Below are 144,179 nucleotides of genomic sequence, written 5' to 3'. Positions count from 1 at the left end.
ACACTTGATACTGTCTAAACTTTGCCAGTGCATGCATGATGGCAAGCATCTCCTTATCATAGGTGGAATATAACCGCTCATTATCTCTCAACTTCCTGCTCTCATAGGCAATGGGATGTCTATTCTGCCTGAGAACCGCACTAATCCCCTCACCTGATGCATCGCACTCTAGTACAAACAGCTGAGAGAAATCAAGAAGAGCCAGTACAGGACAAGTGCTCATAACCTCCTTAAGTCTATTAAATGTTACTTGTGCATATTTGACCTTTTGAATGCACCCTTCCATGTGACGTTTGTAAGTGGAGCTGCAAGCTGTGAGAATCCCTTGACGAACCTCTTGTAGCAGCAACAAAGTCCAAGGAATCCCCTCAAGTCCGAAACATTCCTAGGTGGCGGCCAATCAATAATAGCATGTATCTTCTCCTGATGCACTTTAACTTCATTGGCTTCTATCCCATGCCGCAAATATAGAATCTTTGTCAACCCAAACTCACATTTGGATCCTAGGGAACAACGACTGTACCTCCATGATGCTGAAGTTGCTCCTCCCATGTCCTGCTATATATCAAAATATCATCGAAGAACACCTATACAAATTTCAGCAACTGCTTATTGAAAATATGATTCATACATGACTGAAATGTAGCAGGTGCATTAGTGAGACCAAAAGGCATCACTAAAAACTCATAGTGTCCATAGTGACATTTGAATGTAGTCTTGTGTATATCCTCCTCACGGATGTGGATCTGATGGTATCCTGATCGAAGATCAATCTTTGAAAAGTAGATTGCCTCATGTAACTCATCAATGCGGGGAATAGGATACTTGTTTTTGATGGCCCTTTTGTTCAAGGCACAATAATCAATGCACATCTGTAATGTACTTTACCAAGACCTCTGAAGAAGCAAGCGGGCTAGAACTCGACCTAATATGACCCATGACGAGTAACTCCTCAATTGTCTTTTCAATCTCTTCCTTGAAATGCCTCGGATAATGATGAGTGTAGTAATGACCGGCTTGGTGCCCTCCTCCAATTCTATAACATGCTCAAATCCACGGTCTGGTGGTTTACTTGGGGGAATGTCTCCAAAGACTCCATTGTGATTGTCTAGCATTGTCTGAAGATCCACATGATACGGCTAGTCTCCCTCTGATGTAGACTTGGAAGAAACAAACTATTGGGCAGCCCATGCTACATCTCCATGTCTAAAAATAGCCTCCATCCTGTGTGCCGACACAACTCTAGGCCCGTCATCTGATAAGGCCTTCAACACTATCTTCTTCCCATCAGCTACAAATCCCAATTGCATCTTGCGGTGATCTATTATGTATCTACCAATAGCCTTTAACCATTGCATGCCTAGAATCACATCGAGCTCCTCGAGCTTGATCACATAGAAGTCATCAATCAAAGTATAATCACCCATCTAAATACTACGCTGTGGCACTCTCCTAGTGCAACTCAAATTTAGTACTGTCTGCAACTCTCACACCAAAACTCGAGAACTCCTCAACTTGTAATCATCGCCTTGCAACCATTTGCTCATCAATGAAGTTGTGTGTAGCACTAGTAACCTAGGTACTCTTGACAACGTAGCAATGATAACATTAGGTTGTTCAGCTGGCTGCTCATGCTGCTCATTATCATCGTTGCCCTTAGATTTGCTTTCATAATTCTACTCCTCTTCCACATCAGAAGTAACCTCTATGTAGTGTACTTTGCCCTTTCCAAGGCATCTATGTTCAGGGGTCCAAGGTTCCTTGCATGAGAAACACAATTTCTTCTTTCTTAGCTTGTTCCTTGGCTTATAATCCATCATAGGAGAGGTGTTCTTAGGCTGATTAAAATATTTAAGATTTGGTTTAGTGCCTCTAAAATTTCTTTTTGGTGGCTGATATGAAGAAGATGGTGTATCAAGATCTAAAGCTAATTTGGTACTTGGCTTGAGTACTTTGACGAGTCCCTTAAGTTTATCACTCAAACCATCAATGAATAGGATAACCACTCTTTTCAGTCATATCCAGAACCATAAGAGCGATCTTTTGGAATTCATTAATGTAGGAATCCAAGTGCCCACTTTGCTTCAATTGTGCCAACTCTCTATAGTACACCTCCACATCCTTGCAATCAAACTGACCAATCAATTTGCTGCTAAACTCCTCATAGGAGTGAATCAAACAATGGTTTTGGGTGACCAAACCATGATGCCACCAGTCATGCGCAATACCTTCTAGGTGCATGGTTGCAAACTTGATTGCTTCATCCTCTTTCATTGGCTTAAGAGTCAAGAAGGTGTCTAACTTATGAATCCAAGCTCTAGCACTTGTCTTTCCACTACCATCAGATGTAGGAAGAGTAAGTTTGTTTGTAGCATATTTAAGATCCTTGTTTTGATACCATGGTCTTCGTTCCTGCCCTGTTCTTCTATACTCTCTTCGCTGTCCCATATACAAGTGAAAGGGTAATACTTCCTTGACATGCTGAGGTAGAGCAGTCCACTCATCATGCTTAGTCATAACCTTATCTGTAAATGTTACCTCATTATCAACATTGACCTCCTCTTTTTCATTTCCCGCTGAGAAGTTTGGCATCATAGGTCTATCTATAGTGCGTGTAGGAGCTCTCCCTCCATGTTGGGAACCAACCATATTGTCATCATCCGCTTGATTACGTTGTCTCCTAGGTCCTGTGCTGAACTGTTGAATGGCAACTGTGAGTTGTTGTAAAACATTAGCTACCTATTGCTGTCCTGCTTGAAGACCCCTCATAATGTCCCTTGCTTCATTCTCATCATTTCGTGGTGGACTGTTATCCCTTCCTTCACTCATCCTGCTAGCTGATCATGTCTCTATATGTGGCTGTCTTGCAGCTATAGCCTCTGATAACGTGTCCTGTTCTGGATGAGGGTTAGGCCACTGAAAATGCTTTCTCACTTCCCTTGCTATGTACCTTTTATACCTGTCACTTGGTTGCATGAAAGACACATAAAATTGAACCCAAAGGATGGCAGGATCCAAGCTCTGATACCATTGTAAAAGCCCCTGCTTATTCTGCCCTTAATTTTCAGTTTTAATGGTTTGGCATTTGTCAAACACTTGGCATGGAAACCTCTGAATTCCGATTTTCCTGGGTCTGATATGAATTTTTGAGTTTTGTTGTTTGATTTTGGATTGATTGTGTTGCAATTACATGTACCAAATAAGAGAGAACATAACAACTTAACAATACCAAAGAACCCTTTATTGGTGACATATGATTACTAATAAATTAGGTATTTATTAGACTGTACCAGCAAGTACAAACCCTAAGTATTTGAGTGTTCAACAATTACAACATACCCGAATGATTTATAACTCCAATGGCAATGAGATGAGCAATGTAGAATACCATTTGATAATGAAACAAACTCAAATCTGGACTCCATCAAGTCTGAAATTTCTGTTGCAAACACTGTTCACGTCACTGTAGTAGCACTGTTCACATTACTGTTCACGAATTGCTTGTAATGCCCCCACTTTGAAATACAATTTAATGATAAATGATAATAATAAAATTAAAACTAAAATATAAAAGAATACAATTAAATATAATTAACTTTTAATTAAGTTAAGGAATGGTAAAAGACATGAAATGAAAAGCTGTGACTCCCTCAAACATGAGATATAAATGGGAGAAGAGAACCTCATTTGAGGGGATAATTTGGGGACAGAAGTGCAGATCTGAATGTGAAAGGTTGTGTTCCTTTGAAACGGCAGAAATAATGAAGAGTTGCACTCTTTCAAAGGGTGCTAATGGTGGAAAGGTTGTGTCTCTTGCCAAAGGGGCATAGATGATGAAGAGGTGTAACCTCTCCTTCACATTGGAGGATATAAAAAGGAGAAAGTCTTATTTGAGGAGGACATCCAAGGGAGATCAATTTGAAGAATAATTTATTATTCTCAAAGGGCAGTGTTGTGACCATTTCACACATCGCCCCATTGAAATGGGGACCCCCTCTTTTTTGCTCGGTTTTGCCTGTTTCTCTCTCTGCTTTTAGGGTTTTGAGTAAGTGAGTGAGTCGTCTGGATTAGGGCTAAGCCTTAGGGTTTCCTTTTTGATATTTTCAAGCCGAAGTCCAGTCAAATTTTGGAAGATTATTGAGCATCCTCGTGTGAATTGCAATTTTGAAATAGGATGAGTCTGTCTAGGTCCAGTCAGGATTTTGAAAGCAAGTTCAAATTTTGCCTAAGTGTTAGTGATGGAATTGTGCAATCTTGTCCGGGTGAATTTTTGACCAAATTTTGGAAAGTTTGATAATTGACCCCTGGCCTTGGAGATGATCTAATTATGCCTTGTGAAGTGACTGAAAGCCTAAATTCTTGATATTTTGGCTTATAGAGGTAAAATCGCTCCTGTCCTTCAGTCAAGGACCAGGGCGAAATTGGTATTTTATGCATCTTGGTTATTGACTTGTTTCATTTGTCTTGTGCAGGGTCGCCAAGGGATGCAGTAGAACGCAAATTGAAGATCTTGAAGATTTTTGAGACTCAAAATGGCAAATTTTTAAGGTTTAAGGCCAAATCGCTCCTGTCCCTCTCCCAGGGACCAGGGCGAAATGGCTTACTTAGGGCATTTTTGGCCTTACTTGATCAAATTGAAGCATCAAGAACGCAATAAGGGATGAAATCAACATGATGGAGCACCCAGACTTAGTCGTTTGCAATGAAAAGTTGAACATTTGGCCTTAAGGACAAAAATCGCTCCTGTCCCTCACTGAAGGACCGGAGCTTGTTTCTCAAAGTTGCATTGTCCTTGCAGGGCCAAGACAATTTTTGGATTGGAAGAGGTCAAGGAGGGCACGTTTTGTCTATTGAATATAATTTGAAGTAATTTGCAAGCAAGGAAATATGCTAAAATGACAAAATCGCTCCTGTCCCTCACTGAAGGACCGGAGCTTGAACACCAAGTTTGCCTTATTCTTGCAGGATTAAATGATTTCGCGATTTGGAAGAGATCAAGGAAGGTACGTTTTGCCTATTGAATATAACTTGAATGGACCCCGAAAGAGAAAATCTACCCAAGAAGTCAAGTTCGCTCCTGTCCCTCTGTCAGGGACCAAGGCGAATTTTAAAGATAGCTCCTGTCCCTCTCCAAGGGACCAGAGCGATTTTCTCAAAGGACAAGTTTTGGACCAAGGAAAAGTGAATTTCAAGTTTGAGATGAAAGAAAGGCGACCCAACCAATCCGTTGAAGATAATCTTGAAGGTTGGCAATACACAAATGAGCTTACAAATGAAAGTTCGGTTCAAAGAGGAAAGAGAGACCTGAAAAAAGAGAATCCTCCAAGAAGAAGCAAGAGGCCAATAGAGATCGTTCATCCGGCACATCTTCTCGACAAGAGAAGAGGACACTTGAAATGGAGGAATCTATGGAATCAATGGTACAGAACGATAAACAGGAAGAAGGACAGGCACCTCAACGTTCATCAAGCCAAATCAATGAGCTACATGAAGACAAGAACGATGACGAAGTGACATCTCCTCTCAGAGAAGAAGAAACATTGCCTAAGGAGATACAGGTTAGAGAAACAAGATCTGCCATTCCAGATTGGTTAAAGGAGAGACTAACAAGGGTGATTGTAATCAAGGACGAAGATAATGTGATTGATTTAGAGAGCCTTGTTGGAAATTCTCAGGAAGCGACAGAAAAGAGGAAAGCCACTAAGATGTCCAAGATGATCAGAGATGAGACAGGATCCAGGAAATTGCAGATAGCTACACCAGCAGTGGACAAGTATGAAGGTGAGATCCTCGCAGAGGAATATGATGTAGAGACATTTGAGCTTGGTCCACTCACAGCCGAGCAGACGTTGGATGATGCCACTGATTCATTTGAGGCACTTAAGGACAAGCTTAGAGAAGAAATGGAAAAGAATAGAAAGCTTGAGCGAGAGGTCAGTGCTTGGAGAGGCTACTTTAGCCATCTCAATCAGCCTTTGAGGCGTCAGGATCCAGCAGTATCTCCTGCGCAGGCACTTCCTTTTGAATCAATTGGTGAGGTAGAGAGAGTCAGGAGTTTGGTCCAGCTTATGAGCTCTTGGATTGACAAATCCCATACAGTTGCTATTGAATTTGCAACAAGAATGATGCAGACTATTCATCGGGCTATTCAAGTTCTTGAGATCATCCACAACCTAGTGATAACTGTAGCTGCTTTTGCTCATACTAAGGATGTTATCATTCCTGTCCTGCAAGTAATCAGACAAACATCAAGGAAGGTCCTAACGCAAGAAAAGATAATGGATGGAGGACCTCATAGTTTACTTCAATGGTCAACTTTACTCCAGATGAAGGAAGTTCTTTTTGAGGACATCAGTAACAAATGCAATCAAGTTGAAGAGATTATCCATCCAATCCAGGACAAAGTGTTTGAAGTATTATGTACTATTCTTGGCAGGAGGATTGCAGTTGAGACAGATGTGGATTTGCAAGAATTAGAAGAAAGAGTCAAGGTCATCTTTTGCAAAGATGAGAATGTTATTACAGATGAGCAACGGGATCAGATGTTTGCTACCATGCTCCTGATTGAGAAAATCAAAGAACTTGAACCTGGATGGGACACTGCTCTGCTCAAGGCTTTCGATCAGGTCATCCACTTGGAGGAACGAATGAGGAATCTTACCGAGATTCCAATTGCTGAGATCGAAGGAATTGTGTCTAGATTCATTGCATATGCTAAGAAAGAGCATTGGAAAGGGAATAAGATTCTAGAAGAAAGGTTGTTATAGATGATGTGGCACCTTAATTTTCATTGGTCTATGTCTCTTAGGTTTTTGTGCCAAATTTAATATTTTGGCTATGCATTTAATATTGTTCAATAAAAAGGGGGCTATTTGTAATAAACCCTAATTAGGGTTTAGGTGTCATAATCTTGGCCATTGATCTTCTTTTGATCTGGACCGTTCATTGTAATTGAGGATGCTATTTATACCCTCATTCATTTTCATTTTGATATATATATAGATAGATATAGAGATAGAGTTAAGAGAGAGCAATAAGAAATAGTTAGAGTTTTTAGAGAAGCAAGTTATTTTGTAGCAAGATTGAGCTTTGAAGAAGGAATTTCAAACAATTGTTGTTTATGATGGCTTTGAGATCAATAAAATATTGAAGTTATGGTGTTTTATTGCAATTCTTGTGGTTATCTTCATGGTTGTTTACTTTCTTGAATCATTCTCAGTCAAAGTAGTAATTAAGTTTGAAGGACTAAGTGTTGGGCTTGGCCTTTGGTGAGATTCACATTCCAAACCACTAGCTTCTTACTGACTGTAGGAACGCCTTGTGTGGTCAACTGGAGAGACTTGAATTGCTTAAACCTTCAATCATCATTGAACTATTGATATGTACCTTCATGGTAGTGTCTATGATTCTTGATGATTTGAAAGATCATTTGTTACCTTAGAAGATCGCATCAGTTTCAGTTGAGTTGTTATTTCATGGCAATATTGAAGTTGGTAGAATCTTACCAAGTCCTGCCCGCATTGAGTCATTCTTAGGATTAGATTAGAGTTTACCTCTTGCAAACCCTACCCTTTTGATCTTATTTGGAATTCATTAGTATTAGGAAATCTTGTTCCTGCAATTCGGATACGTAAGTCCCCTTGATGACACAACAATCACAACGACCACTGGTGCTTATCCACACGTAGAAACCCTACATAAAAGAACATTGGAGTCACCCTGATTGATCCTTTTTTTGCGACATCTTCAGCAATCAGAGACTTTATTCAAGAGAGGATAAGGTACCCTTGGGTATTTTATTCTGTGTATGATTGTGTACAAAATACACGTCAACAGGCAGCAATGATGAGTTATGACTCATTTCTTATGAAGAGGTGTGACTTCCCACAAATGAAGATATAAAGAAGAGATTAATTCAATTGAGAAGGGGGAATTGGAGAAACCATCCATGAGGTCAAAGAAGACAAGAAAGTCAATGGATCAATATCTAATATCAGAATTAATAAGGGTGAAAATTAGCAGACTTTGATATTTACAAGGGCATGATTCAGGGCAATTCCAAAATGGGACATTACAAGTGGTATCAGAGCATGATCTTGCCAACCTCTAGGGTAAGGATAAATCGTTTATGCATTCTAATCAATGAGAAGGGATATATTAACTCCGTCCAAAAATATGGCAACAACTAAATTACAATGGCAAGACAATATGAGAGATTGTTAAACATATGCGTATTGTGCAAAGAAGACAATCAAGTATATAATATATACACTAGATTAAGACAGAATATTATGGAGATCTAAGGTGAAGTATATGAAGAGTTGGTAACAAACTTTTGAGAAGAGATTGTGGATACTTTATGACAATCTTATGATTAGATTATGGAAGACTTTATATCAGATTTGAGGAAGAGATTTATTGTGAATTATGGAATAATGATTACCCCAAGAGATGGTTCTAGTTCTGGTTCCAGTTGGACGTAGTGAATTGGCCCAAGAGATGGTTCTGGTCTTGGTTGGACGCTCCCTCCTCTTGTGGATAAAGTGAATTGGCCCAAGAGATTGTTCTGGTCTTGGTTGGATGCTCTTGCCTCTTGTGGATAAAGTGAATTTGCCCAAGAGATGGTTCTGGTCCTGGTTGGATGCTCCTACCGCTTGTGGATAAAGTGAATTGGCCCAAGAGATTGTTTTGGTCCTGGTTGGATGCTCTTGCCTCTTGTGGATAAAGTGAATTGGCCCAAGAGATGGTTTTGGTCCTGGTTGGACTCTCCTACCTCTTGTGGATAAAGTGAATTGGCCCAAGAGATGGTTCTAGTCCTTGTTGGGTGCTCCTGCCTCTTGTGGATAAAGTGAATTGGCCCAAGAGATGGTGCTGGTCCTGGTTGGGCTCTCTTGCCTCTTGTGGTTTGGTTACTCCAAGAGATGGTTTTGGTCCTGGTTGGATGCTCTTGCCTCTCGTGGGTAAAATGATAGATTTGTGAAAATCAGATTCACTGGTAAAAATACTTCATTCACATTAACTGAAGAAAAAATACAATATATATAAGTTACAAAAATATTGTAGGTACTTAATGTCACCTACTACCTACAATTGTAGACATTAATGAAGTCTAACAACCTAAGTTGACCATTAACAGTTTAAGGAATCATTATTCTAACACCCTCCCTTAATGGTCAATCTATCAAAAACACCAAGTTGCCCCCTGAATTTTACAAACTTTTGCGGGCTCAGAGACTTGGTGAGAATATCCGTAGTCTGATCTGTTGTCGGAACATACTGCAATTGAACTGATCCGTCTTCTACCAGCTTGCGGATGTAGTGACAATGAAGTTCGACATGCTTGGTACGTTCATGGAAGATTGGATTTTTGGCTAGTTTGAGTACTGATTATCGGTATATAAGGGAGAAGGACCTGCTTGCGGAATTTGCATGTCAGAACGCATCCTTCGGAGCCAAACTGCCTCACATGCGACCTTGACTGTTCCTCGGTATTCAACTTCAGTCGAGGAAAGGGCCACGACCTGTTGCTTTCTTGTTGCTCCAAGTGACGGCACTAGTACCCAAACTGAATACGTACCCAGAAGTGGATTTAAAGTCATCCTCTGATCCTGCCCAATCTGAGTCAGTATAACCAATCAGCTTTGGATCGTTGCACCTGCTATACAGAATGCCATAGTCAAAAGTGCCTTTCACATATCGTAGTACTCGCTTCGTTGCAATCCAATGATCATCTTTTTGGGTTGTGTTGATGTGTTTTTTATGCACATGCGAACACAGAATAAAATACCAAGGTATCTTATCCTCTCTTGAACAAAGTTTCCCCGAATGCTAAAGATTTCGCCTAAGGATCATTCGAGAAGATTCCAAGGTTCTGGTATGTAGGGTCTCTACATGTGGATAAGCTCTGTTGGTGTGATGTGATTATGCTGGAATCACAAGGGGACTTACATTTGAATGCCCGAGCGTTTGATTTGTTGGAACTCGAATCCTAACTACTGGCTGGAAGATAAAGAAATGGCAAAAGATTCAGGGTTTGGAGAATCTAATCTAAGACCTAAAATGTCAGAAGATAGATGAACGACTAGGTGGAGTCCTATTGGGTTGGGTTTCACCATCAGGTTGAACAATCCAACACCAACTCAGTGCAATCTTCTAAGGGATGCTTCGAATATGTTCAAATCGTGACACCATCAGACATTGATCACCATTCAAGTTAATGCATGAACAATAGACGCATAACAATTCGAGATTAAGCTCATTCAATGCCAGTTGACCACACAGGGCGCACTTACAATCAATAAGAGGCTAGTGGTTTGGACTAGGCGAATTCCACGCGCGTGCATTTAGTAACTTCTTCATTCAATCTAATCATTTACCATCTAAAATGAAGATTCAACAAGAAAGCATGCATTTTGCAAAGAACCAACACACTTCACTATAACTTCAATGAAAATGGAGTTCATTTACAATCAAGGCAACAATCTCTTGCGTTCTCTTCCTACTTTACTCTAATTTCTATTCTATTCACTATTGATCATTAGCTATTCTAACCTCTATGAACTAACTATTAACCTTTACAAATGAAGAGCCAGAGCTTTATATAGAGAGCTCTTTACATTTCAATGGCTTAGATTGATTTAGAATGAATGGCTAGGATTACAAGATGAAAACCCTAATTAGGGTTTGTTACAACAAAACCTTTTTAGCCAATGAGAAAATTACATTCAATGCATGAGAACCGATAGGAAATGGGGGTAGGTACGTCGGAGTTTGTGCCTTCGTGCATGAGCCTAGTTCACTGAATCTGGACGTGTCGATGTGGACCTTCCCGATTGGAGGAATAGTGACTAGGATGCCACCTTGTCTAGTACTTGCCTTGGTCGATCCTCCATCGTCCTTGATGTGCTTGAGGAACGATGTACCTTTCCTTGGCTTCCTTGTGTTTGCCTATGAGATCCTCTTGAAGAGGTCTTCCTTTGACCTTGATGTTGAAATATTCTTCTTGAGATCCTCGTTTTGATCTTCCTCTAACCTGGTCTTTCTGATTTCTTTCTTTTCCCGCTGCAAAACAAACAAATGAACATCAAACACATGATATATAGCTTATACAATCTCTTAATTTGATATAATCTCTGATTTTATGTGATTTGCAGGTCTGATAGGTGCAGGTTTAGGGGAGATTGTCCTTTGCTTGAGCAAATTTGCTCTTGCTATGATGAATTCAGTCCTTTATTGAATTTTGCTGTTGTTAGGATGTACTCTGCGCCTTAAAGTGACTGATCTCTATAAGACCTGGAATTTGCCTCCTCAAATTCGCTCTTGTTGAATTCGGCTTGTGAAGATTGTTGACAAATCTGGAATTTTCTTCTTAACTGCTGAAGGATTTCGCTCTTTGAAGAAGAATGTTTGAAATGAATGATGAATAATTTAAGAATCAACCTCCCTTATATAGGCGCCTTTATGGGAGAATGCACTTCTTTGATGAAAGTCGACTTTGTTTGGATGAATAAATCAATTGTATTTCCCTTTAGCTGGCCGACTTCTATTTAAAAATTCGAATTTGCTTTTGCCGTCAAAGTGAGATTGGTTTATTAATGCATCAAATGTTTCTAGGTTGACTTGCACTTAGTCTTCTCTTGATCTTTTTGTTTTTTTATCATAATGCAATTGCCTTTATTAGAATTTCGCCTTGGTACCTATTGTGACGTATTCACACATCGCCCCATTGCAAATGGGGACCCCTACCTTTTTTGCTTTCTGGGGTTTGTTTCTAGGTCTTTTGGGGTTTTGTCTGTTAGCCTTTGCATTTTGAGTGTTGCTAGGGGGATCACTAGGATGGCAGGCTCTGCTTGAGTCAGGGGGAGTCAGCAGGTGCTCCAGGTTAGGGTTTCTTTGAAAGTCTCCCTTAGGCCTAGTTTTGCTCTTGTTGCTAATAATGTCTTGTTTGAGTTTCAAGAGGTCAATGAAGCTTGGTGAGTGAATATCATCTTTGAAGATCTGAGTTAGGTCAAATTGGTGAATGATGAAGTCTGGAATGTCATCTTGATCTTCAAATGTCCTGAAATTTGGCTGTCTGGAATGTCATCCTGATCCTGAAATTTGACTAAGTTTGGAAAATTGAAGAATCCTCCAAAAACTAGATTTTGCATTATAACTCCTGGAGGTCCGAAACCACTCTTAAACATCCTGACAGTATATATGGAATATAACTTAAGGAAATGTTCTTATACTTAAATGTTATATTCCATACATGAATCCTGACGGAGAGACCAAAATGTCAAATTTCGCTCCTGACCCTTCCAAAGGGTCCAAAGCGAATTTCAATTTCGCTCCTGACCCTTCCAAAGGGTCTAGAGCGAAATTCTTCATAAGACATTCTACTTTGACCCAAACTTAGAACTAACTCATTCCCAGACATTATTGAGGGCAAAACACTTGTTTGGATGAAGAAATGTGAGAAATGAAGTCAAGATCTGAGCCTAAATGTGAATTTTGCTCTTGACCCTTCCAAAGGGTCTAGAGCGAAATTCTCCCTAGACACCTTGTTTGCACTAAAAGTCTTGTTCCTTGGACATGGTAGGGGTAAATTGGTATGTTCTAGCGCTGGGAAGTGATTTAAGGCATTGGAAAATGTGGATTTTGAGCTAAAACTAGAATTTTGCTCCTGACCCTTCCAAAGGGTCCAGAGCGAAATTCTTAGAAGAGACCTTTTTTCCTCTTTGTTTGCACGCAAACCTTGTTCCTTGGGTGTAGTTGGAAGCAAAATGATGTGTCTTTGCCTTTTGAGGTGATAGAATGCGAAAGAATGAAGGATTTTTGACCAAAACAAGAATTTCGCTCCTGACCCTTCCAAAGGGTCCAGAGCGAAATTCATTTTTTCTCCACTTTGCTCTTTGATATGACCAAGTTTGTTGACTTTTGGGACGTGATGGGAAGGTTTTGATGCACATATGTCTTTGAGAGGAGATTTGAGGTGATGAAATGATAGAAATTAGCCCGGAGGAGGAAATTCGCTCCTGACCCTTCCAAAAGGTTTAGAGCGAAATCCTCATTTGACCCCCCTATTTTGCCTAAGGCATTGAAAGGCGAAGTTTTCAAGCTAATTTGGTGGTAAGGGGACTTGATTGTGGTAAGAAGATATTGGTTAAATCAAGTTTGAAGTGAGTTGAGGAGTAAAGAGGTGTGAAATCAACCCAAAACTTGAATTTCGCTCCTGACCCTTCCAAAGGGTCCAAAGCGAAATTCTTAGAAGACACCCACTTCTTCCTTGACTAGACCAAGATCTTAGTTTCTAAGGCATATTGAGAAGGTTTTGACATGTTCTTGCCTTAGGAAGTGAATAGAAGCATCAAAATGTGAAGATTTTGTCCAAGATCAAGAATTTCGCTCTTGACCCTTCCAAAGGGTCCAGGGTGAAATTCTTGCAATCACCTATTTTTCCCTTAGAGGAGGTCAAGTCCTTGGTCTTTATGGCATGGATGGAAGTGAGATAACATGTCTTTGCCTTTTGAGGTGGTTTGGAGTTGGAGAAATGAAGAATCAAGCCTAGAACATGATTTTCGCTCTTGACCCTTCCAAAGGGTCTAGAGCGAAAATCTCCATGGACCTCATTTCCTTGTTTGCCCAAGTTCTTAGTGTCCTGGGCATGTTGAAAGAAAGATGGTTATGTTCTTGCCTTGGGGGATGATTGGAAGCAATAGAAGGTGGAGATTTTGTCCTAGTGGGGGAAATTTTGCTCCTGACCCTTCCAAAGGGTCCAGAGCGAAATTCCATAAAACCACTCTTTTCTCCCAGTTTTGTGCCAAGTCAAGTGTGGGTCAGGGTGAGATAGGATGGGAGATGTCTTTAGGCATGACTTTGACTTGATTGGTGATCTTCAAACTTGAAGGAATTGAGCAAAAACATGAATTTTGCTCTTGACCCTTCCAAAGGGTCCAGAGCGAAATTCCTACAATCACCTATTTTCCCTTCAAAGCAAGTCAAATCCTTGGTTTTTATGGCTTGGATGGGTGTGAAGTGGCGTGACCTTGCCTTCAAAGATGAATTGAAGTGAGAGGAATGAAGGAATAAGCTTAAAACAAGGATTTCGCTCCTGACCCTTCCAGAGGGTCCAGAGCGAAAATCCTAAAATCCATCCTATCACCCTTTTCCTTTCATTTTTATGCCGAGCTAAGCCTAGACCAAGGTGGGGGAAGTTGGGGGATGCCCCTAGGATTGTCCAGGAATGGGTTTTGGCCATCAAAGATGAAGGTTCTAAGCTTGGACAAGGATTTCGCTCCTGACCCTTCGAAAGGGTCCAGGGTGAAATCCCTTATAGGTCCTGTCCCTGGCCATGTTTTTTAGCGAGATTCTCCTTTTAGCCATTTTTGAGGCCAAGTAAATGTTGTGAAGATGTTGATAGATAGATCCAGAGGTGAGAAGCAAGTTAGAACAAAGTGAGAGGAATGAAGTTGAGTGAGGGAAAACAAGCAAAACATGAATTTCGCTCCTGACCCTTCCAAAGGGTTCAGAGCGAAATTCTTCAAATCCACTATTTTCTCCTTGGGTGAAGCCGAAACATTGATTCTTGTGGCATGGTTGAAGGTGGAGTGAGGTATTCTCGCCTTGCAAGATAGATTGGAGTGAAGGAAATGAAATATCAAGTGAAAAACTTGAATTTCGCTCTTGACCCTTCCAAAGGGTCCAGGGCGAAATTCACAAAAATGTCCTTTTTCTTCCAAATTTGTGCTAGGCCAAGACAGTGATCAAGGAGGATTGGGCTTAAAGATTGCCACAAGCATGCCTTAGAGAGGATTGTGAGTGAAAGAAGTGAGTATCTTGAGCTAGGGGAAGAAATTCGCTCCTGACCCTTCCAAAGGGTCCAGGGCGAAATTCTCAATTTCACCTAAATTGCTCATGATGAAGGTCAGGAGATGGATTCCCAGGCCTTGGTGGAGAGAGGACTAGTGTATGCTTGCCTTGGAAGGCATTTCGGAGTGGAGGAGTGACAAAACTTGAACCTAAACTAGAATTTCGCTCTCGACCCTTCCAAAGGGTTTAGAGCGAAATCCTCAAAAACTCCATTTTTCTCCAATTTTGCATCAAGCTTGATGTTGGTTGAGATTAAAGGGATCCTTAGACATGCATTTGAGCAAGTTGGGATCACAAGTTGTGAAGATTTTGTCCTAAAATGCAAATTTCGCTCCTGACCCTTTCAAAGGGTCCAAATCGAAATTCTTATAGGGCCTGTCCTTGGGGAGAATCTTGAGCAAACTTCATTTTGATATCTTCTTGTTGACGATTTAAGGTAGAAAATGCTATGTTGGAATGAATTATTTATGTGTCCTTAATCATCTTTTGGTTTTTCTTGCAGATGAAAGAAGACCAGGCTTGGACAAGGACGACCTATTCCAGTCCCATCATTATCAAGGACACTTCAAAGGCATGGAGGAGGACTCAAGGTGCTTCTAAAGCATTGGAGACTTCAAATGTTCGAGGAATTGCAAGCTAGCCTCAAGACCTCATTCTACCACATAAAGGAACCACGTGATGACAGAGAAGAATGACCTTTGCCAGCACTTCAGGGCAAGATATGCTACTGGAGAAGGAAGACGTGACAATAAGGAAGCCTGGTCAAACAAAGGAAGTACATCATTCATCATGTCAAAAGACTGAAGAGGATCAACCAAGTCACAAGCGTTAGACAAGGTGGCATCCCAGTCATCATTCTTCCAGTCGGATTGGTCCACCTCAGCATGACTAGATTCAATGTACCTAATTTACCGGAGGCGGCACAAACTTCGATGTACCTACCCCTGCTTCTTATTGGTCCTCGCCCTTGGAATGTAATTTTCTAATTGGCTAAGGAAGTTTGTTGTAACAAACCCTAATTAGGGTTTCTATCTTGTAATCCTAGCCATTGGTTCTAAGTCAATCAGAGCCGTCTGTTTGTAAAGGGTTCTCTATATAAAGCCTTGGCTCCTCATTTGTAAAGGTTAATAGTGGGTGAATAGTTAGAAATAGTGAATAGTCAGCTGATAGAATAGCAATTAGAGTAGATTAGGAAGACAAGGCAAGAAATTGTTGCCATTGATTGTAAATAAACTCCATTTTCATTGAAGTTATGGTGAAGTGTGTTGTTTCTTTGCAATATGCATGGTCTCTTGTTGAATCTTCATTTTAGATGATAGATAATTAAATTGAATGAAAGAATTTATTGAATGCACTCGCATGGAATCCCCCTAGTCCAAACCACTAGCCTCTTGCTGATTGTAAGTGCGCCTTGCGTGGTCAACTGGCATAGAATGAGCTTAATCTTAAGTCATTACACGTCTATTGCTCATGCATTAACTTGAATGACGATCAGTATCTGATGGTATCTGATTTGAATATATTTGAAGCGTCCCTCAGAAGATTGCATTGAGTTGGTGTTGGATTGTTCAAGCCTGATGGTGAGACCCAGCTGTTGTGACCATTTCACACATCGCCCCATTTAAATGGGGACCCCCTTTTTTTGCTCGTTTTTGCTCGCCTTTCGCTCTGCTTTTTTAGGGTTTTGGTAGTTTGTCAGTTGTCTGGATTTAGGGTCAAGCCTTAGGGTTCCCGTTTTGACGTTTTCAGGCCAGAGTCCAGTCAGTCTTGAGAGCTTTTTTGAAGCTTCCTCTCGCAGGATGCAATTTTGAATAAAGTGAATAAAGTGAATTCGCCAGTGGCTAAGTGAGTTGGTCTATTTTCAATTGGATTTTTGAATGAAGAGTCTAAATTTGTCTAAGTATGAATGATGAAATTGTGAATTTTGTCCAAATGAGTAATTTTGACCAAATTTTGAGTTTTTGATATTTGATCCCGGGCATTGGAAATGACTTGTTTTTACCTTGTGAAGTGATCAAAATCCCGAAATCATGATATTTTGGCCTGTAGGAGCAAAATCTCTCCTGTCCCTCAGTGAAGGACCGGAGCTCGTTTTCAAAAATCTTACTGTCTTTGCAGGATCAAGATGATTTTTCAGTTGGAAGTAATGAAGGGAGGCATGATCTTTCCATTGAATATAAATTGAAGAAGTTCATAAGCACAGAAATGCCCCAAGAGTGAAAATTGCTCCTGTCCCTCAGTGGAGGACCGGAGCTCAAAACCAAACATTGCCTTGTCCTTGCAGGATTTGAGCGACTTGACGATTTGAAGAGATCAAAGGAGATTTGTTTTATCAATTGAATATAATTTGAAGTGCCTTCGTGAAGGGAAATGGACCAAAATGCCAAAATCGCTCCTGTCCCTCGGTCAGGGACCAGAGCGAAATTCAATGTAGCTCCCATCCCTCTCCCAGGGACCAGAGCGAAATTCCTCACGAGGCATGTTTCAGGCAAAAAGCAAGCAAGTTTTGGTTTGAGGCAAGGAAGGAAGGTGAAATGAACCCGTTGAATACAAATTGAAGATTACAAGACATCAATAGGAGACTCAAATTGGCCTAGGCGCTCCTGTCCCTCAGTCAGGGACCAGAGCGATTTTTGCCTTAGGTCAATTTCCTGCCAAGTTTGAATGAATTCCAAGCCATGAATGAATGAAAGGATGCATTACAAGACCGTTGAAGATAAAATTGGAAGTTGGCAAAGTGTGATGGAGCCTACAAAGTCAAAATTCGCTCCTGTCCCTCAGCCAGGGACCAGGGCGATATGTTAGTTATGATGCCTTTCCTCCAAGTTCAAACCACTCCAAGTCAAGGTGAAGGGTGGCAAGGACATTTTGAAGCGTCTCAATGAAGAACGAAGTATCAAAGGTCGCCGATATTGAAAGAATTGCACCAAATATCCTAGTTCGCTCCTGTCCCTCAGGCAGGGACCAGAGCGAAAGTGTTCAAATGAGGCCAAGTTTGGATTGCTATCCACATGTTGAATGTTTGAAAGGGAGTAAAGGGCATCGTTTTGCACTTTGAAGACAATTACAAGTTAAGATGATGGAAAATTTTCATTATAAACCCAAGTTCGCTCCTGTCCCTCAGTCAGGGACCAGGGCGAAATACAGTTTAGCTCCCGTCCCTCTCCCAGGGACCAGAGCGAAATCTTCACAAAGGCTTAGATTTTCAAAGGTTTATCAAGTATCAAGTGGCCAAGAGGGATCAAGAGACTTCATTTTACGCGATGAAAGCAATGGCAAGTTGATGAAAGCAAGCATGAGCCCAGGACATTGAAGTTCGCTCCTGTCCCTCAGTCAGGGACCAGGGCGATATTTACTATATTTGCTAATTCATTCAAAATTCACGCCAAGTCAAGGTTGTACAAGGTTGCACAGGGTCTAAGGCGTTTTAAGAAGATGGTATGCAAAGGTTTCAAACGTCAAAGGGTCATTAATTGAGCCAAGGAACCTATATCGCTCTTGTCCTTGAGCCAAGGACCAGGGCGATTTGCACAAGATCACTTATTTTCCTTCAAAATCAAGGCAAGGCAAGGATACACAAGATCAAGGACATCATTTAGGAAGCGATGAACAAAGAACAAAGGTTGAAAGATAGCAAATTTTGGCTAGAACTTCAGGATCGCTCCTGTCCCTCACCAAGGGACCAGGGCGATAATCTATTTAAGCATTAAAGTGCCTTGTAAAAGCCAAGTGAAGTAAAAATGGAATGAAGAAACGACATCATTGCTTCCCTCATGATGAAGATTGAGGCTCGAAAATGCAAAGATCAAGGAGAAAGCATCAGGATCGCTCCTGTCCCTCACCAAAGGACCAGGGCGATATTAGCTAAATCACTCATTAGCCTTCGAAGATTATGTGAAAGCAAAGTTGCAAAAGGTTTAAAACGTCATTTGGAAGGCGACACAAAAGAAGTGAACGTCAAAATATTACCAATTTGAGCTAAAAATGGAAGTTCGCTCCTGTCCCTCACCAAGGGACCAGGGCGAAAATGGTCTAAAAGGCATTCTTTCCAAAGGTGAAATAAGTCACAATCAAAATATATAGCGAGAACCTCATTTTGGACGTAGGGGATGAAGTTTCAAACGTGAAAGATGAAAGATGGAGGACCTAAATGCATAATCGCTCCTGTCCCTCTCCCAGGGACCAGAGCGATGAAGTTAATGTTCATTTTTCTTCCCATGACTAGGCGCCAACATCATTTTTTAAATTGCATTAAATGCTAAATTTCGATAAACCTTGATATTTTTAATTAAAATTGGCATTTAATGGGTGCGCACAAGGCATTTAATAATTAATTTTGCCTTTTAAAAAACCGAAACAATTAATTACAAAGGTATTTTAATGAATTAATTAAATAAGGAGGTGAGCGCTTGGGTTTTATTTTTATATTTATACAAAAGTCGGCCTCCCTTTATTTAATTTTTGTTATTATTTGCCTTATTTCCAAGTCGGCCTAGAGGCAATTAAGGAGGTAAGCGCTTATATAAAGGGGGTGTGATATGGCATTTTAAAACATCATTCAATCATCCCTTTGCATGCGATTTGGAGAAGACAATTACAAGGTGCGAAATTCCATTCAAAGGAGAAGTGCGAATTGTGTTTAGAGAGTACGAATTTAGCATAGTGGTGCGAAGCATTATCAGAAGGAGAGTACGTGCGAACCTTAGTTTCCATATTGAGCGAACTTGCCAAGGACATTGAAGATCACGTCAAAGACATCCCCAAGGGTGGCGAATTGATAAAGAGGACGTTCATTTGAAGGAGATCACGTTGAAGCCATCTAATTTCAAATTTTGCCTAGGCGATTTTCTTCATTTTGCATTTTAAGAGTTAAACTCTCAATTGAGGTATGGCGATATTGATTTATTGTTTTAAATTTTGAACGTTGATCGTCATTGCTTCAAGTTTTGAATTTTGAAATTTTGAATTTCAATAGCTTAATCGTTATTTAGGAAATGATAACTCAAGGACTTATCATGAAGTTTCCTAAAAAATTAATCTTTAATCTAATCTAGTTATGCATTGCAAAATCTAGTTTCTCATTATGAAATGTTGTGTAGGTATGGCGACCCCGAAGGCGGGAGCATCCACCAGTCATCCAGCTCTCATGAAGGAAGATCAAAAGACCGAAGAGGTGGAGACCAAGATCGTGTCGAAATGGAGCAACATTGGAGATACCAACTTGGGCAACTTCAGCACGAAGAAGTTTCGAGATGTCCCTTACATTGGCAAGCCATCACCTGTCGCCTGGAGGATAATTGAAAGTGGCATCATTAAGGCGGCCGGTTTCCCTCTAGCAGTACAGTGTCATGAGTTGATGATCGAGTGTGCTCGTCATTATGATCCTCAATCCAGAACGATCGTGTCCAAGGAAGGAAACACTTTGGCGTATCTTTCAGAAGAGGCTATAAGTGAGGCTTTCCATCTTCCAGAGCACAGAGATATGATTTACAAGAGCATAGAAGGAGCCAGGTCCGTGTACGAAGATGATCCAGATGCTTGCCTAAGCATCATTAACAAGAACTGGTTACTCAAGAGTCGTCCTCGCCTGAGCAAGGTACCGAACACACCACATAGGATCGATTTCCAGGAGGAGCACAGAGATTTGATTACAATGCTCAACCGAGTCACAGGAGCCCCTCAAGCTTTTTACTTTGAAAAGTGGATGTTCTACTTCATCCAGGTGATAGTTCAGGGAAAAGGAACAATTCATTGGGCTAGAATGATTAGCCATTGCTTGGACGTACAGTTGAGGAGACTCAAAGCTACCAAGTCCTTCCACATGAGTTCATACGTCATCTATGCCTTGATCAGGAGCTTCGAGTACGCAGGACTACCTCATAGGGGAGTGATTGGAAGAGGGCCCGGCGAGGTCAGAGTGTGTGATTCCTACGTTCACTTGCATCATCCGCCAGGAAGCAACTACAAGTTAGTTAATGATACCTTCACTATGAACATCACAAGGACGTTGCAAGGCGGGACTCACAATAGATTATCTTAGGATGCACAGGAACTAGTAAAGAGGTACGGTGCCTGGTTTATCCAATTTCCGAAGTTTACTTATATCAGAGTTCATGGATGTCCTTCGCCTCCATACATGTTGCCAAGATATCCGACAGACAAAATTGTGTTACTTGAGGTAACAAGATAGTTGGCAGCTTATGCGAAGGCATTCAGACACAGACATGGAAATGGAGTTCCGGTACCTATCATATTGGGCAATTCAGTTGAGGTATGTCCTAATGCTTTAGCCATGGATGACGCAGAGAAGGAGTTAGCTTTGTATTCTTTTTCATTCTTTGCTTTGAGGGAAAGCTTTGATCCACATGGATATATAGAGGAGACAGTCGGTAGGAAGTTTAAGCATGAGTTTCAGATTGAAGATTTTATGATGAATCTCTTAGACGATCTTGAAGTGAAAAGAAAGATGCATTCTAGATTGCCTTTGGATTTCATCAGGAAATGCAAGATTTACAGAGTGGCCGACCAAGCACAGGACAGTGGCAGACATCTCCAGTCATCCTATGATCGAGAAAGCAAATCAGTAAGGTTAGATTGGAATGAGCCCGAGGTCATGGATCTAGATGCTTTGATGGCTCCAGTCTTGTCTTGTACTCGCAGATGGGTTGATGTGCAGCATCAGAAGTTGAGAGAGCAAGGCATAGCTATGACTTTCACTTTGGAAGAGAAGCCAACTGAAGGTGGAGCTAGTGTAAGCGAAGGTAATCCTAATCCCAAAAATGCAAATGAAGGCAACCTTCGAAGTGCAAGTGAAGGCGATCTCCATCCAAGAGGCTCGAAGAGGAAAGAGAGACCTGGAAAGAGAGAATCTTCCAAGAAGAAACAAGAGGCCAGCCGAGATCGTTCATCCGGTACATCTTCTCGACAAGAGAAAAGGACACTTGAAGTAGAGGAGTCTATGGAGTCGATGGTTCAGAATGATAAAGAAGGGCAGGTACCTCAAGGGTCGCCAGGTGGATCTCTCCAAGATTATGAGTTACATGAAGACAAGAATAATGATGAAGTAACATCTCCTCACAGAGAAGAAGAAATATTGCATAAGGAAATACAGGTCAAAGAAACAAGATCAGCCATCCTAGATTGGTTGAAGGAAAGATTAACGAAGGTGATTGTGATCGAGGACGAAGACAATGTGATTGATTTAGAGAGCCTTGTTGGACATTCCCAGGAAGTGACAGAGAAGAGAAAGGCTACCAAGATGTCCAAGATGATTAGAGATGAGATTGGATCCAGAAAATTGCAGATAGCTACACCGGCAGTGGACAAATATGAAGGCGAGATCCTAGCAGAGGAATATGATGTAGAGACATTTGAGCTAGGTCCATCCACAGCTGAGCAGACACTAGATAATGCCACAGATTCCTTTGAGGCATTGAAGGACAAGCTTAGAGAAGAAATGGAGAAGAGTAGAAAGCTTGAGAGAGAGAGAGGTGCATGGAGAACATATTTCAGCCATCTCAATCAGCCTTTAGGACGTCAGGATCCAGCAAGATCACCTATACAGGCACTTCCCCTTCAATCAATTGGTGAGGCAGAGAGATTCAGGAGTATGGTCCAGCGTATGAGTACTTGGATGGATAAATCTCATACAGTTGCCGTAGAATTTGCAACAAGGATGATGAAGACTATTCATAGGGCTATTCAGGTTCTTGAGATTATCCACAATTTGATGATAACGGTAGCCGCTTTTGCTCATACCAAGGATGTTATCATTCCTGTCTTGAAAGTAATTAGACAAACGTCGAGGAAGGTCTTAGCGCAGGAAAAGATTATGGATGGAGGACCTCACAGTTTACTTCAGTGGTCAACCTTACTCCAGATGAAAGAGGTTCTCTTTGAGGACATCAGTACTAGGTGCAGTCATGTTGAGGAGGTGATCAACCCGATCTAGGACAGAGTATTTGAGGTACTTCGTACCATTCTTGGCAGGAGGATCGAAGTTGAGACAGATGTGGATTTGCAAGAGTTGGAAGATAGAATCAAGGTCATCTTTTGCAAGGACGTCAATATCACAGATGAGCAACAGGACTAGATGTTTGCTACCATGCTCCTGATTGAAAAGACTAAGGAACTTGAACTTACATGGGACGCAGCTCTTCTAGATGCATTTGATCAGGTCATCCACTTGGAAGAAAGAATGAAGAATCTTCCCGAGATTCCAATTGCTGAGATCGAGGGAATCATATCAAGATTCATTGCATATGCTAAAAAGGAGCATTGGAAAGGGAATAAGATTCTAGATGAGAGGTTGTTGTAGATGACATGGCACCTTAATTGTCATTGGTCTATGTCTCCTAGATTTTCGTGCCAAATTTATAATTGGCTATGCATTTAATGTTGTGCAATAAAAGGGGAACTATTTGTAATAAACCCTAATTAGGGTTTAGGTGTCATGATCTTGACCATTGATCTACTTTTGATCTGGACCATTCATTGTAATTGAGGATGCTATTTATACCCTCATTTCATTTCATTTTCATAAGTTAGATGTGAGAAGAAGATTAGATTATTGATGTATTAGAGAGATTAGAGTTTAGAAGCAATTTACTTTTGTAGCAAGATTGAGTTTTGAAGAAAGAATTCAAACAATTGTTGTACATGATGACTTTGGAATCAATGAAATATTGAAGTTATGGTGTTTTATTGCAATTCTCTTAGTTATCTTCATGGTTGTTCAATTTTCTTGAATCATTTCTCGATCAAAGTAGTGTGTTAATTCGAAGGACAAAGTGTTGGACTTGATCTTTGGTAGGATTCGCTTTCCAAACCACTAGCTTCTTGCTGATTGTAGGAACGCCTTGCGTGGTCGACTGGAGAATACTCGAATCACTTAACCTTCAATCGTTATTGTATCTTGGATATGTACCTTCGTGGTAGTGTCTTTGATCTTTGATGTGTTGAAGAACCATTTGTTACCTTAGAAGATCGCATCAATTTCAATTGAGTTGTTAATTTATGGCAAAATTGAAGTTGGTTGAATCTTGCCAAGTCTTGTCCACATGAAGTCATTCTTAGGGTTAGACTAAATTAGACCTCTTGCAAAACCCTATTCTTTTGTTATTTTTGAAGCTTGTTTAGTTTAGCAAAATCTTCGGCAACGTAAGGCCCCTTGAGGACACAGCAAATCACAACGACCACTGGTGCTTATCCACACGTAGAGACCCTACCAAAAAGAACATTGGAGTCATCCTAACTGATCCTTCTTGCGAAATCTTCAGCAGTTAGCGACTTTATTCAAGAGAGGATAAGATGCCTTTGGGTATTTTATTCTGTGTATGATTGTGTACAAAATACACGTCAACACCAGCCCAGTAGGACTCCACCTAGTCGTTCATCTATCTTCTTGCATTCTAGGTCTTAGAGTAGACTCTCTAAACTCTCTACCTTTTGTCATTTCTTTATCTTCCAACCAGTAGATAGGACTTGAGTTCCAGTAAATCAGATGCTTAGGCAGTCAAATGTAAGTCCCTTTGTGATTCCAGCAAAATCACATCATACCACAGAGAGCTTATCCACACATAGAGAACCTACATATCAGAACCTTGGAGTTACTTCAATTGATCCTTCGGCGAGATCTTCAGCAGTCGGGAAACTTTGTTCAAGAGAGGATAAGGTACCTTTAGGTATTTTATTCTGTGTTTGGTCGTGTACAAAAGACACATCAACAATACCTTAGAGAGGGACATGAGTGAGCTAGGATATAAGTCAAATTTTCATCAATATTTGATGAAGGCAAGCTTAGTTCTCATGATCTGCATGAAGTTTAGGACGCTTGAACACTTGAAACCACGATGAAGAAGACTTACAACACACCATCATTAGCATATTACTCATCCTCAATGCATTTCGCTCTTGTACCTTTGGAAGGTACATGAGCAAATTTCTTCCTCTTGACTCAATTCACGCTTCATTCCTATCACTTTGCCTTAGACTTGATTTTCAAAATTCTCTTCTCATCATGCTCAAGTCAATCTGCTCCCAACTTTGCTTAAAACAAGATCTTCTTAGTGTTTTAGGTGAGATAGGAGGTCCTTCCAAGAGATTTCGCTTGTGTACCTTTCGCTCCTGTACCTTTGGAAGGGTCAGGAGCGAAATTTGCTTGATAGCTCAAATCCTTAACCTTTTGCCATTCAACTTCATTTCAATGTACTTCAAAGGCATAAAAGAATCATCTCCTTCACTCAAGGCCTAAAAGCATGAATTTGATCCAAATGAGAAGGAAGAGGGGAGGTTTAGTAAAATTCGCTCCTGTACCTTTGGAGGGTCAGGAGCGAAATTGACAATGTTGCTCAAATTATCCATATTTCATCGTTCAACTTGGTTTGAATTCTCTTTTAAAGGCACGCATAACTCAACTTTCTTTCAATCAAGCCCCGAAGGCGTGAGTTTGGATCCAAGTAAGGAGCAAGAAGGTGTTTTTAAGAAAATTCGCTCCTGTACCTTTGGAAGGGTCAGGAGCGAATTTTATGCTTGTGCTCAAATTCTTAACTACTACTTCAAATCTTCACTTCTAAACCTCATGACCTTGCTCCTCAAAGGGAAATGAATGGAATTCGTATCAAACAAATCCTTAAAGTGAAGTCTTCGATCCAAATAGTGGGGCAAAGGGAGCCTAAAGAGAGTTCGCTCCTGTACCCTTGGAAGGGACATGAGCGAAATTTGATAATCTAGGCCAGGGTCTCCAATTTTCTCCAATTTTACATGCTCAAGTCTTAGGAAAACCGATGATTTTGTCCTCATTTGCACAAGCAATTGTGCTTAATGAAATTGTCCTAGATTGTGTTGGATTCACTTCTTCCTTGTAAAATTCAGGTTTCCTTTTCCCATAAATCTGTCACTTTCAGATTGATGAAATCCAACCTGAATCTAATTTGGACTGCGTCTGTAGAAATACCCCCAATCTGCTCTTTTTTATTCACATTAAGATCCTTCTGCCTCAACCTTGAATTAAGCACAGAATTAGGCTTCAAACAAGTTTCTTTTGCTTCATCTCAAGCAGAAATTGACCTCAAATCAGGTCTGATTGTAAATATAGTGTTGGATGATAATGATGGCTTGCATCTAATTAGATCTGCTCCTTCAGGAAAGTTAAAAAAAGACAATTTCAATTAAGAAGAATCAAACAAAACTTAACAACATTATTAGCTTTATCAATCTGGAAATGAATTATCTCTCGGTACTACTGTCTTGAAATCTAATATTCTTCACCTTCCATCAAGATTGGACTCTGAAAGATGACACTTGGTGAAATTCACATCAACATGATTGAGATTACCTTCAAAATAAGTCTGATTTACCTTTCCCCCATGCTGGAAGTTAACTACCTTTATCTCTGCCTTGTTCAAATTGAGAGTTTTATGCTCTTCTGCTGTAGATCATATTCGGGCCTGCCCTACTCTTCTTATGATTTGATTTTGAATTTAAATCCCCCCCAATGTTTTGTTTATTAACACATCTTCCACTTCAGAGGCCAGGTTGTTTATATCCTAAGTGCCACACCTTACATTGTGTTTCATCATGGCATGTGTTGGGAATATTAGGAGCCAAATAAAATGATGAGGTGGCTGCTTTCCTTTTAAACAAATAAAAATAAAAAATGTCTCAAAAACTTTATCCTTCACCTTAGAGTTTAGTGGGGCCCAATCAAGGCTACGGTGGTGAAGGAAGTCAAAGGAAATACTATGCCTTAAAACAAGCTTTTAAAATCTCCATTTCAGATTTTGTGGGGCCCAAGTAATATGTGGCATGGTAATTAAAAACACTTAAAATCCCTAGGCTAAAGCTCGGTGGGTCCCAGCAACGAAGGTCCTAAAAAATCCTATTTGATTCTCCATTTTTGAGTGTGTGGGGCCCAAAAGGATGATATGATACGGTGGAGAGAAATATGAGGGGGGGAGTGGTAGGAAATGTTAAGGGTAGCTGCTACGTGGAGAAAGAGGGGGGAATGGGATGTTGGAGGAAAGGGGGACATAAGGGATATAAATGATGGAAGTAGGAGATACGTGGGGGGGAATGAGGTTTAGGATGTGGGAGGTAAAAGGGGTTGGAGTTAGGATATGTTGGGGAATAAAGTGGAGTGGGAGGTATAAGGGGGTAATGAAAGGGTAAAGGGGATGTAGGTTATAATGGGAGTTATAAGGGGCAAGGAAAAAGGGTAAGGGGGTAGGGTGGTAGGTTAGGATAGGGATAGGATATGGGTAGGCTAGGATTGGGGTAGATGATAAGGTGGAAAGGTGTGGGTAGGAAGAAGGTAATTACGACTAAAGGTAGTGGAATGGGAATAATTAATTAGGTAAGGAGGTTAGGATGTGGTAGGCTAAGGGGTATAGAGATAGGAGGGTGGAAGATGTAGGTGTGGGCAAAGGTAGGTGTAAATATAGATGAAGGGTAGTAGATGAGTATACTTGGATGGGGAGAGGGTTAGGTAGGTAAAGGTATAGGTTAGAAGATGGGATGTAAGGTAAGGGACATGGAAGTGGTAGGTTATGTAGAGATGTGAAGGAGGTTAAGGAATGGGGTAGGAAAGGTGGATGGAGGATAGAGGATAGGAAGGTAGGTGAGTTAGAAGGTATGGTAAATGGAAGTGAAGAGTGTTAGGGGAGGTGGAAATGGAAGGAAATGGAATTGGGAGTGATTGGGTTTGGGCACCCACTGACAGGATCGAGAGAAGTGGAAGGCATTATGCCTTGACTGGGCAAAGGGAATATTAAACCTCACTTAATCTCCAAAAGAGAAAGACTTGGCCAGCTCCTGAGCAATTATGAACAAAAGGTTAATAGAAAAGACTCGACAACAACTAACTAAGCTAAGACAACTAACCTAGAAAGCGAAAAAGTGGGGGTCCCCATTTGCAGTGGGGGTCCCCATTTGAAATGGAGCGATGTGTGAATACATTACAACAGGTTGTCATGAAGCGAGAGATGTAGTTGACATCAAAATTGATGTCAGATCTAGTGGCAGTAAGGTAGATGAGGCTGCAAACTAGTTGCCTGAATTTGGTTTCATCTACTGCAGGTGAATCAGACTTGGCTGATAACTTCAGCCCTTTCTCCATAGGTGTGGAAGTAGGTTAACAATCCTGCATTCAAAACTTGTCAAGAAAATTGTAGGCATACTTGGACTGTGAAATAAACATACTGTCATTAGTCTGCCACACTTCGACACCTAAGCAATGATGGAGAAGCCCCAAATTTGTCACGTCAAAAGCTTGGCACAAGTCTTGTTTGATGGCTGTAATCAAATGTGTTGAATTGCCAGTAATGATCAAGTCATCCACATAGACAACAAGGAGGATATCATCACCAGAGAGTTTGACATACAGATTAGTGTCAAAGGGATTGCGCTGAAAACCATGATCAACCAAATACTTTAGGCCATAGAGGGCTTTTACCAATCTGCAAACCTGATGTTCCTTACCAGGAACCTTGAAGCCAGGAGGTTGAGTCATATAAACTTCTTCTTGCAACTCATCGTTGAGGAATGCACTCTTAATATCCATTTGGTGAAGTTTCCATCCAAACTGAGCTGCAATGGCGAGAAGAAGACGAATAGTGCTCATCTTGGCAGTAGGAGCAAAAGTCTCCTCATAGTCAATGCCCTCCCGCTGTGTAAAGGCCCGAGCAACCAATCTGGCCTTGTACTTATCCAAAGTACCATCTGCATGATACTTGACTTTGTAAACCCATTTACAACTGATAGGTTTCTTCCCAGGAGGCAGATCAGAAAGAACCCAAGTGTTATTCTTCAGAAGACTAGGTATTCTGTCTCCATAGCCTTTTTCCACTCAGGAATGCCTTTAGCCTTGGAATATGTGTGGGGCTCATGGATGTTGTGGATGTTGGCCATAAGTGCAAAGTTGACTGTATTCTGCGGCTTTCTCTTGTGTCGAAGGGATCTATCCTCAAGAAGATCTCCTATAGTCTTGGCCCACCATTTAGGCCTGAGGGTAGAAGTACCAACATTTGGCATTGGAGGAACAACATCCGCTGGAGTTTTCGGAACAAAGTCATCTGGATGCAAATCTTGTGAAAAATCAGGTGGTGCTGGATCGGTAGATTCCTCATCTTCAGAGTCAGAATGCTCTGAAGCCCTCCCATCATGGAAACCAAGAGGAAGACGAACACCAACATCAGGTTTCACAGGACTAGGAGTAGTAGAAGGCATAAATGGACCAGTAGTCTCATCAACCATAACATCACGACTGAAAATGAGACGATTTGTCTCAACATCAATCAACCTGTAGGCCTTGTGGTTGTTGCTGTAACCAATAAACATAAGTGTTTGGCTCGTTGAATCCAGCTTAGCACGTTTGGCATCTGGAATCCATACATGAGCAGTAGAACCAAAGACTTTTAAATGACCCACTTTAGGCTTGCGTCCTGACCAGGCTTCTTCAGGAGTCATCTTCTTAACGACATGTGTAGGTGACCGATTCAGGAGGTAGACTGTAGTGTAAATGGCTTTAGCCCAGTATTTCTTAGGAACATTTCTATGCTCTATCATAGAATGAGCCATTTCAATAATGGTGCGATTCCTTTGTTCAACGACACCATTCTGCTGAGGGGTGTATGGTGTGTTGAGTTGGTGTTTAATGCCACGTGTAGCACAAAATGTAGAGAAGTCATTTGAACAAAACTCCCCCCCATTATCTGACCTTAGAGTGACAATTTGAGAACCAGATTCTTTCTCAACTAAGGCCTTAAACTGCTGAAATGTACTGAACACATCTGATTTATTTTTCAGAAAATACACCCACATTTTACGATTGAAATAGTCAACAAATAACAAGAAGTACCTGCAACCAATAATAGATGGAGTGTTCATTGGCCCACATACATCAGTGTGAACCAATTGAAGGACCTTGGAGGCTCACCAAGAATCACCATCCGAGAATGGTGTCCGATGCTGCTTCCCAGCTTGACAGGCTCCACAAACTCCCTGATTTTGAGGTTGGATCTCAGGTAGACGAGTAACCAGACCCTCCTGATATAATAGAGAGAGATAGTGCACGTTTAAGTGCGCATAACGTTGATGCCAAAGTGTTTTGATGGATATACTCGTAGCAACCAGAGCGTGTGCCTGAGAATCGCCGAAATCAACAAGTCTATACAAACCATGATCCTCAAGTCCCATAGCGATTGTAATACGAGTCTCCCTATCAACAATGATGCAGATGGACGAACTGAAGACAACATCTAATTGAGGAGAATGCCTCATGATCTGACCGACGGAGAGGAGATTATGTTCCATGCTTGGAACATAGTAGACATCAAGAAAAATTAAATTTATACCTCCTGAGTGAATTTGGACAGTGCCCTTACCAGCAACTGTGTACTCTTCTCCTCCGAAGATGACTGAATTTGAGAATGGTTCAAATTTCGTGAACCAATCCCGACGATGAGTAAAGTGCCGCGAAGCTCCTGAATCAATATACTGGGCAGAAGAGTGGACTGGATATGCTGTTCTCTTGGCCATAAAAGCATAGAAAGTAGATTCTTTCTGCTCGTTCGGTGACATTTGCTTTCTGTTGAGACCCTCCCTGCTTCTTTTGTTTAGTTGGCAATCGAATTCGACACTCAGGCTTCATGTGACCAATCTTATGACTATAATTGCACTGAACGTTCTTCTTCTTCTTGCTGTCTTGAGAAGAACTAGAGCCTTTTGGTTGAGAAGATTGAGCCTTAACTTTGTTCTTAGCAAAAGATTTGGCAGAGAACACTTGCTCGGTGGAGGTTTAACTGTTACTACTTCCAAATTGTTGGCACTGCCGATCTTGCTATAAAACCTTGTTACAAAGATCAAAAAACTTCAAATCGATGTTAGTGGAAGTGATATTGAGCGTTTCGATGAAATGCTCATAAGATTTTGGCAAACTCTTCAAAGTGATGACAACCATGTCCTCTTCCTCCATTGTGCGACCAATCGCCTCAAGCTGGTCACAGATGTCCTTGATCTTGGTCAAGTGATCCGGCAGAGGTTTCCTCTTGTCCATCATAATCGAAAAGAGCATGTTCTTCAGAAAGAATGCTCGACTCTTGTCAGAGGTTTCATGGAGACTCTTCAAACGATCTCATATCTCCTTCACAGTTTTGCCAGATGGTACCTAAGGTAGTTGCTCATCGGTGATGAAGAGTTTGATGAGGATGACGGCTTCGCGGTTGTGCTCATCCCATTTGTCTTGATCTTTGTCGGCAGTGGTTGGACATTGAGACGTGCCCAAAACAACTGCATCAAGACATCAATACCAAAAAATGGTCAACATACGCTGCTTCCAAGTGTTGTAGTTGCGGCCGTTGAACTTCTCGTTGCTTTCGAGCAATATATTCGTTAGAGATGCCATCATGTAACCCGAGGTCGAACTGGTGAAGGCATAAATTCCAGGGGATGAAATCCAACAGATGAAAACAGAGGATTCTTAAGAATTCTGCAAGTCAGATTCAAAGGACCCTAGCACGGTTTTTGAGGCAAATTTTTTTCAGAAGACCCAATTTTTTTGGAAAGTAACCCAGTTGAGGTTTCGAAAAACCCACCAAGAATTTGTGATCAAAATGTTTTTTTGCCTTGAAACAGAGGGTCAAAACCTTAGGCGAATGTGCAGAAACCCTGGTGGTGAAAAAAATACGTGCAAATTGCAAAAATTTGCAGATCAGAAAATATTAATGGTATGTGCCGAAAATAGACTAAGGGTTTTTTGAAAACCCTAGTTGCAGAAAAAAACCCAGATAGCAGTTTTCTTAGCCGCTGAAAAACAAAGGGTTAAATAGAAACCCTAGTCGGCTTAACCAATTCGCGGAAAAATGAAGACGAAAACCGCGTGTAGGAAACCCTTGAATAGAAAATGTTGGGCTGTTAGAAAAAACTCCCGTCACAGAAAAACACTGTCGCTGCTGACGAGAAAAACCCATAGGTCGTGAAAAATCGTGGACTACCGAAAACCCTATAGCCGGCTACTGCAAAAGTCGCGAAAAATGCAAAAAAAAAAAGATGCGCCGAAAAATTCCGCGTCGCGATTTTTCAGTAAAAATTGCACAAAATTTTTTTGACATCGCCAAAAAACGGAATTGTGCGATATTTGTAGAGAAAATCACGAAAATGAAGAAAATGCGCGTGCGGGTTTGGGCGCGAAGATTGTGATTTGCAGGTCATGAAAACAAAAAAAACATAGAAAAATGGCAACGCGATAGAAGAAAATCACGACCTAAAAAAGAAGACACACAGGTAGAGCAAAAATGCCCTCGAACAGACCCGCAGACCCATGAAAACAGATTGCGCCCAGAAAGAACAAAAACCCTAGACAAGTTTTAGGAAGATTTCAAAAAAATTAATGGCCATAGAATTTTTGAATTTTTTTCCTAACCTAGGGTTCTAATACCATGTGAAAATCAGATTCATTGGTAAAAATACTTCATTCACATTAATTGAAGAAAAAAAACAATATATATGTTAGAAAAATACTGTAGGTATTTAATGTTTCCTACTACGTACAATTGTAGACATTAATGAAGTCTAACAACCTAAGTTGATCATTAACAATATAAAGAATTATTATTCTAACAAGATTGATTGGCCCAAGGATGGATCTGGTCCTAGTTGGACGTTCCTGCTTCTTTTGGACCAAGTAAACTATATCTACATGTGTATGCTTGTATCTGAATATATCCATGTGTCTACTTCATGTATACTTCGTGTTTTCATGTGTATGCTCCGTGTTTTATGTGTATACTCCGTGTTGGGCATATCTACTACATGAATATATATGATTACTGAGTTCTATCATTGTGTATTCTATTTTTTTGTTGACCTAGAAAGATGAGTTTATTTAGGAAAGAATATTGCAATTAAGGTCTTACATGTGTGTCATGTTTCTAGTCCTCTTTTCAATGAATGAGGATTTTACCTTTGTTGTCTCAAGGAAACAACCAAACATAGTTCTTACGATAATAATTGATGAGAGAGAACTTGTCTTAAGATTACAAATCTTCAGGGGTTAGTTAGGAATCCTTGCATTGAGAAAATTTAGTTAAATTGATCATTGCTTGAGGACAAGCAATCTTGAGTGGGGCGGGCTGTAATGTCCCCACTTTGAAATACAATTTAATGATAAATGATAATAATAAAATTAAAATAAAAATATAAAAGAATACAATTAAATATAATTAAATTTTAATTAAGTTAATGAATGGTCAATGACATGAAATGAAAAGTTGTGACTCCCTCAAACGTGAGATATAAAAGGGAGAAGAGAACCTCATTTGAGGGGATAATTTGGGAAATCAGAAGTGCAGATCTGATATAAATAAGAAGTTCAGATCTGAATGTGAAAGGTTGTGTTCCTTTCAAAAGGCAGAAATAATGATGAGTTGCACACTTTCAAAGGGTGCTAATGGTGGAAAGGGTGTGTCTCTTGCCAAAGGGACATACATGATGAAGAGTTATTACCTCTCCTTCACATTGGAGGATATAAAAAGGAGAAAGTTTCATTTGAGGACATCCAAGGGAGACTAATTTGAAGAATAATTTATTATTCTCAAAGGGCAGCAACGAAGCTTGATGACTCATTTCTTATGAAGAGATGTGACTTCCCACAAATGAAGATATAAAGAAGAGATTAATTCATTTGATAAGAGGGAATTGGAGAAACCATCCATAAGATCAAAGAATACAAGAAAGTCAATGGATCAATATCTAATATCAGAATTAATAAGGGTGAAAATTAGTAGACTTTGATATTTACAAGGGCAAGATTCAGGGCAATCCCAAAAGGGGACATTACATTGCTCACGGCACTGTTCATGTCACTGCAAATAAGCCCAAACTAGGAAAGATCATATAGATTCATACAACGTCCAATCTGCACATTAGCTCCATCATTGAATCCAAAACTCCGTGAATAAGCTCAATAGTGAATTCCGAATGAATCCACCTCTCAAGTAGAGTTGGGTTTCCATCCAACCTACGAATTCCCAAGGGTTTTTGTCCTTAGAAATGGCAGTTACTGTCACACCAGCAACCATGGAGAAATTTCAAGAATCAAATGGTCACCTATTATGATTCTTGGAGAAGGACGAGGCTCCTTTATAAAGAATTCCCAAACCGTTTGTGAGCCTCCACTGTCAATGTGGGATTAAAAAATCACTTTCATTTTATTTACTCAAAAAAGTCACTTTATGACTTTATTATTATTTTTTAAACTAAAGTCACTTCAATTTAATAATTTTATTTTATAACATAAAGTGACTTTTTCTCATCAAATAATAATATAAAGTCCACTTTTTGACTTTATTATCATTTTTATAAATAAAGTCACTTTAATTTTATAATTAATTCTATAACATAAAGTGACTTTTTCTCACCAAATAATAATATATAGTCCCATAAAATAATATTCCACCTTTTTATTTCTCCACCAATAGAAATTAATTGATGGGACCAACATATCATCCCTTCTATCTCCAAAATTAGCCTGTTGGGATGACATGAAATAGGCTAATCAACTCTCACGTGGGCACTGAGGAGAAGGGGACATTACAACAAATGCGTCCAACAGCCAATGACCTACCCACAATGTCCTCACTTCCATCCTTGGAGTAGTATGACTTGTTCATGGAATACGGCTAGCAATAAATGGAACGTCCTATCCCAAGATGTACGACCAAGCTAGGGAGTGTGTGCATCAAAAATAACTCCCCAAAATTGGCCCTTCCTGACCAAATGTGCAATGCAAACCCTCCCAATATCAGAAATCTGAATTACAAATGAGCCCAATTGTGTTTCCTATATGAAAACACCAAGAAATTCTCCAGATTATATCTCTCAATAACATGGAGAATGTCAACTACAAGGGATTTTGTCCTCACAAACTAAAGAGGGCAATCTCCTCTAGAAGAAATGACAATAACAATATCAAACTCAACATGAGAAATAAACTCCACAAATTGGCCTTTATATCTCTTCCAGCCAAATTGACAGCTTTCACTTTTTGCCTCATATTTAATTAAAGTCACCTTTTTAATCTTCCAATGTAGCATTAAATATAAAAGGCCCCATACATTAAAAAATAATTTAACTTTCACTTTATAACTGGCCCCTTATAGTCCTTTATAAATAAATTTAAATAATGATAGAGTTAAACCTTTAATTTAACTTTATTAATTAATAACTTATTGTTATTTTATTTAAAACCCTTGGGCTATGTAAAATGCTGAGATAGTCATCAAAACTTAATCCATTGATAATACTTAAAATAGTAACTTTGATAGCTGGTCCAGTCGATGCTCGAAACTGAGTTACTAAAATGTTTTAAGTATTGAAAGACTAACTTGAAATCACTCCCAAAAAGAGCATTATGCTCGTATTAACGATGGGAGTTGAACTAACCATAAAATGCTGCAAACTGTTTGATAAACTGCCTCCAAGGTTCCCTAACCCTAATTCATTAGCCTATGGGAACCAACTAAATAGGCTAAAGGTCCACCAACTCAAATGGCTAGGAAGGGGACATTACAAAGGAGAATAAGGTGAACACTCCTCCAAGGTTGCCTAACCCTAATTCATTAGCCTATGGGAACCAACTGAATAGGCTAAAGGTCCACCAACTCAAATGGCTAGGAAGGGGACATTACAAAGGAGAATAAGGTGAACACACATTCATTCTTGAAAAATGAGATTATTTCAAAAAGCATTTTAGACTCCTTTTTAAAAACATTTCTCCTATCCATAACTTTTTGTGGAAATAAAATAATATTAATTTTTTTTTTGAAAAATATTCCTCAATGTTATAAAAATATGAATGAGTGTCCTTTTGTCACCTTTTGGCACCATGTGTCCAGCGAGATTTATTTTAATCGTTCAAAACACCTTTTTTAAATAATTAAATTTAAGTTGTTGTCATACCCCGTTCCCTTTGATCAGGTAATGGATTATTTATACTATAATAATAATATGTTTCTAAGATCTATCCTCCTTAATTAATCTTTCTGATAGAACATAACAATTGTTAATGAAATAACAGTATAAATATTTGTAATATTAATTGATTATTCACTCATCACGATTTGATTAAGTAAAACAATATAACCATTCGATTTGCAGATTGATTATTCCTCAACAAATCCAATTAACAAATAACTTGATTTAAGTATTATTAATCTGACCATAACAGAAAGGTTTGATCTGAAAATTAATTAATTAATTGATAAGGGAGTGCGATTAGATGAAGGGATGCGATTAAGAGACAGTCATTGATTGGAAATTAATTGATGCATCGATTAGAATTACTAATGAAGGGGTGCGATTACCAAAGACATAAGACATGTCTTATTCAAGCTAACTCCTCATTCAAGGAACGCAGGTATAAGAGACTAGTCCATCATTCATGGAGGGAAGGACAGAAGGGAAGAAACATAAGCAGAGAATCCGCAGGTCTGATCACAGCGATTACATAAGGAAAGAGGGAAGCAGCTAGCCAGGTATGCTGTATCATTTCAATGCATCTTTGCTGTTCATATTAGTAGCATATTAAAAATTCATTACTTTATTGCAGCACTCCATTCTATTCCTGCCATAGCAGTCTAAAGGATATGATGTGCGTAGGAAAAAGACTATACTTATCAGATTTGAATTAATCGTATCTTATTTGAAATCAATGATGATTAAGTATGGATAATATATCAAATTATGCATCAGTCATTATAAATATAAAATATGTTTCTTTAGATAATATTCAAATAATGTTTGCGTCATAAGAATACACCCTTGTGGAGGAGGGGTATGGAATGTGATGGAGGGGTAACAAGGGGCTCGTAAGTAGGCCATCCTAGGATGACCAAAGTGGCATCAAGAGCTTGGATAACCCTTACATAGAGGAGTCAAGGAACCTGGTTGCATTCTCTACTCATCCCCCCACAAAGCATGATAATATGGGAGAAGCGGACTTGATAGGCAAGCAAGTGCGAGCCACCAAATGGAGCAAGAAGGTTGTAGAAGGCAACCTTTCTTGGGCTTGGTGTGGAAATGGTTCCAAGCAAATCTTCATGTCTCTTCCTCTCCAACTCTTATGTATTATAAATTTAGTATTTTATCTAACCCTAACAATAAGATGAATATGTATTTGTATTTGTTCTTATGCTTTATATGCAATTTCTACATACAAGAGTGCATTTTGTTTAACGAATTGATTGATTGGTAAGTCCAAACTCTAACCCTAATTTGTGTAATTTATCCTTATAGGTAAAAGTTAGTGCAATTTGAGAAGGGGACGTTACAGTTTTCTTTTAATTTTTTACATTTCAACAACTTAATTTAATTATTTAATTAATTTTCCTTTTTAAATAATTAATATAATTTTTTTTAATATTAAGTTACTTTTTGTGCAACAACTTAAATTAAATATTTAATTATCTCAATATTTTAAAAAAGGGAACATGACATTTAGTGATTCATCGAAGGAAGCATCTATAATGAGCCATAATGGTTTTCATCCTAAGGAATCACATTTTCCATACCTTCATCTTGTATCTATGCAATGATGTCTTTATTAGCTTAGTAGAGGTTTTATGTGCAGTAGGTTAGTCTTTGGTCTTGTGATAGCCTTTGGTCTAGTGATAGCCTTTGTGGCCAAAGAATACATTGGATACTACTGCAGAATTTTCAATTTGTGTATGTTTAGTTGTGATTAATCTTGTTAAGGGTACCTCTAGGAACACTCTTGGGTTTAGCTGAGCTTGAAGTTAAGGAGAAATCATCTACTTTCAGCAGTTGGCTTTAAATCTCTTACATTTTGTTGATGTGTTGATAGATGCTCCTTCATAATGACTTTTACTTTGCTCTAAAGTGGATCAATTCCTCTAGGAGTGTGAGTAGCGATTTCGGAACCCAAGAGAGTTGTTGAAAACTAGTGAAACATTCACTAGAATGGAAGATGGAATGAGAGAATCCTCTAATAAGAACAAAAGGTATTTCAATTGTATGAAGAGAGTTAAATCTTTCACTTGAGAAGTGACATTGGCTGTTCAATACTGTGAGGTGTTAGTAGTAGTAATCTAGGTCAAGTTCTTGGAGGTTTTATCCACAATAAATATGTAAATATCTGTAGAGGAAGGTTGGCACCAAAATAGGCAGCATAGCCATCACTAACATATAATTGCAAATGTTGAGGGAGTCGTCAATTGGTACACCTAAAAGATGAGCACCAAAGAAATGATAAAGAGGAGTAAGTGTTGAAGATTGTAGATCATGATGGACAAATGGTTGATAGTAGCTAGCACCCATGTGTTGTGGATTGGATGATTGCATCCATGTAGCAAGATTTTGAAGATAGTGTCATTTAGGGGTTAGACCTTTATGATAGTGCAAAAATCTAGCTCGGGGGATGCTTTTAAATACCCTTGTATGGATCATTTGGATGGACACACAAGGGAAATGAGGAGACACCTAAAAGATTGGTCTTTGGAGATGTCCAAGAGACTTGTGTAGAGTAGAGAGCAATTGTTAATGATGAAATTAGTTTGTGTAAAATATTGCCAATTAGCATTGGTATTGTAAGCTTAAGGGAAGGGGGTGGGGAATTAGACTAAGGTGTGGGATAATTGTGATTTTAGATTGCGATGTGTAATATTTGTATACCATGTTCCATGGAGTCTCAAGGCAGGGGCTAAGGGCCTAGATTTGGGGGTAGAGCCCCTTTTAGGGTCGAGGGGTAGTGCCCCTCATGGGGTTTGGGGGCAACAACCTCTACACATTCCTCCAAATTAAGATTTTTGAAACCGCACAAACATTCATGGCACATGCCTTTTTCACTATTTATTACTATGCTTTTTACAACACCAAGTCCTTACTATTTCTAATCAAAATTTCATTCTTGAGAAAACTTTTAGTGACTACTTAGGGTGGGACTCATAAACCATTTGGGGTTATTGGTGCAAACATAAATTAAACTTTGATTTAAAAAGGAAGCAATTTTTGAGCTGAATGACGTGGAGGATGCCTCAGTATTTTTGGTGTGTTTGAGAGATGTTATTGAATCCCCTGAGGGTCCTATGGATCTCTCGATGTCTCCTTGCAGTCCCCAAAATAGGGGACATCCCTAAAATGTCCCCTTTTGAGGGAGATGACTTGAAAATAAATGTCTCTTGATAGGTGCTACTAGTTGTGGAACAGTGGTTGGACATTTCCCTAAAGTTCCTACATCTTGCAGACATCCCCATCCCAGAAATGGCTGGATTTTTTCTTGGGGGGCTGGAGGTGAGTGATACATCCTGGTGGAATACTACTTTCATATGATATAATACAATGCTGTTGCATCGATGTTTCTCTAGTGTTGTTTCTATGATGTAAAATGATAGATAGTTTTTAATCTTTACTCAAGTAGTCAAACCAAGACTTGGGACCTTGGTCTTAATAGCTAATGGTTAGCTGGGATTTTGGGACATCCATGACACTAGAGTACATAAGAATATAGCCAACAAGTATTTTGGTATTTTAATAAGCATTTTATGACACAAAATTCATAGTATTTGCTTCATGTGTCTAAAACAACATTATTTGTGTATAATTTAAAACCACATTACATATGCAACATGTTTCTTGGTTTTACTGTTTGTTATATATGAAGTAAATTAAAGTTTTATACTTTTCATGAAACAGAAAACATTGCCATTATAATTTCGATGCACTTTCATTGTTGTATGAACAATATTAATGGTTGTTAACATATTCTCTGGTGTATTTTACAGATTTATGCCCGTGACTTGCCCTTAACTTCAGAGACATTGTCTTTACTTCCTGCCTTCTCGTCTATAGATGTCAACACTAGTAATACAGAAAATTCACATTACTCATCTAAAGTTACATGTGCACCAGAACTTGCAAAAACTGGGCTGGGTTCATCAGCTGCTATGACAACAGCTGTGGTTGCCAGCATCCTTCATTACCTTGGACTTGTTAATGTCCCTACTAAAGCTTGTGCAAAAAATGCAGATAACATGACAGATGCTGATTTGAATTTAGTACATGCTGTGTCTCAGACAGCTCATTGTGTAGCTCAAGGAAAGATTGGCAGTGGATTTGATGTTAGTGCTGCTGTCTATGGGAGTCAGCGTTATGTTAGATTTTCTCCTTATATTCTTTCTCCAGCACAGGTTTTTCATTTATATTAATTTTCTGTCTGATGGACACATGATTGTTAGTGAATGTATGTGCTTCTTTGAAAAGACTCTTCACTGCTTTTGTTGTATGTGCATTGCAATTCTTTGAAAAGCTTCATGACAAAGAAGCTGGATAAGTTAGCGGGCAATGATATCAGGGATACACTTAGGTAGCATTTTTATTTTTAGGATTGAAATTTACTATAACATGCAATTAGGATAAACATTGTCTATGACTTGAATTTAGGATGGACAGTAGAAAAACTGATAAGATATGTGTAGTGATCAAAAGAGAAGAGACTCCAAAAAGATGCCAGAACACATCAAATGTTTCCTGAACAGTGAGCAATAGTGTAAAAGAATCATAAAAAAATTGTGGCTATTTTTATTATCTTAGGTCAGATGATATTTATAGATTTATTTACCAATAGGATAATAAAGATAGGAAGAAATGGAGCAGTATTGAAGATGAGACTGGTGTTGCAATAGTATTGAAAATTCATTTGGACGCTTTAAAGTTCTGGATTCCATACCTCTAGTGTTCTACAAGATTACTTTCACTGGGATGCTTTGGATTTGAATTGATTTATTGCCTGTGTAAGTGTGGTGTCTGCCCCCTTAGCTTTTGCAGTCTTTCTGAACAGTTGAAACCTTTCTATTTCCAATAAGTTTTCCTTTTATCTGGTTTCCTTGTTTCTGATGCTTCTAAAGAAAGAGAATTTTTTTGGGTCCTCTCTGCCTGCTTTTGAAACTAGAAGTTCTGCCTTTTGATCAAACTTGTTGCAGACTGCAGAGATTGAGTTACTTCTACATGTCTCATATTGTTGCTATTTTCTATGCATCGTATTTTCAAGTTTCCAATGTTTGAATCACAAAATTTTGTGTGTGTGGGCTTTCTCTTCCATGTTATTCCTTTTTGTCATTTTGAGATTTGGATATATATTGTTGGCATGAGGCTTTAATATTTCTTACAATTTTGAGTTTGTGGATACCAAAACTATAATTTTAAAATGATTTAAGATTTTGAATACTTGCTTGGGTTTGAAGGTCTTATCTAGCTTTGCAGTTTGCTCACCCCTTGTGTTTGTGTGTTTGGATATTTTTTGTGCTTAGATTGATCATGTGATCCTTGAGCATTTTTGTTGGAATGTTCCCATGATTTGATGTTGATAGTTGTTCAGTCCGAGTGTTCTGCCAGCTTTTAGAATCTCCTTCACTTTTATGCCAGATCACTATGTTGGTGTCATATTCTACATTAAATGAGATGCTCCTATAATCTATTGTAATGTCCCCCTTTTAGGGTTCCCTTGCACTATAGTTGACTTTGACTTTCTTGGTGGATGTTTGTTTTGTTAGATGAGTTATTTGATGTCACTAGTGAGCTTAGTTAGTCTAGAGGACAATTAGGCCACTTTCCATGGCGATTTCTGATTTCTGGTGTGTTCTCCAAGAATCTTGGAGAGGTTGTCTATTTATATTAAATCGCTTGGTTTGCTCCATTTGTCATTATTCTTCATTGGGATCACTCTGGCATGATCAGTTTTTTATTTTGATTCATTTTGACAATTTTCGCAAATTTGGTGCACTAATGGTTTATTTTAATTATTTTTACCAAGGATGCTAAAATTATATTTAAATATTTTATAAGTACCTTAATGTCATAGCTCGTCAAATTTGGGGCAAAGAGTTTAAATCATGGGCTCATTTAACAGGGGTCTTACATGTCAAATTTTCATTATTTTAATGAAAAGGTCATTTTCAGAGCTAAAATGGAGTTTAAATTAAAAAGTGTTTTTTAAAATGGATTTTTTCGGAAGTTTCTCAAAGAAGCTTATAAAAAGGGAGTTTAGAGCTCATTTGGCATTATGCAGAATATTGTTTGGTCTTTGGTGAAACCCTTGGGGTTTTGAGGATTGTTTGCCTAAATCTTTTGGAGGACAAAAACCCTCTCGAAGAAGATCAGTTACGGTGGTGAAAGTTCCACCTTGGTTGATGCAGTGAGATTTGATTAGGATCTCAACTTGGGCATTAAAGATTGTAGACACTATTAATTTGTAGGTATTGTTTGAATTGAAGTTTATGCAGTTTGTAGAAGTTTTCAAAAGTCAGAATTAATGGTTACAAGCTTTAATATTGTATGATAATATGAATTCCATATTCATAAGTATTTTGTTTTCAGTTTGAATGCCATAGTTGATTAAATATTAAATATTGGCAATGGATATTTTGGAGTAAGGTCAATTGAGTTTGTGATATTGGTATGGTGTGTGTGTTTCTCTTGGGTGATTGCGGTGCGCTTTTTATATGAGAAAAAAGACACATTGGTTTTTGAAATAGGTACAGGTTGAGGCTTTCTAGCAAGGAGGTCATTTTTGTGGAGGCATGCTAGTCAAAGTCAACTAAGATTTACTCAAAAGACAAGAAGGAGATCACCTTAAAGGAATTCACTGTCAATGAGGGAGAGGTTGCTAGAAAATGATAAAACAAAGTGCTTAAAGGAGGATCATGGGAATAAAAAAACAACTTAATTTTGTCGTGCCAAGTTTAAAGTAGACGCATTCTTTAGGAAAGACAAAATCGTGATATTTGGGTTGCGTTCATTTAAGAAAATTCTCAGGATCAGATAAGACAAGAATCCCAATATGCTGGTCACCAACTTACAAGGCAAAGGTGATAAACTTGAAGTCGTGGATTTTGGTGTGCTAGAAGACATTTATTTGTCCTATGTGTCACAATTTTAAGTCAGAATCAACAAGGAAGGGTTAAGGAAGTCTCAACGTTTTTTAAAGAAATCGTGGATAGATAATTTGTTGGTCGTTGAGTTGAATAATGAGCTAGGCATAATAATAATGGTTTGGCATTGGATTCAAAACATTTAAGGTAGGTTGATGAGCTTTAGACTGGCTGTTGGGTGCTTATAGCAGATTGGATCGAGTTCGATGTGAAAGTTTGTAGATTGAATTTGAACACTCAGAATCAGTTGGATTTATCTCTCTTTCTTGAGCGATCTCAATGGTATAATTTGCATGGAGGTTTGGCTAAGTGTCAAGACTGTTTTGTGGTGTGTGAATACCTTGAGGACCCTGTTGTTGGGAATGCAGTCAGATTTTTTAACACAAGCATCTCTATGGTGAAATTTGTGTTGAATTTTGCAACACAAGCACCTGCAAGATCAAACAACAAATAAATAACACCTTCCACAAATCAGAGCAGCAAGAATGAAATGCTATATTACTCAAAAGCAAAAGATTACAAAATAAATGATTCAATGCATAATGATTTGCTTTATAGAAAGAAAGAGAAGCCTTAAAATAAAATTAGGAAACCTAAAAATGCATTAAAAAAACTAAATAAAGCTCAACTAAGTGAAGTTAAGCTAAAAAGCATATATCCAAATATAGAATGCACAACACCCTGTTGATGTGTCTTTTGTACATGACCAAACACAGAATAAAATACCTAAAGGTACCTTATCCTCTCTTGAACAAAGTTCCCGACTGCTGAAGATCTCACCGAAGGATTAGTTAGAGTAACTCCAAGGTTCTGTTATGTAGGATCTCTACGTGTGGATAAGCTCTTTGTGGTATGATGTGATTTTGCTGGAATCACAAGGGGACTTACACTTGATGACTTGAACCTCTGATTTGCTGGAATCACAAGTCCTATTAACTAACTGGAAGACAAACAAACGGCAAAAGATGCAAGGTTCAGGAAGTCTACGCTACTACCTAGAATGCGAGAAGATGGATGAACAACTAGGTGGAGTCCTACTGGGCTGGGTCTCACCATCAGGCTTGAACAATCTGGCACCAACTCAGTGCGATCTTCTAAGGGATGCTTCCAATACGTTCAAATTGTATGCCATCAGACATTGATCACCATTCAAGATAATGCATGAACAATAGATGTGTACGACTTAAGATTAAGCTCATTTTATGCCAGTTGACCACGCAGGGCGCACTTACAATCAGTAAGAGTCTAGTGGTATGGACTAGACGGATTCCACACAGGTGCATTCAACAACTTCTTTCATTCAATTTAATTATCTATCATCTAAAATGAAGATTCAACAAGAGACCATGCATATTGCAACGAAACAACACACTTCACCATAACTTCAATGAAAATGGAGTTTGTTTACAATCACTGGCAACAATTTCTTGCCTTGTCCTCCTAATTTACTCTAATTGCTATTCTATTAGCTGACTATTCACTATTTCTAACTATTCACCCCACTACTGACTATTGACTAACTATTAGCCTTTACAAATGAGGAGGCAGGGCTTATATAGCGCTCTCAATACAATTCAATGGCTCAGATCAATTTTAGATCAATGGCCGAGATTTTACAATGAAAACCCTAATTAGGGTTTGTTACAACCAACTCAATTCTGACCAATGAAATAATTGCATTATTTGGACACATATCTTCTCTGGAATATTCGACCAATGGATAATCGGGGTAGGTACATTGAAGTTTGTGCCATCTTTGATGAGTCAGGTACATTGAATCTGGACACGCTGAGGTGGACCAATCCGACTAGAGGAGTGATGACTAGGATGCCACCTTGTCTGACACTTACAACTTGGTAGATATTCAATTTGATGATGCTGAGAAGCTAACTTTAATGAACTCTTCTGAAACTGTTTGCCTCTTCAACGAACCCTTGCTTTAACCTCCTTTGTCTTCAATGTGCAGGATGGATGGTGTACCTTTCCTTGGAACGCTGGACTGGAAGATGTCGTCCTTGATGATGCTAGACTGGAGAAGGTCGTCCCTGATGATGATGGACCGGAGAAGGTCATCCTTGTTGATGCTGGACTGGAGAAGGTCATCCTTGTCTTGGCCTGGTCTTCTTTCAACTGCAAGACAATCATACACAGAATAAAATACCTAAAGGTATCTTATCCTCTCTTGAGAAAATAGTCTCTAACTGCTGAAGATTCGCGTAAAGGATCAGTTAGGTAGACTCCAAGGTTCTTTTAGTGGGATCTCCACGTGTGGACAAGCTCCAGTGGTATGATGTGATTTGCTGGAATCACAAGGGGACTTACATTGAACTTCCGATCTGCTTTGCTGGACACAGGCTCTTACTAACTTAGATTTGGAAAAAAATGAAAAAGGAAGGGCGAAGAGAGGATCTAATCCTAATACTAAGAATGTAGGAGCAATGATTTGATTTTTTTGATGAAACTCTAACTAGGTCTTGTTTTGACATCAATGGAACATCTACACAAGACTAGTGCGATCTTCTATGGGAAGCTTTATGATGTTCAAATCATCACCGCAGGCATAGATACCATCCAAGTTGATGCATATCAATGAAGAGGCAACAAATTGAAATTGAGCTTAGGCTGAATGATTCCAGTTGACTACGCAAGGCAAGTCTGCAATCAACAAACTGCTAGTAGTATGGATGTACGAATTCCACCATTAATCAATCACATTTCCTCCATTCATCTAATCATCTACCATCTAAGATTGAAGACTCAACAAGAAACCATGCAAATTGCAAGAAAAACGACATATTTCACCATTACTTCAATGAAAATGGAGTTTGTTTACAATCAATGGCAACAATTTCTTGCCTTGTCCTCCTATTCTACTCTAATTGCTATTCTATCAACTATATTCTAACTCTTCCAACTATTTACAACTCTCTCCAATCCTATCTAAAATTCCCCTTACAAAATGAAATGCCTGGGCTTATATAGTGCCCACAATACAATTTGATGGCTTAGATCAATTCAAGATCAATGGCCAAGATTTTACAATGAAAAACCCTAATTAGGGTTTGTTACAACCATTACATAACATTTAATGTTTGACCAATGATAAAATTGTATTGCTTGGACACATGTCCCTTTTAGAAAAATTGACCAATGGATAGCCAGGGTAGGTACATCGGAGTTTGTGCCACCTTCCATGAGTTAAGTACATTGAATCTGGTCATGCTGAGGTGGAACACACTGACTGGAGAAATGATGACTAGGACGCCACCTCATTTGACACTTGTAACTTGGTAGATATTCATCTTGATGTTGTTGAGAAACTTGCTTTAATTAATTCATCTGGATCTATTTTGCTTCTTCAACGAGCCCTTGTTCTAACTCCTTGCGTCCTTGATGTGCAGGAAGATGATGTACCTCACCTTGGAACGCTGGATTGAAAGAGGTCGCCCATGTCCTGGCTAAGACCGTCCTGGCGAAGACCGTCCTGGCTCCGGCTTGATTTTCCTTGAAGAGACCTCCATTTGATGCCTACACAACATTTCAAAATTAGTAACATGATTTTGCAATACATAACATAAATTAGAGAGCAATTTTTTAGGAAACTTAATGATAAGTCCTTTATTAACCATTTCCTAAAAAAAGACTGAGCTAAGGAAAAACAAAATTTCAAAATCCAAAATTAAGGAAATGACGATCAACGTTCAAAATCAAAACAATAAATCCATATCGTCATACCTCTTTGAGAGCTTAACTCTAAAATGCAAAATAAAGGAATTCGCCTAGGCAAAATTTGAAATTCGATAGTCTTGATGTGATCTTCAAAAGAACGTTCCTCTTATCAACTTCGCCACCCTTCAAGTCTTGGACGTGATTTCCTCTTCAAGTTAGCAATTTCGCCATCTTTGATATGTCTTTGACGTCCTAGGCAACTTCGCTCAAATGGAAACTTCAAGTTCGCCTCTCCTTTGGATAGTAGTTTCGCACCACCTTTGATTGAATTCGCTCCTCTTCTTGAATGATAATTTCGCCCTTCCTTTGTATGAAATTCGCTCCTCTTTTGCCTTCTCCAAGTTGCATATGAGAGATGATAAATGATGATGTGAAAATGAAATAAACACCTTCCTTTATAGGCGCTCACCTTCATATTGACCTTAGGCCGACTTTTGCAAAATATAGCAATTAAAACGATTTTTAAATAAATAATAAAGGCCGACCTTGACAAAATAAACCCAAGCGCTCCCTTTTGATTTTTATTAAATTAATAATTAATTATTAAATGCCTTTATTTTTAATTAATAAATTTCGATTTTTTACAAAGGCAAAAAATAATTAATAAATACATACCATGCGCTATTTAAATGCTTTTAATTAAATATCGATTTTTTTCTAGCATTTAAATAAATTTAAAAAATGTTTGTTTAGCGCCCAAAAATGAAAAAGTGGGAAGATACGTACCTCATCGCCCTGGTCCCTGACTGAGGGACAGGAGCGATTTTGCTCTTGTGGGCCTCATTTCACTTCATCACCTTCGAAAATTATATTCAACGGATTCGCAATGCCTCCTTTCATTCATCCATGCCTTGAGATCGGTTGAAATTTGGCGAGAAAATCATCTACAACAAAAATCGCTCTGGTCCCTTCCTGAGGGACAGGAGCGAACTTAAGCATTTTGGTCCTTTGTTGACGTTTGATAATCTTCAATTTGTCTTCAACGGGTTCGATTGACCTCCTTTCTGGCCTTCGAACATAAAATTTGCTTGATCTTTGCCCAGATCGTACCTTATGAAGAACTTCGCTCTGGTCCTTCAGTGAGGGACAGGAGCGAATTTGACCCTCTAGGCAAAACTTCATCATTTCATTGTTTTTTGATCAAGTCTGGATGTTCTATCATGCTCATTTCGTCCTTCACCATGCCTTTGATGTCTCGATTCGTCCAAACAAGGTCAGGAATGGCTCAACTAAGCATTTTCGCTCTGGTCCCTTGGTGAGGGACACGAGCGATTCGCCTTGGTCCCTTGGAGAGGGACACGAGCGAAATTTGACTTTTCGCACTCTCGATCAGGACAATTTTAATGGAATATAACATTTAAGTATAAGTGACATTACTTATACTTTAAGTTATATTCCATATATACTTTCAGGATGTTTGAGAGTGGTTTCAGACCTCCAGGAGTTATATTGCAAAATCTAGTTTTTGGAGGTTTTTCAGTTTCCAGACTTAGTCAAATTTCAGGATCAGGACATTCCAGACTTAGCCAAATTTCAGGATCAGGACCTCACTCAAGCCGGACTTGCTACCCTGTTGATCTCCCCGACAGCACTTCAAGTTATATTCATTTGATAAAATGTACCTCTTTGGACCTTCTCACATCGTCAAGACGTTAAAATCTTGCAAGGACAAAGCAAAATTGGATTTGTAGCTCCGGTCCTTCACTGAGGGACAGGAGCGATTTAGGCAATTAGCACTGTTATGGACGTCCCAAAAATCTTCAATTTATATTCAACGCAAAGATCTCGCCTTTCTCCATCACTTCCAATTCGTAATTCATCTTGACCCTGCAAGAATAGTAAGATATTTGAAAACGAGCTCCCGTCCTTCACTGAGGGACAGGAGCGATTTTGCTCCTACAGGCCAAAATATCATGATTTTACACATTTTATCACTTCACAAGGCGAAAACAAATCATTTGAAATGCCTAGGATCAAAATTCAAAAAAGTCAAAATTTGGTCAAAAATATTCAATTGGACAAAAATTCACATTTCATCTTCAACACTTAGACAAATTTAAGCTCTGCATCAACATTCCAATTGAAAATTAGACCATTCTGGCGAATTCATTTCATTCAAAATTTGCATTCTAGAAAAGGAAATTCAAAAAGCTCCCAAAACTGACTGGATTTTGGTCCGAAAAGACGGTAATTAAAACCCTAAGGCTTGACCCTAAATCCAGACAACTAACAAACTAACAAACCCTAGAAAAGCAAAGCGAAAACGAGCAAAAAACAAAAAACATGGGTCCCCATTTGCAATGGGGCGATGTGTGAAAACGTCACAACAGGTAGGTACATCGAAGTTTGTGCCATCTTTGATGAGTCAGGTACATTGAATCTGGACACGCTGAGGTGGACCAATCCGACTAGAGGAGTGATGACTAGGATGCCACCTTGTCTGACACTTACAACTTGGTAGATATTCAATTTGATGATGCTGAGAAGCTAACTTTAATGAACTCTTCTGAAACTGTTTGCCTCTTCAACGAACCCTTGCTTTAACCTCCTTTGTCTTCAATGTGCAGGATGGATGGTGTACCTTTCCTTGGAACGCTGGACTGGAAGATGTCGTCCTTGATGATGCTAGACTGGAGAAGGTCGTCCCTGATGATGATGGACCGGAGAAGGTCATCCTTGTTGATGCTGGACTGGAGAAGGTCATCCTTGTCTTGGCCTGGTCTTCTTTCAACTGCAAGACAAACCAAAAGATGATTAAGGACACATAATAAATTCATTTCAACATAGTATTTTACACCTTAAATCATCAACAAGAAGACATCAAAATGAAGTTTGTTCAAGATTCATTCCAGGGACGGGCTCTATAAGAATTTCGCCCTGGACCCTCTGGAAGGGTCAGGAGCGAAATTAGCATTCCTAGCTCAAATTGTTCTCACTTTGCAACCATACTTGCTTAGATACATACCCAAGGACGCTCTCATTCTCAACCAACACCAATCTTGATGCAAATTTGGGGCAAAAGAGAGGTTTTTAAGAATTTCGCTCTGGACCCTTTGGAAGGGTCAGGAGCGAAATTCACCTTTTAGGACAAAATCTATCATGTTTCCACTCCAAAATACCTTCCAAGGCAAGCACACACTAGTTTTCCTTCCTCCAGAGCCCAGGGATCCACGCCTTGACCTCTATCACGAGTAATTTGAGTGAAATTGGGAATTTCGCTCTGGACCCTTTGGAAGGGTCAGGTGCGAAATTCCTGTTTTAGGCTTATTCCTCCATCTTCACTTTTAATTTATCTTGCAAGGCTTAAATAACCTCCCTCCAGTCTTTTCATGCCTTAGGAATCAAAATCCTATCTTGACACAAAGGGGAAATAGTGATTTTGATGAATTTCGCTCTAGACCCTTTTGAAGGGTCAGGAGCGAAATTCACTTTTTGCCTGCCCATTCACACCCAATTTGACTTTCTTCACTTCATTTCATTTGGATTCCCTCACATGGAATCCACTTCCCAACTTGGCAACATTGGTTTGATCTCCACAAGGCCTAAAAAGTCAAATTTGCTCAAAAAACTAGCCAGGGACAGGACCTATCCAGAATTTCGCTCTGGACCCTTTGGAAGGGTCAGGAGCGAAATTCCAATTTTAGCTCAAAATTTGCATCTTTGGTGATCAAACATCTTTCCAAGGCATTGCAAATAGCTTCTCTTACCCTAGTCTAGGCCTGACTTAGCACAAAATTTGGAGAAAAGGATGGTTTTAGTGTTTTTCGCTCTGGACCCTTTGGAACGGTCAGGAGCAAATTTCTTGTTTTGAGCTCATTTCCTCATATTTGATGACTTCAATTCACCTCCAAGACTAAGGACACATTGCCTCACTCCTATCTAGGCCATAAAAATCAAAATTTTAACTTGTCTTGCAAAGAAAGTAGGTGATCCTAGGATTTTCGCTCTAGACCCTAAGGGTCAGGAGTGAAATCCTTGGTTTGGGCTAATTTCCATCATTTTTCAACATCAATTAACTTCAAAAGACAAGAACATGTCTCCTTGCACCCATCCAAGCCATGAAAACCTAACGTTTGACTAGACTTGCAAGGAAAATAGGTGATTTTAAGATTTTCGCTCAAAACCCTCTGGAAGGGTCAGGAGTGAATTTCTTCCTCTAGCCCAAAATCATCATTTTTGGAGACAAAAATCCATTCAAGGGCAATTTCAAGGGCTTCTATCATCTTTGTCTTGGCTTGGCTTGGCACAAATGTGAGAGGAATAGGTGGATTTTAGAATTTCGCTTTGGACCCTCTAGAAGGGTCAGGAGCGAATTTCTTAATTTAGGCTTATTCTTCCATCATTTCAAGTTGAATTCACCTCAAAAGGCTAGAAAACACTTCCCCTCTTACATCCAACCCAAGTTTGACCTGATTTTGCAAGGGAAAATAGGTGGCTGAAGAATTTTTGCCCTGGACCCTTTGGAAGGGTCAGGAGTGATTTTCATCATTTGGCTCAATTCCTTCAAACTTGATAATTATTGACCATTCAAGGACATGCCTAAGGACACCTCTAATCTTGACCCACACTAGACTTGGCATAAATTTGAGGGAAAAGATAGGTTTTGCACAATTTCTCTCTGGACCCTTTGGAAGGGTCAGGAGCGATTTTCCTTTTCTAGCCCAAAATCATCATTCTTTCAATCCCAATCTTCTTTGCAAGGTAAAATTTTATCTCTTTTCGCCTAAGGAACAAGGTTTTAAGCCCCAACAAGGTTGTAAATATAGGTTTGGAAGGAATTTCGCCATGGACCCTTTGGAAGGGTTAGGAGCGAAATTTCCTTTCTTGGCCAAAACCCTCATTCTCCAATGCTTTCAAACATCCCCAAGGATTTCAATATGCCCATTCTCTCTTTCAACATGCCTTGGACATCAAAATTGGGTCAAACAAGGAAGGAAATGCATCTTAGGTAGATTTTCGCTCTGGACCCTTTGGAAGGGTCAGGAGCGAAAATCTCATTCTAGGCTTGATATTTCATCTTTTATTGCTTTCCATCATTTCTCAAGGCAAGAAAATGTCTATCCTTCCTCCATCATGCCTTGGACACTAAGAACTTGGCCTAACAAGGAAGAGAATGAGGTCCATGAAGATTTTCGCTCTGGACCCTTTGGAAGGGTCAGGAGCGAAAATCATGTTTTGAGCTTGATTTTTTCATTTCTCCAACTCCAAACCACTTCAAGAAGGTAACTAAACATCATTCTCATGCAAGGAACAAAGTCTTAAGCCTAAGCAAGGTCAAAAAGGTTGGCTTGTAAGGAATTTCGCTCTGGACCCTTTGGAAGGGTCAGGAGGGAAATTCACCTTCTTGGCTAGAAACCTTCATTTTTTCAAAGCTTTCAAACATTTCCAAAGTCCAAACATGTCCACTCTTCCCTTCAAGATGCCTTGCAAATTAAAATTTGGTCAAACTAGGGAGGAAATGAGCTTTAGGAGGATTTTCACTTTGGACCCTTTGGAAGGGTCAAGAGTGAAAATCACAATTTGGGCTTGATTGTTCATTTTTCAAACTTCAATTTTCTCCTGGAGGCAAATATAGATCATTCTTCATCAAAGGAGCAAAGTTTCAAGCTAAAACAAGGGAGCAAATGAAGTATATAATGAAATTCGCTCTGGACCCTTTGGAAGGGTTAGGAGCGAAATTCGCTTTGGACCCTTTGGAAGGGTCCGGAGCGAAATTTGACATTTTGGTCTCTTTGTCAGGATCATTTTATGGAATATAACATTTAAGTATAAGTGACATTTCCTTATATCTTTCTTCTTTCTTATACTTTAAGTTATATTCCGTATATACTATCGGGATGTTTGAGAGTGGTTTCGGACCTCCAGGAGTTATATTGCAAAATCTAGTTTTTGGAGGATTCTTCAGTTTTCCAGACTTAGTCAAATTTTAGAGTCAAATTTTAGGATCAGGACATTCCAGACTTAGCCTAATTTCAGGGCATTTGAAGATCAGGATGACATTCCAGACTTCATCACTCACCAACTCGACCTAACTCAGACCTTCAAGGATGATACTCACTCACCAAGCAAGACACAATTAGCAACAAGAGCAAAACTAGGCCCTAAGGAAGACTTCGAAAGAAACCCTAATTCTAGGGCCCCAAAGACTCAACCTAGCTCAAGTAGAGCCTGCTATCCAGGTGATCCCCCTGGCGACACTTGAAAAGCAAAGGCTAACCGACAAAACTCTAAAAGACCCAGAAAACAAACCCTAGAAAGCAAAAAGCATGGGTCCCGATCCGCAATGGGGCGATGTGTGTATATGTCACAACACACCCCCGCCTTAAATGAAACATAGAGAGAAGTAAAAATCCTCTAAATGCAAGAATGGGCCCCAACAACTAAAGGCTTGATGAGGTACCTTTTACAGAAAAGAAAGTCTCTCACATTTGGAGAAAAGGAGAAAAACCACGTGGGAAAAAAACCATTCTTAGAAAAGATATGCAATGCATGAATAAGCATGAAATGCTAAAGGAAGGCATGCCAAAGCATCGACCACAACTGAAGGTAACATGGGGATCCCCAAGGCTAGTGAAGATGATTGCTACCTACTCCTCTGAAGGTATGTAATCCAAGGTGAGAAGACCATCCTAAATCAATTGTTGAATGAAGTGCATCTGGATCTCAATATGCTTAGTCCACTAATGCTCCACCGGGTTGCGAGAAATGTGCATAACACTCTAATTGTCACACCAAAGAATAATGGGACCATCAAGAGGAAAACCAAACTTTGTCAACAACTGACGAAGCCACAAAACCTCTTGGCTAGCAAGAGTAGCTGCTTGATACTCAGCCTTAGTAGATGATAATGCAATAGCAGATTGCTTCTTGCAAGACCATGCAATAGGGTCGGAACTAGACAAAACAGAAAGCTAGAAGTAGACTTTCGATCATTAACATCACTAGCCCAATCTGAGTCAGTGAAGCTAACAATCCAAGAGTCTCTTGATGAATAATGAATGCCAAAATGAGACGTCCCTTTAATATACCTCAAGATATGTTTGGCAACCTTCCAATGACTCATGTGGATAGTGAGAGAAACAAGAGACTAGATCAACTGCAAAGGAAAGATCAAGATGAGTATGTGTTAGGTACAAAATAGTACCAACCAATTGCCTGTATAATGTAGCATCAACTGAAGGAGTTCAAAACAACACCTGATTGAATTTGTGTGGGGCCAGGCTTGCAATCAAGCATGTTAAATCTTTGAAGCATGTCAAGTGCATACTTCTGCTGAAAAAAGAAAATCCCATATAAAGATTGAATAACTTGAAGGCCAAGGAAATAATGGAGAAGACCAAGATTTGTCATGTCGAACTGCTCCATCAATGCTCTCTAAACACTCTATATCATGGAAGAAATGCTTGTAAGAATCAAATCATCCACATATAACACAAGTAGTGAAAGATCTCCCTCTTGTCACTGAGTGTAAACTGTGGGATTGAAATGGCAACATGAAAAACCATAAGATACCAGAAAAGTGCCCATCTTCTCATACCATGCTTGAGTGGCTTGCTTGAGACCATACAATGAACGATGAAGCCTGCAAGCAAGTAAAGAGTCCTACACAAAGACCTATGGCTGCTCCATATGGATCTCCCCATGAAGATCACCATGCAACAAGGCATTCTTCACAGCCATTTGATATATTGAACCTTCCTAATTAAGCTGCAAGAGAAAGTACAAGACAAATATAATCCATCTTGGTAATAGGAGCAAAGGTCTCAAAATAATCAATGTCATCAACTTGTGAAAACCCCTTAGCAACAAGATGAGCCTTATACTTATCAAGGAACCATTTGCAAAATATTTGGTACCATACACCAACTTGCACCGCACCAACTTTCTTCCCTTAGGAAGATGAACAAGATCCCAAGTATAATTCTTCATCAATGAAAAATACTCCTTTGCCATAGCCATATCCCACTCAAGAATACTTGTCGCATTTGAAAACTTCTGAGAATCAGTCGAAATGGTTTGACTCAAAAGAGAAACCCCAAAATGTTGTGATTGAATACGACAAGGATTTGAAGGATCACCTACCCAATCTCTTGTTGCATCAATAGTATTGTGGGCCCACTTGGGAAGTGGAGGTGGAGGTGGTGGGGGCTGAACTAGAACAACATCCTCATCCTCAAAAGAGAGAAAATTCTTGAGAGATGGAGAAGTAGGAAGTGATGGAGAAGTTGGTGATAAAGAGTCCATCAGAGGATAGCGTTCATCAAATTGGACATCTTGTTGAAACAACAAGACCACTCTAGAAACAGGATCAAACAACTTGTACACCTTAACATACTCACAATAGACAACAAAGATGAGTGGTCGGCTTTTCTTCTCCATGGATTTTCGTTGAGTCATTAGGAATAAATGGCCAAGCCTCACTCCCAAACTACATTAGGCTTGACATGGGACCAAGCCTCCTCAACACTCAAATGTGCAATGCCTTATGGGGCAGCTGATTTTGAATATTATTAGCACAATTCACCTCCTTAACCTCAAAAGAAGCATCCATATACTGAGATTGAATCATACAATCAGCCATCTCTCGTAGTGTTTTGTTCTTTCACTACTTGATGAAGAATGTGTCTTAGGCATCCATTTCTTCTCTTGTTTCCCCTTAGATGACTGTGATACCAAAGCTTGTGGCTTGGAACCGTATAGTGAATCAAGTTGAGTCAACTAAGCCTATTCCCATGTCAAGCATATGTTAGATAGATTTGTCATTGTTGTCAAACAAAGAAATTGGAATTCCTTAAGATTTGCAAAAATACATTAAGATTTGCAAAGTTTCAAAAGTTGGTTGTAGTTTTCTCATTCACGGGGAATTCCTTCTATACACGGTGCTTGGGCTTTTCAATATTTGCTACTTGGTTTGGATTATTAGTTTCTAAAGAGGGTTATCAATTTCTATCGGGCAATTTAGAATAATTTGTATGTCTGAAACTGGAGCCGTTGTTGGTCTTTGAATAATGTTAATACCAAATGATGATATATGTGGTCTCAGTAGTATTTGTTTCTTATGGAAATAATAGACATAGAGTACACAACGGTTGTAATGTGTTGGAGCAATGCTCCTTAGCCAGGATCACAACCTGCAGAAACCTTGACGAAGAGAACCAAGTATATCACCAAATGAGATGAAATATATTGAATTGAGATGAGTAAAATGTACAAAAGTCTTGCTTAAATAGGCAAGAGTGGTTATGAGAGCACCAATGAGGTGCAAGGGTAGGTAGGGGGTAGGTTTAACCAACTACCTGACACAAATGCTTATGCACTTAGGAAATATTATGATAACTAATAAAATATACCTATACCTAAGTTAAACATAATTACGTAAATAAAATTAACTATTAACTATTTACTCTAACACCCCCCTTAAGTGCAACTTAGGGAGAATAATTATTATGCATATGATGATGCAATATGATATGATGGTGGATCTTGACAACTAGGTCATGTTAGGGACCCAGTACAAAGCAAATGATCTCTTACAAACAGAGAAAAGGAGAAAGCCTCATGGGACAAAACTCCTCTCCAAATTGGAGATATGCAAATCATGTACAAGTGAAAGACGAAGTGATGTATGAAAGTCTCACATCAATATCCCCCAAGAATGACATCCATCACGAAGATACAAATGATGTCCCCCACATAAGAAGGAAAGTAAGAGACTATGTAGCCCCCCATAATGAATAATCACCTGCAAAATGGTAAAGTGTTTGAACATGATGTCATGCATACAAACAACTTATCTCCCATAGAAATGCAGAATTGCCTCCCAATCTAGATAGGAAATAGTAGGAAGCTGAAGATGATGTCTCTGAACTGCTCATGTCTTCATGTCCATGTTGATGATGCCACAATCTAATTAGGTACATGCCTAACCAATGAAGATGGTGACAACCTGTTGTGACGTTTTCACACATCGCCCCATTGCAAATGGGGACCCATGTTTTTTTTTTGCTTTTTAGGGTTTGTTTTCTAGGTCTTTTAGGGTTTTTGTTAGTTAGCCTTTGCATTTTGAGTGCTGTCGGGGAGATCAATAGGATAGCAAGTCCGGCTTGAGTGATGTCCTGATCTTGAAATTTGGCTAAGTCTGAAAGTCCTGATCCTAAAATTTGGCTAAGTCTGAAAGTCTTGATCCTAAAATTTGGCTAAGTCTGGAATGTCCTGATCCTGAAATTTGACTAAGTCTGGAAACTGAAAAACCTCAAAAACCTAGATTTTGCAATATAACTCCTAGAGGTCTGAAACCACTCTCAAACATCCTGAAAGTATATATGGAATATAACTTAAAGTATAAGAAACTTTCTTCTTTCTTATACTTAAATGTTATATTCCATAAAAATTATCCTGATAGAGAGTTCAAAAAGTTGAATTTCGCTCCTGTCCTTCATTGAGGATCCAGAGCGAATTTCGCTCCTGTCCCTCTCCAAGGGACCAAGGCAAAGCGCTCCTGTCCCTCACCAAGGGTCCAGGGAGAAAAGGCTTATTTGAGTCATTCCTGACCTTGTTTGGTCAAATTGAAACATCAAAGACACAATGAAGGACGAAATGAGCATGATAGAGCATCCAGACTTGACAATGAAATGATGAAGTTTTTTGCCTAGAAGGTCAAATTCGCTCCTGTCCCTCACTGAAGGACCGGAGCTTGATTTTCAAATTTGCACTGTTCTTGCAGGATCAGGACAATTTTATGATTGGAAGAGATCAAGGAGGGCATGTTTTGTCCATTGAATATAATTTAAGCAATCTACAAAGGAGTAAATCAACCCAAATGACAAAAAGTGCTCCCGTCCCTCACTGAAGGACCGTGCCACTTTTTCAAGTTTCTCCTATTTGTTTGATATTTTATGGCAAAACTTGACTTGGATGGGAAGGACGAAGGATGTTTTATGCCTTGGACGCAATTGAGAGATTTAAAGAACAAAAGGGTACGCCAAGATGTCAAAAGTGCTCCCGTCCCTCACTGAAGGACTGTCCCACTTTTCCAAAAGTGCTCCCGTCCCTCACTGAAGGACCGTCCCTCTTTTCTAAAAATACAAATTTCTTGCAAAGGCAAGGCAAGTTTTGTGATTGAAACGAATGAAAGAAGGCATTTTTAGCCCGTTGAAGATAGTTTGGAAGCCTAACAAAGGATGAATTGGCTTGTAATTGCAAAAGTGCTCCCGTCCCTCACTGAAGGACCGGAGCTTGAATTCCGAATTTGCATTATCCTCGCAAGATTTAAGTGATTTCGCGATTTGAAGAGGTCAAAAGAAGTATGTTTTGCCCGTTGAATATAACTTGAATAGGCCACAAAGGAGAGAATCAACCCAAGTTGCACTAGGCGCTCCTGTCCCCCTCCAAGGGACCAGAGCGATTTTCTCACAAGACAAACTTCGGGCAAAGGCAAAGCAAGTTTTATGTTTGAAATGAATGAAAAGGGGCGTGATTGGTACAATGAAGATAATTTCGAAGGCTAGCAAAACACAAGTAAGCTCATAGTTGCAAAATCGCTCCTGTCCCTCACCAAGGGACCAGGGCGAAAATGCCTTAAGGCAAGCTCCTTCCAAAGATCACATGAATTGAACTTAAAGTTCCAGATAAAATGCCATTTTGAACGTCAAGGATGAGGTTTTGAACGTAAAAAATGAAGGATTGAGGACAAAAGTGAGAAGGCGCTCTTGTCCCTCTCTAAGGGACCAGAGCGAAGTTATCAAAATTCATTATTTTTTGCCTTATTTTAGCAAATCGCACTAGATGCCAAGTTCGCTAAAAAGCTTCGAAATATTTTAAAATTTTTAATTAAATTGGCATTTAATGAAAAACGCATAGCATTTAACAATTAATTTTAAGCCTTGGAAAATCGTTTTTTTTTTTATTAATTGAGGCATTTAAAATTAATTTTTTATTAAATTAAAATTAAAAAAGAGAGCGCTTGAGGTATCATTTTTATTATTTTATTAAGTCGGCCTCTTCCTTTTTTAATTTTATTTATTTTTGGCCTATTTTGCCAAGTCGGCCTATGGGGAGGTGAAATGGTGAGCGCTCTATATATTTGGGGTGTGTTTTTCATTATTCAAATCATGCACTCATTGTTTCAAGTGTGATTTGGAGAAGCAAGGAAGGAGGTGCGAAATCTAGCTTGTGTGGAGCGAATTTCTACCAAGTATGGAGACTGAGGAGGGCGAAATTCATCTTGAAAGCTATTGGAAAGGCGTATTTCTTGCTAGTTTGGAGGATAATTTCCAGATTTTTGAAGACATTTGAAGGCGAATTTCCAGATTTTTGAAGAGGAAGGTGGAGTTCTTTTCCAAGCTAAAGGAGGCGCAATTTGTTCAAGAGAAGGCTTTGATCTACACTTTGCCTAGCAAAATTCATCTATTTTTACATCATTTCTTAGAGTTTAAAACTCAAGAGGAGGTATGGCAAAATCATCTTGACACCCTTATTCAAGGTTTGATTTTTTAGACATTTTTGGAAAAATCTAAGTATTGCGTAGTTAATTAGGAAATGATAATTCAAAGATTTATCATGAAGTTTCCTAATTAAAATCTTGAATCTTCCTTTTAAAGTTTAATTTTTAGATTTCAAGATATATTACTAATTTTGAAATGTTGTGTAGGTATCAAGATGGCGACTCCCAAGCTCGAAAGATCTACAAGTCGGAAGACTCTCCTCAAGGAAAATCAAGCCAGATCAAGGACGATCAAGCAAGGACAAGGATGACCTTCTTCGATCCAGCCTAGCATCGACAAGGGCGACCTCTTCCAATCCAACATCCCAAGGCGAGGTACATCGATCATCCTGCACATCAAGGACACAAGAAGTTAGAACAAGGGTTCGTTGAAGAAGCAGATAGTTCCATATGAATTAATTAAAGCTAGCTTCTCAACAACATCAAGTTGAATATTTACCAAGTTACAAGTGTCAGACGAGGTGGCATCCTAGTCATCACTTCTCCAGTCAGTGTGGTCCACCTCAGCATGTCCAGATTCAATGTACCTAACTCATGGAAGGTGGCACAAATTCCGATGTACCTACCCCGGCTATCCATTGGTCGATTTTTCCAGAGAGGACATGTGTCCAAGCAATACAATTATTTCATTGGTCGAGCATTAAATGTTATGTAATGGTTGTAACAAACCCTAATTAGGGTTTTCATTGTTGAATCTTGGCCATTGATCTCGAATTGATCTAAGCCATCGAATTGTATTGAGGGCACTATATAAACCCCGACTCTTCATTTTGTAAAGGGATTAGATAGATAAGAGATATAGATAAGTAATAAGATAGAATAGCAATTAGAGTAGAGTAGAGAGAGAAGGCAAAGATTGTTGCCAAGATGTTGTTGTAAGAGACTTGTAACTTCATTGAAGAAATGGTGAAATTTATGGGTCGATTCGACAATTTGCATGGTCTTTATACTTCTCATATTTGATTTCATGTTATTAGATGAGTGGACAAAATGTGCTTGATTGATGGTGAAATTCGTATATCCATACTACTAGCAATTTGTTGATTGCAGACTTGCCTTGCGTAGTCAACTGGAATCGTTCAGCTTAAGCTTAACTTCAATTGTCGCTTCTTCATTGATATGCACCAACCTGATGGTGTCTATGTCTGCAGTGATGATTTGAACATCATAAAGCTTTCCTTTGAAGATCGCACTAGCCTTGTGGAGATGGTCCTGCGATGTCAAAACAAGACCTAGTTAGAATTTCATCAAAGATCATTCATTGCTCTTACATTCTTAGTGTTAGGATTAGATCTTTTCCTCGCCCTCGTCTTTTTTCCTTTTTTCAAGTCAAAGCTAGTAAGATCCTGTGTTCCAGCAATATTCAAAGCAAATTAGAAGTTCAGGCATCAAGTGTAAGTCCCCTTGTGATTCCAGCAAATCACATCATACCACAGAGAGCTTATCCACACGTAGAGACCCTACATACAAGAACCTTGAAGTCATCCCGATTGATCCTTTTCGCGACATCTTCAGCATTCGGAGGCTTTACTCAAGAGAGGATAAGGTACCTTTAGGTATTTTATTCTGTGTTTGATAGTGTACAAAATACACGTCAACACAACCTAGAACTGATTGATGGCGAAATCAATTGGATTAAGGTGTGCTCCACTGTGAAGGAAAATTAGGCGGATTGACTTAATCAAACAAATTGACTTGCTCCTCAACTATGGAATAAATCACCGATATGAGGCCCGATCATTAAAAGAAGGGAGTTGGATTAATCTCTAGGGCGGATTGACCCGTGGTCACATGCATGACCACCTGGTAAGAATGGGCAAAAGTTGCTAAAAAACGATATTTTTTTTTAGCATCTAGGGGTCGACCCCCTAGATGCCCATATGATCCTCAATGCTAATGGAGGCAAAAAATTCCTATCACTAGTGTCGAGGGGTGCTGTCGAGGCGGGTGATGCTAATGGGGCTGATAGGGTGGTGGGCCATAGGCCGCACCACGGGAGGATATTAGCCCTCGATATTAAATTGGACCCCAAATCTAAGTTGTCGCTTGGTAATTTCAACTCCCACCGCCAAATATTAAGGCAAGCCATCACTCTCAAAGGAATTCCATGAACCAATATAAAAAATGATGCACAACCAAATATGTAGAGGATCCCCCATTTACTAATATGCCAATGGAAAATGCAACCATCGAAAGGTAAGATCAAACCAATCAGGAATATAATGGCCAATCTGCAATGAGGGACAAAAATGCCAAAGATGAGCACCATTATAAATATAGACCAACCATGACCATAAAAGCCCCGTACCTGAAACTTGCCATTCTTTAGATAGAGGCATCAGGAGAGGATGTGGCACAGGAAGAGGGCCAGATTGCTTGGAAACCGATGATGAAGAAAAAACAAATACCAATGCGATGTGGAAAGCACAACACCCAAAACAAGGGGATGTGGCTCGCAGAAGCTGGAAAACCATTGTAGCATACTAAAATAATTCTGCAATAAGGGCCCATACGAATTGTCCGAACTAAAACTACTGCTGACAAGGCACAATACCATCAGCCAATGAAATTGTGTGGATCCCAAACCAATATGGAGAGTGCTTCCATGCACAGGTGATTAGAAAACCAATGAAAAAGAGGGTGCAATTTGCCATTGATATCTAAGTCTCTGACTGACCTGAGGTAGAGGTGCTGATATAAAATGTTGGTGCTAACAAATTGTGGTCCAGGATATACAACACCAGTAAATATAGGCAAATCTAGTGCTGAATAAACTTTACCAATCGAGACACATGTTGAGATAGAATGCTAAAATACGTTGCAAGAAAGACCTTCGATTATTGACCAATAAAGATTCGTATACTGTCATGCCATTCGATGCCATAAAGCTGGCCAACAGAGACTATGAATATTTTTGCAAGGGTGAATGCAAGTCGGAAAGAGGAAGAATGGTAAGTGTTAGTGGGAGCGAGAGGAGGTTGGTCGAGTGGGAGGTGTGCACACTGTCAGGGGAGTTCACGGGATGGAACCCTTGATGGAACTCCAAATGATAATAAACTCCTGACAAATAATGCAGCTCCTTCGAGAAAAAAATTGAATCCACCAAATAGACTCCAGACTGCAGATCAAAATGTAATCGAGAATGAAGCTGGAACAATGTGTGCTAAATGCAATGGCATTGATATCGCCAAACTAATCTCTCAGTACCTCAATCAATGTTGGTGAGAATTCCCAGATTTGGAAGGAGTTGCATGTTGAATAGCTCTAATACCATGTTGGAGCAATGCTCCTTAGCTAGGATCACAACCTACAGAAACTTTCACGAAGAAAACCAAGTATATCACCAAATGAGATGAAATATTTTGAATTGAGATGAGTAAAATGTACAAGAGTCTTGCTCAAATAGGCAAGAGTGGTTATGAGAGCACCAATGAGGTGTGAGGGTAGGTAGGGAGTAGGTATAATTAACTACTTGACACAAATACCTATGCACTTAGGAAATATTATGACAACTAATAAAATATACCTAAGTTCAACTTATGTACATAAATAGAATTAACTATTCACTCTAACAATAAGAATGTCACCTTCGAGTTTCCGAGTCGATGAGTTGTTCCAATGTAGAATGCTTCGATTCTATCGATCTTGGCATATGTTGTGATCCTTTAGTTTTGTAATCGTATAATGTTTTGGTATGTTTATTCAAAGTTCTGATATCATCCGAAAATCAAAGTGAAGTATCGAATATTATCTTCAGATTGATCTGCATGTTATATCAAGTCATTCACATATATTTGTTTGTTGGTTGGGTAGGTTATAACCATTAGTTCAGTTACTATCTACCACCTGTGTTGTTCCTGTTTAGAAACGTTTGTGTAACATGAACAGCAATAGGAAACGACAATTATGTCTGAAGTTTGATTAAGTTAAAAGTTTGCTGGTTTGGTAACAACTTTATAGTTGGTTGAAACAAGTTGCAACCATTTTGTGGCTATCTACACACCCGATAATGAGTGTGTATTAATGATGTGTGTGGGGATTGCTGAAGGTAAGTGCAATAAAGGCACATTGTGCATAGTCTATTTAAAAAAAAATTGTAAGCCTGATGAAGGAGTGGTGAGCTGATTTTATTATGTGAAGACTGCAGTGATACTTTATTTCTGTGAGATTGTGAGAATATGTATGTGTGTGTCTGAAAAGAATTTGAGAGAGTTGCAATAAAGTCATATGAATGTAAAATTTTTATGAAGGGTGAATGAGTATGCATGAAAAGAGTATCTGAAAGTTGACATTTACTTGCAGATTTCAGATGTAAAAAGTAATATTTCTTATTTGTGAATCAGTGGTATTTTGTATTTGTAACATCCTTATGACTGGTGCCTCAAAGATGCTGGGTTGGTGCTCAGTTTGAGAAGTTGGTGCTTCTGTTGGAGTTGGTGCACCCAAAAGGTCGGAAATTTATTCCAAAAGCATCAAGAGGCTTCATACAACCATTTAAAGTTTAAAATCATTGCCAACATCTCCACAAAACACAACTTCAACACTTCAAGGACTTTGGATTTCTCCACGACTCACCAAGTAGCTTATGCGAAAGTTGGAAAGTGAGCTAAATGCTCACAAATCAATTTTTCTTAAAATGCGGATATTACATTCAGGCCAAATTGGAAAAGAATTAGGGAACACAATTTCTTTCTTATAACTATAATTTTTTTAGCTTTTTGATGCCACCTATGATTTATAAGGGAAAGGAGACTCGTGATCTCATTTGCATTCAATGCAAACATTTTTTTGGGATGTGTTGATGTGTCTAAAATCGCATTGCTGCAAACTCCATACAGCCAATGCAGAATAGAATAACCAGCTGAGTATCCTATCCTCTCTTGAGATAAGGAAGTCCCTAATGCTATTTTTTATATTTGATCAAAGGGGACAAACTCAAGGTTTCTTTTGTCAGGTCTTGACTGCGGGACTACTTAGTGGTTTGATGTGTTTTTGCTAGAAACACAAGGGGACTTACGATTTGCAACAAACTGGTCTGCTGTGATTCTCGGATTACACAATAAAGAGCAAAAGGAAAGGGTTAGGGGATCTAAAACTAACAACACGGGTATGCGGGTAGATGGATTCAACATAACCAATTCCTGCTTGGCTAGAATAGCTCACAACCTTGTAGGAACAGTGCAATCTTCAAAGGGACTTGGAAGATTTTCAGACTGGAGATGCACGGCTAAGCACCCAATTTTGGCACAGCTCAAACGGACACCTGCAATTGAACCAAGCACAATCGAAGGCTCAGGTTAACCACACAAAAGGATACACAATCAGTATATCCTCAGTGGTATGAGCCTGAATCTATCAAATACTTGCAAACCCAAAATAGAAAGATCTATCTAAAATGCTGAGAGAAACCATGCAAACAGGATGAAAACAAGACAATAAACACCAATTCAATGTCTATATATTGATTTCAGCTGCCTATTACAACAATTTTTGCAGCATCTCCATGCTACTGCTTAAAATCTAACCTATTCTAACTCTAAAATTTAACTATCTAACAAGCTCTGATTATCTCACTATCTAACTATCTAACTATCTAACCCTTTACAAAAGAAAGGCCTCTGCCTTTTATAGATATTACAATTTTGAATCGAAGGCTAGGATGGACTGCATCCAAGGGTCCTGATCTGCCTTCCAGAAGCTGGCAGCTTTAACCCATGCCGAATTAATTCTCAGTTATCCAACTAGCAACTATCTCAACTATCTGCCACTATTTGGCTTTAATTCAGGTCTATCCAATCTTCTTGCAACTATCTCAACTATCTGCCACTATTTGGCTTTAATTCAGGTCTATCCAATCTTCTTGGTGGTTGGGAATAGTTATCCACAAAAATATCCTGCGCGGGACCCATAGGCAGTTTACAATAAAGCAGTTTCAGTTTTAAAACTGAATTTCTGGACTTAAATCCAGCTGTGTGCTTTTTCTCAAGAAGGCATAAACTTTGCAGCATTCAGAGTGTTCTTTGGTCTTTGGTCCCGGTGGTGGACTTCATCTTTGTTCAGTGGCACGGTTCCCAATGTTTGGTTGCTCTCGCGCTCCTGCAGCACGTTCCCACATCTTTTTCTTTTTCCAGTCTTCAACGCCTGGCCTTGAATTGCGATCCTTCCTTGATTTGCGTTTGAGGCCTTCTCCTGGTTCTTCGATGACGTCCTGCGATCAATCAACCAATTTCACTTCATTAAATTAATTTGAAAAATTAATTAATTAATTTAACAAATATTAAATTTAGTTACGATGTCTTGGCTTGAGGAGCTCTTTGTGAGATGTATCTTGAAAATTCTTCTCCTTTCTCTTCGAATGTGAAATCTGATCCTTGGTCTTGATAGTGTTTGGGCGATTTACTTCTGCGTGATTTTACCTTTGGAGTCTTGGGCATTTTGAATGGGTTTATGGTGTTTTGAAAACTTCTTATAGCGCGATTCGGGAGGTTTGAAGAGCTCCTGCAAATTTTAAAATCCTAACACATGCTTTTCTGGTTTTCGGAGCCTGGGAAGGGTTTATCAACTTCGAATTCCCTATATTGCTTCTTCGCGTTGCAGTTTTTGAAGTTTATGGCGAATTTCGGAGCATTGGCGCTATTCTACAAATTCCAAACTGCTTTTTTTTGTTAAACCCTAGGGACGAACTTCGGACCATTGGGCGCCTTCTGCAAGTTACACAAACTTTGGAGCTGTTGCATCCCTCGCGATTTTCGCGTCTTTGGCATTTTTCGGAGCTTTAAATGTTTTTGTTTTACCAAGGCGTTTTCGGACCACTTAACACATTTTGCGAACTTAAAAAACTTAGGACCTTTTGCCTATTCTTGCAAATTCAATGAATTTCGGACCTTTGGACATGTTTCGCAACCTTTTTAAAAGACTTCGGACCATTGGCGTGTTTGGAATTTCGGAGTTTTAGCGTTTTGGTGCCCAAAGGCATTTTCGTACCTAAACCACCTTTTTGCAAATTTAAAAAAACTTCGAATTTCGGCCCTAGGGTCCGAAATTGGTGTTTTAAGTGAAATTCGGACCTTAAGGCACTTTTGGCAACTTAAGTGAATTTTCGGACCTTAAGGCACTTTTGGCAACTTAAGTGAATTTTCGGACCTTAAGGCACTTTTGGCAACTTAAGCAATTTTCGGACCTTCAGGCACTTTTGGCAACTTTTCCACATTTTCAAAATTCGGCCCCAGGGTCCGAAATTGGAGGACTTTAAGTGAAATTTGGACCTCTGGGGGCTTTTTGCAACTTTTCCACATTTTCCAGTTTTTGCCCCAGGGTCCGAAATTGGGCATTTTAAGTGAAATTCGGACCTAAACCCACTTTTTGCCCCAGGGTCCGAAATTGGGCATTTTACCGATTTTAAACGTTTTCCTCAAGAAGTGCGAGCTTGGGCACTTGGGAGAGTTTGTCAAGATCTCGCCGAAGGATTATTTTATGGAATATAACATTTAAGTATAAGTGACATTCTTATACTTTAAGTTATATTCCATATATACTTTCAAGATGTTTGAGAGTGGTTTCAAACCTCTAGGAGTTATATTGCAAATTCTAGTTTTTGGAGGATTCCTCAGTTTTCAGACTTAGTCAAATTTCGGGATCAGGACATTCCAGACTTGGCCAAATTTCAGGATCAGGACAGAAAGGCACAAACTGGGGGGTCCCTGTCTAAGACGGGGATGGGTGTGCGATTCGCACAACAGGATGGAAAATAGAGAATTGCTTATGTTCACCATTAATGTAATAGTTTTCAAAGTACCAATGCCTTACTGACATCTCATGTGATCCTTGTTCAATTAGGTTGCCTTGAATCTTGTATTACTCTTTCATCTCTAGACATTCTCTAGTCATTTTACTTAAAGAAAGGATTGAGAACATTTTTCTTTGGAATTTGTCACTATATACTCATGCAATTACGTGGTATAAGGATATGATAGATACATTCATAGCATTATAAAAGCATAAAATCTTTTTAATTTTTTTTCTTTTCATTTTTCATTTCCATTTTCTTTCATTACTTGATTTTTCTTTGTTAGCAATACATTTTCTCAGATTTCATATAGTCATTATTTTCAACTCTTCCAATTTCATTCACTACCATAATTTTTCCTTATAATCCTAAACAATTATGTATAAAGGAAGTTTACCATAGTTCTAGTTCTTTATATCTGTTTTATTCAGTTTTATTTACTATCAGATAAAATTTCAAAACTTTTTCTTTTGTACATCTTTTGATCTTTGATTCAACGGTTTTGAAATTCTAGTTTCTAGTTGAGTTCTGTTACTATTTTATAACCAATTGATAGCTAAAAAGTTCTGTATGGAGTAAGATCTTTCTACTGAATCCAATTGATATATCTGGAGTTGAGAATTAGATTGCATGTAGCCTTAACTATTCCAAACTTTGTTTGCGATCTTGGCATTTTGTCTTTTGTTACTTTTGAAAAATGCAGGTTAGTAGGCAAAGTAAATCACTTTTGGAGGCGGTGACTGAGATTCTAAACTTTTCATGGGATAATGAGAAGATTGACTATATGCTTTACCTCCATTTATGGCTCTGGTGAGTCTTTTTGAGCCTTTAACTCACATTATGGTGAGTGTTTTCAGTTTTCAGGCAAGCTGTTGCATCAAGAGACTAGGGATCCCTCCAATTATGATACATTGAAGTAGAAATCATCCAACATACCTAAAGAAAATAAGACAAAATAGGTTTTGGTTTTCAATATCTTTTAGTTTTCCATTTTATGTTTTAGATCTAACAATCAAACATGTAACTATTTATGCAGCTACTAGGGGAACCAGGATATGGTGGGTCTTGTACACCATCTATGGTAGGTGCAGTTCAATCATGGAGGAAGAGAGATCCACAAATTCTCAAGTAATATGGAAAAAATTAGCAGAAGCAAATGCATCTGTGGAGAAAGAAACTACTTTTCTTAAACCATGTAGCTGAAGAGCAAAAAGAGAATTATAAAAACTTTATAGAGAATTGTAGCAAAATATTAGCAGAAAAGGTGCATATAAACTTTTCATACTACTCATAATGATCTACATTTGATGAATGCTTTGTTTTCCAAAATATGCTCAGTTTCTTTTTTCTCCTTAAAGGAAAATTCTCAACATATGGAAATTTAAGATTGCATGACAATTAATAACAAATTAAAATTTTGCAGCATTCAAACTCTGTAATTAACAAAATGATTAATCAAAATAAGTAGTTTGCAACTTTCTATTATTCAGTCAGGTCTTTGAATTCAATTGTTGATTTTTTCAATGGTTCATTTACATCATAAGTTAGAAGTTTTGGTACCCAAATTTGCTACACCCAAAAAAATTGTGTTTAATCATATTTGTAGCCAAATGTTAGGTCATTATTGTCTTTCTGCCTTGGTCTACTAATTATGTATGCAAGTTTCTTGTCATGAAGATTATCAAGTTTGAATCTTGAAGGAGACTCCAACAATAGTAGAGGAAAAAAAAAAAGTGAAGTACAAAGACTATAATGGCAAATACCAAATAAAAACAAGCTTGAGGCTAAGACAAATTTTCTTTGACACATTGAGACAATCATATATGAGGTTTGCCTTCTAGAAATAAAGTTGTCACTTGTTGATTTGTTTTTTATGCACATGCGAACACATAATAAAATACCAAGGTATCTTATCATCTCTTGAACAAAGTCTATCAAATGCTATGCTTCACGATCAAATGAGGCAACTCCAAGGTTACAAAATGTTAGGTCTTGACTCATGGATAAGCTCAATGGTTTGATGTGAGAATGCTGGAACCACAAGGGGACTTACGTTGTACATGAATGTTTGAATGCTATTGGAACTTGATCATCTGATATGGCAATTTTGTGATGCTTTGTTTCCTAAACTAATTTGAATTGGAAAAAAAAAGACAAAAAGGAAAGGGTTTAGGAATTCTATTCTAAGGCCTAGAATGCAAGAAAATGATGATTGATTCAATGGAATCGTACTAAGCAAGGTCTCACCATCAAGTCGAACAGTTTGACACAAGCTTAGTGCAATCATCTAAGGTATATTTCATAGATGTTTAGATCGTTACCATCAAATATTGATACCATTCAAGTTAATGCATAACAATGGACGTATAACAATTGAAGTTAAGTTCGCATAAAATTCTTGTTGACCACGCAAGGCACACTTACAATCAGCAAGAGGCTAGTGGTATGGACTAAATGGATTCCACACAAATGCATTCAACAAATTCTTTCATTCAATTTAAAATACATGAAAGTAAATTTTAATATAATTTGGAGGCAATGAGAACCACAAATGCACACAACACTTAAACAAAAATCACCATCAAGTCGAACAATGATTTGTATTCAAATCTGCAACATATACTAACAATTCTAAAAAATCTCTCTTACAAATGAGAGGCAATGGGGTTTATATAGAGCCTCAAAAGAAATGAATGGCTCGGATTGATTCAAGATCAACGACCAAGATTACAAGATAAAATCTTAATTAGGGTTTGTTACAACCACCATTACATTGGCCAGTGAGAAACAAGGGTAAGATAAATAATATTTGATGTAGTGCCACATGTCACTTGTTACCTCCTTGAATGAATGTTGACTTGGTACCGTTTGATTGAATGAATGGTGACTAGGATGCCACCTCAGCTTGCCTTGTAGACTAACTTATCTTTGAACATTCCTCATGATATATGGAATTCCTTCTGATACTTTGCATTCCATCCTTATGTTAAGGAATTCCTTGGACTATTTCCTCCTTAATGTTCTTCAACCTTGAGATCTCTCGATGTAGTTTCTGATTTTATAATGTGGAATCCCTTGTGCATATGTCTTGAACTTGTTTTCTGTATTTGGCATAAACTGCTTATTGCTATATTTGATATCTACCAAAGTATTAATTATTTGTCGGTTGGTTAACGATTGTGTACCTCTTGGCAACCGTTGGGTTCTCTAAATATATTGTGTACCATCAAGGAAATGAGTACAACATAGTCGGGTCTATTGTAATCCTTGGCCGACCATCTCTGGTCTCTTCTCTATAATAATTGTATGTGTGAATAAAGATATATTTTATTGCCGTGTCTGGTATGCATTGTCATATACATTATTATTTCTTGTATTTAATTTATTAGTTGTACCAGCAAACGTTTTCCTTCTTTTGTGTTAAAACTTGAATCAGAATATGAAAATCTGAGAACAAAAATAAAGAATGAAACACAAATGAACAAGCCCTTATCCTGGGAAAACCCTCCACCTGAGGGTGAAAAACCCCACCCACTCAAAATTAACTTTATTATATCTTAGAAATAATACAATTGATGATAGTCTTATAATACTATCAATCATAATAATATGAGTTCGATTCTCTATGAATCAATCATAAAAGGAACTCAGCTGATACAACTTGAATACAATCCAAAACCTTCAAATATTTGAAACTCTTTATGCAGAAGGAATATACAATATTTCTGATCTGACAGACCCAATCACAAAGAAAAGAAGTCGATATATAAAACTCTCGAAGAAGAAGAAGAGAGTACGAGATAAGGAAGAATAATAATATAGCACATCCAAATTCCTAGTGAAGAGTCACACAAAGGGAGAGGGAAAGGCACAGACAGTTACACATGCACCAACAACCTCATCACCTTCACCGACAACCACGTCACCTCCACCGTCAGCCATAGCAACATGAAGGGTCACTGACAACAACCAAGACACTACAAGAAAGGAAGCTAAAGAGCTGAAACTTAAACGAAATAAATCAGGTCACTACATAGATGATCTCTATCGCTGCTATATCTTCAACAATTTGTTCGCCATCAAGGTGAAGTCTTCTTCATGTTTGTTCTAGTCAGCATCTTCGCCCTTTGGAATCTTTGTCTTGAAATCCTCATCCAATCTTTGAAGGGTTGATCTTCCTTCTCCACATTATTTGAGTTCCCTTGCAATATGCATCCTCCTTCACCTCAAGCCTTGATCATCGCGCCTCCCTTGTTGCAATCCTGCTAAACAAACAAACATTGAATCAAACACCCATGTGATAAACTTTATTTCAACCTTGGTGGGAAATCCATCAGCATACAGACGGATTAGTCCTCAATTTGATGTCCATTTGGATAACTTTGTTATTGATCTCATTTGAATTAATTTGTCCCTTACTTTGCAATTCCGCCCTCAAGTGGAAATCCAACCCTTATCGGGACTCATTGTCCTTGAAATTTTTGTTTGATTCAAACACCATTTGATGGAGTCAAAATTTGAACCTCATAGGGACTTTGTTCCCAATATTTGTCCCAACCAATTATGAAAATGTGAAGGTCCGAATTGAAATCTGGAAAATTCTCCTCAAGAAAACTTGATTTTCAGACTTAGGATGAGTTCGATTGCAATAAATATGTTTGAAGACACCCCTGTAAACTCAGAAAATCAAGTATTTGGAGCCCAAAAATTGTATTCCAGGTCTGGAAATATCACTTGGAGGTCTGAAAACACTCAGAAAGTAACTATTTTTTTTTTTTATATCAAAGTTGTGATAAAAGTTTGATTTTCTGAGGATTGAGTCTGAATACGCCCTCCAATGTCTGAAAATACTAAAAAAATGGTGTGTTGAAGTCTGATCTTCTGATTCTTAAGTCTGAATACACCCTCTGAAAGTCTAAAAATGGCTTTAAAAAGTCTGAAGACACCCTGAAAATGATCAAAATCAGTGGCTGGAAGTGGTCACAGCCATGTTACATGCTTGCACTTGACTTATTTTGCCCCTCAAAACTTAGAAATGGTCACATCTAGGCACAACTATGTGGCTGGAAATGAAGTTGAGTCTGAGGACACCCTATAACAATGGTGTATCAGACTTGCAACATTAATGGTGATTCCTGAAAATGCTTCATAATGGTCTTTAACCAAAATTGCCTAAGTGTGGGATAGCTGGTAGGTGAAAAATGAGTCTGAAAATTGTGTTTCCAGCCAGCAATGAAGACAAAATAACCCCCAGCTAAGTCTGAAAACAATGGCAGCCTCCTATCATTAAAAACATCATCAAAATCACCCAACTAGGAGGGAAATAACCTTCCAAATCAAAATCGTCCAGCTTCAAGGTTGGCGCCAAGGTTGAAAAACTTCAAATTGCCAATAATGGTGGCTAAATCAGCCACTTAAGTTGCTGTAATCTCCTCTTTCAATGGGGCGCCAAGGTTGAACTAGGCAAAATCGCCCTTCAATCTGCAGTTCCAACCCCTCAAATGGTGTCCAATGGACACTTAGACAAAAATCGGCCAGCTGAAACCAATAACTTGTCTTCAATCTGCCACTTAGATGCAACACTCAATAGATATAATAATATTTTAATGCTGGCCACCCTCTTTTAAATTTGTTTTCTCATTGAGCTTTCACCACACAAGCAATGTGGGATAAAACTTTTCTTTAACAACCTGCTTGGGAAAATCGATTTGCTTCTTGAAAGTGCTTTTTCATTAAATGATCATTGCAAATCATTAATCGATTGTTTTTTATTTCTAAATAATCATTAGTCATTGCAAAACAATTAAATTTGGGGGTCATTTATTTAAAAAATTTCAAAATTTAATCAACTTTTGATCCCTGGGGGGAAATCGTCCCACATTTGGATTAAAAAATACAAATAAAACTTATTAAAACTATTGAAATTGTCCATTTGGGGAAAATCGCCCCTCTTTGGGATATAAGTCCCAATCAAACTTCATCACATTTGCACAAAAATGTCTGCAAGGGAAAATTGCCATTCATTTGGAGTCAAAATCCAATTAATTTTCATCACTAAGTCTCAAAAATCACCTTGGGGAAAATTGACCCCTATCTGAATAGTCATCTAGATCAAAATCTCATTAAAACTGCCTTGGGGAAATTCGCCTTCCATTAGGAACAATTATCCGCATAAAAATCCTCAAAATTTGCTCATAAGCTGCCCTGGTGGAAAATCGATCTACATCAGGAACATGAATTTCAAAGTCATTTGCACTCCAGGGGAAAAACGTGGGTCATTAGGAGGATTCCCCAACACTTAGTCAAAATGTACCCCTTTGGTGGAAAATCGCCCTCCATCAGGAACTTGAATGGGGGAAAAAGGATCCATCGGAACTTTGGTGGAAATTCATATCCCATTAGGATTTTGAGTGGGGGAAAATCATGGGTCATTGGAAATGTGGGGGGAAAAGCATCTCTCATTAGGAATTTTGACATTTAGACCCTTAAAACATGGATTTTCATCAGGAATTTAATAAATTAAGCACTGAAATCATCCAGACACTTCAAATTTCATCGTTATGCATCAAGACTTAGCCAAATTTATCAAAATTTGAGCGAGAAAATAGGGATTTCATCGAGATAGAGTCCAATTTTGACTTGAATTACCTCCTACGAGCAAGAAAATAACCCCTAAAGGACCTTTTGGCGCTTAACCTCTAAAGGACCTCTTGACACATAAATATCATTGACTTAGACTCACTTAGGCATATTTACTCTCAAATTTAAAACTTGTTGCAACCTCAAACTCAGACAAAATTTAGGATCACCCTTAACAATTTGACATTTTAAACACGTTTGATCCTACACCTTTTCATTAGCAAATGCAAACAAAAGGAAACCTAGGCAAAACAAAGGCAACCTAAGCAAAATTGCCACCCTCAAAAGCAAAAAGTGGGGGGTCCCATTTGCAATGGGGCGATGTGTGAAAACGTCACAACATCACTTTGGAGGGTCCTTGTCCAATATTTAGAATAGGTCATTTTAGTGTAGACTAGAGATAAATCTTTCCCTTTTTTAGGAAAAGTTGTTTTTGCATTTTTTCTTTCTTGTTCTATCTCAGATTGAGGAGATAAGCACAAAAATAGAAATTTCCTATTATTAGAAAGTTTTTTTTTTTTGCTTTTTCTACTTTTTTGCTATAATTATTGAATAGTAGAGGCATAATGTTACTAGAGCAGTTTCAAGCTTCATCACATTAAAATATGATTTAGAAAGATGAAAAGCAATGAGAAACAAAATCTTTAAACAATGCTCAAAATGAAAAAGTGGAATAAATTTAAAAGAAATTTGAAGTTGTGATTTAATCATTCAAAAATTAGCATTGATGGCAAAAACCATAGAAGAAAGACTTGGTGAGTACTCGCTAGAATCGCAAGTACTCGCGCTGCAAAATCCATGGTGAGTTACTCGTTAAGATATTCAGTGACACTTTTTTACAAAACGCTTGGGTAGTTTACACCCTAAAAATCACGACATTGCATGACCCTCAAAAAACTGAAACGTGATTAGAATTTTATTTTTTCATATGTTTTTTAATGCAGGAGGATGATGGTGATGACCAAGTTAAAATGTGCGATTTTTTCACTTGTTAAATGAAGGTAAAAATCCATGACAATATTTCATTCTTCATGATCAAACAAACTGCTTTCATAAAGACATTCTAAATGTGGTGTTGACATATTTTATGGATAGAAATGCATTGTTAGCCATGCCTTTGAATTGTGGAAGTCGAGACAAGCCTCATGAACTATTCCACAAAGTGCCTCGAAGAGATTTCATGTCATGAAATTTAATGATTGTAGGATAGGCACAAATATGAGAGGGAGGTGAAAGCGCTCCTTGCAGCATATTATGAACAAAGGAAGGCAAATAAAAAGAGAATAGTAGAAGCAATGGCAGCCCCAATTGCAGATTTCAGTTCTATAGGGTCATAGGTTGATATTGTTGGATTATATTGTCATTGGTGTCAAAGGACAGCAGGGCAGATTTAAAAGGACAATTTGTGGTTTTTTAATAGAGTATTGGGTCGACCTCCCTTTATTGTGCAAAGCAATAATATATATATATATATATATATATATATATATATATATATATATATATATATATGCTAGGGCCGACCTTCTAGTTCAAGTGCCCACCATTAGGCAAGAAAATTAATAAATAAAAATAACTTGTTTCGCTGGCGACCTAGGGTGTTTGAGCACCAAAATTGAGGAGAAAACTAATAAATGAAAAAAACTTGTTACGGTGGCTGACCTAGGGTGTTTGAGTGCCCAAAATTGAAGGGTAAATGAATTTAAATAAAAATATGTATTCAAGTGCTGTTAGGGCCAACCCTCCTTTGTTTTTGGTGCCTCTTTTGGTGGAGTTTTTAAATGCAAATTAAATATTATACCTACTGGCCAACCTAAATTGATGAGTTGTATTGTTTGGTGAAGAGGTGCCTATTGGAAGGTATAAAGAGAGGTATGTTGAGACTCATTTAGGCATTCATTCATTGAATATCTTTCCAATCAAGTGCAAAAATAAGAGCAAAAATCAGATTTGTGAGCTTATATTGAAGATCATATTTCATATCTGAGTGGAGAAGAAGTTCAGGGCAAATTGTGGGCGGATTTTGAAGGCCTTGAAGGGATCTAGAGTAGATCCAAATATTATGATCTTTTTTGTTTCTTGAAGGTTGGTGTCTTCTACTTGGCAAGTTTAGGAGGTTGGAGCCTCTTACTCAAAGAGATCAAAGCCTCTTGTTGAGTTGGTGCTCAGTGGAGGGGATTGGTGTCTCATGTGGGTCGGTGCCTACAAAATTGTAAGAAGTTCTCTATGAAAGAAATATTTTTCTATGGGTTTCTCCACCAAGGGTTTCCACATAAAATTGTGTGTGCATTTTGTGTTCCCTATTGTTAGATCTCAATTGTGTGGATTCTTTGATTAGTGCTTTACAAATTTTCTTCCTACCAAATACCGTCAAAACTTGCGTGCATTGTCGCTAACATTTCCTTAATCTAAGTGAGACTTTCTAGAAGAGTTTTTTGTATGATTTTGTTAGTAATGGTTACATAGGCTGAGTTCAAAAATGCTTGAAGTTGGTTAAACGTAAGAAGACATGTTGGAATAGTATAATTTGTTGGGTACAAAACTTCAACCATTTTAGTTTTACCTACAAAAAAATTCACTCTCTAAGAAGTTGAATGGCTTAGACTAAGTAGTCAAGCCATCAAAATATTAATGTAAAAGTTCCATGACATATCTTGTTGACCTATCTAGTGAATCAGAAAGAATATTTGATGATGTGATAAGTGATTGGTATCTAGGTTCCATGTTTTCTTTTTGTTGGTGTTTTAATTTGTTGTAATGTCCCCTTCCTAGCCAACTTTAGTTATTAGGGTTAGTCTATCACTGGGTTCTCATAGACTAACAAGGATGATTAAAGGACCCATGTTGGGTTGTTCGTCTTGAGGTTCAAACAACATGTTCAGAGTTGATTGGAGGACATTCAGGCATTATTTTGTAATATTGCAAAATTTGTTAAGTTATTAAACTTAGATATATTTTTAAAGTGACTTTATAACATGGATGCCTCCTATTTGGTGAGATAAAGTTATATTAAAAGGATAAATTAAAGACAACTTAAGTGGGAAACCCTAAAGTGGTGTTGGAAAGGGAGGAAACCCTAATTAGGGCATAGGGAATGAAAGTGCTATTTAAAAGAGATTTGGAGTTCATTTTAGGCTATGTTGATTATTATTTCTCTTCCTCCCAAGGATTTTGGCCAAGCCTTAGAGTTTATAGCAGCACTTTGTGAAGATGAAACCTTTCACGAAGATGTGCATCTGTGAGAGTGAAATATCTCTCCAAGGTGTTGTGGAAATCTCAACTCAAGGGTTTCATTTGAGCATCAAGAAAATTCAATTTTGAGGAGTTTTTTGTTGTGATTTCTGAGTGAGCTGCTTCCATGCCTGGTTGCACCATTTGGGCATCATTTTGCAGTGTTGGAGGGATCATCTCTACTTTTAACAGTTTGGGTTTGCAAGTTTTTTCTCTTGAAAGCAAAGAAGGCAGTTGTTCTTATAGTTTTCAAGGGTTTGTGAGATCATTATCAACAATTTTCTACCCCTAATCAAGCTGTACAACTCTCTTCAAGGCGTGGTATTCATAGGCCAAATCTCTTAGGGTTTGGATGGTTATTTCTGCACTTTGGAGGTGCCCAAGTCAGATTTCCTTGTTAAGACAATTTGCTGGGTGGAGACAACAAGTCTGAGGCCGCTACAACTTCTTTTCTGAGTCACCTAGTTTTCAAAGGAGTTATGCAATAAAATAGGATGAGTAAAGGCATATAAGAAATCTAAATCTTTCAAAGGAAACATTAAAGACATTTGTAGTGGGTTTTGGTTGTTTCATGTGAGGTGAAGGGGATTATGTGTAAGTCCTTGATAGAGTTTTAATTATTGTCAACCTTGTTGATAAAATAGGAGCATATAAAATTTCACAATATACCCAAGGTTAGATGTGACAAAGGTTTAAGGTTTTAATCCTTTTCTAAGTTGATTGCATTGTGGTATATCCACTGTGCATATAACATTTTATATTGATATTTAAAACATTTACTATTGCACTTAGGGACAATAAATATATCAATCTACTATTGGTGATTAAATTTGTTTTGGATAAAGGTAAAAATAGGTTTTGAAGGGGCCCAAAAACCCTTTACAAAGAAGATTCTAAAAGGATTAGAATCAAAACATCAAAACAAAATCCAAAACAAACAAGTTGCGGAAGAAAGAACAATACATATGGCAGCCAAAGAACCAACAAAAACCAGATGAGCAACAAAAAACCAGCAACGATCCACTGACCAACAATAAAAAAGAGACAACACCAGAGAAACAAAGGACATAACCTACATAAGGTTCTTAAGGGTTTCAGCTACCTCAGCCTCTAGGAGACTCATATTTTCAGCAACAGACCTCAACTCCTTGTAGTCCACATTTTGGATGGTAGCTTTCTTTTTCAAATTTCCCCTAGTCCACTTACAAGCGCCAAAATCCCCCTAACTCTTGTCTGTGTCATCATCCAAATTGATTAGTATTTTGTCCTGTTGAACACTGTCAAGGTTATTCACCATGATATTCATAGCATCAGTCGTCTGCTTGACAATTCTGTGGTTGTTGGACATAATGGTAATGAGGGTGGCTTGAATTTTCTTGTAATTATCCTCAACATGGCTGAATGTATCTTCAAAACCCTTCTTCGTTTGATCAATACCAGCAACAACTCTATTGATACAATCCACAACAGATTTCTTCTCATCCTTAGTCCACTGACCGTCACCTTTCTGTCTATCCTGACTAGTAGAGATAGGCATAGCTTCCAACTTACTGCTCAAAGCCCTCTGGTTGAGTTTAACCTCTTTGATTTCATGGAAAAGCCATTTGAAAAGATTGAAAGTATCAATGGCATTGTCTCTAGCCATACCCAGGATGTCCACATAATTGTCCCTTTTGTCATTAATATCAGCACTCTTGGCATGGAGGGCCTTCTAAACTGCAACCCCAGTAGTTTTATAAGTCTCCTGATGAGGAGGCGAAGGGGGTATCTCATAATTCTAACTCCTAGGCTTCGGGCGGACTCTCTTATTGCCCGCATTATCCTCATAATTCCCCCTATGGGCACTAGAAGCAGAATCTTCATTACCAGCAAAGGTAGAAGAGGAGGAGACAACAACCTGCTTCAAACCCTTCTTACCCTTACCCATAATAGGTTTGGCTTTAGAAATATTCTTAGTTTTAGCCTTTTAAGGAGGAGAGAAAGTTTCATCCTCCGAATCCGATATGGATTCCTCATCCTCGGATTCCCCTACACTAGTATTGTCATCCAAAGAAGTGGGAATATAAGAAGAATGGGCAGGAAGGGCACATAAATGATTATCAATGAACACAAGCAACCCTTCATGAAGCATTGGGTGCTTGGCCGGGTTCTTCCTATGAGCTCTGAAGCTAGCCCAAAGCAAGGACATCAAGAAGAAAGGAAAAGAGACCCTAACATTATGGCAGAAATGATTTAACAGAAGAAAATGGTGGCCATAAACCCTGGTAAAACACCCATCAAGAGTAAAGTAATCCATTAGTACCTTAAGGAGTTGGGCCCAAATGTCCTTGAGAACACCGATGTCATAGTAGCTAGCAGTCTTCTTCACCAACTTCCCTTTCTTTCTCAGATTTCAAAAAAATTTGCACTGCAGTCTTTGTGTAATTCCTATCTCTATAGTATTTCATGTCGTCAGAGGAAAGACCCATAACTTTAGCTATCAAACTCAAGTATTTGATTTGTAAGGGTACTCCACATTGAATGAAATTTTAAAATGCATTTGATATTAGGGTAACTCTATTTTTGATGTGATACTTATTGTTTTATTTTCTCCTATTTGGAGCATTGAAAAATAGAACACGTAAAGGTAAATCTTTCTTCAAATTAGAACAGAGAACTAAGTTATAACTTATAACTAAAACCCTAGAGATGTAGTCTAAACCGTGGAAATGAATTGCTTATTTGATTCTTAGGTATGGGCACAAGGTTATTGTATATTTGTAACTGACTACAATAGCCAATTCAAGTGACCAACATAGCAGCGATCTGTGACATGTTTTCACACTTTATTCTGCAGATTAAAACCAGATCGAAACAAGCAAAGAACACTTTTCATATTTCTTTGAGACAATCTGTAAGACTATTTTATATTTCATTTTTGTTTGCAGAATAAGATCTGATCATTTACAACTGATTTTATCAACTTTGCAGATCATCCTGGATCAAACTCAAATTGGATTTTATTCAATACAGACCAATACAGACCAGATCAAGACCAAACGATCATGTAGATAGAATATTCAGTATTCATTTGATTTGTCTGTGTTTTGTTATGCCAATCTTCAGATTTAATTCACTTGACATTAATGACAAAAATGCAAACACTCTTTTTGGTTTAAGGTAGAAAGCAAAAAGAATTGAGTACACATAGGATTTGAATTAGAAACACAATGGACTATAGGTTCAATATTAGAGATTTGCATTCAAAGCTACAAATACTTGAATAAGATTGCAATGCAAAGCTTGCAATAATTATTAAATTCTATTCAACTCAGAGATTCACTTTATAAAATAACATATCTTACCTTGAACGACAATTTTATCAATAAGTAGGCATAAAATTATTAGCTTTCTTTCTAAGTGCATACAAAACATTTATAAGTTTTTACAAAGATTTGCATGATCATGCAATGCAATTTATTCAAGATAAAATACAAAATAAATTATTGAAGTTATATACTGAAAGTAGAATGCTTGCATGCAAAGCAAGCTCTAATACAAAATTGTTTGGAAATAAAGCATCTAAAACAATAAATTCTTCAAATAGATTTCATCTAAATATATCGTCTCATAATAAAACTTCTAAAAGGCTATCTAAAAATAGCTACACATAAACCTTGACAGGTGAGCTAGGTGCAATAGCCACTTTCTTAGTAGTTTGATGAATCTAGTTTTGTGAAATGATTTCTATACCTAGGCACGTCATTTGACATCTTAAAATATGGTGTTTAACCATTTAAAACAATCTATGCTTTGGGTTTGGCTAAAAAGTCGTAGCAATTTTTAATACAAATTATCTAAAAAAGCACTTTTTATATCTCATGGATCTAGATCATCATTTTTATTTAATGAAAGTTTTTTTGTTCTACTTGCAATAGTGGTGTCCTTGCTCTTATGTCATTTTGTCACTTTATTTTTGAAATTCATACCAAAATTGAAACTTTGATGGTCATATGCCACTTTCCAACTTTAAAAGACAAATAAATGCATTTTTTACCTTGCTATGCTACTTTTCCACCTTCCACTTATGCATTTTCCATGTTTTAGAACAAAAGCACACCTTTTGACCTCCTTTGCCACTTTTTTTTTTTTTTTGCAGTTTGCCAAAAGTGTGTGTTTCATGTGCTTTTGCCACTTTGAAATTTTAAGCAAATTGTACACAAATGTCTCTATTGATTCATGTTTGCCACTTTTGAAAATTCAGGCAAATTGTACACAAGAGCCTTTGCTAGTGTTGTTACACCACTTTCCATGCTTCAGACAATTTCAACTTTCCTCTTGCATGCAAGCTTTGATCTTTGTCTTATTAGATGCTTTTGAAATTTTCTTCTATTAACCATGCAAGAACATTGAATAGATATAAAAAGTTTGATATTGAAGAATGTGGGAGACGAGGATTTCACAATGATTCATTAGATGAAAATAGCTTATGTTTGACTAGAAAAATGACTATGGAAAATTTCATAATGTGTACAAGTTACAACAATGTTTTTGAGTAAAAGATGATTATAGGCATAAATATCTAAAACTTGGATGTTAGTTATTTGTATTTATTATCAACAAGAATGTCATTTCATGAATTCTATGATCTTTGGTAGTGGTTGAATGGAAGGAACCTCACAATCTACCAATTAAATGTTTAGAACATTTTTGTATCAAGAAACAACCAACAAAACTTCTGAGTTACTAATGGTACAGATCAAGTTTGCATTAACAGCCAACAATATCCTTGATACTTTAAGGGTGATGACATAAAAGTTTCTTGTAGAGCTGATGACTAGTTTTTAATAAAATATTTAGCTTTGTTATTATGGAGCCAGACTAATTTAAAATAATCTCTATCCACGGTATTATCGAACACCTGTCCTTGATCTCATGGAAGATGGGCTTCATCTTATGAGTTATTTTCTGTCATGTCCCCCTTTTATGGCCAAGTCGAATAATTTAATTAAAAGCTGTCTAGGTTTTATTTTTGGACAACCTGTATTTAATTAATCATGTGATTAAACTTAATAATTTTACTTTTTTAAAGTGACAGGCCAAAAATAATGTGGTTTTATAAAGTGACTCAATATATTTTTTTAAACTTAACTTGGTTTTCTCTTGTAAGGGTTTCCACGTAAATTATGTGTTCTTGTGTTATCAATATTGTGCAATTGGTGTTCTTATGATTGTTAAGTTGAAAAAATAAAAGATTGTATTATGCTGATTCATCCCCACCCCCTCAACGCCCCCCCACCCTTCCTCTCCCTCTTAGTATAACCATGTGCTCATAAAAAAGCTAGGCTAATTGTTCACAAATCAGTTTTGCTTAAAATGGGGACATTACACAATGTGACTTGAATAACAGGCAACAAAAATGGGTTAGTCAACTCCAAGTTTATGATTTTGACATAGAGTACACGAGAGGGAAAAAAATGTAGTTGTTGATGCTCTTTCTGGAAGGCTTACTTTATTCTCTTTTTCTAATGTTTTTTCCAATTAGATGATCCTTATTATGACAAAACATGTTAAAAATGAATTTTCTACTAATCTCTTGGTCGAATGTGAGGGAAGATGCACTTGTAGTAGGAGATAGTCTTGTTCTTCATGAAAACAAAATCTTCCTAGCTCCTAAATCTTGAACAAAGGAGAAAATTTTAAGGGCTTTTAATGATGCACCGCTAATAGGTCACCTAGGATTTTACAGGACCTACAAAAAATTATGGAAAGGTTCTCATTGAATTTCTCGAAGAAAGATGTCCTCAAACACATCAGAGAATGCTTGATTAACTATCAAAACAAAGAAGAACATGTTTTTCTAGTAGGTTTGCTTCAACCGTTGCGTATCTCAAATCAAAAGTGGGATAGTATATCCAAGGATTTCATCATAGGCTGGTGGAGATATCACTTTCACGGATCCCCACTGTTTGAATGAAAGAATTTGCCCATTGACTTTCATTTTTTTTTAGTGATTTGTCTTAATTGCTCACATTTCAGCTTCTATCCTAGTGATTTTCTATTGTAACCGGATGTACTTATGATTCTTATTGATCTGCATTGGTCACTCGTGAACACTCGATGGTTTTGTTGACGTGTATTTTATACACAATCATACACAGAATAAAATACCTAAAGGCATCTTATCCTCTCTTGAGAAAATAGTCTCTAACTGCTGAAGATTCGCGTAAAGGATCAGTTAGGTAGACTCCAAGGTTCTTTGATGTAGGGTCTCTACGTGTGGACAAGCTCCAGTGGTATGATGTGATTTGCTGTTTCCTCCAAGGGGTCTTACGCATTCTAAAGCTCGAAGATTTTACTAAACTAAAGGAACTTTCAAAAAAAGCAAAAGGATAGGGTTTAAGAGGTCTAATCTAGCCTAACCCTATGAATGACTTAGCATGGACGAGATTTGGCAAGACTCAACCAACTTCAATTTTGCCATAAGATAACAACTCAATTGAAATTAGTGCGATCTTCTAAGGTAATATAATGATGTTCAATGCATCAAAGACCAAGGACACTACTACGAAGGTACATATCCAAGACACAATGATAATTGAAGATTAAGGACTCAAAGTGTTCTCCAGTCGACCACGCAAGGCGTTCCTACAATCAGCAAGAAGCTAGTGGTTTGGATTGCGAATCCTACCAAATATCAAATCTCACACTTAGTCTTTCAAATTAACAAACTACCTCGATTGAGCACGATTCAAGTGTATCAAACAACCATGAAGATAACTCAAGAAATTTGCAACAAAACACCATAACTTCAATATTTTATTGATTTCCAAGTCATCATGTACAACAATTGCTTGAAGTTCTCTCTTCAAGACTCAATCTTGCTACAAAATAAAATTGCTTCTAGCTTTAATCTCTCTTCTCTATTACATCAACTATTACTATTTTTCAATGAAATGAAAAATGGGGGTATATATAGCATCCCCAGTTACAATGAAAGGTCCAGATTGAAAGTAAATCAACGGACAAGATCATGACACCTAAACCCTAATTAGGGTTTGTTACAAATGACCTCCTTTTTACTGAACAATATTAAATGCATAGCCAAATATTAAATTCGGCACAAAAACCTAGGAGGTATCAACCAATGAGAAATAAGATGTCATGTCATCTGTAACAACCTTTCATCTAGAATCTTATTCCCTTTCCAATTCTCTTTCTTAGCATATGCAATGAATTTCGTCACGATTCCTTCGATTTCTGTGATTGGAATCTCGGGAAGATTCTTGATACTCTCTTCTAAGTGGATGACCTGATCGAATGCAGCTAGAAGAGCTGCGTCCCAAGTAGATTCAAGTTCCTTCGTTCTATCAATCAGGAGCATGGTGGCATACATCTGATCATACTGCTCATCTGTAACATCTGCGTCCTTGCAAAAGATGATCTTGATTCTATCCTCAAATTCCTGCATATCCACATCTGTCTCGACCTCGATCCTTCTGCCAAGAATGGTACGAAGTACCTCAAATACTCTGTCCTGGATCGGATTGATCACCTCCTCAACTTGACTACATCTAACACTGATGTCCTCGAAGAGAACACTCTTTATATGGAGTAAGGTTGACCACTGGAACAAACTGTGAGAATCACCTTCCAAGATCCTCTCCTGCGCTAAAATTCTTCTGGATGTATGTCTTATTACTTTCAAGACAGGGATGACAACGTCCTTGGTATGGGCAAATGCAGCTACTGTTGCCATCAATCTGTGGATAATCTCAAGAACTTGGATAGCTTGATGAATAATCTTCGTCATCCTTGTAACAAACTCTATGGCCACTGTATGAGATCTATCCATCCAACTACATGTACGCTGGACCAGGTTCCTGAATCTTTCTGCTTCATTGATCGATTGAAGGGGCAATGCCTGCACTGGTGATCTAACTGGATCCTGACGTCCCAAAGGCTCGTTGATGTGACTGAAATATGTCCTCCATGCACCGACCTCTCTCTCAAGCTTTCTATTCTTTTCCACTTCTTCTCTAAGCTTGTCCTTCAATGCCTCAAATGTGTCGGTGGCATCATCTAAAGTCTGCTCTGCTGTGGATGGTCCTAACTCAAAAGTCTGTATATCATAATCCTCTGCTAGGATCTCACCCTCATATTTATCTGCTGCTGGTGTAGCTATCTGCAATTTCCTAGATCCAGTCTCATCTCGAATCATCTTGGACATCTTTGTAGCCTTCTTCTTCTCTGTTATCACATGTGAACGTCCAACAAGGCTCTCTAAATCAATTGCACTGTCCTCGTCCTCAACTACGATCACCTTAGTCAATCTTTCCTTCAACCAATCTAGGATATTCGATCTTGTCTCTTGAACTTGAATTTCTTTATGTACTATTTCTTCTTGTCTGGGAGGAGATGTTATTTCATTATCTTCTTCTAAATCATAGTCTTGGAGAGATCCATCTGATGAAACATGTTGTGCCTGTCCTTCCTCCTGCCTGTCATTCTGTACCATCGACTCCATGGACTCTTCCACTCGAATTGTTCTATCCTCTGGTCTGGAAGAAGTACCTGGTGTTTGATCTTTGTTGGCACCTTGCTTTTTCTTGGAAGGCTCTTTCTTTTCTGATCTTTCCTTTCTCTTCGAACCTCTCGAATGGAGATTGCCCTCACTGGCACATCAAAGGTTACCTTCACCTGAATTCCTAGGATTAGGATTGCCTTCACTCACGCTTGCTCCACCTTCGGCTGGTTTCTCTTCCAAAGTAAAAGACATAGCTATGCCTTGTTCTCTCAACTTCTGATGCTGAACGTCTACCCATCTGCGAGTACAAGACAAAACTGGTGCCATCAAATCATCTAAATCCACGGCCTCGGGCTCATTCCAATCCAACCTTATTGTTTTGCTTTCTCTATCATAGGAAGACTGGATGTGCCTGCCATTGTCTTGAGCTTGGTCGGCCACTCTGTAAATCCTGCATTTCCTGATGAAATCCAAAGGCAATCTAGAATGTATCTTTCGTTTCACTTCAAGATCATCTAGGAGGTTCATCATAAAATCTTCAATTTGGTGCTCATGTTTAAATCTTCTACCGACCGTCTCCTCTAAATGTCCATGTGGATCAAAACTATTTCTCCAAGCAAAAGATGAAAAAGAATACAAGGCTAACTCCTTCTCTACGTCATCCATGGCTAAGACATTAGGACATACCTCAACTGAATTACCCAAAATAATAGGTACCTGAACTCCATTCTGATGTCTGTGTCTGAATGCCTTCACATACGCTGCCAACTGCCTTGTTACCTCAAGTAACACAATTCTGTCTGTCGGATACCTCGGCAACATGTATGGAGGTAAAGGACATCCATGCACTCTAATGTAAGTGAACTTGGGAAACTGAATGAACCAAGCATCGTACCTCTTGATGAATTCCTGGGCATCCTGAGATAATCTGTTGTGAATCCCTCCTTGCAACTTCCTTGTGATGTTCATCGTGAAAGTATCATTAACTAACTTGTAGTTTTTCCTTGGCGGATGATGCAAGTAGGCATAGGATTCACAAGCTCTGACCTCACCGGGTCCTCTTCCAATCATTCCTCTGTGAGGTAGTCCTGCGTACTCAACACTCCTGATCAAAGCATAGATGACGTATGAACTCATGTGGAAGGACTTAGTAGCCCTGAGTCTCCTCAACTGTACGTCCAAGCAATGGCTAATCATCCTAGCCCAATGTATCGTACCCTTTCCTTGAACAATCACTTGGATGAAGTAAAACATCCACTTCTCAAAATAGAAGGCATGAGGTGCTCCTGTAACTCGGTTGAGCATAGTAATCAAATCTCTGTACTCCTCCTGGAAATCAATCCGGTGCGGTGTGTTCGGTACCTTGCTTAGACGGGGACGACTCTTGAGTAGCCAGTTCTTGTTGATTATGCTTAGGCAAGCATCTGGATCATCATCGTACACTGATCTGGCTCCTTCAATGCTCTTATATATCATGTCCCTGTGCTCTGGAAGATGGAAAGCTTCACTTATAGCTTCCTCTGAAAGGTACGCCAAAGTGTTTCCCTCATTGGACACAATTGTCCTGGACTGTGGATTGTAGTGACGGGCACACTCGATCATCAATTCGTGGCACTGAATAGCTGGAGAAAAACCGGCCGCCTTGATGATGCCACTCTCTATTATTCTCCGGGCGACAGGTGATGGCTTGCCAATGTAGGGGACCTCTCGAAACTTCTTCGTGCTAAAGTTCCCCAAGTTTGTATCTCCAATGTTGCTCCACTTCGACACGATCTTGGTCTCCACCTCTTCGGTCTTCTGATCTTCTTTCATGAGAGCTGAGCGGCTGGTGGATGCTCCCGCCTTCGGGGTCGCCATACCTACACAACATTTCAATATAAGGACTAAATTTTGCAATGAATAACGTTGATTAGAGAGAGAATTTTTTTAGGAAACGTCATGATAAGTCTCTAGAGTTATCATTTCCTAAAAAACAACGATTGAGCAATGAAATTCAAAATTCAAAATTTCAAAATTTAAAATATGACGATGAATGAATAAAACAATAAATTCAAATCGCCATACCTCAATAGAGAGCTAACTCTAGAATGCAAAAAGACAAAATTTGCCTAGGCAAAATTGATGTATAAATAGTCTTCAATGTTATCTCCTCAAGAAAATCCACTTCGCCACCCTTGGATTAAACGCGATCCTCAATTGCACCTCTGACAATTCGCTCAAATGGACCTTCAAGTTCGCCCAAACAAATCTTCCAAGTCTCGCCCCTTTGACGTGGTCTTCGATCCTTGGCAAATTCGCTCCAATGAAGTCTTCAAATATCGCACCACCCTTTGATAGACTAGCGCCACCTTTGGATTAAATTCGCACCACACATGAAATACTTCGCACTATCTTCGCTTCTCCTTAATTCGCATGAAGGATAAAAATAATGATATGACAATAATAGTTCTCACCCTCCATATATAGCGCTTGCATTGCATTCACCCCTTAGGCCGACTTGAGGATATAAAACAATTTTTTAATGATTTTAAACGAAATAACAAGGCCGACCTCCCTTAAATGAGCGCTCCATGCGATTTTTATTAATTAATTAATTAATTATTAAATGCCTTACGTTTTTTAATTTGCATATTTCGATTCTAATAAAGGCAAAATAATTAATAAATGTTCAACGCCGTATTAAATGCCAAATTAAATAGGATTTTCAATTTTTTATCGATTTTAGCATTTAAGGAAATTCGAATTGTCTATTTGGCGCCAAAAATTATGAAGATGAAAGGGACGTACCTCATCGCCCTGGTCCCTTGGAGAGGGACATGAGCGATCCATGATTTGGTCGTGATTTTTGCATTTTTTACGTTCAACTCCTTCATCTCCACGTTCAATATCGATCATTTTAATGGGTCCTCCGAATTAGATCATCTTGCATGCGTTCATGGGTGCCTTTTGGATGTTTATCGCCCTGGTCCCTTGGAGAGGGACAGGAGCGATCTCCATATTTTCACGCTCACTATGCATCTTCGACCTTTGATCTTTCATTGTAGAGTGAATAACATCCTTGCTCGTTCCTTCTAAGCTTGTTCCATTTGTTTTCATGACGTGTTTGGACGTTTAAAGGGATCATCGCCCTTGTCCCTTGGAGAGGGACAGGAGCGATCCATGATTTCTCCTTGACCTTGGCAACTTCTAACTTCGATCCTTGTTGTGATGTCTTCCAAACGCCGTCCTTCACCTTGCCCATCCTCGCCTTGCCTCGTTTTGAAGGAACATGAGTGTTTTTGATGGGATCGCCTTGGTCCTTGTCCAAAGGACAGGAGCGATGTGAGTCCTTTAGCATGTTTGACAATGTTTGGACGTTCAAAACACTTGCATGTGATCTTCAAACGATGCCTTGGACCTTGTATAACCTTGTGAAGTCTTAACTTAGTTTGAACTTGAAGCAAAATAAAGAGTCCAAAGCAAATCGCCCTGGTCCCTTCCTGAGGGACAGGAGCGATCTAGGTCTTAGAGTGCAAATCTCTCCATTATAACGACCTTCGAGTGCCTGTGCTTGATGAAGACGCCTTGAAATGTCCTTTGCCACCTTGTCTTGACTTGGATCGGCTTCAAACTTGAGTGAAAAGCAATATATTCACTATATCGCCCTGGTCCCTTGGAGAGGGACAGGAGCGATCCTCCTTTTGTGGCTCTTATTTCACTTTGTCAGGTTCTAAATTTATATTCAACGGACTCGTCATACTCCACTCCATTCGTCCATGCCTTAACATTGCTTGTAACTTAGCCAGAAAATCATTTATACCAAAAATCGCTCTGGTCCCTTCCTGAGGGACAGGAGCGAACTAGGCCTTTTGGGACCCCTGTGGACGTTTTAAAATCTTCAATTTGTATTCAATTAGTTCATCTCATGCTTTCTCTTGCTTTTGAACGTAAACTTGCCTTGGTTTTTGCCTGGATTTTGCCTAATGAAGGACATCGCTCTGGTCCCTGGGAGAGGGACGGGAGCTATAAGATACTTCGCCCTGGTCCCTTCCTGAGGGACAGGAGCGAACTTTGCATTGTGGACCATTCTCCTCCATTTTTGCATCTCAAATTATATTCATTTGGTAAAGCATCTCCCTTTGGACGTCTTCAAATCATCGAGTCGTCGAAATCTCGCAAGGACAAGGCAAAATTTGATTTGTAGCTCCGGTCCTTCACTGAGGGACAGGAGCGATTTTCCTCCTGGAGGCATTTCTGTGCTCATGAAAATCTTCAATTTATATTCAATGGAAAGATCTCGTTGTTCTCCATCACTTCCAACTCGAAACTTGTCTGGACCCTGCAGGAATAATGAGATATTTGAAAACGAGCTCCCGTCCTTCACTGAGGGACAGGAGCGATTTTGCTCCTACAGGCCAAAATAACATGATTTTACACATTTTAACACTTCACAAGGCAAAAACAAATCATTTCCAATGCCCAGGATCAAAAATCAAAAAGGTCAAAATTTGGTCAAAATATTCAATCGGACAAAAATTCACATTTGGCTCTCAACACTTAGACAAATTTAAGCTCTGCATCAACATTCCAATTGAAAATTAGACCATTCTGGCGAATTCATTGCATTCAAAATTTGCATCCTAGAAAAGGAAGCTCAAAAGATCTCAAAAACGACTGGATTTTGGCCTGAAAAGACAAAAATAAAAACCCTAAGGCTTGACCCTAAATCCAGACAACCGACAGACTAACAAAATCCTAAAAATGAAAGCAAAAACGAACGAAAACAAGCGAAAAGAGAGGGTCCCCATTTGCGATGGGGCGATGTGTGAAATGGTCACAACAGGTTTATACTCCAAAAGATGGAGTTTATCCATCCCAAGTCCTATAGAGGTAAAAGATGGCTGGGATTGGGTTACACAAATAGATATTAACCAGTGTTCCACAGCCGTTGGGGATGGGGAGACGGGGGGACAAAGGGAAAAAGTTTCGAGGACAGGTTTTGGGGACGGGGGACTTAAGCCTGGGAGGGGGAAACACGTTTCCGTGGAACACTGATATTAACCTAGACAACTTTTAATTAAATTATTCGACTTGGCCATAAAAGGGGGACATGACACAAAATAACTCATAACATGAAGCCCATCCTCCATGAGATCAAGGATAGGTATTTGATAATAATGTAGATAGAGACAATTTTAATGTAATAGAATAACTACCTTTGTAAAACATGAACAATTTCTACAGAAAAAAAGAAGAAACTAACACATGATTAATAAGATTGCACCAAGATAACTTTCTTAAAGTTCAAAGCTATCTCCATTTCGTCTTTGTCTACTAGAAATTTTTAAATCAAAAGGCAAGACATAACATGTGCTACGATACCTATTTCAAAATCACTGTTATGATAGAAAATCCATATTTGTTGATTTCAATATGCTTGCCTAAGCGTATCATAGTTAGGCTTCACCAGGTTTCGCATATAGAACTTTCTAACCGGTACAAGTATATTGAAAAACAACACACACACATCTTTACACAACACTCATCAGCCCCCTAATAAACTAGTGATGTCTACCATATTTACTAGTTTGAAGTCTATCAGATTAGGCTAGTTATGAATTTTTCATCTTGAAGTGATTACCATTAACTCTATATGGTGAGAATTGTGATTGGCAACTGAATTCAAGGGTAAGGCTATATCAATATATGTATGAATGTTGTGTGCGCAGAGGCTTATTCACTTTGTTTTGATAATGAGAATGATTTTGATAATTTCTCAGAGTGGTGTGGTTGGCATAGAGCATGTCCTTACTTGTTTGTATCACAGACAATATAAACCTTGTAAACTGCATAACTTCTATATATCCTTCATATGTTTTTGGTACTAGAAGCATATATTTAGGAGGAGAGGTTAAGCCTCAGTTCACATGGAAAACGATAATTGCAGACCATAGAGAAGCACACTTGAAGTCCATTCTTAGAAGCAAAATTCCTAGCTAAACCACTGTTCTTGAATATCTATTTGTGTAACCCAATCCCAGCCATCTTAGTACATAAGAAACATCACAAAACAATATTTTAACTCTATAGGACAGTAAAATAATTTAATTATAAGTTGTCTAGGTTAATATTTTTGGACAACTTGTATCTAACTAATTATGTGATTAAACTTAATAATTCATTTTTTATAACTTGTATCTAACTAATTATGTGATTAAACTTAATAATTCATTTTTTATAAAGTGACTTAGCTTGGGCCAAAAATAATGTGGTTTTATAAAGTGACTAAATATGTTTTTTAAAACTTAATTTGGTTTTCTCTAGTAAGGGTTTTCATGTCAATCATGTGTTCCTGTGTTATCCATATTGTGCAATTGGTGTTATTATGATTGTTAAGTTGAAAAAGTAAAAGATTGTATTATACTAATTCACCCCGCCCCCTCTTCACCCCTGCCCCCCTCCTTCCCCCACCTCTCAATATAATCATGTGCTCAGAGAAAAACTAGTCTAATCATTCACAAATCAATTTTTCTTAAAATGGGGACTCTACACAATGTGACTTGAATTACGGGCAACAAAATTGGGTTAGTCAACTCCAAGTTTATGATTTTGACATAGAGTACATTAGAGGAAAAAAGAATGTAGTTGTTGATGCTCTTTCTAGAAGGCTTACTTTATTCCCTATTTCTACTGTTTTTCCAATTAGATGATCATTATAATGACAAAATATGTCAAAAATTAATTTTCTACTAATCTCTTGGTCAGAATGTGAGGGAAGATGGATTTGTAGTAGGAGATGGTCTTGTTCTTCATTAAAACAAAATCTTCCTAATTCCTAAATCTTGCACAAAGGAAAATTTTTTAAGGGCTTTTCATGATACACCACTAATAGATCACCTGGGATTTTACAAGACCTACAAAAAAATTAGGGAAAGGTTCTCATTGAATTGCTTCAAGAAAGATGACCTCAAACACATAAGAGAATTCTTGGTTAACTAGCAAAACAAAGAAGAACATGTTTTTCTAGTAGGTTTGAGTCAACCATTGCCTATCTCAAATCAAAAGTGGGATAGTATATCCAGGGATCTCATCATAGGCCAGGGCCGATGTCACTTTCACGGATCCCCACCATTTGAATGAAAGAATTTGTCCATTGACTTTCATGTTTTTATAGTGAATAGCTCGACTTTCAGCTTCTATGCTAGTGATTTTCAATTGTAATTGGATGTACTTATGATTCTTATTGATCTACGTTGGTCACTGGTGAACATGACATAGTTATTTTCTTTCTATGGTTCATACTCCAAAAGATGGAGTTTATCCATCCCAAGTCCTATAGAGGTAAAAGAATTGTTGTTGCCAATGTCTGCTAAAATATTACATATTATTTTGTTATGTTTCTTATGTACTAAGATGGCTGGGATTGTGTTGCACAAATATATATTCAAGGACAGTGCTTTAGCTAGGAATTTTGCTTATAGGAATGAACTTAAGTGTGCTTCTTTGTGGTATGCAATTATCATTTTCCATGTGAGCTGAGGCTTAACCTCTCCTCCTAAATATATGCTTCTAGTACCAAAACCATATGAAGGATATATAGAGGCTATGCAATTTACAAGGTTTATATTGTTTGTGATACAAACAAGCTATTAAGGACATGCTCCATGCCAACCAAACCACTCTGAGAAATCATAAAAATCATTCTCATATATCAAAACAAAGTGAATAAGCCTCTGCGCACACAACATTCATACATATATTGACATAGCTTACCCTGGAATTCAGTTGCTCATGGTGTCCAATCACAATTCTCACCATATAGGGTTAATGGTAACCACTTCAAGATGAAAAATTCATAACTAGCCTAATCTGATAGACTTCAAATTAGTAAATATGGCAGACATCACTAGTTTATTAGGGGGCTGATGGGTGTTGTGTAAAGATGTGTGTGTTATTTTTCAATACACTTGTACTGGTTAGAAAGTTCTATATGCAAAACCTGGAGAAGCCTAACTATGATACGCTTAGGCAAACATATTGAAATCAACAAATATAGATTTTATGCCATAACAGTGATTTTTGAAATAGATATCATAACACATGTAATGTCTTGGCTTTTTAAAAATATTTTAGTAGCCAAAGACGAAATGGAAATAGCTTTGAATTTTAAGAAAGTTATCTTGGTGCAATCTTATTAATTATGTGTTAGTTTCTTTTTCTTTTTTTCTGTAAAAATTGTTCATGTTTTACAAAGGTAGTTATTCTATTACATTAAGAAAGTCTTCAGCTATTGTAAAAATATGTGCTTTATGTAAATACAAGTCTTCAGCTTTGCTAATAATGTGTACTATGTAGTGGATGGATCATCACAAGGATGATTTTAGTCATCACGCAACTGTTGAAGCTTTGTTGGGAGCACAAAAAGCTATGCTGGAGGTTAGAAATCTTTTGAGACAGATTGGAGAAGCTGCTGGAGTTCCAGTAAATACCTCTTTGCTGTTTCATTTACTGCAAAGATAAAGTCACTTTTGTAACAATCCGTGCCTTTTTATTATCTTTTCGATCTCTTGTATAGACAACCTATATTTCCTTCTCACAAAGTAATAGGATAACTCATAAGACTGGAGATTTCCAAAGCATATTTATCATGATTATGTATAAAGCTTGTTTGATGGTAGTTATTGCTAACTTCCATCCACATAATCTATAAAATTATTCATTGTAATGTTCCTGTTTTGTTTGAATTTTCTTTGCAGATTGAACCTGAATCTCAGACTCATATGCTAGATAGTATGATGAGTATGGAAGGTGTGCTTTTGGCTGGAGTTCTTGGTGCTGGAGGTTTTGATGCAATATTTGCAATTACATTCGGAAGCATTTCCAGAGATCATGTTGCACATGACTGGAAAACAAATTGTGTGCTTCCACTCCCAGTAATAGGAGATCCAAGGGGTTTTACTTTGGAGGAAGGTGATCCTAGAGAGAGAAATTGCTAATAGGATTCATTCGATAAATCTGAAGTGAATGAATATACCAACACATGACATTAGTCACTAAATTCAACTTTCTTGTTTTGTGACTTATGCTTGGGTCACATTCATGTCACCATTTGGGTATTAGCCCATAGATGAGAAAATTTTAGTTCTCTTCTTATCTGGCCAGATCTTTCTGTATTGGTTGAAAGTAACAAATAAATTAAGCTAAGGGAGACAGATTCCTCTATATTGGGTATGAACTGATGATGATAGTGGTGGCTAAAGGTTGTTTTGAGTCTTCCCTGCATAGCTATTTCCATTTGGAGATTCTTGGAAGCTGGAAGTAAATTTTGATAATGGGCCTATAGCATCATGCTTCTTTAATTGTCAACATCATATGCTCAACAAAATCTAGTAATTTTATCCACGTGAATTTGGTACATTGTTAGAAATTTGATATTTCGGTGGTGAAAGTTCAAAACCAGATCTGAACAATCAATGTCATGGTTTTGTCGGTGAACCATGGATGCGATTGCCCTGTGGAAATTCACCATAAAGCGTTTTTCTACATTAAAGGAGGTTAAGCTGTATTGATTAATAATTCAAATATGTTTTTCATGTCCATTTCATCATTTCTTTTGAAATGTGAATTAGAAATGCATTGGCCATAAAGAAGCTTTGTTCCTTTGGAAAAATCACAATATCACTGTGTTAAGAGAATCCATGCAACACCATTCTTATCCCCAAACTGGTGATGGTAAGCGAGTTTTATATTAATTTTTGTTGCTATTTTTGAAGCTTTCTAGACTTGAGAAAGTAGTTTGAATTATGACCTGTCTACATCTCTCATATTCTTCTTATTATGACTAAAGAATACTAAATGATCTTTTAGCTTCCGATATCTAGAAATTTTGTTTTCAGCAAATAAGCATTGTTGTTCCTATGTAGGATGAAAATGGAATCAAGTAAACTAAGACCTAATCCCAGTCTCATGCACACATTGGAATACGAAAGAGCCTAAGGAGATGATTCACTTTGACTACTTCTCGCAAGAGAGAGAGAGTCAAGAAATATCTTTAGGGTTTCTATTCCTTTGCTGTTATGAAGAGATGTGCCAAATGCAATGCAGTGATCAACTATGTTAGGGGATGAGCAAAGATGTAGATATAAACTAAAAGCACAAAAAATTGCAGATCTAAAACTGAGAGATTGAGTATAGAGTAGGAAAAGGAACTCAAAGGTGCACCTGTTACTGAAATTTGAGGCTAACTGTGTAGGACCAGGATGCCACGCTCTGGTCTCTGATACTGCAGAGAGATGTGCTTCTTGAAATTGATGTTTGAGAGTCTGCACTGCTGAACTACCACAAAAAGTTACAAAACACAGAGAACCAAGGCGTCATGCCCTAGTCTCAGAAAACTGAGATCTTCTTCTAATACTAAGTCAACACTGGTGTGTTCCGTCGATTCCGAAGATCGTGCGTCCGTTAGATTCTTGTACCTGCACCCAGAACTTGAAAAATGGTGTATACGTGGCTATATGGGGTTGTCTTAGTCAAACCCCTTGTTGTGGTGATTTCCACCTCCACAAATAGCCACTAGTACTGAAAATGTGTGTGCAAGATCCTAAAATGAACAAGAAAGTAAATCTAGAGTTCTACCCTACGCTTGAGAGTAAACCTTAAATGAATGTAAATGGTTCAAATCACAAATGCAATAATGGATCTAAAGAATGGATGTAAATCCAAAAATGAATGTCATGAAGCTCGTATAAAGACATGAAAATAACATGAAACCATACCAAACTCTAAGGGAGTGGTACAAGCAAATCAATAGCTGGTGATCTCCTATTATTATTCAATGTCTTCAAAGCTCCAATTGATGATGAAAAGGGTTGATGTAGACTTGATAGATGCTTGATTTGTTGATGAAGACTTCACATGAACCTGCACTTTCACTTCATAAGAGGCTCCTTCAAGATTGCTAGATGGACCCTTCAAATGAGGAAAGAAAAGGCTATATGTATGAAACCCTATCTTTGTTTTTGATCACAGACCGACCTAGAATCAATATAATTTCACAATCCTTTGGATTTAAACATAAAAATATCACCAAAACATGCCCCTGAAATTTAGGGAGAAAAAGTAGGGACCAAGAGGCATCATTCCGGTCCAACCAACTTTTTCCCAAATTTTTAGGGAAGCAAAGTATCATGATTCTAAAGTCAATTCCAGAAGGATGTGGCGATTCAAGGTGTTTAGGTATGCGAAATCAGGCCTTGAAGGTTGAAATAGGACATAATTAGGGCTTTTGATGAATTAATTAATTGAGAAAATAGAATAAAAAGGGCCACACTTAGGGTTAAGGGCCCAATTTTATGATGTGTAGAGGGATGAAAGAGGACTTTAAATTTATTTAAATTAGTTAATTAAATGCTTAAAGAGAATTTGAAATGCAAAATGCAAACACACTAAGGCGGGTGCTAACCTAAGCATGAATTTGTACCACCCAATTAAGGGTGTACAATTTAGGACACTACATTTAGCCCCCACTTTAGCGATCACATGACACTACTTGCATATACAAGCGAAAGTACAAAGAAGTAAACATTTCATGAAAAATGATATATCCATAAGGTGTCAGACGAAGCCCCCAGCGGTATTTACAGTACACTGTTAGGAACTGCACCCTACAAAACAACTTTGTTAGATAAAATCACAAAATCACTTAAATGCTTACTAGGGAAGTGATGAAATTCATGGGTAGCTATATGCCCCCCTTGTTTTGGCTTGCTAATTAGTTAGGTGAAATGAGGTATCATGTTTACCACTGTAATGTCCCCTTTTTAGCGCAACATGATATGGGGTGTCGTTAGCCTATTCTGACATGGTCCCGAAGGCTAACAAGGACATTGATGGGATCCTGAGGTGTTTTGGCCTAGGTGTTTTCGATTTCAGGCCAATCGGTGCTGCTTTGACAGGGTTTCTAGACACTTACTATTTATAGTAAGTTAGTCTCCAAGCAGTGACTTGAAATTTTTAGTGTTTCCCTGGTTGGCATAACTATCAGTAAAAATATTTGAAGGCGACAATGATTTAAAGGGATTATCAACAATGTTTTAATATTTAACGATAAAGTGTAAAGTTAAATTAAATATTTAACTTTATTGTTATTTTATAAGGTTGGGAATATAAAGTAATGTTTAAAATATTAAAAGTTCCCTTTAATGGTACATTGTGGGAAATAATATTTTATTCTAATTGTATTATCCCACATTTAGGAAATGAAGTGTTTGCATCCAGGGAGAAAATATAAATGGAGGTTGAGAGCTCTCTTTTGGGATATGCTGGGATGAATTAATGTTATGCTGTTGGATTTCGTAGAAATCTGATTATTGGGCTTGGAGGACGGAATCCCTCTTTGCTATCATTCTCTTCGCTGTTGAAAGACACAGTCAGGAGGATTAATGGTGTTTTCATTCAGGAAACACATTGGGCTTCATTTGGTGCTCTCGCATGATGTTTTACAGGAGTTTGAAAGTGCAGATTTGAAAATAGTGTTTTGCTACAGTACCGCGTGAATAGTGATTTGCTACAGTACCGCGTGAATAGTGTTTTTGCTACAGTACCGCGTGAACAGTGATTTGCTACAGTACCGCGTGAACAGTGTTTTTGCTACAGTACCGCGTGAACAGTGTTTTTGCTACAGTACCGCGTGAACAGTGTTTTGCTACAGTACCGCGTGAACAGTGTTTTGCTATAGTGCTGCGTGAATAGTAAAAATGCTACAGTGCCGTGAATAGTGCAGCTACAGTGCATGAACAGTGTTTTCAGCAGGTTCTATACTTGTGGAGTCCAGGTTTGAATTTGTTTATTATCATATGGTCTGTAATATTCTTCAAATCTGATTTGTATGCTTGGAGTTGGAATTAAATAAATACCATCAGCATTAATCCTCTTGTTTTTGGTATTTGATATGTCTGGTTATTTTTATATTGAATAAACTTTGAAAGTTTTACAATAAATATCAGTTTACCAAATTTATCCTATAGCAAATCAAGAACCAAAAAATCCAGTAGTCAGCTTGCACGCCAACTGTTTGACAAAATTACACTAAGTAAAAAGGACATAAATTTAGTACCGAACAGGGGGTGCCCATTACAACCACATCGAATTGTGAGCAAAAGTGATGACAAATGTTCTCAATGAAGCTCGATACAAGATCAAAGCACATCATAGAACATCTGGTAAGAAAGAGGATTGAATCATTATTCCAATGCAATTGATGGTGCAAAAATCAGAGTCCTCTAGCTCAAGATATGAATGATTAAGTAGAAAAAGAAGGATTAGGGTTTTGAAAAGCATATACCTCTTAAATAGTAAAAATGACACTTTCATTTGTCACTTTCACACTTTTTGTCTTATCTGTAGTAGAGGAGCCCACATAGCACTCAAAATGCCACGAAGATGACTTGAGATACCAACATGGATGGAGATCCTACGACAGTCCGTGATCGCAGATTGCTCGCTCGATGAGGTGAGTCCACTGAACCACTTGCATACTTTCTGTTGATTGAGTTTGACTTTTTCAACAGGTAGGAAAGTTTGATTTCACATGTGCCCCCAATAGGGCGTCATGGTCCTTGTTGGGCGCCCTGGTCCTTCCAAGGTGCCATGGTCCCTCTGGGGCACCCTAGTCCTCCCAGAGCGCCTTGGCCCCTAGACAGGGTGACCAAGGGTAGTCATAGAATTAGGCTTTGAATGTTGAATTAACTATTTAGATTTTCAGACATGCTATTGATTACTGATTGTTGATTTTGCAGAGATTACCATTTATGCGAGAGCACACTGTCAGACACACATATCAGAATCTAAGGAACCAAATTCCACGATTGTCACAGGGAGATAGAGAGCTACTTCAAGCAGTAGGCTTGTGGTACATATGTAACATGCAATCCATTAAGTTCCAACAAACAATGCTTATGGCACTCATGGAGAGATGGGATGCAAATACCTCCACATTTGTCCTACTTGTGGGGGTGATGGCAGTCACCCTAGAGGATGCGTAATGCATACTGGGACTTCCCATTAGAGAACGCAGTGAGAGATTAGACGGGTCGCTCACCATCATCATTCAGGAGAGAGAAAATATACTTTATCAGACGAGCGATGCCCAAAGAGACGAGTCGAATATTGATCCATTGGTTACTACATCCTACTGGTGCCATTCCACTCGTGAGGAGATTGATGATGGCCATAGTGGGGCTAGCCATATGCCCTAATGAACAAGGCAGTCACATGCACGATGGCCTCACATATGCTATCTAAGTGATGGAGGAGTGGCAAACAGTATTCTCATGGGGACAGAGCATGCTAGTTCATCTCTACCATGATCTAGGAGAGTATGTTAATGGCGAGGGGAGGAGTTTGATGACATGCACCCTAATGCAGATCTGGATGTTTGAGCATATCACATGTACCAGGACAACAAGATTACCAGCTGATGTGCCTAGATCTTATGCTTACCCACTTATTACACCATGGCAGAATGATGATTTGTCGTATTGGAGAATTACCATAGATAGATTGAGATCAGATGACATTCCTTGGAGACCTTATCGGCTGATGGCCACTTGGCCAGATGAGTTAGGTGATAGTTTGGGCTAGAGCAGGGCGTTCCCCTAGAAATAGCAATCTAAATTCGACATTCTCAAGCTGCCATGAGATCGGGAGCAATTCCTAGGCCTACCAAGGATGAGGTGGAGTTGACAGATTCCAATGATGAGGTGAGGGATATCGAGGTCCCATTTAGTGATGATGTAGGATTTCATCGCAGGTACATCACATGGTGGGACAAGACTTATCCTAAAGTTGTATTTCCTTTAGACTATTCGAGGGGTAATCCTGGTCCATGGATGAGAGCGACTGACTCCACTAGTGAGGACCACAAGGCATCCAGGGATCCGAGTGGTACAAATGCTCAGGTTCATCGGGATGAAGGAGAGGAGGAAGAGGGAGAGTAGCAGGAGATAGGGGATGATGATGATTATGATAGATATATAGGTGGGGAGGGAGGATAGGAGGAGGAGGATGAGGAGGAGGATTCTCCCCATCACTCAGAAGATAGCACCATAGCCCTGGATCCACCAGTGGCAAAGGCTAGAGGAGAGGAGGCAGACCCAGTGAGGCTCATCTCGAGCTTGCCCCGATCATCTCCGATAGTACCACATTCAGAGGTATAGAGACACTACGAGCGTAGAGAGGGCAGTGGATCTAGACCATAGATGGTCGTAGATCATGACCCACATTGGAAGGAGGGAGATCCAGGTAAAGACTCTTTATTCATTTTCCCTTAATTAATTCTTTGATTTGAAAAATAATGTTTATGTGATTAATCCTTATTCTCTCTTCTACAGTTGGCGTGCAGGACTGGCGATCCCTTATCCAACAAACCTTATCCAATATCGTCACTATTTCATGCATACCTCGGTTTTTGCAGATCATGCATAGACCCTAGAGGAGTGTCAGATGACATGAGGATCTATTCTATTCAGTTCGAATAGAGCTAGAGATCGGATGAGAGGAGAGGGAGCAGCTACGACGCGAGCTTTCAGAGGCTCGGGTGGAGTTAGCCATGTATCGGGGGCATACTTATGGATTGAGATCAGAGGAGCTCCCTTAGGACTCACTCACGACCCACTTCCTGCTATACACCCATGGGACCACCACGATAGGGACCAGAGGGCTCGGGTAGCCACCATCCATAGATGGTGATGATATAGCAGAGACCACATTTTGTATCTAGTGGTCTATTTTGTAGATGGTGTGCCTCAAACTCTATCTCAAATGTGTTCTTTTTAACTACAAAACAATATAGCTTTGATTAAAAGTAACAAATTTGGAAATGTACATGTATGTTAGATTTAATTCTTATCTGATTGATTTCTGAATACGTCATGATTACACTGATACATGTGTGATCTAATTAAATAACTAAGTATAATAATTAAATACAACATTTGATGATGTATAGAAATGTGTTTACATTAAAACTACATAAATAATATGATCTAATTAATGTTTTAATTAAACACAACATGATGTATCTTAACTCAAACACACAAAGAAAATTGCATGATAAGCTAGCATAAGAAAATGTAAATTCCTAAAAATTTACACAATGAATTCAAGATAATCAAAACTTTAAAAGATGATTGTCAAGAACAAAACAATATAGATCAAATAATAATAATTTAATACTACATGCTTCAATGAAGACATGCTAACACATCATACAATTTTAAGATTAAAGAGAAAGATAGAAAAGAAAGGAATTTAAGCATAGTATCTATGGAGATGCATAGCATTTATGGGTTCCTTAAGAGGCGTACCTTCCATATCCACTATTTTGTAAGCACCTGATCCATAAAACTCAGTGATGATGTATGGTCCAAGCCAATTCAGGCTAAACTTTCCTTTTTCTTCAAGTAAAGCATTCACGTTACACTGATTCTCATAGAGCACTAAATCTCCCACAGAGAAATAACGTTGAATAACTTATCATTGTAACTTTGTTGCAAGGACTTGTGATATGGTTGAATACGCTCAAGAGCGTTTATGTGTTGTTCATCAAGCATTTCAAGTTGTTGAAGGCGTTGTTCCCGATAAGAATCATCGTCGATTATCCCCTTAAGAGAAATTCTCAGTGAGGGAATCCCTAACTCTAAAGGCATAATAGCGTCAACAACATAAACAAGATTGTAAGTAGTAGTACCCGTGGCAATGCAAACACTTGTTCGATAGGCCTGATGAGAGCCATCCTTGTTCCATTTTATGCCACATTTCCACCTATTTCATGCACCTTCATATCCATTTCCACATTCCATTTTCCTATCAAATCATACCATTTATGTTGCTTATGATTAAAATATATAAGAGGTATTTAATGCAATTTTATGATAAACATATGAAAATTAATTATTATATTGTTTCTACTAATGAGCATTTGGAAATAAACTAGTCAACAAGCTATTTGGGCTCTTGTTGTTGTTTGCTACAGGATCTTTATGGTGAGTTGACATGGAGATATTCAGTGTTCTATGTTAATGCAAAAGGAGTTTCTCAAATAATTCTTCAACCATGCACCACTATGCCAACAACATTTATTTCCCATGTTACTATATTTCCTGTAGCCTATTCTTTAGCTGCGAATGAAGGATGAAATCCACATGAATTTCAAAACTACTTTCGATCAAATTCTTCTACAATACCTATACTTCAACTGCCAGCTATACTTCAATGGCCTGTCATGCACTCATAAACAACCTTCTTCAACCATGAATAATTATGAATAATTATGAGATCTTGTTTTAACCAAATTCACATATTGTTACGGAATCGGTTTTGAGAGAATGGTCGCAAGCCATTCATTCTTTTCCAGAAACCGTTCAACAAACTTTAGCCATAAGCTTGTGAACCGTATGTATAAAATAGCTATTAATTTTTATATGTAAAAGGCTATATAAGCCATCGTGTATTCCAGCAGAAGATATATGTACGAATCGTATTGTTCAGAAATATAATGTTATTGTTTTGAGTTAAGCCTGCAAGTTTTCTGATTGTTTTCTTCAACTGGCCAACTGGGAGTAAGGGCCCCCACTCTCAAAATGTCAGATGAAGTGTAAATATTTATTTATTAATTATTTGCAGAGTATGTTTCATGTTTTATGATAGCAGTTGATTACGTTTTGCATTGTTACATTTCTGAATTTTATGTGTTAATACTTTTCGCATATTTTATGTTTTATTTCCATGTTGTAGAATTAATTAGTATGGTTTTCACATCTGATATTTGTTGATTAAGTTGTTGCTTCAGAATTTACTATCATACTGTTGCTAGGAAGTGACAGTTCTTGTCACCAGAGTTGTTTTGATTTGTTGTAAGTTTCTTTCATAGTTGCATTCATCCCCACTCATCTCATGACTTTCACCCCTTTGTGGCATTTAGCTCTGATACCTCTCATAAGTTTACGCCTCCGAATTGACACGTATAGACCAAACTGAAATTAATTACAAAGCATTAAATCTTTCTTAGTCTTCACCCTAGTGTTGGCCTATCAAGGCCCAAAGGGTGTAGGTCAACTGAGTATGCCAATCTTTACCATGCTTGTTTACAGTCTTACGAAGAATTTGCTCAATAATCCTATTAGAGGATTCGGCTTGACCATTAGATTAAGGATAATAAGGTGTTGAAAATAAATGTTGAATGTGACATTTCTTGATGAATTTCTTCACATCTTTATTCTTGAATGAAGTCCCATTATCAGAGATCAAAGTGGAAGGTATACCAAATCGAGAAATGATTTTGCCTAAAAGAATCTGACATCATTTCAACAGTAGTAGATCGAAGAGGAACTGCTTCTACCCACTTCATAAAATAATCTATAGCGGTTATGATGAAAGTATGTCTTTGGGATGAAGGAGGGGAGATTTTACCAATGATATCCAAACCCCATAAGGAAAAAGGCCAAGAAGCCACTTGTGACCTAAATTCTTATGCAGGAGCATGAATCAAATTGTTATGTTGCTGACATTGATGACACTTCTTAACAAATGCAAAATAATCTTTTTCCATGGTTTTCCAATAATATCTCATTCAGAGAAACCTTTGAACCAAGGATTTTCCCCCAAAATGCCCCTCGCAAGCACCTGAATGTGCCTCAAGAGAAATCTAGATCTCGATTTTGTTAAGATAGCGGAGGAGAAGACCATTATAAACTCTTTTATAAAGAACATTAGCAAGGATAATGTATCTCACGGCTAACTTACGAATCCTATCTCTAGTATTCTTATTGGTAGAATCTGGGAATGTGCTATCGGTTAAATATCTCAAGATATGTGAGTACCGCTCATTAAAATCTATAGCACAACAATAAACCACATCACTAGGACTATCGAAAATAGCCAACGAAGAAAGGTTATGAATGACAAAGTTAAGTTCCACCATAGGGTCCTCTAGGGATACAAGGGAAGCGACACATTCCATTGCATGAACATGTTGATTATCCTTTCGAGCGACGGGCTCCATGATGTAGGAGGTGAATTTTTTCAATAAGGATATAGCCAAGTCATGATACTGTGATAGCTTATCTTGCTTAGCTTGATATAACCTCGTAACTTGTCTAATGATTAATTGAGAGTCACCATAGATGTGTATGTTTTTGACATTCAAGGCTAAAGTCGCTTTAAGACGAAGCTTTAAGGGCTTCCTACTCAACAATGTTGATGGTACATAAAAAGTTGAGATGATAGGACGAGGGAATAGGTTTTCTGATAGGAGATATTAAAATAACACCTACCCCCAAACCTATACAACACCTAGAGCCATCAAAGTATAACTTCCAAGTCTCATTAGTGTCAATAGGAAGGACAAATTCATCAGGGAAGGATCATTGATTAGGTAATGTGAGAGGTGAAGGCACGTCTGCTAGATGGTTGGTCAATGCTTGCCTTTTAATTGCCTTTTGAGAGACAAATTTAAGGTCAAATTTAGTCAACATCATAACCCATTTTGCTAGACGTCCTAAAAGATCCGTTTTAGAAAAGAGATGTTTCAAAGGATCGAATTTGATAATAACATGAACCTCAAAATTCAAAAGGTAATGTCTCAACTTCTAAGATGCAAAGACAAGAGCGAGGAATTGCCTTTCTATTGCAATATATTGGATCTCATAATCGAGTAAAGCGCAACTTATATAAAAAATCGGGCATTCTTTACCATCACTATTAAGTTGTGCCAATAAAGTTGCGAGAGCATGAGAAGAAGCAGTTGTGTATAGAAGAAAAGGTTTAGTAGGAACAACAAGTTGTAGGACAGGAGAATTAGCCAGATAGGATTTTAAATCTTCAAAGGCCTTGTGAGAATCCTCATTCCATTGGAAGGTGATTTTTTTCTTAAGCAATTGAGTGAAGGGGAAGGTTCGATCCGCAAGTTGTGACACAAACCTACGAATAGCTTGTAAATTTTCCTTTCAAACTTCTTAATTGGGAAATATTTCTAGGAGGTGGCATATTAACTATGGCATCTATTTTCTTTGTATCCACCTCAATACCGTGATGCAAGATTATGAACCTTAATAGTTTTCCACTATCCACACCAAAAACACACTTTCAGGGGTTCAAGCGCATGTTGTATTTACGATTTTTTTTTAAAATGTGATGAAGGATATTAACATGGCCTTGTCGAAATATAGACTTAGCTAATATGTCATCAACGTAGTCTTCCAAGATTTTGTGCATGTAATCATGGAAGATAAGATTCATAGCACATTAATAGGTCATGCCTATGTTTTTCAACCCGAAAGGCATTACAACCCAACAAAACGTGCACCAAGGGGTAGTGAAAGCAGTTTTGAATTGATCTTGAAGATTAATGAAAATTTGATTATATCTTGAGAAACCATCCATAAAAGATAACAAAGCATGAACAACAATAGAATCTACTATCAAATCAATGTTCAGGAGCAGAAAATAATCCTTCAAAGAAGCCTTATTGAGATCTCGAAAAGCAGTGCACATCCTAATCTTGTTGTTAGGTTTAGCCACATCAACAATGTTCGAAATCCAAGGGGAATAATCAATAGGCGAATAAATCCTACATCTAAGAGTTTTTCAATTTCAGCTTTGACAAGCAAGTCTATTTTAGGATTCATTTTTCTAATTTTCTTCTTCACAAGTTTAGCATCTAGGATTAACGCAATATTGTGAGTAACAATTTTAAGATCAATACCAGGCATATCAGAGTATAACCAAGCAAAGATCTCAGGAAATTCATGTAACAATTCAAAATATTCATTTTGTTCTTCATTGGTTAGGTATTTCCCAATCTTTATGATCTTTTCCTCATTACAAGGATCCATCATGACAGTGACAGTATCACTTATAAGGAGGTTGCTTTGTTGAGGGATATCCATCGATTGAGGGAAATCCTTAATTATCTCATCGTTATCTTTGATTAAATCAGCGTCTTCCCCAAAGTTTGCTTCAGTATTCAAACAATAGGGAAATCCATGATGTGATGGTAACCAGGAAGGCTATCATAGGCTCCTAGAAACTCAACCAAGGAATCATCGGTAGAAAAGACATCCAAAGATAACACACTAGAATCAAAGTCAATGTGCTCGAGATTTTTTAATGAAAGAGACTTAGAAGAAGAGAAAATGACATTGACACTAATAGATGGTCTCTTGGAAGCTTTAGTGGGTTTGAAGGGATTATATCCAAGTCCAAAACATGTTTCACGGAAATTGTTTTCCAAAGGAACCTTTATCCCCTATTCTTGAGCACCATAACCATTGCCATTATATCTACTCTTAGCTAAGATATGGAAACTGGGACCATAAAGAGTAGTTATTTCTGTAAGAGAAGGCAGGGTCTCATATGTCTGAATGTCATAATTAGTTGAAGTAGAAATAGGTGAAGGTGTAGGTTTCGAAGCAACCACAAAGTTGTTACTTCATGGTTTAGACAAAGTGGGTTGTTTTTTGGGATCATCCTTATCTTTCTCCTTTTCAATCTCAGACTCTTTTTGAGGGACCTCATATTCTCCCACAAAAGTAGGAGTAAAGTCTAAAGACCCCCAATCATCATCTAAGAGTACCTCTTCAGGAGAAAAGGTTTCTTTGGGAGAAGACTCGGATTGAGTAGAATCCTTTTTAAGAGCATTAGAATCGCTAGAAGAAATAGGGGTATTTGAGGAAGAAGGGATGTTAGAAGAAGCATCATAAATGGTTGGGGAATAACTAGTCGAGGAAGAATTAGAAGAAGATGTTTGCAAACAATATTGGAGATTAGTATCGACAAATAAAGTATACATCTTGTTATTGTAAATGAACTTAACTTGCCTATGCAAAGTGGAAGGGATAGCTTGCATATTATGAATCCATGGTATTCCTAACAACAAATTATAAGTCAAATGATCGGGCATGACATGGATAGGTGTGGGTAAAATAACAGGTCCTACCTTAATAGGTAAGGTTATAATACTTAGCAAAGACCTAATTACATTATCGAAGCCGAGAATAGTAAGAGAATCAGGTTTGCTAAGAGAGGTGTCCACTTTAATCTTATGTAATAGGTTAACACTACCAACGTTAAGGCCAGAGCCATTATCCACAAGGGTTTGTCTTATAGCATTGCCATTGATAAGAATGACAATCATAAGAGGATTATATTGGTGTTGAACTTCATGAGAAGGTAACTCATCTTGTGTGAACATAATTTTAGCTTTGGGTGTTGTCATGAAGTCAATCAAAGAAGCCATATTATTAGGTGTCACTACGGGTAGGACATCTAAGGCCTTTAAAGCATCTTGTAACATTCCATGATGTCTGGAAGAAGTTTTATTTAGATCCCAAAGGGATATCTTGGCAGGAGTAGCTTTAAGTTGTTCAATAAGATCATACTCCTTACCAAGAGTCTGTGAAATACAAGGTGCTTGAGGAAGAATAGTTGAGGATTAGGGAGTGAAGATGGAATAATCGGAGGAGGATTGGGTTGCCTATTGTTTCTTGTGTTTTATGTATGTGCAATTGAATTATAACTCTCTCTAGTTATATGTTTGGCATACTCATATGCACTCTTAGTGGGATACCCTCCTTGCACGGTGATAACAGGTTTGTTGGGAGTGCAAAATGAATCATTACCATAACCACCTTGAACCACAAAAGGAGACTTATTAAGAGGTGTTTGAAAATTGTTCATTCACATTTATCATGTTAATTAACCTCTTTGATGTTTGTTTTTGTTTGAAGAAGTTGGAATTGTCATGAAATCATTAAGAGAATCATCCAACATAGCATGGTCATATCCATTAAATGGTTTGTCTTTAGACTCAAAAGGAGACAAGTCATCATAAAGAGGATTTTTTTAAACCACCACGTTAATAGATTTGGAGGATGAATTGATAGGAATATATTCATGAGAAGAACCATTCAACTTATATTTATCATCACTACGAAATGACATAGTAACAAGGTTGATTAGCTTTTGGCAAAATGTTGGTTTAGAAGGCTTAGAGCATAAAAACTCATCAAGAGCTTCATCAAGTTCTTCCTTACTAAACTCATAATCATCATAAGAAAATGAATCATCATATGAATGGAAATATTGCAAATAAAGATCCGACATTTTTTAAATGCGAAGTGCTTAAAACACACAATGCATACAATGTATTTTTTATTTTATTTTTGAATGAAAAGAAAGATGCAATAACTAAATCTAGCCAAGAAATGCAAATCTAAGAAGATTGAGTTCATGTCAGGTTCACCAAAATGTGTAGGATGAAAAAGGAATGAAGTAAACTAAGACCTAATCCCACTCTCATGCACACATTGGAATACAAAAGAGCCTAAGGAGATGATTCACTTTGACTACTTCTCGTGAGAGAGAGAGAGAGAGAGAGAGAGAGAGTCTAGGAATATCTTTAGGGTTTCTATTCCTTTGTTGCTATGAAGAGGAGATGTGCCAAATGCAATACAATGATCAACTATGCTAGGAGATGAGCAAAGGTGCAAATATAAATTGAAAACACTGAAATTTGTAGATCTGAAACTTAGAGATTGAGTATAGAGAAGGAAAAGGAACTTGAAGGTGCACCTGTTACTGAAATTTGAAGTTGACTGTGTAGGACTAGGATGCCATGCCCTAGTCTCTGATACTGCAAAAGTTGTACTTCTGGAAATTGTTGTCTGAGAGTTTGCACTGCTGAATTATCACAAAATGTTACAAAACATAGAGGACCAAGGTGCCACGCCTTGTTCCTAGACCAAGGCGCCACACCCTAGTCTTGGACTAAGCTGCCACACCCTAGTCTTGGACTAAGCTACCACACCTTTGTCTCAAAAAATTGAGCTCTTCTTTTGATACTGAGTCTGTACCTGTGTGTTCCATCAGTTTTGAAGATCGTGTGTTCGTCGAATTCCTATACCTGCACCTTGAAAAATGGTGTGTAGGTGGCTATATGGGGTTGCCTTAGTCAAACCCCTTTTTTGTGATTTCCACCTCCACAAATAGCCAATAGTGTATTGAAAATGTGTGTGCAAGAATCTTGTGTGTGTGCAAGATCCTGAAATGAACAAGAAAGTAAATCTAGAGTTCTACCCTACGCTTGAGAGTAAACCCTAAATGAATGTAAATGTAAATGAAATAATGGATCTAAAGCATGAATGCAAATCTGAAAATGAATGTCATGAAGCTCATACAAAGACATGAAAATAATATTAAACCATACCAAACCCTAAGGGAGAGGTACAAGCCAATCAACAATCGGTGATCTCCTATTATTCTTCAATGTCTTAAAAGCTCCAATATATGATGAAAATGGTTGATGTAGAATTGATAGATGCTTGATTTGTTGATGAAGACTTCACATGAACCTACACTTTCACTTCATAAGAGGCTCCTTCAAGATTGCTAGATGGATCCATCAAATGAAGAAAGAAAAGACTATATGTATGAAAACCTATCTTTGTTTTTTATCATAGGCCGACCTAGAATCAATATAATTTCACAATATTTTGGATTTAAACATAAAAATACCGTCAAAACATGCCCCTGAAATTCGGGGAGAAAAAGTAGGGACCAAGAGGCATCATCCCAGTCCGACCAACTTTTTTCCAATTTATTAGGGAAGCAAGGTATCATGATTCTAAAGTCAATTCCAGAAGGATGCGACGATTCAAGGAGTTTAAGTATGTGAAATTGAGCCTTGAAGATTGAAATAGGACATAATTAAGGCTTTTGATGAATTAATTAATTGAGAGAATCAAATAAAAAGGGGCACATTTAGGTTTAAGGGCTCAATTTTATGATGTGTAGAGGGATGAAAGAGGGATTTATATTTAATTAAATTAATTAGTTAAATGATTAAAGAGAATTTGAAATGCAAGATGCAAACACACTAAGGCAGGCGGGTGCTAAGCTAAGCGTGGAATTGTACCACCCAATTAAAGGTGTACAATTTACGATGCTTCAGTTCCTTTTCTTCCAGATAATTAACCTTGTTAAGGGAAATTTTGGCTTCGGTATCAAATTTTTAATTCCTTCTTAGCATTTCAAAATTTAACTCTCTAGACAATTCTTGACAACTTTGACAACATTTTGCAACACTTGGAATTGAAACCTTGTGCAACATTTGTTACTTTGTTTCATGGATTTAGCACTTGGAACTTGAATCCTTGACTTGATTACATGCATCCAAGGATAATCCTTACACTCTAACTCATCTCAAGGATTAATCACTGAACTTAACCTGGAATGACAAGACATAACGAAACCCAAACAAAGGCTAGAGAGTAAAACTACTACCAAGCTAAGAAAAACTATTAACATAAGAAACGAAAAAAGTGGGGGTCCCATTGTAATGGGGCATGTGTGTTTACAACACAACACTAGTGCCAATTCGCAAAAAATGTTCTTAAACATTTCAAAGATAAAGACTCATTTTACACACAGAATCTCTAGATAATTCTTTCCAACCTATTAAGTGACTAAGAAATATACTAAAAGAAGAAGAAGAAACACAAATTGGATAGGAATACTTCGTCTTTGATTACCTAAGTGTACGCAAATGTATTCATTCCATCTCACAAGAACATTGAAACTCTTAGAATCTACCGTGACGAGCTACATGAGTAGTCCTAACTTCAAAAACATCTTGGATATTGCCTCATTGTCAGTCAGACGTCTATAGCCCCGATGAGGTTATCGTTGTAATTCCCATGAATATTGCTCCACTGCCAATTGAGCGTCTATAGCCCTAATGGAGTTATTCGCATGTTCCCAAAACCAAATACTTTGATATTTTTTTCATTTCATTTTTTCTCTCTCTTTTTCTTCTGATATTGCTTTTTCTCACATTTTGTATTTTGGCTCATAAGCAGTGAAGCTCATGATGGGTTTGAGAATTATAGTGGCATTGGAGTAGGCTTTAGGATTTTTCACTGGCACAATTTCTCCTAATAAATTGCAATAACTTATAGAAACTGATTAAGTGTGTAAAATATAGTGATCACAAGATTTCAGTATCAATTCACAATAGATGATTCCCTTCCGAACCAAGGACAAATCCTAACCAAATGATAAAGTAAGAAAAAATAACCTCGGATTCTAAAGAATTTCATAAATAATTATCTAGGAAATGAACCAGACATAAAATCAAAACCACACTTAAGTATGTTGAAACAACACGTCCCCTTTCTCCCAAACAAATTTCCCACAAAGGAAACTAAAACTATGCAAAAACTAACTAAAAGACTCAAAGAAACTAAACTACAACAAACCAAACAACTTGAGCCAAATGACCCAAGGTAGACCAACACCTAGGCTAAGTAAAGCAAACTAAATTAAAACAGGCGAAAAGGAAATCTACTCTAAAACTAAAAAATAAACTAAACTATGTACAAAATACCTAGAACGAACACCACACAAAAGACCTAAATATATACAAGACCTAACATGATTTATCAAAATGTTCAACAACAACATGGCATAGGTCATGGTTTGAAGTTTTGCAATTTCATCCTTATATTCAGAGAAATGATCATTCACTATGCAACTTTCATATTCAATCAAAACTTCATGCAATATTATCAATTGTGGCAATTCATTGGGTCCATGATTTAATAATACATATGTTTTTTCCTAAATTTCCATAATCAAATTGATAATCTTCAAAGCTAGTGGTTAGGAAAGAGAACCTGCCATGCTTCACTCTCGAATGGACATTCTTGTTTGTCATTCACAACTTCAAGAGGTCAAAGCTGATGATGTATCATTCCTCTCACATTTGAAACTCGTTCTTCTTGAAACATCCTAGGCAATAGACATAGCGCCAATTCGAATTGTTCTACGTTCTTTGTCTCCATTGCGACAACTTTCTCACCAGATTGTATAAACCATGCATCTTTGTACAAATCTGTAAGCATGTCCTCGAAAACTAGGGCCTCTTTGATAGGTTGATCTTCAAATATCTTCACTAGTTGTTCCTCAAATACAATATCCATGGTTGAAGATTGATCATCCTCTAAATTTTTCCCATCTAGAATCCAATTGTTGATTGATACTCCCCTTGGAATAGCTTTCAATTCTTCATTTGGTTTTTTTTTGTTTCATGGATGAATGTTCATCAAGGATTTCTTCCTCTTGAAATGCATTGGAGTCACTTCCTTCTTCTTTAATCGACAAGACATCAAAATAATGACAAATCTTGATAGTCCTTTAATCTCTCCTTTCACTAAGTCATCCATCTCTAATTTTTTATTCTCTTCACCAGACTTGTAGCGTTAATGCTTCCAAACATGAGTCATTACTTGTCACCATTTCACTTTATTAAATATCTTCCATTGTTTCTTTGACTTCCACTTCAATGCATTCATCCTTTGATGCAATGCTTGAAAAGTTATCTTCTATTGCAACACATTGATCATTAGGCTCAATCATGCTATCTTTTTGTAACTTATTCCTTTCACTATCGAATTGTTAGAGTATTCGGGTATTTACTTGATTAATTAAACATTATTTGTTTAATTATTTAAGTTCCCTTGATCTCTTTTACACTTAAGCTAACTTTAGGTGCATATAATTAATTGTTTTAATTAATTATTATGTGCAAACCTAGGTTTTCCCTTTTTAGGGTTTCTTGACCTATTAAAGGTTGAGTTATTTCTTTACATTGTAAGAGAATCACATTACATAATTTTTGTGAATATTGAGCTCTCTCTTTTTGAGCATATTCTCTGTGTTTTGTATGTTCTTCAAATTTTGCTTCATTGCTTCTCCTTGTAACAGGTTATTCGACTTGTAGAAGATCTTCAGGCTCCTGTGGTGTTGTATTTTCTCAACTCCTATACGAATGATGTTGCCATACGCTCTTTTATTACTTTCTTATACTTATTAGTTGCAAGATATGTTGTCCAAATTTTGCCTACAATGCACTCGTTTGATGGCTAGTAATCCAAATTGAGCTTTGACTTGGTTGATGACCTCTTCACACAATGAACAAGTAAATTCAGAGTGGGCTGTGTTATGAATCCTGCACCAACAAGGTATAAATATGTTTTCTAGGCATAATTCATTATCAAGAACCAACTAATTCTCAATCCTCCATTTGAATCTTGTGAATGCATCATTACTTTCTAGAACATTGAAATCATTGGGCTCTTCAAGTGTCACTAGTTTAGAGATATCCCAAAGAATATCTTTCCTTGTAGTGCTTACTCCATTCTTGACAAAAATGTCAAGAATGCATCTTATTGTGTTCAATCGTATTGTTGATTCTACAAATACCTGGTGATGTGAATCCAAACAAATTTCTAAGATGTAGTTTTGTGTTCAAAGCCCACCAAAGCTAAATAATATCAACATGACGACTCTCTTGGTCACAAGAAACATGAAACTTTTGTCGATCCATTGAGAAATCTTTTTTAGTTTGTTAATTTGATTTTTTTAGGTTTTTCAAATTTTCACTTTTGGGGGACTTTTTCACTTTTTTTGAATTTTTTCAACATAAAAGAGATCTAACTTAACTCAAGTTTAGCTTGAAAGCTCATACTGGTTCCAGCCTGCGATAGATTTGAACCTCCTTTCTTTTGCAAATATGATTGATGATCTAGTATTCTCACCTTCCTTCTTGTGGTAATTTTGTTGGCAGACGCAGATGAGGGTAAAAAAAGGCTTAAGATAACTGCTCCAAATATGAATTGATAGGTCCTGACATTTGTGCCCTCCTTATAATGCCAATTCTATTGAGGGGTGTTTTGTGACATTCACCATCACATAATAAAATCTAAGTATACTATCCTCTCTTGAACAAGATTACAAAATCCAAATTCAATAAGGAATTTTCCTTACTAGGATATCAAATCCTTGAAATTTTCCTTTCAAATCTACACCTCAGTGTTTCAAAATTTCACTCTCTAGACAACTTCTGACAACATTTAGCAACATTTTGAATTGAAACCTTGTGCAACATTTCTTACTTTGTTCCATGGATTTAGGACTCGAAACTTGAATTCTTGACTTGATTACACCCATCCAGGGATAAAAATTACACTCTAACTCATCTCAAGGATTGATCACTACACTTAACTTGGAATGACAAGACATAACCAAACCCAAACAAATGCTAGAGACTAAAACTACTGCCAAGCTCAACAAAATTATTAACCTAAGAATAAAAGTGGGAGTACTTGATGTGATTTTTATGACAACCCAAACACAGAATAAAATACCAAACATTTTATCCTCTTGAACAAGGAAACCTTGAATGCTAAACTTCATGATCAAACAAAGCAACCCCAAAGTCTACAATGTGAACTATTGACTTTAATGATGGATAGACTCGGTGTATGATGTGATATTGTTGGTAACACAAAGGGACTTACACTTAGCTAGAACATGGAATTTGATTACTAAACTCATTGGAAAAATAAAAGACAAAAGGATAGGGTTGGAGAAATATACTCTAAGATCCCAACAATGCAAGAAATGATTGGTGACTTAGTAAAACCAAATCAAGCTTTGCTTCACCATGAGGAAACAACTACACAAAGATGGTGCAATCTCCTAAGGGTATGCAAATGATTTTCATGTTGCTTATGCACATCAACTTCACAAACAATGAGCATGGAGCAATTGAAGTTAAGCTTTCAAATGAGTTCAAACTAACCATGCATTGCAATTTGCAATAAAAAATTCCAAATGGTATGAACATATAGGATTCACCATTGATCAACAATAAGATCTTCCATTCAACTAAACAACTTGATGTAAAAAAATCTAAAGCTTGAGAAGTATAAAGTATAAACTATGCAACATGTGGAAACAACACACAAAAATCCACCATATCTTCAATGAAAATCATATGTTTATTCCAACACAGTCTTGGCAATGATTTTTGGTCTCCTCCTTCCACGACTACTTCTATTTCTTCTAACTATCAACTATTACTCTATTACAAATGAGAAGGAAAAGCCTTATAAAGAGGTTTTGATTACAAATGAATGGCCCAGATTGATTCTAAACCTACAATTAAGATAATTCAAAGCAAACCCTAATTTTGGTAGTTACAACTACCACCATCATAAATTAAATATCGACCAATAAGATAATTGCATTGCTTTAGATACAAATCCCTTTTGAATTTGGACCGATGATAAAATAGAAGTTGTTACATTGAACTTGTTCTCTCCACATGTATAGTTGTTGTTGAGTTACATTCATTGAACTTAAACGTGTCGACATGACATCTCTTGATTGGTTGAGGTGAATAGGTGTCGCCTCAGCTTGCACTCCTTGTAGATCATCACAAAGAAGACATTGCACCTTATCAATATCTCTTGATACTCAACATTATCAAGTCTTTGACTGATTGTGATAGTTCATATTCCCAAATTGCATCAACTTGATCAAGTTTCTAACATTGATTAACTATTTTGAAACTATATTTTTTCCTTGATCACATTTCACCTTCACATCTTCATGTTTGAGAATCTTTCTTCTTGTGATGTTTTTCATTTCATTCTCATGTTTAGGAATTCTTTGTCTTGAATGTCCTCTTAACTTCTTCTTCACCATATCTTGAATTTGCCTTTTCTTGGTGCAGTTCTTGACTTCATGTCAAGTATAACCCTTGTCATGCATTTGTGAAATGTGGATCTTGTCTTGTATAATTGAATCCTTCATTTTCATTGTGCAATCACTTGGACTTTAATTTCTCCTTGTTGTATGTTGTATATTCTTCATGTTGATATTTGGAGGGAAATCCAAGGTTGTTGTAATCAACTTGTTTTCATCCTTTTAGAATAGTCTTTCTTTGGTAATATTCTTGAATTCCATTCTTGAAGTGTGGCTATTGAATCCCTTCGCATTGTGGAATCATCCCTTCCATCTACTTCCTTGAACTTGAACTAGTCTCCCAACAAGTTGTTAAATCCTTTTTATTATCTTCATCTGCATGGTTGAGTTCCTTCATCCCTTGGGTTGTTATGAAATCCTTAGATGTCTTGGTCTTGATCCTTCCTCGTGTCAATGAATCTTAATACTTAGTTTCATCATCATCTTATATTCTCTCGTATATCACTTTAAAAAAGGAACATTTTGAATCCAAATTATTAATAAAAAACTTCTTCACAAACCCCTTTGTTCATTGAAACTTAATTTTCATCCCTTTCCACCTAAATCTAATCTATGGAAGAAATCCGCATCTGCTGCTCTGATTTAATTATTGACTTATGTTCTAATTTTTATTTGCTTGTCCGCTCCTTAATTATCCTTGGTTCTACTTATTAATTTGCACTTCCCTACCTTAAAATTTGCATTGAATGATTTGCATTTTATGTTCGAAGTGAGGTTTCCAATCTCTACTTTATATGCTTCATCAAATAAATTTGCAAGTCATTAACAAGGTCGACTTGGTCTTGAATGTTTGTAATTTTAATTAATTTAAACCACCTTATGAAGTCTATTAGGCTTGTAACCATTTGTTTTGCATTCAAAGTTCAAATTTTCCCTCTAGCAAATTGACCTAGCACTTAAACATTACCTTGACGGGTTTCATATAAATATAAGGACAACAAGGGCACATTTTCAACATCACCAAGGACTGTTGAGCAAGTTTAAAGGCAAATCAAGGACTGCTAGTTACATTTTCAAGGTTGTTAGGGACTAGGGACTAGGAAGGGTGGATTTGTAGGGTGGCAAAGGACTACTACAAACAGGCTTTCACATGTTTCAAGAACAAAACTGAGCACATTTTCACCTAATTTAGGGACTATGAGGGAAGGTGGGGTTCCAAGGTGAAGAGGGAATAATCTAGGGAGGATTTTCATGGTGCACAAGGACAATGTAAGGCATATTTCAAGGTCACTCAAGGACAACAAAGAGTAGGTTTTGATGATGCATAGTGACTAATACCAGGCATTATTCCATGGTAGGCAAGGACAAGTCTTTGAGCAGATTTTTTAGGTGTAAAGGGACAAGTGTAGAGAGCATTTGAAGTGCACTTAAGGACCAACAAAGGCGGATGTGAGATGAGGAGAGGGACTAGGACAAGGAATACCTTCATGATTTAAAAGGACTAGGCGTAGCTAGGGTGCTAATTCATGATATGGATGGACTGGTGAAGGGCAGTTTTCCATGGTGAGCAAAGACAATGTGTTAGGCGAGATTCCTAGGTGTACAAGGACAAGATTAAGAGCAAATTTGAGATGTTGTCAAGGACTTCAATGCAAGGTGGGATTGTGGAGTCCCCAAGGACAAGGTGGCACACTTCAAAGCTTGACAAGGACAATTTGATGAGATCAAGGGTACATTTTCACCTTAGTAAAGGACTCCACGTGAGTGTAAAATGGATAAGTGCTAGGACAAGAAAGGGCGCTCTTGAAGAGTGCACAAGGATAAATTTCAATGATTCATTAATATTTATGAGGGCAAATTCCATGTTGCTAAGGACTAAATGCTATGTGCAAGTGAAGGCTAGCTAAGGACAAGATGCAAGCCCCATCTTCATGTGATCAAGGACAAGGGCGAGAAGTGGCGGGGAATGCCTATGAAGTTGTTAAAGAAAATCTATACATAGTAATTGCATTCCATACTTCATCCTTGGATTTTGAAATCCAACTTTGAAATTCCACACTTAAACAAGGATTTTCATAAAAAAAAATCTTATTTCTTATCATGTCAAAGCATTTCATCCTTAAATATTTTTTTGTTTATCAACATTTAGCACCTTCAAAATCTCAATCCTCTTGACGACTTTTCCTCATAATATTTGCAGCATGTTTCACACTTTTGACATCTATGACAACATTTGGCAACATTGTCAACTTTTGACAACTTTTGCATTTTGACCTCAATCCTCTACCCTGACGTTTGTTCATGGATTTTGGCCTCAAAACTTGAATTCCCAATTCGATTGCACACCCTCAATGACAAATCTTGCATCCTAAGTCATTTCAAGGACCCATCAACACACTCCTTCCGAACTGACAAATACACCTCTCACAAACAAAAGCTAAAGACTACAAAATTATTTGCAATGGGGATCACCATTTGCAATGGAGCGTGTGTGTTTACAACACTAAACATTAATCTAGCAAAAAAAAAAATTGAGATCGCCATTTGCAATGGGACGTGTGTGTTTACAACACAACACTTGCCCCAATTCGAAAAAATGCCCTTAAACATTTCAAATATAATGACGCATTTTGCACACAAAATCTCTGGATAATTCTTTCCAACCTATCAAGTGACTAGGAAATATACAAATTGAATCAGAGTACTTCATCTTTGATTACCTAAATATATACAAATGTATTCATTCCGTCTCACGAGAACATTGAACCACTGCCCTGTAGAAACTAAACACACAATTCTATTTATTCAACTAAACTTTGAACCATTTGTCAAATCACTTAACTACTCAACGACTCAATAGTAACTTGCTAAACTTACAAGCTTATATTCATGTTTTACAAATGAGAACAATTAGATTCTCATTCGATCATTCGAGAAAATTCCGTGCCTAAAACAAGGTCAGACATTCCATACTGTATTAATTACATGTGTCAGGAGAATAATTTGATCTCAAACACTACAACATTCAACATGAATTTTGTATTGTTGATATGAACTTTGCCATGTCTCACTAATCCAAGAAAACCAATTGAATATTAGTTTCCAGACCTTCGAGGAGTGACTAAACATTTTGTACAATACAGATCTCCAAGCTTATCAGGCTCCCAAAAATGGTAGTCGAACACGTCACCATCTAAACAATATGATTGGCGTAGTGAATCTTGTGTGGTGTTGGATCACGTTGAAGTCGCCTTACATCTAATGTTGACAAAACAATCTCGAATCTTTTAATGTTTGTTTTCTATTCCTCTAATCTTCTTCACCATTCTTTAATCTAGAATGAACTCACTTTTATTTTTAGACTTCTCTAGCACCAATGCTTTTTAGTCTAGTGTAATTGATCCTTGACCTTCTTCCTCCTTCGATTCTAGTATTCATACAAATATGTCATATTGAAGGTTGGTGAGATGTCAAGATTTTTTGGACAATTGGATCTATATTGGCTAGTTTTCTTTGTCGTCTTACATACTCCAATATTTTTTAGATGGGCTAAAACCAATCTCCTTCCTATAATTCCTTCTCTTGTAATTTGCATGCTCTTTGTACCTCTATCCACTCTTCTTCGTATGGCCTTTGATGTGTTTACACATATCTTGCGTGTACTCAACAAATTCTTCATCTTCTAAACTCTTAGGAACTAGTTCTAGTTACATTTAGCTCTAAAACACATATTGGATTGCAACTATAAATGGTCATTGATGGATAGCATGGGAGTCTCTATAGACAAGGGATCTACAACAATAGTGAGAGAATAAATTCCTGCAATTGAGAGAAGGTGCTAGTCTACATCATTGTACATCAAGCAACTAGAGATGAGTTGGCCACGACTAAGCTAGATCTACTAGTTGCATTAGACTTCCACTGTCAACAAATGATTATTTAATCAAGGACTCTTATACTACAACTAATGTCAATGTTTTTCTAGTTTAATGGTTCTACTACTTGTTTGCTCTTCAATGCTAGCAAAGTTAGGATAGGACTTTATTTATTGATGTGTAAGTTGTGTTCTAAAAATAACTCTATCCCTACTTAACAAGGATGAGCAAAAAATATAGTGATGAGTACCAGTTAGTTAAGATTAGTTAAACTTATATATTTTTGTATCAAATGAGTTAAGTGAAGAGGACAATGGATCGGATGATCAAGTTTTTCTTTTCTTTTATTTTTATTTTTCAAATAAGCAATCAAATTCTAGCTAGATTTATATCCATTCCTACAAAGCAATCTATATGAAGCATTGACTATTAGCTGAGTATTTTGTGTAACGAGTGTATATATAACCAAGTGAGGTATAGTGCTACTCTATATTTTAAATCAAAGATATTTAAATATTTATGTGAAAATCACCATTCAATATAAGAATTTTGAAAAAAATTATCATTTACCTATGGTTTGTAAGATGAATACTAGAAACACTCTTTGCCACTTTAGTTATTTGTTAATTCAATAATGCCTACCTTTTGATTCAATGATTTTTTAATATATGAGGGTACTTTAGGGACTCAAAAAACATCTTAGTGTACAAACAACCCAGTCTCATCTCAAGCGTACATCCCTAGTTGATAATTTAATGTATCTTACTACAATTGATGGTTTCTCAATATAGGATTACATTGTCCTTTAAGTAGAAGTGCACGATCATATTTATACAAATCATTAGTTGTATAGGTGACCATAAATTTTTTGAGTTCTTTGTTAGAAATACATGTCTTAGTTGTCATTGATGTCAAACCCGGTGATCCGGATTGGTCTGAATATGATGTAGAACAGTGGAAGATAGGTATGTATGATGTAGAACAATGGAAGATAGGTATGTATGATACAAATTACAAATCCTAGTTGTTGCTAGTGTATTGCAAACATGTATATTACTCCAGAAATATGTATTGTCAGTGTGGGGATAGATTTATCTTGATATGAGATATTTGTTGTTGGTTGTGGCAATTGGTTTCATGCTCCAGTCGTTCATGCAATCCGGTAGTATGTAGTTGACTTATTTCAAAGGTGCAATTGTCTGCATTTGTGTCTTTATGTAGATATGGTAGTGCAATTTTTGATATGCTTATTGTCATCGTTTAAGATTGGTGTATTCATGGTTTTGGTTCTTTGAAAGTGGTGCTTTGAATGTTGTGCTCCAAAAATGTATTTGGTTATACCGTGTTGACCAACTCTATGTGCTTTGGTTTCCTCTGACTTCTTGATTTCTGATGATATTCTTTGGATGATTCATTTTTCATATCTTTAACCTCATAATGTTGAGCTGGATAGTGTTCTTTGTGCACCAGTAGCATGTTATTGTTGAAATTCAAGGATATGCTCATTTCAGGTCAGGCCAACCTTAAAAGATTATGTTGTTGTTTTGCTCCAATGATTGTAGCGTGTGATTTCACCATTGAAATATCAATTGGGAAAATGTTATTGAGGTCAACTTGATGTATATTCCTATTGATACACACACACACACACATATGATCACATTATGCTTGATGTATGAGATGGATGGATTGTGATGAAGTAAGTAAATAATAAGGTTGTAAACAACAAAGTGAGGAAGTTGATACTGAATGAGAAAAGGAGAAGGCCATATCTTGTACGACAGTATTTTGGAGTAGGTAGATTGTTTGTGTGTTGTCTGAGCTTAACAAGAACTAATCCCATGCATATGTAGGTGCAATTTTATTAGTTCATTTCTTTATTTTCTGGTAGTGAGCCATTGTAATTTGGGCAGTGAGCCTCTTTTGTAATCCCATATAACTAGTTATATTATCTTGAGAGTTAACCCTCTTTGTGGTTTTTCCCATTTGGATTTTCCATGTATAAAAATATGTTGTCTCTCTTATGGTTGTGTATATTGTTCATTTCACTTCTATTGCATGCTTCATTTCATGCTAACGATATCTAAGATCAAATTGAGTTTTAGATTATCAAAGTGTTTTATTTGGGGAATATTGATTCATCGGGATCCCTCTTAGTATTTCGATCTATTCAACATTCTTATCAAGGATGGTGCCAACCTATGAGAATATTTGGAATTTTAAATGTTATTTCCTATTTTCATAGATTTATAAACTTTTATTTCAGCATCTAGGACATTAGATATCACATTTAGTACCAAATCTTCTACTAAAATTATGCATGCAAGGTGGGAAGTGACACATTATTGTTGCATGTAGAGAACGAGAGATCCTCTAGGAAGATTTCTTCCATCCTACACTTCTTCTAGAATTGTACAACAATAGTATTTGTAAAAATAGGAGCAAGACAAGTGAGTAAGTCATCTCAAGATAATCCATATTATCAATCACCTACTTCAACCCTTGATTCCAATTCTAGTTCGATGTTTCCATCTTCCCTTTTAAACTTCAATTCTCATTTAACTATTGTGGATATTGGTGGTAGGGATGACAAGGACAAATATTGTGACCCTAAAAAGACCACCTTTGAATTTATTTTTATAACCAAGAAAGAAATGTTGCTATGGAATACACCCTCCCTCTCCTCTTCCCAATTTTCATGGCCTTTTGATAAAGGACTCAGACACATTCCTATTTGAATTTGATGTCCTATGTAAAAGTTATGATTACACTACAAATGCACACAAACTAAAATTGTTTCTAGTCATTGAAGAGCTCTACTTTAAGATGGTTCATGGGACTTGAAAGAAATATAATGATTGATTGGGATACTATGAAAGAATTTCTTAAAAAAGGTATAAGGATTGTTGCAGGATAGGTGACATGAGAGGAGATGATATCGTTAGAATGACTCAAAAGGAAGATGAACCACTAGAAGACTATGTAGAAAGATTCATGTTTTGTCTCCAGAATTCCAAACAAAATCAACTCACTGGAAGATCCTTGAAATAAATATTTTTATGAGAGATTAATGAGGAGTGCTTGGATGATCTAGAATTAATAGTGTCAGGAGACATCTCAAGTTCCATGGGAGGATTTTTTTTATCTATGTAGAAATTATTAATGTGCCAAAATGAAAAAGACATGCAACTTGAGATCAATGACTACCAAAACAATTATGGGTGTCTCATGAATAGATCTTAATAACTTGTTGAATAACATGGAGCAAGTCATAATCAACCACATGGCATGCCAACTAGATACCTTGCATGCCAGAAAGAAGAAGACACAAAAGAAGATTTCACATAATATTGTCCACACTATTTCTAGAAGAAACGAGATTACAAGTGCAAAAGTGTGGAAAGCATTGAAAACAAATCAAAATGATCAAAATTTAGGGAATTGGAGGATGAATATGTCCAAGTATTCTACTAAACTCAACTAAAATCATGGATTCGAAAACAAGCTACCCCTCAAGATCCATTCTATCATAATCCTCCTTTCTTATATTATTTTTCAAGCAATTCTTTTTACTTCAATAAACCTTCACTAGCATGGCCAGACTATGGGTCATCTAAATAGGCACCCCCTCCAAGAGCTTGACCACAATAGAAATACCAATCATAGGACCAAAACTACAATTGGTAATTACCTTAGTGTTAGTTGTAAAAATGACAGTGGAGAGGTTGGTGCAGGGGCACCATGGGTCATGTTGATCAAGTTTGCAAGAAGGTTGGGTTTTAAGTGTTTTGCCAATTTTTGTTATTTAATAAGGTCCATTGTGACCATTTTTGATGTATTTGAGTCTTGGGGGTTAGTTTGTTAAATAGTTGCTTAGAATGTAAAAGTTGTCATATTGTAAAAATTGCAAGAATGCAACAAATGGAAGTTGAAGGGTCATCTTTGAATTAGAAGGTCAAGAGTTAGTTGTTTTCAGTTGGAACTGATTGAGACATGTTAAATATGCCTTGTAAGGTTGAGATGCAGGGGGGTTTTGTGGTGTATTAAGAAGAAGTTCAATAAAAATTATTGTTTTCCCTGGTTTTCCAAAAGGTTTTTACTACTCTAGACCGTTGTATGGCCTTGTATGGCCAATGGGTGATCTCTCATGCATTGGCATTGATGAATCTCTTAATCCTCCTTTATTTTCATTTTTTTTCATATATTGTCATTAATTATTATGAAATTTATGATTTTTTTAATGATTGCAACTTCCAGATTTTCGGGTAACAGTCATGTTGCAGCAAATAGTATGGATTTGTACGAATGTTGTATGATCTGAAATTTGTATGGATGGATATATTATTGAATAATATTTCCATTTTGACCAGTCTCATCCATTTTCATTGAGTTTTGAGTATTTTAGAGGTGTTTTACTGAGACGAGCTCTGAAAACCCTTGGTGAATAAGCCTAATGCAGATTACCAGTCAATTTTAGGCCTTTGTTTTACAAAACAACCTACCCTAATTTTTATATATGTTTTATCAAGCCAAAATGGCTATCCAAAAGTGGTCTTGGATCCTCTAGTTCGGGTCTTCATCAAAAGTTATGCCCAGAAAACTCAATTTGATGTATTGATTAGGTCTAGGATCATAATAACCAATCATTATTTGACCCCCATGTTTTGAAACAAACCATGACAATTATTTTGCATGTTTAAGAGAAGCCAAAAGGGTATCAAAAAATGCTTTCACAGTTTTGGAATGAGGCTTTCTTTGAAAGTTATTAATGATTGTCTTGTTCAGGAGGGTTACAAGGAAACTAGGTTGCTAGTGAAGGAATGGCCTTGAGGTGAAAAACACTAACACTTTGTGAGATAAAATATTGTTGTATATGTCATTTGAACCCCTACTCTACATTAGAGGTGTCCGACCTTTGTCTAACCCCAATATATCCTACTACCGACAACCACATGCATTTACTACACAACCAACTATTCTGCCAAACCTTATTAATCCTAGTCCCAATCCACCAAGATCCATATAATTACTAGCCTAGACAACCTATTCCAAATATTAAACTCAGTCAACAATCTTATGCCAATTGTGTTATTCAGTACCCCACCTATCTAGTTGAGATCAACAATGTGCAGTTCTAGTTAGGAAAAACCATATGCACTTCTACATCACCATTGCTCATGAAAATCCACTCCAAGGAACCAACCAATGATTCTTACCCATAGTTAAATAATCCAAATCAACACCTTTGAGAAGGAAAAAATTATCAATAAGGAACCACCATTTCCAAAGATACTTAATACCAATAAGTATGAACCCAAACCTGAATTTGGCTTCCTTGGACAATTGAAAAATATCTATGTTAAAATTCCTCTATTCCAAGACATAAAATATGTCCCAATTTACAACAAAGCAATATGAGAATTGTGTCTAAAGAAAATGGGAAAAAAAGGAAATATCCCCAAACCTAGCAACCAAGTTGTTAATATGAGAATTGTACTTGACCAACTTGTAAATATCATGTTAGGCAAGATATTTGTTCCAAAATGCACAAACCCTAGCAACCAAGATGTTAATGTGTCTATTAATTGCATTCTAATACGCAACACTTTGATTGATTAGGTGCAAATATTAATGTCATGACCAAAGAAATCATGCAAAATATTCCACTAAATGACCTTCAACCTACTCCTATAGTACTACAATTAACAAATAATTTCATTGTTAAACCTAAAGGTATCATAGAAGACTTGATCATTATACTCGAATCATGGGAATATCCTATTGATTTAATAATTTTGCAGCCAAAAGTTAACTTGGGAGGTTATCCATTCATATTTAGTCGCATATATTCAGTAACAACAAATTCTTTCACTGGCAATAATTATGGGATTATGAACATTTCTAATAGGAATATAACAAAAAATAGCCTTATACCCTCCTACACAACCTTTTATTGAGATAGATTAATAAAATTGTCTAGACCTTGGGGATAATGATTTGAAGGCTTCACAAAGTTGATGATAATTAATAAAACACCCCATGATTAAATTACAAAATGAGGGTATCATACTCTCTAACATTATGAAAAACACTTATTCAAGAGACCCACAATACAATGCCTTTTTGGCATATTTGTCTTACCAAATCTACAGTGTTCTTTATATGGCCTCTTTCATTAAATACACTTCAACTGCACAAATACTTCATGAGTTTCTACCTCATAATTATGATATTAATCTGTCATGCTTCTAAAGACATTGTCTCCATGGTAGCCTTAACTAAATGGGTCAAAATATCACCTACTAAATTTATTAATATAAAGAATCAACTAAGCACACAACACAAAGCAATGCTAATTTTTATGTTGAAGATCTATAAAACAACATTTTCTTGGGATTGTCATGACATGAAAGGTCTAGATCCTAGTTTGTGTATGCATAGAATATGCATCAAATAATAATGTAGACCAATTAGACAACCCTGGAAATAAGAATGAATCCTATTTTCTAAGAAAAGTGAAAATTGAATTCCAGAAGGTCTTAGATGTTTGTTTTATCTATCCCATGTCAGATAATCAATGGATCTCACCCCTTCTGATAATCCCTAAAAGGGTGGGAAATGACGATTTGGTGTGGATTACAAAAGGTTTAATCTAACTACATGGAAGGGTCACTTTCCCTTACCTTTTATCAATTAGGTCTTGGACTCTTTAGCAGGAAAGAAATACATATCCTTCTTGGATGGGTTCAAATGTTATAATTAGATACAGATTGCATCAGGAAATTATGACAAAACAACATTCCCTTGTCCATGGGGTGTTTATGCTTATTCAATCCTTCCATTTGGGCTATGTAATGCCCTTGATCCATTTTAGAGGGTTGCAATAAGTATATTTATTGATCTGACCTTTAATTATATGGAAGTCTATATGGATGATTTAACCACATATGGTTACACTTATGAGGAAGCATTGAAAAATCTTGAAAAGGTATTGTAGTTGTATCGAGATCCTAATCTATCTCTCAACAATGAAAAGTGATGCATGATGATGGATGAAGGAATAGTCTTGGGACATTATATTTCACAACACATGATCTAGGTTGATCCAAGTGAAATTTAAGTGATCACAAAATTTCTAGTTCCACATAAACGTAATCATATCAGAAGCTTTCTAGGCCATGCATGATATTATAGATTGTTTATCAAATACTTCAAAGAAATTGTTGTGCCTTTATTTGTAATCCTAACCAAGTATTTTGAATTTCAATGGACAACAAATTTTCAAAAAACTTTCCATACTCTTAAGGACTCCTTGACAAAGGATTTAGTATTATAAGGACCTAATTGGAGCATACCATTGTTAGGATTAAGGTTCCATCTACCTTGTAAATCTTGTGACATTGTTCCAACATCCTTGGAAAGTGTCATAAGGCACTTAGTGTATATTTTCTCTCTATTGTTTGTAATATATTCATAAAAGATGATAGATTCCACTAGAAATGGTAAAGGTGGGTTGTGAACATAATTATTTAATATTATTGTCCCCACATCTGGAAGTCTAGAATGGGATAATTAATGACTTGGTAAGTGGACAAATTAGTGACCTCTAGGATTCTCCAAGCCAATGGTTGGAAGAGGTAAAAAGTGGCTTTTGTTATTCCATTAGTTATTGCATTTAATGCAATTTCTATCTTGCAAGATTGGGTGCACAAGTTGGGGGGAAAGTGTTGGAGCCAAAATCAGTGTCCTTTTAGCTTCTACGGAGGCAAGCTAAGGGTTGTGTACATTTGGAATGAAGTACCTTCTTTAGACACCTTGTTTGGTGGTTTTGGATATCTTTCCATTTTATAAATTTAGCTCTTTGTATGGAGAAATTCATGAGAAACAGTTGAATGTAGAGTTACTATATAGGAACAAGGATTGGTAGGAGGCATAAGGAGGTTGTTCACAAGTAGAGAGGTGCTTTCATTTTTTAGGAAAAGAGGAGAATGGGAGTGAATTTATTTTAATCATATTTATTGTTGATAATACTTACTTGACCTCTCTTCTTGGTAGAGTTTTCTCTCGCAAGAGTTTGTTCATGAAACTCTTGTGTTATGTGGTGTTTTTATGTTGTTAATTTGTGCCTCATTGTTGCTATATCTTATGGTGATGATATTCTTTATCTATTTTTATTATCAGTTCACATAAGATAAGACTATTAAGCATGGTATCAAACTTACTTGTTCCCTTCCTAGCACCTGATCATGAATCATCATCATCATCATCATCATATATATATATATATATATATATATATATATATATATATATATATATATATATATATATATATATATAAGAATGTGGTTCATGGTTGGCCTATACCGCCCACTTAATTAATCAGTTTGCTTCCCTTTATCCCCCCACCCAACCCCACACATGCCCCTACTATTCTAAGGCCCCCCACCCTACAATTAATCTACGTCCACTATTGATGTAGTAGCATCCCCAATCAATGAGCAATCTTGCATCAACCAAAAATATTTCCTTTCAGTTTTGTTCTTGTTTAGTTCAAAGTGTAGTTTTTTGTGTTCTTACCGGTTGGTATCGGTAGTTGCTTGCTTTTCGTGGCAGATCTTATTTTTGGTTTTTAGATTGGTTCATGTGCTTAATTCCAGATTTGCAGTTCATTGGGGTTCTTTTCTGACCAGTTATCGCTTCTAGTTGACTATTTCTGGGTTCCGGGACAGTTCTTATGCTTATCGGTTGGTTTTCCTTCATTTTCGGTGCCATTCTTTGTGTGTGGATCTATTTTGGGTCTTGTCCGATGTTCTTTGGCATGTGGACGACCTTCCTGCTAAACTGAACTTCTTGGTTGTTATTTTCCGGAAAGATTTCTTTTTCTTAGAGTCGGCCTAGTTACATGTTTCATTTTCGTACATTGGTAAATGTAATCCTATGAGGCTAACCCGGATATGTTCTGATGGCTATATATATGATATTATGTAATCATTTGTAGGGGAAGAAGAATAGAATTAAGAATAAGGATTAAGATTCACATTTTGTGATCCGGTTGATTCTTAGAGTCCCGGTTGGATTGTATCTGGCTTGAATCCTGCATGTAACTGGTTAACTACCGGATGTTCTTTGATCATTATATGATGATAACTGGATGGTTGTCGGAAGTTCTCAAGCAATAATGTGATCTGTTTATGCAATCTTGTTATGTTTTCTTGATGCTTTCATTGTGTTACTATTGTTGCATAAGACGATTGATTCTCTTTGAGGGTTTTACTAGTTATGGTCGCTGCATCAAGTTGTATCAGAGCTAGTTATGGACTGGCTGGAGGAATAGTTGTTTGCGAACATTCAAGCATTCCTTTGGGTGAATAGATCACCAGTTGGAGGTAGGCTGTGTGTGTGTTCAATAGATCACCGAGGGGAGGCAATTGAAACTAGTAGTCAGATCGCCGAGTTGAGGCAATTCACTGGAGCGGAAGAGGAGATGTCGCCTATAAGGACAAACCCCCGAAGGGTAGAGCAGATGATGAAAAACTTCAAGAATGAAGTGAGGAATGAAATTTGAAACGCTTTGGCTAGTTTGCGGAGGAACCCTAAATCTGAGGATGAATATGAAGAAGTCAGTGAAGAGCTTGAACAAGCTAAAGGACCGGAAGATGAAAGAGAGTAAATATTCCTGAGACCAGTGGCGCAAGCGAGTAAAGTTCATAAAGTTGAAGTTTCCAACTTTTTTGGAACACTGAACTCGGAAGATCTAAACGATTGGATCGAAGATTTGGAGGACTACTTTGAGTTTGAGGATGTCAAGGACCCATAGAGAGTCTGGTTGGCACAAACTAAGTTGAAAGGGCATGATGCCTTATGGTGAAAAAAATTGTAGAAAGACAAAGTGGAGAATGGTGAATTGAAGATCACCCGGTGGATGTAAATGGTTGCAATATAGAAGGCCAAGTTCATAGCAAGAGACTATGAATTGGAGTTGTTAAAGAAGTACATAAATGGACAGAGAAAAGGTGATGAGGTACATAAATGGACTTGCATTTAACATTCAGGATGAGATGAGTATGTTGAGGTTTTCCATAGTTGAAGAAGCTTACTAATATGCTTTGAAGGCTGAGGAGAAGATGAGAAGAAGACAATCGAATAGAGGGAAGGAGAAATTAAAGGGACTAATGAGTACAAAGAAGCAAAAATCGGTTGAAGAAGATGAATCAAAACCTAAGTAGAGTAAAGAACCAAAGCAGAAAACATAGAGGAAAGGCAGTAGCAGTACCGGTATAGAATTTCTTGGCAAATGTTTCAAGTGTGGAGAAACTGGACATAGATTATATGAATATAAATAGGGAATGGCAAGAATTTGTGTGGCAAATGAGGAACTAGAAGGTGAAGGTACCAGGTCTGACTGTGCATTGGAGCAAGGAGAATCCCTTATGTTCAGAAGAAAGGATACCAGATCTACTCAGAGGAAGAGTCTTTTTCCGGACTGTGTGTAAATCAGGTGGTAAGTGTTGCAAGGTTATTGTAGATAGTGGACGTACTAACAATTTGGTATCTAAGGAGATGGTTGTGAAGCTTGGATTGAAGAGACTTAAGTATCCTTGTCCTTATGAGGTGAGTTGGTTGCAAGATGATCAAAAGATAGGGATAAAGGAGCAGTGTTTGGTGAATTTTAATATTGGGCCTTTCAGGGATGAAGTTTTGTACAATGTTGTATCTATGAGTGTTTGTCATGTCTTGTTGGGAAGACCTTGATAGTTTGATAGAGGAGCTATTTATGATTGCAGAAGAAACCTAGTCACTATTGAGAAGGATGGGCATAAATTCACATTGATTTCTTTGAAGGGGAAAGAGAATGAAGTGAAGAATATGAGTCCTAAGAAAAGTTGCAGTACTGAAAAACTGGTTGCAGATGTTATACCGGAAGGTTTGCAGAAAGATCTAATAGAACCGATTGTAGAGATGATATCGGAGGATGACATAAGTTTGCAGAAGGATCTGACAGATGAGCCTGATGGACAGATGGAACTAGAATGAAGTCTTGTGGAAGAAACAAATCAGAGTTGTAGAAGAAAGAGAGCAGTAAATAGAGACAATGTGCAGATCTGAAGAAAAGGAAGAGAACCAAAGAGAGTCAGGGGTTAGAGAATCTGATTGAGGCACTAGAGGAGCTAAGGCAAAGGTTGGCAGTTAAAGAAGATGTTTGGATTAGAAATGAGCATGGGGTCTTTATTTTGAATCCTTTTATATCTTCATGAGTTACCTCTCATGGAACATCTTCCTTCTACCTGGGGTGTCTGATGCAGGAGCATCCTCAGTTGATGAGCAATCTTGCATCAACCAAAAATATTTCCTTTCAGTTTAGTTCATTGTGCAGTTTTCTGTGTTCTTACTGGTTGGTACCGGTAGTTGCTTGCTTTTCGTCGCGGATCTTATTTTTAGTTTCTAGACTGGTTTATGTGCTTGATTCCAGATTTTTTAGTTCATTTGGGTTCTTTTTTGGTCAGTTATCACTTCTGGTTGACTGTTTCTAGGTTCCGGGATAATTCTTATGCTTACCGATTGGTTTTCCTTCATTTCTGGTGCGATTATTGGCATGTGGATCTATTTTGGGTCTTGTCCAATGTTCTTTGGTGTGTGGTCGACCTTCCTGCTGAACTGCACCTCTTAGTTGTTATTTTTTGGAAATATTTATTTAATTCTTACGGTCAACCTAGTTACACGTTTCATTTTCCTACATTGGTAAATGTAATCTTATGAGGTCGACCTTGATATGTTATGATGGGTATAAATGATATTATGTAATCATTTGTAGGGGTAGAGGAAGTAGAATTGAGAATAAGGATTGAGATTTGCATTTTGTGATCCGGTTGAATCTTAGAGTCCCGGTTGGATTGTATTTGGCTTGAAGCTTGCGTGTAACCGATTAAGTACTGAATGTTCTTTGATGATCATACAATGATAACCAAATGGTTTCCAGAAGTTCTCAAGCAATAATATGACCTGTTTATGCAATCTTGTTATGTTTTCTTGTTGTTTTTATTGTGTTACTATTGCTGCATAGTCAGTTGATTATCTTTTAGGGTTTTACCGGTTATGGCTACATCAAGTGGTATCAGAGTTTCTTATGGACTGGTTGGTGAAAGAGTTGTTTGCGAACATTGAGGCATTCCTTTGGGTGGACAGATCGCCAATTGGAGGCAGGTTGTGTGTGTGTTTAATAGAACGTCGAGGGGTGGCAATTAAAACCAGTAGTCAGATCGTCGAGTTGAGGCAGTTCACTGGAGCAGAAGAGGAGATGCCGCCTAGAAGGACAAACCCCCAGAGGGTAGAGCAGATGATGGAAGACTTCAAGAATAAAATGAGGAATGAAATTCAAAATGCTTTGGCTAGTTTACGAAGGAACCCTGAATCTAAGGATGAATATGATGAAGTCGGTGAAGAGCTTGAAGAAGCTGAAGGACTAGAAGATGAAAGAGAGGAAAGATTCATGAGAGCAGTGGATCAAGCGAGTAAAGTTCATAAAGTTGAAGTTTCTAACTTTTCTGGAACACTGAACCCGGAGGATCTGATCTATTGGATCAAAGAGATGGAGGACTACTTTGAGTTTCAGGATGTCAAGGACCCACAGAGAGTCTGGTTGGCACAAACTAAGTTGAAAGGGAATTTTTCCTTATGGTGGAAAGAATATCATAAAGATACAGTGGAGAATGATGAATTGAAGATCACCTAGTGGAAACAGATGGTTGCAAGATTGAAGGCCAAGTTCATATCAGGAGTATGAATTGGAGTTGTTCAAGAAGTTGCAGAACCTAAAATAGAGAAACATGACTGTGACAGAATTTATTGAGGAATTCTACAATGTGATGATTAGATCTGGACATCTTGAGAGATGGACAGAGAAAAGGTTGTGAGGTACATAAATGGACTTGCATTTAACATTCAGGATGAGATGAGTATGTTGAGGGTTTCCATAGTTGAAGAAGCTTACTAGTATGCTTTGAAGGATGAGGTGAAGATGAGAAGAAGACAACCGAATATAGGGAAGGAGAAATTCAAGGGACTGGTGAGTACAGAGAAGCAGAAACAGTTGAGGAAGATGAATCAAAACCTAAGTGGAGTAAAGAACCGAAGCATAAAACACAGAGGAAAGGCAATAGAAGTACCCGTAGATAATTTCCTAGAAAATGTTTCAAGTGTGGAGGAACTAGACATGGATTCTATGAATGTAAGTAGGGAATGACAAGAAGTTGTATGGAAAATAACGAACCGAAAAGTGAAGGTACTGAGTCTGACTATGCACCAGAGCAAGGAGAATCCCTTTTGTTTAGAAGAAAGGATACCGGATCTACTCAGAGCAAGAGTCTTTTTCGGACTGTGTGTAAATCAGGTGATAAGTGTTGCAAGGTTATTGTAGATAGTGGAAGTACTGACAATTTGGTATCTGAGGAGATGGTTGTGAAGCTTGGATTGAAGAGGCTTGAGCATCCTTGTCCTTATCAGGTTTTTTGGTTACAAGATGATCAAAAAATAGAGATAAAGGAGCAATGTTTGGTGAATTTTAATATTGGGACTTTCAGGGATGAAGTTTTCTGTGATGTTGTATCTATGAGTGCTTGTCATGTCTTGTTGGGAATTCCTTGGCAGATTAATAGAGGAGCTATTTATGATTGTAGAAGAAACCTATCACTATTGAGAAGGATGGGTAGAAATTCACATTGATTTCTTTGAAGCGGAATGAGAAGGAGGTGAAGAATATGAGTCTTGAGAAAAGTTGCACTACTGAGAAACAAGTTGCAGAGGTTATACTGGAAGGTTTACAAAAAGATCTGATAGAACTGGTTGTAGAGGTGATACTGGAGGGTGACATAAGTTTGCAGAAGGATGTGACAAATGAGCCTGATGGACAAATGGAACCGGATGATAGAAAGCTTGTGGAAACAAACTGGATGAAGTCTTGTGGAAGAAATAAATCATAGTTGCAAAAGAAAGAGAGCGGTAAACAGAGATACTGTGTAGATTTGAAGCAAAGGAAGAGAACCAAAGAGAGTCAGGGGTTAGAGAAGTCGGTTGAGGCATCGTAGGAGCTAAAGAAGAGGTTGGCAGATAAAGATGATGTTTGGATAAAAAATGAGCACGGGGTTTTTATTTTGAATCCTTTTAGATGTTCATGAGTTGCCTCTCATGGAACATCTTCTTTCTATCGAGGTGTCTGATGCAGGAGCATCCCCAATCGATGAGAAATCTTGGATCAACCAAAAATATTTCCTTTTAGTCTTATTCTTGTTTAGTTCATTGTGTAGTTTTATGTGTTCTTATCGGTTGGTACCGGTAGTTGCTTGCTTTTTGTGGTGGATCTTATTTTTTATTTCCAAGCTAGTTCATGTGTTTAATTCCATATTTTCAGTTCATTTGGGTTCTTTTCCTGTCATTTATCACTTCCGGTTGACTATTTCTGGGTTATGGGATAGTTCTTATACTTTTCAGCTGGTTTTCCTTCATTTTCGGCATGATTCTTGGTGTGTGGATCTATTTTGGGTCTTGTCCGATGTTCTTTGGCGTGTGGCCGACCTTCTTGTAGAACCACACCTCTTGGTTGTTATTTTCTGGAAAGATTTCTTTTATTCTTACGGTCGACCTAGTTACACGTTTCATTTTCCTGCATTGGTAAATGTAATCTTATGAGGCTGACTCGGATATGTTCCGATGGGTATATATATGATATTATGTAATCATTTGTAGGGATAGAGGAAGTAGAATTGAGAATAAGGATTGAGATTCGCATTTTGTGATCTAGTTGATTCTTAGAGTCTCGGTTGGATAGTATCTGGCTTGAAGCCTGCGTGTAACCGGTTAACTACTGTATGTTCTTTTATGATTATACAATGATAATTGGATGGTTGTCAGAAGTTCTCAAGGAATAATATGATCTATTTATGCAATCTTGTTATGTTTTCTTGTTGCTTTCATTGTGTTACTCTTGTTGCATAAGCCGGTCGATTATCTTTGAGGGTTTTACCGGTTATGGCTGCACAAAGTGGTATTAGAGCTAGTTATGGACTGGCTGGTGGAAGAGTTGTTTGGAAACATTGAGGCATTCCTTTGGGTGGACAGATTGCTGATTGGAGGCAGGTTGCGCGTGTGTTCAATAGATCGTTGAGGGGAGGCAATTGAAACCGATAGTCAGATTGTCAAGTTGAGACAGTTCACCGGAGCAGAAGAGGAGATGTCACCTAGAAGGACAAACCCTTGGAGGGTAGAGCAGATGACGGAAGACTTCAAGAATGAAGTGAGGAACGAAATTCGAAATGCTTTGGCTGGTTTGCGAAGGAACCCTGAATTTGAGGATGAATATGAAGAAGCTGGTGAAGAGCTTTAAGAAGCTGAAGGAATAGAAGATGAAAGAGAGGAAATATTCCTGAGAGCAGTGGTGCAAGTGAGTAAAGTTCATAAAGTTGAAGTTTCCAACTTTTCTGGAACATTGAACCCAAAGGATCTGATCAATTGGATCAGAGAGTTGGAGGACTACTATGAGTTTCAAGATGTCAAGGACCCATAGAGAGTCTGGTTTGCATAAACTAAGTTGAAAGGGCATGCTACCTTATGGTGGAAAGAATTGTAGAAAGACAGAGTGGAGAATGGTGAATTGAAGATCACCCGGTGGAGACAGATGGTAGCAAGATTGAAGGCCAAGTTCATACCAGGAGACTATGAATTGGAGTTATTCAAGAAGCTGCAGAACCTGAAACAGAGAAACATGACTATGAAGCAATATACTAGGAAATTCTACAAAGTGATGATTAGATCTTGACATAGAGAGATGGATAGAGAAAAGGTTGTGAGGTACATAAATGGACTTGCATTTAACATTCAGTATGAGATGAGTATGTTGAGGGTTTCCATAGTTGAAGAAGCTTACCAGTATGCTTTAAAGGCTGAGGAGAAGATGAGAAGAAGGCAACCGAATAGAGAAAAGGAAAAATTCATGGGATAGGGTGAGTACAGAGAAGATAAAATTGGTTGAGGAAGATGAATCAAAACCTAAGTGGAGTAAAGAACCAGGGTAGAAAAAACAGAGGAAAGACAGTAGCTTTATTGGTAGAGAATTTCCTGGCAAATGTTTCAAGTGTGGAGAAACCAGACATAGATTCTATGAGTGTAAGCAGGGAATGGCAAGAAGTTGTGTGGCAAATTAGGAACCAAAAGGTGAAGGTATCGGGTCTGACTGTGCATCGGAGCAAGGAGAATCCTTTATGTTCAGAAGAAAGGTTATAGGATTTACTTAGACGAAGAGTCTTTTCTAGACTATGTGTAAATCAGGTGGTAAGTGTTGCAAGGTTATTGTAGATAGTGGAAGTACTGACAATTTGGTATCTAAGGAGATGGTTGTGAAGCTTGGATTGAAGAGGCTTGAGCATCCTTGTCCTTATGAGGTTTGTTGGTTACAAGATGATTAAAAGATAGAGATAAAGGAGCAGTGTTTGGTGAATTTTAATATTGGGCCTTTTAGGGATGAAGTTTTGTGTGATGTTGTATCTATGAGTGTTTGTCATGTCTTATTGAGAAGACCTTGGCAGTTTAATAGAGGAGTTATTTATGATTGTAGAAGAAACCTAGTCACTATTGAGAAGGATGGGAAAAAATTCACATTGATTTGTTTGAAGGAGAAAAAGAAGGAAGTGAAGAATATGAGTCTTGAGAAAAGTTGCAATACTGAGAAACTGGTTGCAGAGGTTATACCAGAAGGTTTTCAAAAATATATGATAGAATTGATTGTAGAGGTGATACCAGAGGGTGACAAAGTTTGCAGAAGGATGTGACAAATGAGCCTGATGGACAGATGGGATCGGATGACATAAATCTTGTGGAAACAAACCGGATGAAGTCTTGTGGCAGAAACAAATCAAAGTTGCAGAAGAAAGAGAGCAACAAACAAAGACAATGTGCAGATCTGAAGAAAAGGAAGAGAACCAAAGAGAGTCAGGGGTTAGAGAAGTTGGTTGATGCACCAGAGGAGCTAAAGAAGAGGTTGGAAGATAAAGAAGATGTTTTGATCAGAAATGAGCATGGGGTCTTTATTCCAAATCATTTTAGATGTTCATGAGTTGCCTCTCATGGAACATCTTCTTTCTACCTGGGATGTGTAATGCAAGAGCATCCCCAGTCGATGAGCAATCTTGCATCAACCAAAAATATTTCCTTTTAATTTTGTTCTTGTTTAGTTCATTGTGCAGTTTTTTGTGTTCTTACCAGTTGGTACCGGTAGTTTCTTTTTTTCATGGTGGATCTTATTTTTAGTTTCCAGGCTTGTTCATGTGCTTAATTCCATATTTCCAGTTCATTTGGGTTCTTTTCTAGTCATTTATCGCTTTTGGTTGACTGTTTCTGGGTTCTAAGACAGTTCTTATGCTTTCTGGTTGGTTTTCCTTCATTTTCAACGTGATTCTCGACGTGTGGATCTATTTTGGGTCTTGTCCATTGATCTTTGGCGTGTGGTTGACTTTCTTGCTGAACCACACCTCTTGGTTTTTATTTTTCGGAAAGATTTCTTTAATTCTTGGGGCCGACTTAGTTACATGTTTTATTTTTCTGCATTGGTAAATGTAATCTTATGAGGTTGACCTAGATATATTTTGATGGGTATATATATGATATTATGTAATCATTTGTAGGGGCAGAGGAAGTAGAATTGAGAATAAGGATTGAGATTCGCATTTTTTGATCCGGTTGATTCTTAGAGTGCCAGTTGGATTATATCTGGCTTGAAGCATGCATGTAACCAGTTAACTACTGGATGTTCTTTGATGATTATATGATGATAAATGGATGGTTGTCGGAAGTTCTCAAGCAATAATATGATCTGTTTATGCAATCTTGTTATGTTTTCTTGTTGCTTTCATTGTGTTACTCTTGCTGCATAAGCCAGTTGATTCTCTTTGAGGGTTTTACCGGTTATGGTTGCATCAACTATACTCTCCCTCCCATCTAGAATGAACTAGGAACACTATGATTCAAGTGGGTGGCATCTACAATTCTATGTGGTAAAGTTACAAACTACGAGGATCTTCCCCATGCTAGGGGTGGGTAGGTGGTCCTTTTATTATAGCTTATTCTAGAAGATTTATCCTTAGAATAGTAGGGAACTGTAGTCAAGACTCAAAGTTATTCTAGCAACTATCTAGTGGAGGGGGGCTAGCAAGCTACTTGCCCTACAATAACTATAATGGGGGGTGGGGGTGAATTAATTAAGAGGGACCCTAAAATTGTACGATAATTGATAGAGCTATGTAAGATTATTTTTTGAATCATAAAAAAGGATCTAAGAATGGTTTTCCATATATTAAGGAAACTTAATTTTGTTATTGGAGCTCAATCCTAAGCCAAAAAGGAGTAGTAGAATGTGCAATTTATTATGTGAGAAATAACCTTCAAGTCATTGAGTTGAAATATACTATTATTGAAAAGGATATGCTATTTTTGATTTATGTAATCAATAAATTTTGGCATTATATCACAAAATATCCATTTTTGTACATACTAATCCTACAATTATTGGATACCTAATGAATGAACCAATTGACGGTGGCAGGCTACTTAAAATTTTATTGCTATCATAAGAGTTTGACATCACAATAATGGATAAGACATAGAAGGAAACTGTGGTTGCATATTTCCTTTTTAGATTGACTACATCAACACTTGATTCCATTATAGATGTCTCTTTTCATAATGAAAACTATTTTGACTCAATAATATAAACACTTTAGTATGCTCACATTGCTAATTATCTCATTTCAAGAACACCTCATTTTTTAACAAGGGAGAAGCATCACTTAGTTGAAATAAGATTTCCATTCACAAGGATAGTTGGATATCTTTTCTATATTAGACCTAACAATGTCATGTATAGGTGTGTATGAGAATATGAAGCATATGAAATTTTGTGTGCTTGCCATGATCCATGTGGAGGACATTTTGTTACAAAGTGGACTACTTTATGACTTTAAATACAAATTATTATCTACCTACCCTACATAAGGTTGTAGTCAAGTACACTAGGTCATGTGATAGATGCAAGAAGATGGGTCATCAAACCTATAGCAATGAGATGTTGCACCCATGGTCATTCATTTCACATTTTTCTAAATGGGGGCTTGAATTTATTGGGCCCATTGATCCTCCTTCCAACTTAAAGGAATAAATATTGGTTTACACTAATTATCTCACTAAGTGGGTGGAAGATCGTGCTATGAAACATGTCAAGGACAAGGTTTTTGAATTCTTGTATGAATTTTTTTCACTTATGGAGTACCTTGATAAATTGTTACATATCAAGGACCCTAGTTTACATCAACCTTTAGTCAATCATTGGTAAATGAATACGAAAACTAGAATAATAAGTCCACTTCTTATCATCCACAATCCACTGGCCAAGTTGGGGTTACAAATAGACATATTGAAGCAGTATCAACTAAGACAATTGTCCTACTTCACCAGAACTAGGTAGCTCACCTTCCTAAAGCATTTTGGGCCTATAGAATAAAATAGAAGACTACACCATAATTTATACCATATGAAATGATGTATGGGATGAAATTTTTCCTTCCAATTGACTTTGAACACAAATCTTAAGAACAACACCCCTTTTAGTATGGACTTATCAACAAAACAAAAAGAGAGGATAATGTAGTTATTGTTCTTGATGAGATTCATAGAGAAGCCCTCGGTCACAATTAAGTAGTGCAAAACTAGTGGATTAAGTGGTGTGACCACTTAATCAAGATAAAAATATTTCAAAAATGTGATTGGGCTCTCCTCTATGATTCACAATACAAGGATCATAATGGTAAGTTACAAACAAGATAGTTGGGATCCTATGAAATTAATGAAGTTTATTTGAATGGGATAATTCATTTATCCACCATTGACCCAGTCAAGTTTTTTTTTTTTTGTTCAATATTTTAGATTAAAATTATTATAGAAGCCACTGAACAAAGAAACTTTTATGGAGCAGTTTGCATTACAATCTACAAACATATAACATGTAGTATCTAGCAAAGAGCATATATGCTCAGACCTTGATGCTTCACAAGTATGATTTCTAACTATATACCTCTCCTCCTAATATATTTCCTTCAATATATCCTTGCAATATGTTGGGACCATATGTTTCCATAATAATTCCAATAGCGACATGATCTCTAGCTATTATACATGTAGCCACTACTCGTAGTAACTACAAGACCTATTCGTGTAGCCACCAACCATATACCTACAAGACCTATTCATGTAGCCACTAGTTGAGGGACTTGTGAAGTATTTTATGTAGCCATACATCATAAACCATGACACTAATTTCATGCTACTATCTACATCTACCACATCACTCGACTACATGAATTCATTACATGTAGTCATTTAATTACTCATCATCATGTTTCTCACGACCAAGAGTGCTTTTCAGCATAAATTATAATGTTCCTTCTATAATTTCACATGTGATTACTTTAACAAATATTTATCAAATGATCTAAGTGGTATTCCTATTTTTGTCTATGACAATTTCTCATAAATATATCTCACATTTTTAATTTATCTCCAATGTACATTTTATTTTATTTCTCATAACTATAGAAATAATGAATTTCTTGTGATTTACAATAAAATCAAGGAATAGCTCTTAGAGGGGGAATTTTATTGTGCAATGAGAACACCCACTATTTTTTTGCAGAGACTATAACCCCAAAAACTAGTGATGAGGAGCATTCATTTGATACAACAATTTTAGGCTAGGAAGACCAGCTAGAAGGACAATAATCACTCCTTTATATCTTTCAAACAAGGAGACATGTAATTTGTAGGAGAATATAAGTCAAACTTGCAACAAGAGTCTAATCTAGAACAATTATCCAAAATAGCACTTATAGAAGCAGGGGAAGGTATTAGATTGGATCATCCAAGACACTAAAAATTCCTACTAGTTTTTCATAGACAAATATTTCTTTGACTATGGAAGAAATTGCAACAATTTAATTTGTAAGAGGAGAAGTGGAGGAAATAAAAAAGAAAATACAATCAAAATTTAATTTAGATATCCAACAAAAGGATGAGGAAATAAAGAAATTAAATGGCATAATTAATCAATGGCTTTCATTACACCTCAAATTATCGATTGCAAACCACCTGCAAGAGTTTATGCTTTATTTATAGGGATAAATTTATATTTTTTTAGTTCATGTATATGTATTATGAATTTTTATTTTTCATCCATGGCCACTATTAGGCGGTTCTTTAAAATTTTCCAAAATTTTGCTACTGAATGACTTAACTAGTTGTGGGGGTTCTACCTACATATTTATGTTTTATCTCATAATATAGATTGGAATCCATTGTTTTATTTAGGAGACTTATAGTTACATGCATTAACCTTATTCATTCAAAATGAAACTAATAGAAGCTAGAAAATGCACCAATAGAAGTTGACAACTATATGTATAATGGATGGAGACTTGTAAGTTGACAACTATATGTAATTGATGAAAGCGAAACATAAATAAAGGTTTATTCTTTGTGAAGGATGTGATAGTGGTAATGACTAGGATGAAGAGAGTTGCTCATAGGGTGAGAATGAGCAAGTAATAAATTCAAAATAGCTATTAATGAACAAAATTTTGTGGATTACCTTCATTTATCACACAGTTAGTAGTAAAATATATTTCATTCAATATATCATTTATAAGAAAACTAATTTTTTATTTGAATTTGGTGAAAAATTCAATAAAAACTCAAAACTAGAAATTAAAAACTAATATATAAAAATAATTTTTATAATTTTTTATATTTTTTAAAAATATAAAAACGAAGGTTTTGAAGGGTCCCATACCCTTCAAAAAACAAAAACTATCATAGTTAGAATATCAAACATATGATTAGAAGAAAGACCAAATAAAAATAAAGAACTAACCACTAAAACCCTAATGGAAGCTTAGCCAATTAACAAAAAGAAAAACCAAGATGCTCTACACCTATTGAACATCTAAAACAATAAGGATTTCACCTTCCTCCCAATATTCTTGAAGAGCTTAAATTCTGAGAGCCAAGGATTCCTCCATAATTTCCTCATTGTTGCCATATTGCTTCTATCCTTTGGTCCTCTTGATTGGACCATTCAACGTATTTATGCCCTTCCTCTTTCTTATGAGCTATCAAGATCCTCCTTTGTGCTTATTATAGTATTTAAATGACTTTTATTAGTTTCTCCTAGTTTTTAATGGTTGTCTTATATTTTACTTGGTTAACTTCTTCAATAGACTTGGTTCTATTGCCTTATTTGTGACTTGACAAGTAATCACATGTATTTACCCATTGATTATATGTGGTAAATGGGATTCCATTGCAAGGATCCTACATTTTTCATTAATGATTGTAGGAAAGTTTCATTTGCTAATTTGATGGGTTAGAATGTATGAATGTCAAAAGTAGAACTTGTTGAAGCTTGAAAAGGTTTGTATATTTTTGAAATGGATAGATAGGTTTCTTATGAATTGCTAATCATTTTTATGATTGAAAAATATAATTAATAATTAATCTAACTAATGGCTATTTTTAATTTTCTTTTAAATGCAAAACATAGACTTGAAATTCTCTTTAAAAAAATTGAGCTCTTGAGAACATTAAGACATGATTTTCTTATGGATATACGAAAAAAAATCCTTCTTAATTATTTAACTTCGACCACATAAAGTTTGTGTGTCCTTAATATCATCAAACCATGAAAAGCATTGTTTTGACATTGTTATTGCTAGTTTCCATTCTTTACAATCTCCTTATTTAAGTGTTGCAATCACTAATTGATCAATATTTTTCTATTATAAAAATTTGAATATTTGTTATCAGGATAAAAGCATGATCAGTAATTAATCATTTTTATCTTTATAAGAAATGATCAAGGATATTGATTGGACAACATATATACATGTGCACCTTAAATCTTAAAGATGATCATTTTTTTATATGCTTTTGATACCTTTTAAATTTATTTTGTTAAGATCATAAATTGGTTGCAGCCAAGGCTAGATCCATTCTAAAGGGTGAAAGAGAAACCATAGAAATAAACTTAGGAACAACCTATGATTGTGTAGGAGTATGACAATATGATCATAGGGAAACAACTATCAATAATCAAACAATTCCACATCTCTCCTCTTTGCCTTTACTAAAACACAACGTCTCTAAGGGAAGGTTGCTAAAAATCAAACTATCATGAATCCTATAAATGTAGTAAATTTGATAATTAGTTTTAGTTGCTCTTTTTTATAACAATAATTATTTTTTGTTTTATATTATACCATCCCCTGTTTACTAAGGATATTATTATTTTGATTTTTTAATGGTTTAAGGTAGGAAAGTGAGAAAATAAATACAATGTCTCTAAGGGAAGGTTGATAAAAATCAAACTATCATGAATACTATAGATGTAGTAAATTATGTAACAAGAGATGTGTTTAATATTAATCATTTATTGTCTAAGATTAGGATATATTTAAATTATTGTAGTATAAAATTGTGTTTGGACTTAAAATACACTCTCATGTGGTTGATTCTAGTGCTAAAAGTTTTTTAAAGTTGATATTGGAGAGCACCCTATACATGTGCACCTCAACTTCACGCTTTTCAATTTCTTATGTGGAAATTTCAAATTGCTCTCAATTTTGTACAACAGTTGACTTATAAAGTTCCCTACTTAAAAAATTCATTTTCAAGTCCACATGGCCAAATATGATGCCACATCAGCATGCATTTTTGTGAAGGTGTACAAAATGGTCTCAAATTGTGATAAGACCAATAGGTGTACACTAAGTCATGTTTACTTGTGGGGTAAGAGTTGAAAGTTGGGTCCCAATCCCACGGAAGGCTGTGGGTTGGGAAAATTACCCACTAGAAACGAGATCCCAATTTTTACAAATTGGGCACCCGTTTCGCTTCAGGGGCCCGAGCCGTGAATAAAATGTGCATACGTTTTTAGAAACATGCACCCGTTTTGATTTGGACCCCTGAAGAAAAATGGGCATGCGCTTTTTACAAATCAGGTGCCTGATTTGTAAAAAATGAGCGCCCGATTTGTAAAAAACGAGCGCCCAGTTTGTAAAAAAAAAAAATTGGGCATTTTTTCCTCATTTTCACTGTTCAAAAAATGAGTAAGCGATTTCAGGAAGCACGAGTGCCCATTTTCAGCTTGCCAACCAACCCCCTAGACCATTTTTTTCCTCATTCTAGGTACGTACCTTTGTTTTTTTATATTTTTTTTCATTTATTATTATTATTTTTCTAAAAACATGTTAATTTATTGTTTTTTTTTTATTGTAGTGAGTAGGTTAAAATTCTAAGTTTGAAAAAAAAATTTGTTTAATAATGTAAAAAAATTATTTAATTTTATGTTTAAAATAGTTATTTTTAGTTTTCAAATATTGTAGAAAACATGAAAAATAAAAAATAGTTAAAACTTAAAACCCTAGATAGAAAACAAAAAGAAAAACGTAAA

At 37.4% G+C, this 144,179-nt stretch overlaps 1 pseudogene; it reads left to right on the top strand.

Annotated features, from left to right (window-relative positions):
- Positions 1–29,801: 29,801 nt before the first annotated feature.
- Positions 29,802–94,720, top strand: LOC131042624 (phosphomevalonate kinase, peroxisomal-like; annotated as a pseudogene).
- Positions 94,721–144,179: the final 49,459 nt, after the last annotated feature.

The sequence above is a fragment of the Cryptomeria japonica genome, chromosome 5, assembly GCF_030272615.1.
Source record: "Cryptomeria japonica chromosome 5, Sugi_1.0, whole genome shotgun sequence".
Taxonomy (NCBI): Eukaryota; Viridiplantae; Streptophyta; class Pinopsida; order Cupressales; family Cupressaceae; genus Cryptomeria; species Cryptomeria japonica.
The sequence above is the reverse complement of the archived record's forward strand: the minus strand, read 5'-3'. Positions and strand labels throughout refer to the sequence as shown.